General features: G+C 37.8%; 4 protein-coding genes and 2 pseudogenes across 5 annotated transcripts; 3 read left to right on the top strand and 3 right to left on the bottom strand.

Annotated features, from left to right (window-relative positions):
- Nucleotides 1–58,686: 58,686 nt before the first annotated feature.
- LOC122001292 lies at nt 58,687–71,197 on the bottom strand (annotated as a pseudogene).
- A 44-nt stretch (nt 71,198–71,241) lies between these two features.
- Nucleotides 71,242–83,908, top strand: LOC122001283 (annotated as a pseudogene).
- A 2,243-nt stretch (nt 83,909–86,151) lies between these two features.
- On the top strand, nt 86,152–89,917 carry LOC122028167 (transcription elongation factor B polypeptide 3-like). Its single transcript, XM_042587202.1, has 8 exons — nt 86,152–86,331; nt 86,550–86,787; nt 86,871–87,008; nt 87,195–87,273; nt 88,957–89,025; nt 89,113–89,188; nt 89,277–89,345; nt 89,464–89,917. Exons 2-8 carry the CDS (start codon nt 86,620–86,622, stop codon nt 89,549–89,551), a joined length of 687 nt encoding a protein of 228 aa, XP_042443136.1. The 5' UTR covers nt 86,152–86,331; nt 86,550–86,619; the 3' UTR covers nt 89,552–89,917.
- Nucleotides 89,918–90,823: 906 nt separating this feature from the next.
- Nucleotides 90,824–94,432, top strand: LOC122028154. 2 transcript variants are annotated; one of them, XM_042587183.1, is made up of 10 exons: nt 90,824–91,089; nt 91,734–91,829; nt 91,974–92,048; nt 92,269–92,337; nt 92,792–92,868; nt 93,319–93,407; nt 93,523–93,652; nt 93,789–93,879; nt 94,028–94,093; nt 94,180–94,432. In XM_042587183.1, exons 1-10 carry the CDS (start codon nt 90,946–90,948, stop codon nt 94,297–94,299), a joined length of 957 nt encoding a protein of 318 aa, XP_042443117.1. In that variant the 5' UTR covers nt 90,824–90,945; the 3' UTR covers nt 94,300–94,432. The 2 variants fall into 2 exon arrangements, with proteins under 2 accessions (XP_042443117.1, XP_042443124.1); XM_042587190.1 differs by having other exon boundaries at nt 90,908–91,089; nt 91,734–91,858.
- Nucleotides 94,433–97,145: 2,713 nt separating this feature from the next.
- Nucleotides 97,146–97,705, bottom strand: LOC122008684 (ethylene-responsive transcription factor LEP-like). Its single transcript, XM_042564517.1, has one exon. It carries the CDS (start codon nt 97,668–97,670, stop codon nt 97,224–97,226), a length of 447 nt encoding a protein of 148 aa, XP_042420451.1. The 5' UTR covers nt 97,671–97,705; the 3' UTR covers nt 97,146–97,223.
- Nucleotides 97,706–101,546: 3,841 nt separating this feature from the next.
- LOC122028148 (pentatricopeptide repeat-containing protein At2g36730-like) lies at nt 101,547–103,404 on the bottom strand. The gene has a single exon (XM_042587170.1). It carries the CDS (start codon nt 103,372–103,374, stop codon nt 101,839–101,841), a length of 1,536 nt encoding a protein of 511 aa, XP_042443104.1. The 5' UTR covers nt 103,375–103,404; the 3' UTR covers nt 101,547–101,838.
- Nucleotides 103,405–144,179: the final 40,775 nt, after the last annotated feature.

Below are 144,179 nucleotides of genomic sequence, written 5' to 3'. Positions count from 1 at the left end.
ACTTTTAGGGTATTTTTATTATAGACTCTATGGACCCTACTAGTTGTGGAATACCCGAAAAATATACTAGATGTTGATTTGGATGTAAATTTTTCTAAGTAATTTTTAGTGTTTAATATGTGAACTTTACATCTAAATACTTTTATATAATCTTAGTTGAGTATTTTATTATAATATAGTAAATAGGGGTTTTATATAAAATTTATTAATTAAAATTCTATTTTGAATATAATAAGTTGTATTTATTATTTTTGCCCAAAATTAAATACTTAGGTTGTATTTTTTTTAAATGGTTCTAACGGCTTCTTGTAATATTCTATTGTTTCTTTCCACAAGCCTATTTTGTTGAGAGGTTCTAGGACATGAAAATTCATTGTGATATCCATTAGTTTGGCAAAATTCAGTAAACCTATGATTTTCAAATCCCCCCATGATCACTTCTGATTCTTTTAATTTTGTTATCTTTTTCATTTTCTATTAATTTACATAAATTATTAATGGTTTTGAAGGTTTCATCTTTAGTTTATAAAATTTTATCCAAGTAAATCTTGAGTAGTCATTAATTATTACTAAGCGTTATTGGTTTCTGCTTAGTGACTTGGCTCCGTGTGAATCAAATAGGTCGAAATGTAGAAGCTTGAGTATTGAGTTGGTTTGATTTAGCTTTGTTAGTTTATGGCTTGATCTAGTTTGTTTACCTTGTTGACAAATAGTACAGATTATATTTTCTAAATTTTTTAATTTTGGTAGACCTCTAACAAAACCATTTTGACTCATTTTTGAGATGAGTCTGATGTGAGTGTGACCCAATCTTTTGTGCCATAATTTAGTTTTCTCTTATTGTATCAATAGACACATGAGTGAGGAGGTTGGCCGGTCAATTGTGTAAATGTTATTTTTCCTAATTCCCTTAATTATAATTTTAGAATTTTTGATATTTTTAACTATGCATTTAGAGTTCGAGAAAGTTACTAAATATCTAAAGTGACACAGTTGATTTATGCTAAGTAAGTTAAGCTTAAATTTATCAACTAATAAGACTTTTCGAATAATGAAATCAGAAATCAGTTCGATATTACTTGCTCCGATTACCATAAGTTTTCTATTGTTGTCAAATGCAACGATCCTAAGTTCTTGAGCTTTAGTTTGGTGAACTTTAATTTGTCTCTAGTCATGTATCTGGAACATCTACTATCCAACATCTATTGGTTCAAATCATTATATTCTTGCACATAAAATATTTGATTTGGATCAAATTTAAATGGGTTATAAAATAGATTGATTGAATTCAACTCCTTATTTTCTATCTCACCAAATCTAGATTGTCAATCATATTATACTTATGGTTGTTTGTGAGATGGTTGATTAAGTTTAACGTAGGTTTGATTTAAATTTGATTGAGGTTTAATTTAACATTTAATTAGGTTTAATTAAATTAGTTTAGGTTTAATTAAAGTTTATTTAGCTTTGATTAAGTTAATTTTGGTTTAATTAGATAAGGAGTTTGACTTAGGTTTAATTAGATTAAGTTAGATTTAGGTTTAATTAGATTAATTTTGGTTTAATTAGATTAAGTGAGTTTGATATAGGTTTAATTATATTAAGTTAGATTTAGATTTAATTATATTAATTTTGGTTTAATTGGATTAAATTTGGTTTAATTAGATTAATTTTGTTTGGTAGGGTTAGGCTAATTCTCAATTTTAACCTAAATCTATCTCACTCTTTTCTAGATTTTCAATCAGAGAACCTTAAGAGTTTTGTGAGATGGTTAATTTTATCTTCAATTTAAGTTGAAGTCTATGGATTGATTTACATTTGAGTTATAATAAGATTTGACAATTAGTCAGTTAAATATTCATTTCGATAATTGACTTCCGCTATGGTGTGGCACGAGACTTTCTTGAGTATTAGAGCAACAATCACTTTTAGATAAAGTCTTTTAAAGAAATTAAATATTTAACTTTCTTTTTAAGAATCCTTGGTCTAACTAATCAAGTGTTGATCAAACTCAAGTCTTTATCTATCCTAATCTAAGCATAAATAAGGAAAGTGGTAAATCAAACATCAAACAAGTCTATCTAATAATGAAGATGGTCTTTCTATTGGCTCCCCCTAGATCATAGCCTCGATAAGGTCTATCAAAATAGTGGATTTGATCCTTGGAGATCCAATATTGATTAAGTTCAACTTGATTAATCAAGTTAAACTTGGGAACCCATGCTTGGACTACTTTTCTATTGGTTTGATTTACTAAAGGTAGGTGAAATGTTCCAATATTTCCTTTAGTTCATTGACTTGATATTTTAGGTTGCAATTTTCTTTCTCAAGTTATTTGACTTGAGTTGAAGTTTCAAGTTGAATAGGCTTGTTCAAGGGACTTAGGTTAGTCACTTCCTTAAGGGTTGTTACCTCCTTTTGGAGTGACTTGACCCGGATGTTAGATTTTGCTAGTTTACGCATCAGCTAATTTATCAAGTTATGTAACTTATCTACTTGAGGAGAACTTACAGTGTTGTTTGTCCCTTTGGAAATGGATACGAATTCATGGCTTCTCTCAGACTCGACTTTCGATTCGCTCTCGGTTTCGAACTCGACGATTTGTTCTCGGGCTGAAAGCGCGAGGAAGCTTGTATGCTCGTGATCTTCATTGTAGTCTTCTGATGAAAACTCATCCTATGTTACTTATAGCGCCTTCTTCTTTCATTACTTCTTTGCTTCCTTCTGATTTAGACAGTTCACCTTGATATGTCCTTTCTTGTTGCAATCGTAGTAGATGACTTTGGACTTGGCCTTCGTGTTTAAGTTCGGACTAGATGTTTCATCTTTGATTGAAACACCTTCTTGATCTCTCGTTTTGTGAAACCCTTCTTCTTCTTATACAATTTTCGTACCAGTTTCATGAGCTTGGCGGTGATTTCATTGTCGTCTTCTGAGTCTAATTCACCTTTGGACTTGGTTTCAATCCGGTGCTTGGTTTTTGGTTCCCTCGTTTTGCTTGTACCTATGACCAGAGCAATACCTCTCTCGACCGACAGTGCATTAGTCTGTTCATATAATTTGAATTCGAAAAATAGCTCATCTAATCTAATTAACAAAAGATCCTTAGAGACTTTGTAAGCATCTACCATGGATACCCATAAAATGTTCCTTAGAAAGGTGTTTAGCACGTACCTGATGATGTCGCGGTTCTCCACCTCTTGTCCAATTGGGTGGAGGCCATTGAGAAGATCTTGGATTTTGCCGTGAAGCTGGCTTGCTGACTCACCTTATTATATTTTTATGTTATATAATTTATTTAAAATTAAATCGTGTTTACTTACCTTTGTGTCGAAAGTTCCTCGTGCAGTTCAATTAACCTCTGCCATAAGTCCTTTGTGTTGGAGTGTATACTAAAAGCCTAGCTTTTGTAAACATTTATTTTGAAATAAAAGAATCACATTGGTCAATATCTACATTTATTTGTTAAATGTAATTGTTCAATTAATTTATATAGTAGACAACATGGTGTGTGGTGTCACACATAGAAGATCATGTTAACGGTTCTTTATAAATTATAAACAGTTGCTCACGACTAAGATGGAAAGGGACAAACTATCGGAATAGTCGTAGTGTAATTAAGTATTAGTTTATCTTGATTAATAAATTACACTGGTACACTCTAAGTGTATTGAGTAGGACAATTTAGGTAAGTTCTTTTTGTACTGACTTAGTAAAAGAACTAGACTTTAGTTATTATGGAAGTGTGTGCTCTTAATCCTAATATAATAACAAGCACATATATTTAATATTTATTTCTTTAACTTATCAAAGGGTGAGGTTTAGCTCGATAAATCAATATGCCCGATAAGTTGGGAAATGATATTACTTATAGTGTGTATTATTGATTATAGAAGGAATCTGTGTCCTAGTTATCTAGATTGAGAATGTCCCCAAGAGGAGCTCATAAGGATTGTCATGTTAAACCCTACAGGTGGACTTAGTCTGACATGACAATGAAGTTGAGTGGTACTACTCTTGGAGCTAGATATTAATTAAGTGAGTTGTCAGTAACTTACTTAATTAGTGGACATTTATTATCTTAAACACAGGGAGACTAACACACTCATGATAAGAAGGAACCCATAATGTAATTTGGGATTGGTGTGGTAGTGCGATAATAACTCTCTAGTGGAATGAGTTATTATTGATGAACTTGAGTTGTGTGTTCGGGGCAAGCACGAGATACTCAAGCTCATCAGAAGGCAAAAACCAATTTCTTCTCTAGGTCCCTGTCGTAGCCTCATTATAGCCTCAAGTCCATCCAAATGTAAGGCTCTTCTTGGTGTACAAGAAGGGGGCCGGACCATTGCTTGGTGACCAAGTAATGGCCGGCCACATCCTTTTCTATAGGGGCCGGCCCTATTTCTTGGTGTCCAAGCATGTAGGGGTCGGCCACAATATTCAAACAAGGAGGGTTGTTTTTGAATTTTTAAAAATCTTCTCTTTTTAGAAAACTATAAGTTTTAAAAGAGAGATTTTAATTTTAAAAACTTTCCTTATTTGAATTAGGACACATGTTTTAATAGAGAGTTTTAAAAGTTTTAAAACTTTTCTTTTTTTAACCATCCTCATGGTTTAAGAAAAAAAAAGGAAGATAAGTTTTAAAATTTAAATTTTCTATCATCATGTTAAAAAAGGAAATTTTATAAGAGAAGTTTTAAATTTTAAAACATGGTTTTAATTTTTAGAACTTTCCTTTTTTTTAACTCCTACTTTAGGAAAGAGAGCTTGTAAATTTTATAAGAAGATTTCTTCTTGTAAAATTTTTAAAAAATATATTTCCTTATTCTTGATGTGGTGGCCGGCCACCTTGCTTGGAGCCCAAGCAAGGGGCCGGCCAATTATAAAATCATCATCTAATTGATTTGGTGATTGATTCAATCAAGAGGAAAGAAAAAGAAAATTAAAAGGGAAAAGGAAAAGCTAGAGGAAGATTTTAATTTTTGTAAAAAATCTTCCCTTATTTGCCTTGGGCAACTAATATAAAAGAATAGGTGAGGAGGCTTCATGAGACACAATAATTCTTATTCTCTTGCTTGGAGAACCTCAAGTGGGCGGCCCTCCCTCTCCCTTCTCTTTTCCCTTTTGCTCTCTTCTCCTTGGTGGTGGTGGTGGCCGGATTTTAAAAGAAGAGGAAGAAGCTTTTGGGTGATGTTCATCTTGGAGGATCGTCGCCCACACGACGTCCAAGGCGAGGCGAGGAATACGGCAGAAGATCTTGAGGTCATTAGCTTACAAAGAGAAGGTATAACTAGTAGTTTTCTTTCGCATCATACTAGTTATTTTCTTTGTAAGAATTCTAAATACAAGAGGCAATTAGATCTAGTTTATCGAATTTATTTTTCGAGTTTGTGTTTTCTTCTTTTTTGAATTTGTGATTCGATTGTTCTTTTTGGTTAACCTAGAGTTATTTAAGGAAATTAAATATTAGCTTTCCTTAAAAGGCTTTGTCTAGGCGGTGGTGGTTGCTCCCATATCCAAGAAGGTCTTGTGCCTCGCCATGCAGTCCTGGAAGCCAATTTTGGAAATTAATATTTAATGGAATTAATAACATAGGTGGATTTGAATCAATACTGTTAAGTTCCGCTTGCGATTCAAATCTAAATCATTAAGAACAGATAAGTTAAATTTGGAATCAATGATGTTAAGTTCCGTCTGCGATTCCTAATTTAACTTCTAAAGAACACAATAGGCTATTTAAGGAAAGGTTCGACACTTGTACAAAAAAATTTTTGTACAGTGAAATCGATACGTTTTCCTAGGACTAACCAACACTTTGTACTTAAAAATGAACCGACTCGGTTCAGCTCTTCTTTGGTTAAGACGCACTATAGAGTTTGAGTAGCTTTAGCATCGACCTCGATCTTCTTCATTAGGTGTGAGTCCCAGTTATCGCATGTCACCGGTTTTCCAAGTGGTAGTGCGAAGCCTGTTTGGATGATTATTCACATTTCCACTTACGTCTTCAAGTAGTACTCCATCTGGCCTTTCCAGTAATTGAAGTCTTCATTGGAGAAAAGAGGTGGACTAGTGGTGCTATAGCCTTCTTGGTGGGCCATTAGAATAAATTCTTGAACACAAAAAAAAACGACGAATGTTTCAAGACTTGGTCTTGGATTAGTTGTATGTGGTAAAAAGAAAACTTAAGAACTCGAGTGGTGTTGCACTAACTTTGAGAATAAAAAAAACTTGATTGCAAAAAAATCTGATTAGAAGGGGTGATAGCATCGATTTTGATCGACTCCGAAAAATTCAAAAACATGACCATGAAAAATTGCTCGAATGGTGGTTTCACCGATTCAAAGCGGCCCTGCTTTGACCAATTGTAGGATCATTATACTAGAAGGGGTGAATAGCGCTGTGGCTTTTCATGTTTTCCAGAAAACATGATTGAATAAATGCAGCAAAATTGAAAGCAAAGGAAAACAAACAACACTAACACAATGCCAAGTTTTACTTGGTTCAGAGCCTGTGATGACTCCTACTCCAAGGCCCGCACATGAGAGTGCTTTTATTGGACAATCACTAATCAATCGGAAAGTTACAAAAGCAATTACAATTTAAGTATAAGTAACTTTGAAAACTAAATGATACTGATGACTTAGAGAAGCAGATCTTGGGCATAGTTGTTGTCAGAGCAACTTCGGGCGTCGTAGAGACTTTTCAGAGTAGTGCGCAGGAGTAGAAATTGTTTGAATTGATGTTTTCAAGATGTTGGATGAACACCCTTTTTATAGCCCACTCTTAGAGCTTGGATTTCTCCCAGGGCGCCCCCATAGGGCTGACATGGCAACACCTTATCGAAACTTCATCTAGCAAAATTCATCCATCTACGAGCACCAAGACTGGTCCAGTCGCCTAGACCAGTGACGTGGGTTGTCCAGTCGAAGCTTGCCACCATAAGAAGAAGATGGATTTTTGCTGGTCGAGGCGCCTGGGCCCGTCTGGGTTCCTAGACCATCCAAGTGCTCCAATGACGAGTGCTAGCCACCCTCTGCGCTCCCTTGTACCCACTGCTCCAAGCGCCCGGAAGTCAAGCGAAAGATGTAGCTAACGAGAAGGACGGCAAGGGAGAGAGCCGATGGGCTCGATATACCGAAGGACGAGGTGTTGCAGAAGAGTACGCTGGCAGACGAGAAGGAGGCATGCGGCATTTCCGAGGGATGAGAAGCCGAAGTGGAAGACTGCTCGAAGGTCGGAAAATAGGTTCGGGTGAGCCCTATTCTAGATGGTTGAAATCATCGGCCGAAGACCTCTAGGAGAAATTCCTGGCACTCCATGAAGGCACATCCAAAATGAAGCTCGAATGATGAGACCTTCTTCGAAATCAACTAACAAACGTACGTCTGGAAAAAGGTGAGAAGGTAGCCCAACTACACACAAAGATCGAGGAACTGATCACTGGACTAGTTAACCTTGACGAAACGGTGACAAACCAAGACTTGAAACGCTATGCACTCAATGCTTTTCCCAGGACTCTAGAATGGACTTCAATAATCGATGCTTACTACATCTCGAAGGACTTGGAGGTAAGTACACTAGAAGAATTATTTTCAACTATAGAATTACATGAATCAGATGTGCAGGATCAAGTAGAGAGTTAAGCCAGAACCTGTCACTCAAAGCCACAAAGAAGGATGAACCCAAATCAGACTTAGATCCGGAAGGAGACCAAGAAGCCTACATGGTAAGGAAATTTAGGAAATTATTTAGATTTAACAAACTTAAAGAAATGCATAATAGAAAGAATCCAAGAAACATAAGAAAGGTTCAATATTACCAATGTCAAAAGGAAGGACACATAAAGGAGGACTACCCAGAACTCAAAAAGGAAAGAGACAAGAGGCCCAAGCAAAATAAGCACAAGAATCTCAAAGCCACTTGGGACGAAAGTTCAACATCTGAGTCAGAAATAGAAGCATACGCTGGTCTAGCACTGATGACTAGCCACAAAGAATATAGCATCTCAGAAGATAGCATTGATGAAGGGGGAGCGACTTCAGATGAATGCAGCAAAGTAGGGAGAGAATCAAGCTTCAGATCTGACATGGTAAGTGATGTATACCTCTTACCACCTTATCAACTTTACTTTAGCATTAAATCAATGATAAAATCAACATGCAAATTGAAAACTAAAAAAGACAAGTTAAAAAAATCAAAATTTAGAAATAAAAAAGAATCTTAGCAAAATCATGCTTAATAGAGGAGCTTGATAAATTAAAAATTGAAAATGCTAATTTAAAGGAATAAATAAAAAAAATAAAAAATTCTGCATGCTTATATTTTAGATATCATAGAGGACTAAATTGGTATTTTAGATACCATAAGGGTTAAATTAGAAAGGTATCATCAAAATATGTTCTTAAAAGATACTTGATCAATCTAGTAGGAAGAAACCTATATTAGGTTCCCAAATCCTACTTAGAATAAATTAAAACTTTTTTAAAGCTAAAATTTACAAAAAAAAAAAAATTAAATATTTAATTTCTTTAAAAGACTGTCTAGAAGTGGTTGTTGTTCTAATATCCAAAAATATATATGCTAACTTACACTACTATTGTAAGAAAATTAAACGAAACATGAAGTAGACAATTAACAAAACTTAGAGTAAACCTAATCTCATCTACTAATTGCACTCAAATGAATGACATAACCATAAGAAAACGTAAAACAATCAACTAACTAAGCATTGCAAGAATTTAATGAACTCAAATGCAACAATCCAAGAAACATGAATGGTTGGAGAATTTCATTGAACACGAAATGAGCATGAAGCAAGAAAGCCTAAGTACATGCAACATGAAACATGAGGGGCTAATTCCATTACAATTCATAAATCAACAAAGACAAACAATGTATGAAGAGAACCCAACAAATAAAAATTCCCACCAACACATCAAAAGGAGCTATTGCCCGATGGAGGGGGCTGTTGAAGACAAATTTGCTTGCGGTGTGGAGGAGTAGCTATGGAAGATGGGGATGCTAGAGTGCAAAGAGGGTGGATTCTCCTTTTCTAACCCAAAGAGGAGGAATGCAGGAGGATTGCCTCTTCTAACCTGAAGAGGAAGATGGCATGGGATCGTCGAAAGAGGGTTGCCCTCCTCTTCTTACCCGAAGAGGAGAATAGTGTTGGAAAAAACAATCTATTGTCGGTGATTTACGGGATATTAGTTGAATTTAAACTACACTGAATTAAATTAAACTTACAGTCAAGATGACCTAAGAGGATAATCTCAGGCTGCCAGTAGAGGCTGATTTCTACTACGTGCCGAAGAGCAGCAGAGCGGACTGAGTAGCCGAGTGGGCAGATTGTCAACTTCCCTAGAGGCAAAGTGCCCATGATAGCAATCAGGTGTCACTCAGTTCATCGTGATCACGAGTGCTTGGTGGGAATCATAGTCAATCGTTATATCCTGGGAAACAGACAACCCTAGTAAGCTTCGAAGCACAGCCTGAGGTGGGGCGAATCTGTTTCAAGGAAACTGCGACTTTCGCAGGCCTCGGTCTTTTTCCTGCTCGGGTGACACTATTCATAAACTAAGCTTCCCGGTCAGTTGTTCGCCTGCTCGAGATCCTCTACTCATCTACTCGCTCGGTCGCTCTACTATTTGCTCGACCGGCTCTTTCTAGTTCAACTGCTATGCCTGCTTGAGCTGCTCTGTCTAATAGGATGCACTACCCGGTCTCTCGCTCGGACTTCTCGGACAGTCACCCACTCGGGCAGCCTTCCTGTTCGTCCACTCTGCCTGCTCAGCAGATCTATCACCCGGTTGACGCTCAGCCGATCTGTCACTCGGCCTCTCTGCCGATCTGTTAGCCTCCTGGGACATTAGGTCACTCAGCCTCTCTATCCTACCGGCTACTTGGCTACCTCGCTCGGCCTTTACGTCTGCTCGGAAACACAGATCTGCTGCTTGGCTAATCTGCCCACTCGGCAACATAGACTTGCTGCTTAGTCGATCTACCCTCTCAGCAACTCAGTCTGCTCTATCGCTCTTTGGCAAGTAGCAAAAACCAACCTCTATTGGCACCCTGAGATTATCCGCTCAGGTCATCTCGACTGTAAGTTAAATTTAATTTAGTGTAGTTTAATTCAGCTAATACTCCATAAATCTCCGATAACATATTGTTTCTTCCAACAATCTTGAAACAGATTTACTACAAGAAAAACCCTCATAGACATCGGTGGAACAACAACAGTTTTAAACAAAAATCGATGTCTTTGAGCATTTTACACCGATTTTTCCAAAAACCGGTGTCTATGAGCGCAGATTTTCGCTCATAGACATCGGTTTTTTAGGCGATGTTTATGAGCGCCTTTTTTTCATTAATACACATCGATTTTAACAGCGGTTTTTAAAATCCGATGTTAATGAACCAAAATAAAATAATTTAATTTTTCTACTCATACTTAGCCAAAATTTGCAACACTTCACTCTTCCCTCCAAACCTAAACCTAGAGCGTCGTCCGCCGTATACACTTCACTCTTCCCTCCAACACTTCACTCTTCACTCAGCCTCACCTCCCTCTTCTCCTCTCCAAGCTCTCTGTGGAGACATATCTGAGAGTTCTCGAGATCCAGTCGTTGTCGGATCTTCCTGTCGATGAGGTAAACTTCCTTCCTCGACCCGGGATCTAGGCGATTTCTTCGCCGCAATGTACCTCTCTTGCATTTTCCGTCGAGATCCAAGGACCTACGATTCTGGATCTGCTATTTTTATCTTCATATTCTTGCTTAAAGTTACTGTGTTTGAGTTTTTTTTCATTATCTTGTTGGTCCAACGGTGCCTCAGATCGATCTGCCTTTCCGATCTTGTTGCTCCGTCTGGTAATTTCTCTTTTCTACTTCCAGATCTATACGATTTCTCTGCTGCATTTAGTTTAATTTCTCCTCGGATCCATCTTGTATTAGCTTTGCAGGTTGTGACCTATTGTTTTCACATGTGGAAGGAAGAACTTGTTTTTTTCCATTTAGGGTTTGCTACTTATTTGGTCTTGGTGTTTATTAAATTATTACTTGGTTATGATGTTGAAAAAGCTTAAAATTAGAGTTTTTTTTAACTTTCTAGATTCAATTGTTTGGGCATTGATTTTCATTTGTTTCTGAAGTAGCTTTTGTTGCGTTTATTATCTAGAAGATTTCTCTGTTGAAGGGAGAAAAAGGGATTCTAAGGGTTGAATGACACGTTGCTTTGTTTTTGACTCTGACTTCTTCAGTCATCTTGTGAATTGTGAAGGAAGTTGGTGTTGGATCTTAGGCCTGAGTTGTAAGAAGAAAGAGCATAGAAGAAATAGTTCCAAATGGGGCCTTTTTCATTCTCCAAGAAATTATCCTCATTGTCTACATTGGCTTTACTGGCCGTGTTTCTATTTTGCGTCTCTAGTAATGCATTTTATCTCCCTGGTAGTTATATGCACACCTACATACTTGGTGAGAGCATATATGCCAAAGTTAATTCCCTCACCTCCATTGAGACTGAGCTCCCATATAGCTAACATTTTTAAAATAAACCAGTCTAAAATGTTAAGAGTTTAACTAAATTTTCTCATAAAGATAAAGCAACATAGTAGTAGGTTTCAACATATAAATCATATGCAATGGTGTTCGCTGACTTGGAAAGGAAGAGCAAGAAGAGCAGGAGAACAAAAGAGGAAGAAGAAGAGAAGAGGGGGGTTTTATATTACCTAAGGCCTTGGATTCCTTCAGTTTGTCAGCCGTTGTAGACTACCGAAGCTTATCTCTAGGGCTCCCTAACAAGTTCATCAATTGCTGCTGGAGCCTACCTTCTATTTGGTGCTGGCATTTCTGTTCTGTCATCTCTATGCTGCTAGCATTGATGAATCATAATTTTGATTTAGAGCATAAATTACAAGTTTGCACTGGACCATATTTGGAAATTTAAAAAATGAGGTGATTGCATTAAGAAGCTTAGACATTATTTGCTAGTCTGTTATGGTAAATAAAGAGCCTTAATTGTTTTGTTCTATGAATAGATACTGATTATTAGATTCACGGGTGCCAAGCTGTTCTAAAAATAATTAACCATCAGTTGCTGTTATTCATTCATTTGATTCTGCCAGGTCAACTTCCATGCAAGGAAAATTGCTTCAGCACAATTTAGAACCAGAAATAGTTCATGCTCTGAAAGATCTAAAAAGAAAGCTTTTAGAGAAAGAGTCGATTTGACCATCTCTTTCTGTTTGGTTCAATCAATGGAGTTGTAGACTCAATTTGGGTAATTTCTCCATTTCAACTAAGATATCTTGCTTCTGATTAGTTTTTCATTTGTAATTACATTTTTTAAATAAATTTTTATTTATTAGTGTAAATAAAAATTGTCTTTTGATTGGATTCATTGAGATGTCGGTAGGTAGATCCATGGCTTTCTTTTGTTTGTTGTAGTGTAATTTGGGTTGAATGTAGGAGCTAGTATATGAACCATTTTTTTGGAATCCTGTTGGCATTTGGATCTTAATTTGAATGTACTACATAGCTGATGTTTTATTGCCCTGGAACATTTTATTACCGACAACTGAACAAACAAGCTTGCTATTGCTTTAATGTGCTTTTGTATACTTGGGGAATCTTAGGTGCTTGAATTACTGCTTTTGTGCCATGACAAGAACATGTAGGACATTTTGAGTTTTACCATTCAATTAGCACGAGTGATGTACATAAATTTGTTCATGTAATATGTAGTTCGCATAACTTCAGAATAACTTGACACATGATAGAAAAACAAAAACTCCTATGATCTACTTTTGTCAAGAGTTGCTCAATCATTGTAACTCTAGTTAGTTTTTGTAGCATGTAAATTGTGTGACGGTCTTATGGATTACAAAAGATAAGTGCTTGAAAAATCAGCTGGAAAACAATGGCTCAAAGGAATGCTACTGTCAATGCAAGTCCTAAGGAAATTTGGCATACACAATAGAATGGCTCAAACTTTGTTACTAACTTAAACTGAAAGAAAAATATCATCTAATCAGATGTTTACTGAGTGCTATTTCAAAAGATGGAAATGTGAGTGGCTGAAGGGGAAGAGAACACTAGAAAGAAATGGCTAATAACCCACATAACACAGTAGATGGAAATATTATGTAAAGTTGGAAATAAATGGGTGATAGAACTGGAATGAGTGTTACTATACACCATAATAATCATAATAATCTACTATACCAGAAAAATCATAATTTCAAATGTGTTACTGGAAATATTCCAAGAAAAATCATAATAATCTACTATACACCATGCATCACTATATTTAGCTTCTTTCAAATCAGTTGCCTTATAACAGATTATTTCAAATGTGTAGATCAAAGAAGCTGAGCAAATAAGTAAAAATTACCAGCAAAAGGTTACTTATCTCATTTTCAATCTCTATTTGAGTAGAATTTACAGCATCTTTAATTTCTCTTATGTAAGTAACAAATTGCTTTATATCCATATTGACTATTTTATTCTATTCAGGTAAGAGAACTGGAGAATCAATTAAATGGTGAGGGACAACAAAGAAGGATGTTGCAAAGTTCCCAAAGCCTCCAGTGGCTCCTTTAAGATGGAGGCCTCCTTTACAAAGAATCACCAATCAGTTGTCACCCTCAGGACATCAAACAAGCAGAAGTGCCCATCCAGTAATGGATAAAGAGAATTGTCTATTAACAAATAAAACTACTGGGGAAGATTTAGTTAAATCTCTGTACAGAGCAAGAAGGATAACATTGGCACCAGTAAGAAGAATATTTGTGTACTATCTATTACCTTTTGATGTTGTAAGAAGAATAGTTATGTGTAATTTGTGGATACTGACTTGATGTGCACAATATCTATTATCTTTTTATGTTGTAAGAAGAATATTTATGTGTTGGTTATATGGATATTGACTTGGTGTGTTTAGATACATCGGTGCATTTTTATTTGTGATTTTCTTAGTGAATTAATAATATTAACTTAATTTTATGATTTGCTTGGTGATAATATTGGTTTTTCACTATTTCGGAAATCGAATTTGTGTCGTTAAACAATACTGATATTACATCAATTTTCCACCGCTGTAAAACCGGTGTCATTAACTAATATTACATCGGTTGTATACCGTTGCCAAAACTGGTGTTATTAACATATAATATTACATCGATTTTACACCCGATGTCGTTAAGTGATACTACATCGGTTATAACCCGATGTCGTTAAGTGATATTACATCGGTTATAACCCGATGTCTAAAATGGCAGACCTTTTACATCGCCTTCATAGACATCAGTCGAAAATGTAATAGACATCGGTGGAAAACCGATGTCTATGAGGGTTTTTATTGTAGTGACTCGATTTTGTTGAGATGACCACATAACAGAATATTGAGGTGCAACAAACTCAACACCTGAAGGCTCTCTCTGCCCCGATTGGAACTGTATCAATCAATCATGGGGAAAAGCTAGAGAAGTTTAGTGGACTAAACTTCAAGAGGTGGCAGCAGAAGATGTTCTTCTACTTGACCACACTCAACCTGGCTCGATTCTTGACCGAGGACCCTCCCAAGTGTGCTGAGGATGCTGATGTATAGACCATCAGTGTAGTGGAGGCATGGACTCATTCTGAGTTCCTTTACCAAAACTACATCCTCAATTGCCTTGCTGACTCGCTGTACGCTGTGTATAGCATGAAGAGAACGGCTAAAGAGCTGTGGGAGTCCCTAGAAAAGAAGTACAAGACGAAGGATGCAAGGGCCAAAGAGTTTATAGTTGGTCGATTCCTGGACTACAAGATGGTTGACTCCAAGACAGTGATTAGCCAAGTCTAGGAGCTTCAGGTGATCTTGCATGAGATCCACTCAGAAGGGATGGTTCTGAGTGAAACCTTTCAGGTGGCTACTATTATTGAGAAGTTGCCCCTCGATTGGAAGGACTTCAAGAACTACCTGAAGCACAAGCAGAAGGAGATGAATGTGGAGGAACTCATTGTTCGACTTCGCATCGAAGAAGGCAACAAGAGTTCATAGAGAAAGCGTTCTCTTAGGCTACTATGAAAGCTAACGTGGTCGAGTACGATCAAAGCTCGAAACAGAAGAACCCCAAGTATTCTAAGATGGGGCCCAAAGGAGGCATCAGCAAGAAGAAATTCTCTGGGAAGTGCTTCAACTATGATAAAGTGGCTCACAAATCTTCGAAGTGCAGGAAGTTGAAGAAGAAGCAGGAGGCCAACCTGAACAAGGGACCAGAAATGCATGACCTCTGTGCAGTGGTCTCAGAACTGAACTTGATCGGTTCAAACCAGTGGCAATGGTGGATTGATACTAGAGCCACTAGACATGTGTGCTGCAACAAAGAGCTGCTCCACAACTTCGAAGAAGTCACTGGAGACAAACTATTCATGGGGAACTAGTAACCTCGGACATAATGAACCAAGGAAAGGTGGTGCTGAAGATGACCTCAGGCAAGGACCTTACTCTGAACAATTTGCTGTATGTTCCGGAGATTCAGAAGAATCTAGTGTCAAGATCACTTTAAATAATCATGACTTTTACATTATTTTTGAGTCAGACAGAGTTGTATTGTCCAAAAATAGAATATTTATAGGAACAGACTATGTATCGGATGGGCTATTTAAGCTTAATGTAATGATCATTAGGCCCAAGATAAATAAAAATGAAAGCTCTTCCACTTATATGCTTGAGTCTTCGAGTTTGTGGCATGGTAGACTAGGACATATTAACTACGATGTGTTGCGTAGATTAATAAATATGCAAAGCATACCTACATTCCACTTGGACCCAAAACACAAGTGTGAAATTTGTGTTGAAGTGAAAATGATGAGGTCATCCTTTCAACATATTGAAAGAAGTAACGAATCACTTGACCTAATCCACACTGATGTGTGCGACCTAAAAGGTACGCCAACACGTGGTGGTAATAAATACTTTATCACTTTTGTAGATGATAACACAAAATACTATTATGTGTATCTTCTCAAAAGTAAGGATGAAGTTATAGAGAAATTTGCTCTCTATAAGAATGAGGTTGAAAACCAGCTTAATAAAAAAATTAAGGTGGTTCAAAGTGACCGAGGTGGTGAATATATATTACCATTTGTTGAGTTGCGTGCTGAACATGCGATCAGACATGAAACAATAGCTTCTTATACTCCTCAGCAAAATGGAGTTGCTGAGCAAAAGAATCGAACTCTAAAGGAGATGATGAATACTCTTCTATTAAGCTATGGATTGCTAGAGTTCATATGGGGGGAAGCTGTGTTAAAAGCTAATTACCTTTTAAATAAGGTGGCCCGGAAGAAAATAGATAAGAGCCCTTATGAGTTATGAAATGGAAGACAGTCGTCCTACAAATATTGATGAGTGTGGGGTTGTCTTGCGAAAGTGCTAGTGTCTGATCTGAAAAGGATTAAGATAGGACAAAGACTATTGATTGAATATTTATTAGATATGCACAGAATAGCCATGCGTATCAGTTTATTGTGTATGAATCACAAATATTGGAGATACACAAGAACTCGATAATAGAATCGAGAAATGCCTCGTTCTTCGAGCATGTGTTTCAGTATAAGACCTGAGAGGATGCTAGCTCCTCAAAGCAGGCATATGAAACACAAGCCGAAGAAGATGATGATGAACCAGTCGAGGTTGTGCTTAAACGGAGTAAAAGAGCTCGGGTAAAAAAAATCCTACAGATCAGATTTTATCACTTTTATATTGGAGAGTAAGCCCCGAGGTTACTTAGAAGTTGTAAGCTCTTCTGATGGACCTCACTGGAGACAGACAATTGCATCTGAGATAGAATTTATCTTGCAAAATCACACTTGGGAACTTATGAATCTTCCTCCGGGGAAGTAAATCTCTAGGTTGCAAGTGGATCATCAAGAAGAAAATGAAGTCAGATGGTACAATTGATAAGTATAAGGTCAGATTAGTAATCAAAGGATACCGATAAAGAGAAGACCTCGATTACTTTGATACATATTCTCTGGTGTCTGTTGGATCGAGAAGCTCTAGAGGAGGGTGAATAGCGCTCATGGCTTTCACACGTTTTGGATTCGTAAAAACGTTCGAGTAAATGCAGCGGAATTAGAAAGAGAACAACACACGAACACAAGCTATTTACTTGGTTCGGAGCCTTGAGCGAGTCCTACTCCAAGGCCCACTCTCGTTGAGCGTTTACGTTGGGAAACAACTATAATCTCGTAAATTTTAGTACAAGTATGAAGTACAAGGTTAAAATTAAAACAACAATTATACCGACAATGAAAAACAACAATCTTGAAGCTTCAGGTCGTCAGGGACTTGTCGTAGCTCAACCGGAATGTCTCGTTCGCAGCATACTTGAAGAAGAATCGATTTGGAAGTTCTGAGGTGAAGTGTTGTTCGAGATGTCTTTAAATAGCCTACTTGAGGCGCCTCAAAGCCCCATTGAGGCGCCTCAAACATGGAGGCTTATCCCGCATTTTGTGCTGCGATGATCTTCTCGTCAATGCCTCTTATCTGCCTAGAGGCACCTTAATCACACTCTGAGGCGCCTCAAAGGAAGCATTCAAGGTGCCTCAACCTCTATTCAAGGCGCCTCAAAGCCAACAGCATGCAACGTCTGCTCCTTTGCACCCAAGGCGCCTCCAAGCTCCATGGAGGTGCCTCGGACACTGTTCATCCGAGGCTTGACTTGCTCCTTTGTCCCTGCAAGACATGTTAGTTCACCACAAAACACACACATACCCTGTAAAACAAAGTTAGCACACATAAAATATAACAATAGAATATTCTGACAGTCTCCGGACTGTCCGGTTCTGACTTCAAATTTCCTATCGGAAACCCTAGGTCGAACCGACGCCTACTGTTCCCTCTACGGGGAATGCGTCCTCACCTACTCCACTCAGGAGATTTACCTTTTGCCAGTTCGTTCCTCTAGACCGACTGGACTTTTGCTCAGCGTTCTAAGCTTCCGGTCTTCATGTTGGATGTCCGGTCCTCGACCCATCCAGATTTCTACCCAGTTCGCAACACCAGGATTTTAACCTAGGGTTACCGCCCCCTAGGATTTTTACCCGAAGCTCCACCGATCGTCGGATGCTTCCCGCACCAACAATCTCCCCCTTTTTGATTATGATAACCGAAATTCAAAGTTAAGAAAAAATGCAATAAGGATAAGCATAAATTAGCACAAGCATAAATAAAACATAAGCACATACAAAACTCCCCCTTAAAATAATTTCTAATTTCTTTTTTTTTAATTTCTTTTGAATTTCCTTATACTCTCCCCCATTGCCATATATCAAAATAAATAAGAGAGTAAAATGAGCATAGACATACACACTTAGCTCTTTTAAAATAAGTTTTCTTGTAAATGTTTAACTAAGTTAGAAATTTTGCCATAAGTTTGGAACCACAATTTTTTCAAGGATTTTAAAATTTAAGTTTGAGAAGTAATTTTTAAAATTTTCAAATAATTTCCACAGTATGCTTTTAAAAGATTTTGCAAATTATTTTTCAAAGCATTTTGAAAGATTTAAGTGAAATTTTTTAAATAAGTTTTTCAACTAATTTTTCAAAGGATTTTTAAATCAGTTTTAGAAATAATTTTCAAAGGATTTTAAAATAAGTTTTTGAAATAATTTTTCAAAGGATTTTAAAATAAGTTTTTGAAATAATTTTTAAAATAATTTTTTTTATTTTAAAGAATTTTTACAATGATTTTTCAAAAGATTTTTCAAATGATTTTTAAAAGATTTTTCAAATAGTTTTAAAACAAATTTTTAAAAGATATTTCAACTGATTTTTAAAATATTTTACAAATGATTTTTTAAATGATTTTTAAAAGATTTTTCAAATAGTTTTAAAATTAAGTTTTAAAAGATTTTTCAACTTATTTTTAAAAGATTTTTCAAATGATTTTTAAAAGATTTTTAAATAATTTTTAAAGAATTTTAAAAGATATTTCAAGAATTTTTCAACTGATTTTAAAAAGAATTTTAAAAGATTTTTAAAGATTTTTCAAATAATTTTAAAAGATTTTAAAAAGATTTTTTAAATAATTTTTAAAAGATTTTTAAATAATTTTTCAAATAATTTTCAAAGAATTTTTAAAATATTTTTCAAAAAAATTTTAAAATGATTTTTAAAGAATTTTTCAAAGAATTTTAAAAGATTTTTCAAAGAATTTTTAAATAATTTTAAAAAGATTTTTTAAATAATTTTTAAAATAATTTTTAAATAATTTTTTAAAGAATTTTTAAAAAAAAATTCAAATAATTTTCAAAGAATTTTTTAAAAGATTTTTCAAATGATTTTTAAAAGATTTTTAAAATGATTTTTAAAGAATTTTTAAAATGATTTTTAAATAATTTTTCAAATGATTTTTAAAAAAATTTTAAAGAATTTTAAAAAAATTTCAAAAGATTTTTAAAATGATTTTTAAAAGATTTTTAAAGAATTTTCAAAAGATTTTTAAAATGATTTTTAAAAGTTTTTCAAAAGATTTTTAAAATGATTTTAAAAAATTTTCAAAAGATTTTTCAAATAATTTTTAAAAGAATTTTTCAAATAATTTTTAAAGGAATTTAAAAGCATTTTTTGGATAAAGGTTGATTGGGTTTAGTTGATTTTAATTAAATTTGCTTAAATTTTGAACAAATTGAACTTATTTGAACCTAGATTCATCTCACCCGATTCTAAATTATCAATCAGGTAATCTTAAGTAATTTTGTGAGATGGTTATCTTTAATTTAGATTATTTCTAAGGATTAATTATATTTGAGTTAAACTTAGGTTTTCCAATTAGTCAATTAAATATGTCTTTCCATGATTGATTCCCAGGTCAGGGCGAGGCTCTAGGCCTTCTTGGGTATGTGATCATCCACCCCTTCTAGAAAGAATTGCTCAAAGAAATATATATTTAATTTTCTTTTTAAAACTCTTAGATTTAACTGGCAAGTGTAAATTACGCCTAGATCCTTAAGCTATCCTAGTCTAAGCATGTATATTGCAAGGAAAATAAATAAACAAGCATCAATCAATTTTATCTATTTATTGAGATAGTTTTTCTATTAGCGCCCCCTAGATCATAGCCTCGATATGGTCTATCAAGGAAATGGATCTGATCCTTGGTGACCCAATAGTGACCAGGTCCAACTTGATTAACCAAGTTTGACTTGGGGACTCATGCTTGAATTATGTTTCTATTATTTCTATTTACTAACGACATATATGATTTATACTTTGTTTTGGTCTTAAATCCAAGTCCGGATTTGTTGTAAATGACTCGCTATTTTCCAAGAATCAGATCCAGATTCTTGGAACCCAAGGTGAACCGTTCCAAAGTGTCCTTGAGTTCTTTAATTTGAGTTTTCAAATTAGAATTTTCTTCCTCAAGTTGTTGGACTTGAGTTAAACTTCCAATTTGAACTGGCTCAATTAAAGAACTCGAGTCAGTCGCTTCCTTAAGGACTATTACCTCCTTTTGGAGCAATTTGACCCGAACGTTGTATTTAGCCAACTTTTTTTAGCAAGTAAAGAACTAAATTCTTTAATTCATCTATTTGAGTTTCGGCGAGTAAAGAACTTATAGTGGGGTTCGGCCCTTCGGAAATGGATGCGGATCTGTGGCTTCGCTCAGACTCGGTTTCTGATTCGCTCTCAATCTCGGATTCAGACTCGGTCTCGGTTTCGACAATATTTGCTTGTATCGGTAGAGCTAGGAAGCTTGTTTGTTCAAGCTCTTCATCGATATCTTCGGAGGAGGACTCATCCCACGTCGCCTACAACACCTTCTTCTTTCTAGCTTCCTTAGTCTTGATTGTACCTGCAACTAACACAACACCTTCCTCGGCCAGAGTAGTATTAGTCTGTTTAAATGATTCATCTATTAAATTGTGCTTACTTACTTTCGCATTGGAGTTATCTTCGTGTAGCTCAATCAGCTTTTGCCACAACTCTTTTGCACATGCGAAGGGGCCGATGCGGTTTAGTTCTTCATTGGTTAGGCCACATTGTAGCATGCAGGTCGCTTTGGCATCGGCTTCAACTTTTTTCATTGTGCTAGAATCCTAGTTGATGCATGAGATAAGTTTTCCGGTGTCGTCATGTGGAAGCTCGAGTCCGATCTGGATAATGATCCACATCTCGACTTGCGTCTTGAGGTGGTATTTCATCCGGTTCTTCCAATATCCAAAGTCCTCGCCAGAAAAGAGTGGTGGGTGGACGGTGCAAAATCCTTCTTGGAATGCCATTTAAGATCTAGCACACAAATAAACAAAAAAACTTGTCCCAAGACTTAATCCTGGATTAGCAGTGCGAGAGAAGGATAAAAATAACAATTCACTAATTTTAGGAAAAAATAATAAAATATTTTTAAAAAATATTATTTCAAATTTTTGAAAATGCGATATTTCGCTAATGCCGACCAATGGTGAAAAGATAAGAATGAGGTTTTGGAAAACGGTTTTGGAGGGAAAAAATGAAAAGAATAAGGTTTTATTTTTACCCTATATGAACGAGAAAGCGACGTAAAAAAATGCTAGAACTGTAGTTGTATCAATTCAGAGAAACCCCGCTCTGATACGAATTGTTGGATCGAGAAGCGCTAGAGGGGGGGTGAATAGCGCTCGTGGCTTTCACTCATTTCGGATTTGTAAAAACTTTCGAGTAAATGCAACGGAATTAGAAAGAGAACAACACATGAACACAAGCTATTTAGTTGGTTTGGAGCCTTGAGCGACTCCTACTCCAAGGCCCACGCTCGTTGAGCGTTTACATTGGGCAATAACTATAATCTCGTAAATTTTAGTACAAGTATGAAGTACAAGGTTAAAATTAAAACAACAATTATACCGACGATGAAAAATACCAATCTTGAAGCTTCAGGTCGTCGGGGACTTGTCGTAGCTCAACCGGAATGTCTCGTTCGTAGCGTACTTGAAGAAGAATCGATTTGGAAGTTCTGAGGTGAAGTGTTGTTCGAGATGTCTTTAAATAGCATGCTTGAGGCGCCTTAAAGCCCTATTGAGGTGCCTCAAACATGGAGGCTTATCCCGCGTTTTGTGCTGCGATGATCTTCTCATCAATGCCTCTTATCTACCTGGAGGCACCTTAATCACACTCTGAGGCGCCTCAAAGGAAGCATTCAAGGCACCTCAACCTCTATTCAAGGCGCCTCAAAGCCTGCAACGTGCAACGTCTGCTCCTTTGCACCCAAGGCACCTCCAAGCTCCATGGAGGCGCCTCGGACACTGTTCATCCGAGGCTTGACTTGCTCCTTTGTCCCTGCAAGACATGTTAGTCCACAAAACACACACATACCCTGCAAAACAAAGTTAGCACACATAAAATATGGAAATAGAATATTTTGACAGTCTCCAGACTGTCCGGTTCTGACTTCGAATTTCCTACCGGAAACCCTAGGTCGAACCGACGCCTACTGTTCCCTCTACAGGGAACGCGTCCTCACCTACTCCACTCAGGAGATTTACTTTTTGCCAGTTCGGTTCTCCAGACCGACTGGACTTTTGCTCAGCGTCCTAAGCTTCCGGTCTTCATGCTGGATGTCCAGTCCTCAACCCATCCAGACTTCTACCCGGTTCACGACACCAGGATTTTAACCTAGGGTTACCGCTCCCTGGGATTTTTGCCCAAAGCTCCGAACCGCCAAGACTTCTCGCATAGGGTTACCACCCCCTATGACCTAGGATTACCACCCCCTAGGGTTTTCCCCTTACCTAACCACAGCTAGGACTTTCCTGAAACACTCAATCATATACATTAGATAACAATTAAACTTAGCTTTGAATCCCTTTGCCATTATTAAAACTTAAGTTCGATCGTCGGATGCTTCCCGCACCAACAGTGTCATGAATAACTTCCATTAGAGTATTATTGACTATCACCACTCTATAGAATCTCGAAATACATCAAATGGATGCAAAGATAGTCTTTCTAAATGGGAATTTAGAAGAAGAAATTTACATGGACCAACTTGAGGGGTTTTCTATGCCAAGACGGAAAAATAAGGTTTGTAGATTGCTGAAGTCATTATATGGCTCGAAACAAGCACCAAAGCAGTGGCATGAAAATTTGATAATGTCATGAAGGACTGTGGATTCAAAATTAATGAATGTGATAAATGTGTCTACATGAAAACCACAGAGAATGACTATGTCATCTTGTGCCTATATGTAAATGGCATACTTATCATTAGAAGTAATGATAAGATAATCAAATCCACTCAAGATATATTGAACTCAAGATTTGACATGAAAGACATGGGTCTAGCTAATGTGATTCTAGGAATCAAAATTCTTATAACAGAAAAAGGACTTGTTCTTAGTCAGTCCCATTACGTGAACAAGATTCTTGAGAAATTCACCAAGGGTGATACTGCGTTGGCACGAACGTCGATAGATACGAGTTAACATCTATCGAAAAATCAAGGTGAAAGTATCTCTCAGATAGGGTAGTCTAGAGTGATTGGAAGTCTGATGTACTTGATGAGTTATACACGACCAGACTTGGCCTACGCAGTAAGTAAATTGAGTAGATACATAAGTAATCCCAATGTTGAGCACTGGAAAGAGATAAAAAGAGTATTAAGGTACTTAAGATATACTCGTGAATATGGACTGCACTATACGAGATATCTTGCTGTGATGGAAGGATGCAGCGATGCGAGTTGGATATCTGATATAATAGACTCTCTAAGTCTACGAGTGGATATGTATTCATTGTAGGAGGTGCAGCCATTTCTTATAAATCTTCTAAGCAAACCGTAATAATCATATCCATGATAGAGTCTGAGTTTGTAGCTCTTGACAACTGTGGTGAAGAGGTTGAATGACTACGGAAATTCTTAGAAGATATTCCGAGATGGCTAAAACCGGTGTCTGTAATTTGCATACATTGCGATAATCTATCGATAATCGATCGGGCATAGAGTCATCTATGTAATGGTAAGTCTAGGCATATACGTCGTAGACATAATACCATTAGACAACTACTCTCAATGGGAGTTATCACGATTGACTATGTGAAATCAAAGGATAACCTAGTGGATTTGCTAACCAAAGGGTTAAATTGAGAGTTAGTTGCTAGCTCATCACGAGGAATGTGCTTGATGTCGTTGTCAGCGATTAGTGTAGAAGACACTCATCCTATGCTGACTGGAGATCCTAAGAACTAGGTTCAAAGGGACAACTAATATGCACTGACTAGACACACTGTGGGGGATAGCCCAATGAAATAGTGATTAGACCAGGGTAAGCCAATGGGCTTCTAATGATCAAGAAGAGTATATGGCAACTCTTGAGGGATCACCTATGTGAGAAAGAAGTGGGGCTACTTCGAAGAGAATTGGAGGCACAATTCTTAGAGCTTCTCACAGAACCAGCCGTGTTCATGGCCAAGAACGAACATACTCATGAGAACTGAGTTATATCAGGGAGAGTCTTGGGTGAGATTTGTCACTTCTTACATAGACGGCGGTATAGTTCAAGGACATCGTATCTCCTATCAGCTAGTAATCAACCAAATCTTTACAAGGGAAGGTTCAAAGTGTAAAAACTACCTATCCTATACTTGATTCAACTGCTGAATGTTATCACATACCCTATCTCCATTCATGTGGGAGATTGTTGAATATGTGTGAATAGAGAAGAGGTGGAGGAGGATATAAGTTCCCTTGTGAATGGGACTTTAGTCCCACATTGGGAGTTTCATGGCATGTTGGTTGGTTTATATTGATTCACATGCATTGAGAATGTGAACAAAATGCATGGGGAGAGGCTCTCTCTCACGCATGGGTGTGCAGGGGGTGCAAATCCAAGGCCCGGATTGCATTGAGCCATGTTGACTCTTGTGCAGGCACGACTTGCGCACGCGCCTGACCTGCGCACGCCGAATGTCGGACTAGCCCGGGTAAAATTTACCCAAGAAGAACAACCAACATTTTGCCACATATATCTTTTGCTGATTAAATTCGAGATTAATATAGAAATAAAACGGTCAAGTGATAATGAGTGAAATGGTGGGTGTTTCGGCAAATAATGATCATTAAGATCATTAACGCTGTCATTGGTCTGAGCTTCTATATAAGAAAGCTACGATCACAGGTAGAGTCCACCTTCATTCCCCTCCTCTTCTGTCATGCAACTCCTGCTCAGTAGAGTGTCCATGACAGCAATCGGGTGTTACTCAGTTCGTCGTGACCACCAATGCTTGGTAGGAATCATGGTCAATCGTTGTATCCTGGGAAACAGACGACCCTAGTAAGCCTCGAAGCACAGCCGGAGGTGGGGCGAATTTGTTTCAATGAAACTGCGACTCTGATAGGCCTCAGTCTTTTTCTTGCTCGAGCGACACTATTCATGAACTGAACTTCCCAGTCAGTTGTTCACCCGCTCGGGAACCTCTACTCATCCAGCCGCTCGGTTGCTCTGTTGTTTGCTCGATCGACTCTTTCTAGTTCGACCGCTACGCCTGCTCAAGCTTCTCTATCCGATTGGCTACACTACCCGATCTGTCCACTCAATCTCTCACTTAGATTTCTCGGGCAGTCACCCGCTTGGGCAGCCTTCCTGTTCGTTCGTTTTGCGTGCTCGGCAGATCTATCACCCGGTCGGCTCTCGGCCGATCTGTCACTCGGCCTCTCTACCTACCTATCAGCCTCCCAGGACATTAGGTCGCTCGACCTCTCTGTCCTACTGGCTACTTGGCTCCCTTGCTCAGCCTTTACGTAAGCTCGGCCACACAGATCTGCTGCTTGGCCAATATGCTCGCTCAGTAACTCAGTCCGCTCTGCCGCTCTTTGGCATGTAGCAAAAACTAGCCCCTGCTGGCAGCCTCAGATTATCCGCTCAGTTCATCTCAACTGTAAGTTGAATTTAATTCAGTGTAGTTTAAATTCAACTAATACCCCGTAAATCTCCAATAACAGATTATTTCTTCCAACAAATAGTTGATGTCCGGATAGAGGAATGAGGCTGCAATGCTTCTGGTGGCTCCCAAAGGTGAAGGAAATGGAGCTCTCCTCTTCCTAACCCGAAAGAGGAGAGGTGGTGAGGAAGTGGCGGCCGACTGACGGTGGTGAAAGTGGAGATGTGTTAGGCGTTGCATCAGTTGCAACGTCAGGAAGATGAAGGGGTGCCGATCCTTCATCTTCCTCCATTGAAAGCTAGCCATCAAAGCATCGGTTGGTAACCGATGTTTTGCTAGCTGTATAAGATGGCGTCCAAGAGCAATCAGCATCGGAGGTGAACAGCGAGCAAGCGATCGAGGTGATCAGAGGAGCAGCGGAGGTGATCGTGTGCGAGCAAAGGGAGAACATCCATAGATTGGGATTTGGCTCGTGAACCTTGAAGCGCTTTCCGGCAGCTCCGTGATCGTGCTTCCGACAGCGGCAATCTCTTCATCAATCGGCATCTTCGGTTGCAGTTCTTCGGGAGATCAATGTGAGTTTTTATGGTTACCGCATTATTTAGATTTTATTTCATGCTCTCAAAACTACCAATAATGGTATCAGAGCATGCATAGTTTTGAAATCATGGAAATCGACGCGAAAAAATTCGCATTTTTCTTCTTCTGTCGTGAAGAAGATGATACTGTTCATCAATTGAATCGATTGAAATTGTATTCCAATCGATTCAAAATCGTGAGATGAACAACGTTTTTGACAAAGCACAGTGTTGAATCGATTCAACACTGTGCATGAGTCGATTCATTAATTGATTTGATTTAATTGAATCGATTGAAATGAATTTCAATCGATTCAAAATCGTAATGCACAGTATGTTCGTTTTTTTTTCGAATCACAGTAAGAAAAAAAAACTCGCTGAATCGATAATTGATTCAAGATTTGAAAAAAAAAAAAAAAAAAAAGGGAATGAACAGTGAAGTACAATACATATATTTTTTTTTCTCTACACGTGTATAAGTTGGTTGCATGTTATACACCACTTGCATGTTTAAAGTTTAATTAACATGCAGTGGCCTAACAAAAATTTAATTAAATATTTTTATTAATTAATTAAATACATATAGAAATGTATTATTAATTAATAAATAAATATTTAATTAATTTATAGTTCAATTTACTGAAAATGGAACCAGACCAACTTAGTCGATCAAACTCAGGTCTGATTTAAATTATTAGTTGATTTAAACAGACCAATTTGATTCAATGATACCTAAAATTGGTTCAAATTATTTGTTGGTTTAACCAGCTCGATTTATTATTGAATTAATTAGGGTGATCTTGATTACATAAGTTGGGTTGATCAAATATGACCGGATTAGTTCTGGTGTATCAGATTTGATCATAAAAAATTAGATTTATTCTAATGGGTCAGACTTAATCCAATGGGCATTGGATGAATCAAATGGATCTAAGTTTGATCAATAAGTATGAGGTTGACTCAAATGGGCTTAAACGATAACAGAACATATGTCCAATTAGATTAATTCTAATAAGGACAATAGACTAAGTTTAACATCCGGACTCCTAATTGACCGGTCTAATGGGTCAGTCGACTTAAACTCCTGAAAATCGAGAAGATTTGTTTTTCTTGATTTATAATGATGGTATGCCTGTATAAATTGAATTAAACTGGTTTTGTACTGGTTAATCGGTTTTGTACTGACTTATTTAAATTCAATTTTTTAGATGGCACGGATGATTACCACATTGACTCGTCGCGAAGTGCGGCGAAACCAGCTCCGAGAGGAGATTCAGGAGATAGAGTATAAGTCTGCTTATGGAGTCGACAGACATGTTAGACGGCTGGATAGACTATTTTGGAAACTTGAGCAAGAAGAGTTTCCAGTCTTGGACAGTTATAGGATCTGGGCATTGATGCATTCATTGCCAGAGTATAACAGGATAATAGCAGACTATATATGGGGGTGTCATGAAGGATGTGTCACATATTCAATACTGTGTAAGGAACTACTTCACCACCATATGGGTGAAGAAGAGCCTGAAGAGTCTGAAGATGACCAGGAGATGCTCGAGGAAGATCCAGAAATTAATCTGATAGAGAATCCTGAAGCTGCCCCATCTGAGATTATCCTAAATAAGTCCAGGTTAATAGGAACAGTGTTGGCTGCTACACTAGTGTTTGTTTTAGTGGGAGCAGTGCTAGCCTATCTAGTTTATTAGTGTTCTGTTTACTGTCGTTATGTACGAACAATGTGAGCTCGTCTGGTTTTTGAGTCATGTAATAATTTCTGTCATTTTGTACGAACAGAATTAAATAATAAAAAGTTATGTTATATGTTAACTAACTTGGAAATGATTAGTTCATATAAATATTATTCGTTCATATTAAATGATTCGTTCATTAGTTGGGATATGTGTAATATAATTGATCAGTGTTGATTAGATTAGAACATACAAATGATGAGTGGAAACAATGTTATCACTTGATTTTGTAAACTAACTCTAATTTACACTGAGTCAATAAATAGTTACACATATATGAATTACACTAAAATAATAAATAATTTGTTTATTTATGTAGATCATGACAACTAAAAACATTATAGCTGAACTCAATAAGGGTGAGAAATTATATGGAGATAACTACAAAATCTGACACCTCAAGATACAATATGTTCTTGAGGAACAAGAAGTTCTAGAGGCTGTAAACCAAATTATGGAGGAACCGGTTGATGGTTCTTAAACACAGCACAGACGTGACCTTGATGCCTATAAGACATGGAAAAGGAAGGACTCCATTACTAAGGGAATATTGATTAGTTCAATGGTGGATGACCTGGTGTTTGAATATGAGCCATTACCATCGGCTCATGCTGTCTGGGTAGCCCTTAGAGAGAAGTACAGTGGAGTTAGTCTGAGTAACCTCCGTCAGCTAACTATCAAGTTTGATAGTTGTAAAAAGCGCTCGAATGTTACCATGGCCCAACATCTCAGGGAGATAGGTAACATGATTCGAGAGCTTAAGACTGCTGGTTATACGTTGACCGATGAACAACAGGTTCAAGAAGTTATCTGTTCCCTTCCTAATTCTTGGGAAACGATGAAACAGAACCTGACCCATAGTGAGAGTATCAAGACTTTCACTGATGTCTCACGCCATGTGGAACTTGAGGCGAAGAGGATTGAATCCGCAAGGATTTCGGGTCAAGCTTTTGTAGCTGAAGGTTCTGGTTCCAAGAATAAGAATAAGTGGTTTAAGAAAGGAAAGGGGAAAGGAGGCTAATGTTGTTGCTGTGAAAAACCAAATCAAGAAGAAAGGAAAGAAATATGGACAAAAATCTAAGAGCAGGTTGACTTGCTTCAACTGTGGCAAGAAGGGCCATTTTGCTCGGGATTGTACTGAGCCTAAAAAGGTAGATCCATTTTTATCTTCTTTCCACGAGCAATATGTTGCAAGTACAGTGTTGTTAGCTGATTCGTATTCTTTGTGGATTGTAGATTCAGGAGCAACGAACCACATAGCTCGTGATCGAGCTACATATGTGGAGTACCGTCGGGTACCAGCTGGCAACAAATGGATATATGTAGGAAACAATGCAAGAATTGAAGTCAAAGGAATTGGCACTTGCAAGCTCAACCTACGTGGTGGAGGCACCTTGTTTCTACATGATGTCCTGTACGCTCCTGAGATTCGACGGAATCTAGTTTCTGTTATTTGTCTTCTTGATTTATGTTACAATGTAAATTTTTATATCCGTTGTGTGGAACTTCGAATTAACTCTGTGTTAATTGGATATGGTTATGTAACAAATGGATTTATGGTTCTTGATGTAGAACCAAATAATAATAGTTGTTTTTCAAACATTGCTCTTACTAGTAATGCTGATGTTAATGATGAAATTTGGCATGCTAGATTGGGACATATAGAACAAGAACGAATGAATAGATTAGCTAAGGAGGGCCTATTAGGCGCTCATGCTAAGATTAACTTGTCTATATGTGAGCATTGTCTTGCGGAAAAGACGACTAGAAAACCATTTGGTAAGGCTATTAAGGCTGAATCACCATTGCAATTAATTCATTCGGATATTTGTGGTCCAATGAATGTGAAGGCTAGAAATGGGAGTTCTTATTTCATTACATTTATCGATGACTTCACACGTTTTGGTCATGTGTATTTGATTTCTCATAAATCTGAAGCATTGGATTACTTTATTCGTTACTTGAATGAAGTTGAGAATCAATTGGAACGTAAGGTTAAAACCTTGCGCACTGACCATGGAGGAGAATATTTGTCTGATCAGTTCAAGACAATGTGTAATGAGAAAGGGATTATTAGACAGCTAACTATCCCTGGAACTCCATAGCAAAATGGGGTTGCTGAAAGAAGAAATAGGACTCTTCTTGAAATAGTTAGGTCTATGATGGCGCAGGCTAATTTGCCAATCTCCTATTGGGGAGATGCATTACTAGTTGCGACCTATATACTTAACAAAGTGCCTTCAAAGTCAGTTTCATCTACCCCACATGAACGTTGGACAGGTAGAAAGCCGGATTTAAGTAATCTGAGACCTTGGGGGTCAGCTGCCTACGTTCGTGATAAAACTCACTAATATGGAAAATTATGACCCAGAGGTAAGAAGTATATCTTTATAAGGTACTCTAAGACTTCTAAAGGTTATGTTTTTATTAGTGAGCAACAAGATGGAACCATCTCTGAAATAGAGTCAAGAGATGCTACTTTTTTTGAAACTGAGTTCCCAACACGAGGTGAAGTTGATAAAACAATTCCTCTATATGAGATAGAGGAGGAGGATAATGTTCCTTTATCAACAGATCAGGAGATGCCTGAATCTAGTCAACCGAGTGGAAGTAATTTGCCACTAAATGAGTCAGTTTCTCAACAGTCTAACCTTCGAAGAAGTAATCGTTAGATTATTCCTCAGAGAAGGTTTGATATTGAGAATGAGGCATTGATGGTTCTCCCAGTTGACGATGAGGAACCTCGAACAGTTGAGAAAGCTTTGAGCAGCTCAGTTAGAAAAGAATGGAAAGTTGCAATGGATGAAGAAATGGAGTCAATGAGAAAGAATCAAGTTTGGGATTTAGTCGATCTTCCTCCGGGCCGAAGGGCTATTGGGAATAAGTATATTCTCAAAGGAAAGAGGAAAGAAGATAGATCGATTAATCGATACAAAGCTCGATTGGTTGCAAAAGGATATACCCAAATGGAGGGTATTGACTTTGAAGAGACATTCTCCCCAGTTGTAAAGTTTGTGTCAATACATGGCATCCTAGCTATAGTAGCACAATATGACATGGAATTACATCAGATGGATGTAAAAATGACTTTCCTTAATGGTAATCTTAATGAAGAAATCTATATGGTACAACCAGAAGGTTATGTTGCTGAAGGCCAAGAGGAAAAAGTATGTAGACTTCGGAAGTCTATATATGGGCTAAAGCAAGCGTCAAGATAATGGAACATAAGATTTAATGAAGTAATATTATCTTATGGTTTTGAAATGATCAATGAGGATCATTGTGTTTACCTAAGAAAGAAAAAATGAAAGCTTGTCATTTTATTATTATATATTGATGATATGCTAATAGCTAGAAGCGACATAAAGTGTGTGATAGAAGTCAAAAGTTGGTTTTCATCACAATTTGACATAATAGATATGGGAGAAGCAAAGTACATCTTAGGAGTAAAGATCGTTAGAGACCGATCAAAAAGGCTTTTGGGTTTGTCCCAAGAAGCTTATATCACTAAGATGCTGCAACACTTCAATATGTCAGATTGCAACATTGAACAGACGCCTATTGCAAAAAGTACTATCTTGAGCAAAAGTATGTATCCCAAGACTCCTGGGGAAATAGCCAAAATGAAGAAAAAATCATATGCCAGTGCTATTGGTAGTTTGATGTACACTATATTATGTACTCGTCCCGATATAAGCTATGTTGTTGGCTTAGTTAGTCATTTCCAGTCAAACCCAGGATTGAGACACTGGAAAGCGGTGAAGAGGATATTCAGATATCTTAAAGGAACAGCTGATTATTGCCTCTGTTTCCAAGGGTCAGATATGAGTCTAAGTGGCTACTCAGATGCAGATTGGGCAAGGAACCTTGATGACAGAAAATCCACATCTGGCTATGTCTTCTTGATAAATGATGGTGCCATCTCATGGAATAGCAAGAAGCAGGCTTGTGTAGCCTTGTTGACAATGGAAACTGAGTATACGGCTTGTGCAGTGGCTGTGCAAGAGGCTGTCTGGCTAAGAAGGTTCCTGAAGCATCTGAAGATTGCTGAGGATAGTGGGAGTCCTGTTACAGTGTACTGTGACAGTCAAGCTTCAATAGCTTTTTCCAAGGATCCCAAATATCACAGCAAAGGCAAGCATATAGAAATTAAGTATAATTTTGTAAGGGATATTGTTGACAAGAAAAAGGTTATTCTTGAGTACATCCCTACACGGAATATGCTTGCTGATCCTTTTACTAAGACATTGACTAAAGAGTCATTTCATGGGCATATGAAGTCTTTGGGACTTCGAAGAATGTAACAATTGTAAAGACATTTTGATAAATGAAAAATGTCATGATATATTCAGTGTATATGTCTTGGTTACATTCGAATAAAAGTCTCGATAAGCATGTTGGCATATTGGGATTGGTCCACTCATATGGACAATCATCTCTATTTGTTAAGTACGAATAGAGGTAAGACCGTTGCTTATGGGACAGCTTATGTAGCTGTAAATAGAGACATACCCATAAGTTAAGGTCACCTTGATATTTGTGTCAAGATAAGATCATTTATGTAATGATTGGAGTAAAGGCACCCACCATTTACTGAATCTGCTTGAGGCCAGATTAGAATTCATATGTTGAATTCAGGATTAGACATTGAGAATGTCTAGATCGAAATCTGTACGATGTTAAATTTGGAAAAAACATGTGCTCTTTTTAGTAAAGAAAATAACATCGTAGCATGTGATTCATACCACATGTGCTATGGCGACAAGAAGGGTAGTAGAAGAATGGATCCCTGCTTCTCTACTATGTGAGACCCTTGAGATTATAAGTTAATCTCAATCTTATCCTAAGTGACTATTTAGCTATCTACTTGAAGTTCTGATCAGTGTCTGCTACTTTAGCATGTTTCCTATTGGCTATGGATGATTCGTTCTATGGAGCATAACTAGGAAAGCAACTGATTAGAATGAATGGATTATAGCTAAAAAGGAAGATTAAGATTGATTTACATCTGTGACATTTATTCACTGGTACCGGTTATATTTTTAGTTCAGTACATAAAATGTAATTGTGAATAATTTGTTTGATTGGAGATGTTGAACATGCTCTTGACATATGGTCAATATGAGGGATTAGAGATGTTCATGATGATGTAAATAATTTAATCTGGGGTAAAAGCAAGTCATTTATGTCTTTGATTCGTTCTATGGGCATTTATGTCTCTGATTTGTTCTATGGAGCAGCTAAGTAAGGTGTGACAATCTTCTTAGCAATTGAATGCTCACTGTGCTTGCTGTCGCACGAATCATTTTCCCTAATGTATGGAATGGATGTTCTTATTTGGTCTTTGTGACTAAATTCTGCTCTGGTCTTCATGACTGGATCCTCATAAAGTCTACGTGACTTATTTGGTCTTTGTGACTAAAATTTTGCTCTAGTCTTCGTGACTTGATCCTCATAAAGTCTTCGTGACTTATTTGGTCTTTGTGACTAAATTTTGCCCTGGTCTTCGTGACTTGATCCTCATAAAGTCTACGTGACTTATTTAGTCTTTGTGACTAATTTCGCTCTGGTCTTCGTGACATGATCACCTTGTAGTCTATGTGACTGACATGGTCTATATGACCATATGGATTGACTTGGGGAGATATTAGACGTTGCATCAGTTGCAACGTCAGGAAGATGAAGGGGTGTCGATCCTTCATCTTCCTCCATTGAAAGCTAGCCATCAAAGCATCGATTGGTAACCGATGTTTTGCTAGCTATATAAGATGGCGTCTAAGAGCAATCGGCATCGGAGGTGAACAGTGAGCAAGCGATCGAGGTGATCAGAGGAGCAGCGGAGGTGATCGTGTGCGAGCAAAGGGAGAACATCCGTAGATTGGGATTTGGCTCGTGAACCTTGAAGCGCTTTCCGGCAACTCCGTGATCGTACTTCTGACAATGGCAATCTCTTCATCGATCGGCGTCTTCGGTTGCGGTTCTTCGAAAAATCAATGTGAGTGTTTATGATTACTGTATTACAAAATTAAATATTAATATTTTCTTATTATTTAGCTCAATTCGATTCGTTTGCACCTTTAGTCAAGATAGGGCTTCTCTAACTTCGCAATGGATCCAAGTTCGATGCTTCTTGGAGTGAGGAGAGGTTGAACCCAGATCCAATAAGGCTCCTTGAATGAATTGGGCTTCTTGGATGATCCCCTTTGATTGAGTTAGTTAAACCCAATCTCTCTAAGTGTGAGCCAACCTTCAACTTGAACCATGTACTAAATTGAACCAACTTCAATATCCTACAAGATCAACCTCACATTCTAAGAAATAATATCATAACTGAAAGAAAAATATAATAAAGTTTAAAATAATCTTTAACTCATAAACATAATATAAGGTCCAAAATTAAACATATGAAGGTATTAAAATACCCAATAAAGTGTCACTTATATAGCGATCCTTTTATATGAAAAAGATTAAGTACCCAACAAAGTATTTTGGGAAGGTATTATATCATAATGCATATGTTAGACGCAAGTGATATTGTACATTGTTAAAAAGTAATGATTAAAACTAATAAAAGTAATTGGAGAATATCTTGACATGTTTTTTAAATATTTTACTATGAAAATTGAATATCTGGTGGCAAATTTTCTATGAATATTGAATTGAGTATCTTCTAATAGATGATATATATTATATATTATGAAAATTGAAATATCTTTTACTTAATGGGTTGCTAGATTATTCCCATGCATCTTAAAGACTTTACATTGCCTCTAGTGCTAGGATACAAATTGTCATTTATATATTTATGATTTAATTTTTAGTTATAGTATATTTATAAAAAAAAAAATTCTCCAAATAAGTATATAAGATATTAGATTTCTAAGTTACTCGTCATAGGTACTTCTTGATTTATTCTAACAGTCAATAAAAAATTTCTATAAAATTAAATCGATCATCCCAATTCGATGTTATTTAATTCATTATTTTTTTTTACAGACTATAATAAACCCCTTTTAAAACATTATGCATACATCAACTTTAAAAGTATTATTCATAAGAATAGCCAAGAATCCCAGTATAGTGCAGCGGTAGTGACCTTTTATAGGGTTTTTTTTAGACACTTAATGAACGAGTTTTAATTTTGATAGATTAATAGATGAATTTTTTTAATAAATAGTTGATTAAGAATATTAAATTATATACCGTTAGTTATGAATATTTTTTAATTTATTCTGCTAATTAATAAAAAAATAAATTATCCTAATACTAGTCGGCATAAATTAATTATCCTGTACCAATAAAAGACAGCCATCGAACCCGGATATAATTTGATAATAAATAATAAAGTGGAATTAATTCTATGTAGTAATCATGCAGTCTGAGAGGGAAGACGATGACAGGTTTGTATTCACTAAGTTTGGAACCTCAAGTGGCAGCTCAAAAGAATATTGAATGGCTTGAGTAACTTAGTAGTCCTCCGGTAGGCGTGCCACTGCCAACTAGTTGACTCACTTTAAATAATATAAAAATATTAATATTCAAAGTTGATGTGGAGATGAGAGCTTACGTGGTACATGTTAATAGTCATTGTATAAGTTAAAATTAAAACGGTCAATATCAAGACTAAACAGGCCTCGCCTGCATAATCCGAGCGAAAGATGGCTACACCGTCCAAAGATGGCTACACCGTCCAATCGGATGAACCACTGTCCGGTCAGATGATCGGGTGAACCAGTGTCCGGTCGGCTTGGAGTAGTCCGACTGACCACCCGTCCAGCGCTGGATATGGCATTGTATAGAAGGGGAAGAGAAATATTCCCTCTATCATAATGCAAAGAAACCAAGATAAAATAGACTTCTGTCGACGATTAATACTGGTTCTATGAATATGGGAAGCCAAAACAAAGTTGTCTTATATCGGTAATTAATAGCATTAAATAGGGAAAGACGGAGGGTCATGGAGAAAGGTATAAAAGAAAGGGAGGATTCATCTCTGGTAATATAATCATTCTACTCAATTTCTCTTCCCACTATTTACTTTTAACTTGAGCGTTGGAAGACCAAGATCAAAGACCCCTTCCTTGGTTTTGGTTTTATTTTGCATAGAGGAGCGAGGACCATCAGTGGCCCAGTCAGCAAAGCTGCTTACATCCCCAGCTTCCAACTTCACACCTTTGGACAGGATCATTTTAGCGTCGTCTGTGGGAAACGCAACTTGTATTCGAACAAGAAGATGGAAGACGCTGGACGATTAACAACGGTGGCGCTGACACAAGAGGATCTCAACACGTTGATACAGGTCCGAGCGACGAAACTAGTGAAGCAACAGCAACAATAGGTAGTGACCGAACGCCAAGCGCTGGAGCCTGCAGCATCAACAATGGGACAACGAGATGAGCGAGGAAACTGAGCAAAACAAATTTCCGCTCGGGAACTGAACAAGAGGTCGATCGACACCTATGGAGAAGCCCCTAATGCGGCGAGCCCATTCAACTGAGCGTTATTTTGGGCTCCCTCAGAAGAGAGGAGCCGAGCGGATAGAGACCGGGGATCTTCCTCGGATGAGGCACCCGTACGGGATGCACGGAAGGTAAAAGTGCCAAGGGAAGACGACTCACCCGAGCGGGTTAATCAATAATTTTCGAAGGGGATTCTAAATGACCCTCTGTCAAAACATTACACCCCACTGACGATCGGGGAGTACAATAGAGCGATTGATCCTGACGACCACTTGGCTAAGTTTGACAACACAACCATCCTTCACCAGTACACGGACAGAGTGAAATGTCAAGTCTTCCTTACCACTCTATCTGGATCGGCACAGCGGTGGTTCTAACGGTTACCAACTAGCTCGATCCACAGCTTTAAGTGTTGGACCCCGTTGTTATTTTGATGTGATCAACCAAGTTAGGTTGGGTCATGTTTGATTTTGATCCCTGTGTCTAAGTGTGCTGGAGCTTAGAAGCACAGGAAGTCGAGCGGAAGACGCAGCTAGCGAGAAGGATGGCACGGGAAGGGAGCCAATGAGCTTGGTGCATCCGAGGGACGAAAGGGCTATGGAAGAGTACACCGGTGAATGAGAAGAACGTATGCGATGTTCGAGGGACGAGAAGTCAAAGCGGATGCTTGCTCGAGGAGAAGGTCAAAAATTGGGTTGGGTGAGCCCTATTTCGGTTGGCCGCAATCACCCAAACGAACAGAGCAACAAAAGATCCAAAGGAAGGCTGGAGCTATTTATACGCTGCAGGTGGAGAGAGCCCTCCATGAGGTATAGGAGGCACCCTCCATGATGTATAAGAGGCGCCCTCCATAAGGTATAGGAGGCGCCCTCCGTAAGGTATGGGAGGCACCTTCCATGCTTATGGAGAGCGCCCTCAACCCAGTTTTTGTAGTCATTTGGCAGCGGATAAAGCTTTATTTGCTGCCTTGCTGGAGGCGCCCTCAAGCCCCTTGGAGGCGCTCTCAAGCAGTAGATAAGATTATCCAAGGGTTATACAAGGACGCCTGGACCTAGGAAAGATATAACAACTTTAGAACAACTACTATAATCATTTCCTAGAGATTTTCTGAGCTTTTCAAAGAGTGTAAGAGGCTTCTCCACCTACAGAGAAGGAGATATTTCTAGTAGAGCTTTGCAACCGCCTTGGATTAACAACTACCTAGGTTGTAACCAAGTCAAATATGTTTGCTTCTTTTCTTTTTAATTAGTTATGTTCATTTCAATTTATTTTAATTGTGATATTGCTACTAATCTTGGTTGGAAAGAAGGGAAAGATTTTATTTTTTATTACAGACGTTGCGCCCTCTCACCGTCCCCGCCGCTGCGCCAACATTAAGGACTCCCGAGCAGCATTCCTACATCGCTTCGCTAGTAGTCGCCGCCACCAAAAGACGAGCGTAAATCTATTCTCACTGAAGCAAGGACCCCGAGAGGCCCTAAGGGCCTATATTCAGTGCTTCAATCAAGTGGTGATGGACATTCCGACGATCTCCTCAAACGTTTGGTGAACGCCTTCACCCAAGGGTGCACCGAAAGAGAGTTCTTCCAATCGCTCATTCGGCGACCACCGAAGGACTTTGGTCATCTCCAAAAGAAGGCCAACGAACATTAATGCCCAGGCGGCAAGGAAGAAGGAGACGACTGCTGAGCCTATGGGAGCATCCGAGCGGCGCCAGTTGAGCAATCATCAACCACCTAAGGGGCCTCGGTCAGGAGCCCCGCCACCTCATGAGCCCAGGATACAGGCAATATAGCATGTGGCGTCCATTCGTCCAAAGTCTACAAGGGGCAAGGTATGGACACCGATGTACTGCTCCTTCCACCAGTCGACGACACACAACACCCGGGACTGCTACGACCTGGCAGCTAGCAGGCTAGCCTCACGAGGATACCGTCATCGATCCCCATCACCTGATCGGCGACAAAGGCGTCGATCGACCGTCCAAAGGGAAGAAGAAAGGAGAATGGTCGAGCCACACCATCATCAGCTACAACATAGGAGTACAAGTCTCGCCCGAGCCTCCACCGAACGGAATAGACATTCGGCTCAGGAGGAAGAGAACCAGAGTAACATCGCTCGGGAAGAGATAGGGATGATTGACGGCGGCCCAACCGATGGAGATTCTAATCGAGCAAGGAAGTCACATGCTCGGCGACTCGAGATCAACACTTATGGTTGCAGCAAGGAAAGAGCTAAAGGGCCGGAGATCAGTTTCAGCCCTAGTGATTTGAAGGGAGTGAAAATTCTCCACGATGATGCATTGATCATCCGAGTGGTAATCGCCAACTATACAATCCATAGAACTTTTGTTGATATAAGGAGCTCGGTGAACATTATATACAAGAAGGCATTCAATTAGTTGCAAATCAATCGAAGTGAATTGTTGTCGATGACAACTCCACTCTACAATTTCACGACCAATGAAGTGTTGTCGATCAACCATACCAAGTTGGCCATCTCACTCGGCGAGGAGCTCTTGAAGAGGACAAGGACCATAAACTTCATTCTGGTAGACGTGTCGTCGGCCTACAACGTTATATTGGGCCGACCGGCCCTCAATGAGTTCCAAGCAGTAGTATCCACCTATTGCCAAAAGATTAAATTCCCGATGGACGACAAGGTAGGAGAAGTCAAAGGTGACCAATTGGCCGCTCGACAATGCTACATCGAGATGGTCCGATCAGAAGCAAGGGTCACTCAGAAAAACTCATGTCTGGAGGTGAATGCCATCATTGAGAAAACCTAGAAGGAGATCTAACCGTCAAATTCGAAAAGGCGCTAGTCACGTCATCAGAGCATATCCGCTGTCATGTCAGGCGTGCGGCAGTAGAAAGTGGGATGCGTGACATGCGGTCACTAGACAACATTTAATGAGCTTAATTAAAAGGTATGGCCGCATGCTCAGCCATAATTGTCAAGGATTTGTACGTTCAAGAAATATGGATGACATAGGCTGCGACCACACTCGCCCGAAGAAGCGCAAGGAAATAAAATTTGGAAAATCCTCTGTAAAATATCGGAAAATAAGCGAATATTAATAAGGAAATTTTCCGGAATTTTTGAAAATTTTTCGGAGCTCGTACGGACGAGTTGACGGGGATAAAAACGGGATCCGGAAAAGCCTGTTTAGGCTACCCCATTTAAGTGAGGAAAAGTTTATATATTTAATTCTTTTTCTTTTCCTTATTTTTAATTCCCGTTTTCTTTTTCTTCCCTCGACACCGAACCCGTGCCATTTCCTTTCCCCTCCCGCGCGTGCCGAAGCCCGATGTCGAGCCCTAACCACCGGCCCGGCGGTTTCCTCCTCTCCCACGCGTGAATAAGCCCCGGACCAAAGGAAGTCAGCACTGCCTTTCTCCCTTCTGCCCTAGCCGAATCCCATCCACCGTCGGCAGCCGAGTTTCTCTCACCAGCCGCCGAACTTGCGTGCCCTAAATCCACCACCGGCCGCAACTCACAGAGCCGACATCGCCGCTCCTCCACAGCCCTGCCGACGCCTCTGCCCTAGCATCTCGCGCCGCCACCACAGCCGGCTGATAACCATGATTTTACTGCATTATTTTGATTCATATATGCATGGTTTGATGTTGATTTCATAGTTTAAATCATGGTTATATCACATTTTGTACATAGTGTGTATTTTTGGACTTAATTACAAATTATATTATTTTTGGTGTTATTTGATGCTAATATTTAATTCTTATTTTGTAGGCATCAAAGGATCTTAGATTTGGATCTATTTGGACCGAAATTGGGCTCGAATCAGAGTCCAAACAAGAAGATCAAGCTTTGAAGCATTATGGATCGTTCATCAAGAATAGGACAGATCTGAACCATCCGTTGAAGATCTGGCCGATCCAACCTAATGGGGAGCAGATCTAAGTCATTTATGAAGATCCATAAGTTTTTATCCATATCTGAGTTCATCCAGCCATTGATCCAGCCGGAGTAATCTGGGTCGTTCATTGAAGATCAGCAAATCTGGGCCATCCAGTTATGATCTGATCGATCCGACTTACGGGAGGGTAGATCCAGACCCTAGATCAACATCAGTACCTTCGGATCAGATTTTGGATGACTTTTCACCGTTGATTTAGCCCGGAATCATCTCAACCATCCATTCAAGATCCCGATCTAATTCAAAACAGAAGCTATAGTGTTCTTTCTTCTTCGTCGATCTCTCCCCGCACAGCAGCTTCGTCCCGGTGACATTTCTTCGGATTTCGACCCATTTCCTTCTCCGATCAATTCTTTCAAGCTTCAACCTCATTGTAGAACTTCATTGCAGCTCACCCCGATCTTCTGGAGCTATCGAAGGGTGTTCCCTCCGGTGAAATTTGGCTCTTGGATCTTCTCTGTTTCAGCGCGATTTGGAGGTGTTCCTCCAAATCGGCGACTCCGATTCACATCAGCGACTATCGGCGGTGGTCCTCCGGTGTTCCTGAGCTCCATCCGACAGCATACCATCATCCACAACTTCATCCCAGATCCAGAGCTCAGATTTGCAGATTTTCGGACCATTCTTGGGTTTAGGGTTGTTCTTAGCTCGCCGGGGGTGGTCCGTCGGTGTAGCTGAGCCTTCCTTGAGCTGAGACGCAGCTGAGATTCTCCACTGAGGTCCGAAATTGGGTGGTTTCGATTTCGGCCTCTTGTGTGACGGCAAGAGTGTGAAACTTGTGGAATTGATTGTGAGATTGGATTGGTTTACCTTTTTAGTTGATTTTATTACTGTTTTACAGCTTAGAACAGATTCTTTTAATGTTCGATATATTTTTATGCAAGTAGTTAGCATTTCTTTCCTTGTTGAAGCTTAGTTTAAGTATCATTTTATGTTTGGTTAATTGTTTAGAGTTTAAGTTCAACCTAGGGTTTTAATTGGTGTTATAGATCAGATTTATTTGCATCTTGTATTTCATTCCTTAGTTTAAGTGTGTCAATAATTTAATCTCAATGTAGTAGTGACAATGCGTTAAGGTTTGATTATTGGCACATAGTTAGGTTTTATTCTTGCTTTAGATTAATCTCTTTACTGCTGTGTTTTCCTTTGTAGATTTATATTCAAAGCTTTAAAACCCCCAACTCCATTTTTATATCGAAAACCCCAAAAATATGAAATAAAGACAATCCTAAATTACATCATATCATCGTTGGTTCCTCGGATCGATCCTGGGCTCGTTACTACGACATTATTGTTTAATTAAGGGGTTCAGTGAAATATACATTTGTACTAATTTGATAAGCCCAATCGTGACACGCAGTAAATAAAATGCTTATCACCGGCCACCGCGAGCCCTATCTCCGATCACCTCACATCAGAGCCGAGCTTTCCTCCATCTCGAGTGCCCTAGTCGGCTCCGACGCCACTGCCGACCACCGCCTTGTTCCTTGCTTGAGCAGCTGGCGATCGCATGGATCTTCCTCACCAGTGTCGTGCCCTAGTTTTGCTTTTCACAGTGGTTCTGTCTTCATTGTTATCTGCCCTAGCTGTGAACGAAGAGGTAAGGGAGATTGTGTTGTGTTGCGGGATTTTAGTGGTATTCTTTCTTTGGAGTTCATCTGTTCACTAATTTTGGATGTTGGTTGTCTGGTTTGATCAGTGAACCTTTTCTTGAATTCCGGCAGTGAAGTTTCAACAGGAGGTCTTAGCTGTGGAGGACCTTTAGTCCAGCAGCCACTCTAGGTCCATCAACAACGATCTTTGCTATTGACCCACAATGACTGTGGTTGAGGTATTGTGGAGGAATTTGATTTTTCGTTGTAGATGATTGCTAGTTGAGTTAGCAATAATTGCTAACTTAGGTTTAGAATTTATTTAATTGTGTAATTAGGGTTAATGAAATTAACCCTAATTGTTTAGTGGGATTAAAAATTAGTTTGGCTAATTGTTATATTATAGAATTAGCTAAAATAGACATTTTGTTTGATACCGCAGGACTTTGACGCGAGACGAGTATCTCGGAGTCGGTATTGGACCTTTCTTTTATCGGAGGATGGTACTTTTGACTTATTGTCTTTGATATGCTTAGTAAAGAAAATAATATGTTGCATTAATTGTGTTTCCTATTTGTTTCGGTTAATCACTGCCCAATACATGTTACCTGTTTGATTGATTGTTTGTTTGTATCTCGTATTGATCTTGTACCCGATCTATCATGCTCATGGGTAGTGATATAACCATGTTTCACATGTTCAGGACCTAGGTTTGATACCTTATTGATCAGTATATCTTGTTTTGATCTATTCACTATGGTGCCCATTGTTATATGTCCAGAGGTTGATTTAGCATATTACCTTGCTTAGTGACATGCGCCATTTGCATGATCGCATGCTGTGTGAGAGATTGCTCCATTATTGTCGAGCACTTTGCCAGTTTTCATCACTGTTCGGTGCTCCGTTGTGACGCTCATGGGTAGCGTGACACAGCATGGTAGCACGTCAGTTTGACTCTTCCGGTGCTCCGTTGATCCGCTCATGGGTAGTGTGACGCAGCGTGTAGCACGTTAGAGATTCCTCCGCGTCATAGTGTACCGGGAGATGAGAGCATTGCGCTCCCCCATTTATGATTTGGGGTAGGAGTACGTATGTACTCCGACAGCATCCCGTCCACTCGATCACTCATCAGGAGTAGTGTTGCTGAGTGCACGGTTGTCACAGCCCTACCCACTTGGTCCCACTTTTGTTGTGAGTTGGCTGACTGGCGTCAGGGGTGATCATGACATTGGCATCATATGCATGATGTATGTATTGCTTGTGTTTGTGCTTGCTGCATTTATATGCTGCATATTGTTTGGATACCTATGTTTGACATGCATACAGGTCTTCTATACCTTTCGGATTGTTTGTCCTTATACCGGATCCTGGTTAGTACAGATTCTCTCCTATCTACTTCGTTTTGCATTTATCCTTATTTTTATCAGGAGACTGTACGCATGATTAGTGCTAGGTGTTATTTCTTTACTTTGCATATCAATTGTACCTGCTGAGTGTTGGACTCACCCCGCCTCCATTGTTGTTATTTTCAGGTTGATGCTGTCAGGAGGGAGTTCCAGTCGCTAGTCCCCACTGCACGTAGTGCTAGATCCCCTGCAGACCTCGAGGATTGATTGACTTTTGAGTTTTCTTCTCGTTTGTCTATGTTTAGACTTGATTTGTTTGATACTTGGACGTTGTATTTATTATTGTGATGTCGATGGATTTTATTTGGTCTTATTCTACTACATGCCTGCCGGGTCGGCATAAGATGTGAGTTTCGTCGGATTTGAGTTTTACGAGTGTAGTTGAGTAGGGTGGTTTTTGAGTCAGAGTATTACTGCTTTGTTTGATTATATATAACTGCGTGGATGTTTGTGTGGTTGTGTTATATTTATTGTTATTATTCCAGCCGCATGTGGCTGAGGTATGGAGATATGTAGAAAGTTTCAGATTGTCCGCCGTACAGGGGAGATGTTGCCGAAATTTCTTCGGACGGGGACTCCTCTGGGGCGTGACAATTTAGTGGTATCAGAGCCAAGTTATACGATCTTTTTTTTTCGTATTTTTGATGTTTGGGATAACCTGATACCAATTTATTTACTTGGTATCAGAGCGCCAGAGTTCGGCGACGCTTGTTGGATTTCCGTGTTTTGGATTTTTGAGATTTGTCTGATACCAATTTATTGGTATCAGAGCAGGTTATAGATACCTGCTTTTGGTGTTCTGGATTTTTGGATGTCTATTTCGGTTTGTACGGATTTTCGTTATGGTTATGTTTCGGACTTCCGTTTCGGATTATATGGATTTCCGGTGATTTTCTCGTTCGGAATTTTGAGGTCAGAAGTTGGGGACTGGACAGCGATGGAACATCTCCAGATGGCAAATAGGTATGATGTTTATTTTATGATAGTTAGGACATCTATTAGCACTTTATCTTTATTATCTGTCTGGTTGCTGTAGTCCATATTACATGTGATGGGTTAGCCACTGATCTTGCTCGACCCTAATAGAGATCAAGGATTATAGTCTCTGGTGATTTTATATATTTTACCACCAGTAGTTTTAGCTTTTGTTACTACTAGTTGGTTAGGAGATGGAGGCACTTACCAGCCTCTGCTATTGTTAGCTGGCTAATGGATGATACCTACATATTCCTGTTGACTTAGCCAGTGGAGTTTTTATACTCGTATCTTTTGAATATTAGGGTATCCGATACAATGAAAATTGGTCATTGGAGAGTTATCATGTTTGATCATTGTTGAGAATGATTTGAGGTTGAGGAGATATGTACCCGATCCGACGCATGTGTTGGCAGATATTCCAGTTCCAGTTCAGCCTGACATTACTTATGAGGAGGTTCCGGTACGGATTCTCGACCGGAAAGAGCGTCAGTTGCGGAACAAGACTATCCGGCTGGTTAAAGTCGGATGGCAGCATCATTCGGACGAGGAGGCTACTTGGGAGCTCGAGGATACTATCCGAGCTCGATATCCCCATCTTTTCACTTGAGGTATGTGATTTAGTTTACCATTCAGCATTTATACGTTCTGTCTGTTATTAGTACTTGCTGATGGTAGATAACGAAATTTGGGGACCAAATTTTTATTAGTGGGGGAGAATGTAAAATATCGGAAAATAGGCGAATATTAATAAGGAAAATTTCCGGAATTTTTGGAAATTTTTCGAGAATTTTTCGGAGCTCGTACGGACGAGTTGACGGGTATAAAAACGGGATCCGGAAAATCTTGTTTAGGCTACCCCATTTAAGTGAGGAAAAATTTATATATTTAATTCTTTTTCTTTTCCTTATTTTTAATTCCCGTTTTCTTTTTCTTCCCTCGACGCCGAACCCGTGCCATTTCCTTTCCCCTCCCGCGCGTGCCGAAGCCCGACGCCAAGCCCTAACCGCCGACCCGGCGGTTTCCTCCTCTCCCACGCGTGAATAAGCCCCGGACCAAGGGAAGTCAGCACTGCCTTTCTCCCTTCTGCCCTAGCCGAATCCCATCCACCGTCGGCAGTCGAGTTTCTCTCACTAGCCGCCGAACTTGCGTGCCCTAAATCCATCACCGGCCGCAACTCACAGAGCCGACATCGCCGCTCCTCCACAGCCCTGCCGACGCCTCTGCACTAGCATCTCGTGCCGCCACTGCGAGCCCTATCTCCGATCACCTCACATCAGAGCCGAGCTTTCCTCCATCTCGAGTGCCCTAGTCGGCTCCGACGCCACTGCCGACCACCACCTTGTTCCTTGCTTGAGCAGCTGGCGATCGCATGGATCTTCCTTGTTGGTGCAACCTTAGGTCAAGGTTGACCTGGTTGACCCCGACTTGAGTTGACCTGACTCGAGTTGTATTTTGATGTTTGACAAAAACAAAAGAGTTGCATTTTGATGGGAGATTGTTGGCGCAACCCGTGGTCAAGGTTGACCTGGTTGACCCGAGGAGAGTTGACCTGATTCGGAAAAGTCCAAGCAGGGAGCTTGGCACGGGAAAAGTCCAAGCAGGGAGCTTGGCATGGGAAAAGTCCAAGCAGGGAGTTTTGGCATGGTGAAAAGTCCAAGCAGGGAGCTTGGCACGGGAAAAGTCCAAGTATGGAGACTTGGCACGGAGAAGTCCAAGTATGGAAGCTTGGCACATGGGAAGTCGGAGAGGGCTCGGTAGCTCGTTCTCCAGACTGTGGTCAGAGAGGGCTCGGGAGCTCGTTCTCTGGACCGGATGGAAGTCGGAGAGGGCTCAGTAGCTCGTTCTCCGAACTGTGGTCAGAGAGGGCTCGGTAGCTCGTTCTCTGGACCGGATGTGGAAAGACCTGGTGAGTGAAGCCAGGCAGACGGGAAAGTCCTGGTGAGTGAAGCCAGGCAGTTGGGAAATCCTGGTGAGTGAAGCCAGGTGAAAATCCTAGTGAGTGAAGCTAGGTGGAAGTCCTGGTGAGTGAAACCAGGCAGTCGGAAAGTCCTAGTAAGTGAAGCTAGGTAGTTGGGAAGTCCTGGTGAGTGAAGCCAGGCAGTTGGGAAGTCCTGGTGAGTGAAGCCGGCGGTTGGAAATCTGGTGAGTGAAGTCGGTGAAACCCTAGTGAGTGAAGCTAGGTGAAAGTCACGGTGAGTGAAGCAAGAAAAATCCAGATGGATCAAGGGTGATCGGACATCGGTGTTGAGAAGGTCAAGTAGGTCAAGGGAGTGACCACGACGAGAAAAAGTCCAAGTGGGTCAAAGGATTGACCGGACACTTGGTGGGGAGTCTTAGCGGGTCAAGGAGTGACCGGATGCTAAGCATGATGTACCAATAGGTCAAGGTTGACGGATATTGGTTTGGACTTGGTTTGGGCAAAAACCAAGACTTGGATCGATGCGTGACCGATCCGGTGATAATGGGTTCTTGATCGGTGCGAAACCGATCGAAGCGATCGATGCCTCAGGAGCTTCTGATCGGTGGGGACCGATCGGCATAACTGATCGGTCCGGGACCGATCGAGAATGGTATTGGGAAACTCCAAGTTCTTGATCGATCTGGGGACCGATCGGCAAATCTGATCGGTCCCAAGACCGATCGGAGGTCTGGACCGATCGGGTGTGCTGATCGATCGAGGTCCTAGCCGTTGCGACACTGCGGCTGGTTTATGTCTTCTTCTTCGCAGGATATATACCGAGGTCGAGGGTCTCTACTGTAGTTCTTTTCCTGGTTCTTGCTCCTGCGATCTGAGCTTTGTTGAGCTCCCCATTGCTGAAGCTTCGTGTGAGCTTCCGTCGGCTAGTTGTCTAGCTACTGTGCTTGAATCCGTGAAGTTGTTGCTTCATCAACGGACTTCAGTCGACAACGAGAAGGCAAGAAAACTTGGTAGTGTTTGTACATTCATATTCTTCTTATTTGCTTTCTCTATTGTTGTACTCCTTATTGCTGTTGCAAAGAGATTGTGGCGAGGTTTCTCCACCCAGAAGGAGTTCATCTTAGCCGGTTATCCGGGGTCTCATCCACCGACGGATTGATAGGCTTCGTCCACCTTACGGACACGCCGAGGAGTAGGAGTCTCATCTCCGAACCTCGTTACATCGCTGCGTCTAAGGTTTGATCATCTTCGTTTCGTTTCTATTGTTTTATTTCCGCTGCGCTAACCCTAATTGTAGGAAGAAACGAAAAATTTGGGGTCGGCTATTCACACCCCCTCTCTAGCCGCGATCGTCGATCCTAACAAGTGGTATCAGAGCGAGGTCGCTCTTCGTTGGATCAACACCCGGGGGAGCTCAAGAGCTAGAGAATGGATCTATTTGGAGAAGATGTCACGATTCCACCCTTCTACGATCGCGACGACTTCGCGTTTTGGAAGGTAAGAATGAAGTACTTTCTTATGACTAACCTTGAAAATTGGAGTTGTGTTCAATTAGGTTTCAAGCCTCCGATGGACAAGAAAGGAGAAACCCTAGAGAAGGAGTGGACCAAGGAACAAGTCCACCAATCCCTAGTCAACGATGAGGTATTGAAAATTTTTGAATTTTCTTTACCTAATGATGTTTTATGTAGGATAGTTGGATATAACGATGCCAAGGAGTTGTGGAACAACTTGGCAAAGTTCCATGAGGAGAACTCCACTTCAAGTCATAAAGAGGAGTCAAGTGAGCCAAGTAGCTCACTTCATGGAGGAATGGATTTAGAAGTTGAGGGTCACTCAACATCTAAAGAAGAAGAGGAGGAGAGTTCTTCTTCAAGTTCGGAGCAAGAAGAAGAAGCTTCTACCTCCGGAAGGGATGAAGGAGAGAGCGTTCATCCATCCTCAACTCTAGGTAACTCAAGTCATTTAGTTTCTAGCAAATTACACATAATGTGCTTTGAGTGTAGGGAATTTGGACATTACAAGAGTAAATGTCCAAAGAGGATTAGGAAGACTCCACCGGCGCCAAAGGTCAAGGAAGCCGGAGTCCCGATACGCAAGGGCAAGGAGCACGTGGTGTGCTTCCAATGCAAGCAAAAGGGACACTATAGGAGCCAATGTCCAAGGGGGAGGCAACCTCACAAGGACAAGAAACCAAGCACATCGATAGGGGGAGCTAAGGCAAACCCTAAGGTAACCTTTAAGGCTCATTATTGCAATTCTAATAAGACACATGCTAGTAATTTTATTGCAATTGCTAATAGTGATAAGCAAGTTAATTATCGGAATCAATATATGTGCTTAGGTGCTAAACATGTTAGCTTGAATAAGGACAACTCTAGAAATGTCAACCCTAGGATTAACTCATCTAAGGTTAAGGGAAACCTAGATAGGAATCCCAAAACTACTAGACATATGCCTAGGAGTACCTCAAAGAACAATGACAAATTAAAAATTGAGGTATTAGAGAAGAAGAATCAAGTCTTGAGGTCAAGACTTGATACTTTGGAAAAGGCTCTTAAGAACTTGGAGAAGTCATCTCTAGGGTTTAAGGGTCAAAAACCAATGTCCAAGGACAAGAAAGGTTTGGGTCACAAACCTAAGTCCCAAGTGGTCAAGCCCACTTATCACAATGTTCCATTCGATTATGGAACAAAATCTAGGGCTAGGAAGACCATCACCAAGGTCACAAGGGGAGTCACCCCTAGAGTGGATCTTGATGAGTCCCAAATGACCAAGGCTTTAAAGCCTAGGAGGGTCATTAGGAGGGTTGCTAGGGAAGTCATCCCTAGTGAATATTTAGTGAACCCAATGAGCTCCAATAGGTATTGGGTTCCTAGGAGCGTGATTTCATCACGCTAGATGAGTTAGGGTGTGCCAACCTTACTTGAATAGGTAGTTAACCTAATCATGGCAAAAGGTGGCACTTTAGGAATTTTCAAGGTGTAATCAAGCCTTGAAAATGAAGTGAAAAATTGTTCCTAAGGTGATTAGGATGTGCCAACCACATTTGAGGAGTTTTCTAGAGTCAATCTAGTTGGCACATAGTGATCTAAAAGTCTTGAGGATATGATTTTAGATCTATTACACTTAGGAATATAAAACCTATGGCAAAATGATCAAAATTATCAAAAATGACAACTAAGGCTAGAATTAGGTATTTCCTATACCTTTATATGTTATTTGTCATATATTGTTTGCCATATGCCATGTCATGACATCATATTTATTTTATGATCATTTGAAATGTCATGATAATGCTTAGGTTATCTATATGTCATGCCTAATTTAAGTTTCATACTTTATGCCATGACATCATGACATTGGCACATGTTTTTATTTATGATATCATTATATGCCATGTCATCATCTCTTGCATCTATAATCAATGAAATTGATGTAAGGACTAAAACACAATTTGATATGGAGATCGATTTGGTGTTTAGAAAATGCATGAGAACCTAGTTAAGATAACCTAAACCCATATCTCATATCAAAATTGACTTGGATGTGTTTGATACACCTTAGATGTGTGTGAGATATTAAGATGATGAGTTAGGAACAAGGTGCATAGTTCTTGTACCTAGATGAGCCTAATTCAAATTTGGGGATCATAGGGAAAGCTTATGTACAAATCATGTACATTTAGCCCAAAGATTGAGGTCCCAAATTAAAGGGTTTAAAATCATTTCAAAATTAATTTGAAAAACCTTGATGAAGCTTTTCTAGTGATAGCATTCATCATTGAGCAAAGTGATACAAAGATGAGTTAACTTTGAGCTATTTCAAAGACTTTTGAACTTTGTATCAAGATTTGAAAATGGAACTTATTTTCATAGAAAACTATTTTTTCATGATAGTATATGTTATGAGGAATGTATCCTCAAAACTTTACAATTTTTGGAATTTTCTAGGAGTTTCTGAATTTCGGGAGGAAAATCAGAAATTCTGATATCAGACTTGTGGACCGATCAGAGAGGATTCTGATCGGTCCAGGTCTGTGTGGATCGGTCACTAGGACCGATCCAGGAGAATGTGGATCGGTCTGGTGACCGATCCAGTAAAGGCTGATCGGTCTGGTGACCGATCAGGGCGTGCCAACCTGCTGAATTTCGACTGTTTGTCTGAAATTGCAGCTATGGAAGTGGTGTTTTGGACTTCTAAAGGGTTGAAACTCTCCAAGACATTGTTGGTGCAATGGTCAAGGGGGAGTTGACCTTTAGGGGGAGTTTTACCTATTAGTCAAGGGGGAGTTGACTTTTAGGGAGAGTTTTTACTCCTAAAGACATGAGTGATATGGGATAATCACTAAGTTGATTATTGAATTTAGTATCAAGGGGGAAATTAAGGGTTTCAATGAAAGGTATGGGACTTTCATTAGGAAGAAACTCTTGACCTTGATTCACTCCTTTTGATGTGTGTCAAAAAGGAGAAGAATGTCTAGGGAATGTTCAAGGAAGAACATTGGAATTAGTGGGAGAGTTTGTTGATCATGACGAGTGAAGTTGTGAACAACGATAACTTACTCTTCAGGGGGAGAGTTTGTTGATGTGTGCCAATAGGGGGAGAATGAAGGGGTTAGGTTAGGCCTTCATTATCTAAGAAGGAGGTTGCCTTCTTAGAAGGAGAATGTAAGGTTGTAACTTATGTTTCATTACCTAGTGGCATGAGGAAAGTTGAGGCTATTGGATTAGCCTAACTTAAAGGTATTGTCAAACATCAAAAAGGGGGAGATTGTTGGTGCAACCTTAGGTCAAGGTTGACCTGGTTGACCCCGACTCGAATTGACCTGACTTGAGTTGTATTTTGATGTTTGACAAGAACAAAAGAGTTGCATTTTGATGGGAGATTGTTGGCGCAACCCGTGGTCAAGGTTGACCTTGTTGACCCGAGGAGAGTTGACCTGATTCGGAAAAGTCCAAGCAGGGAGCTTGGCACGGGAAAAGTCCAAGCAGGGAGCTTGGCATGGGAAAAGTCCAAGCAGGGAGTTTTGGCATGGTGAAAAGTCCAAGCAGGGAGCTTGGCACGGGAAAAGTCCAAGTATGGAGACTTGGCACGGAGAAGTCCAAGTATGGAAGCTTGGCACATGGGAAGTCGGAGAGGGCTCGGTAGCTCGTTCTCCGGACTGTGGTCAGAGAGGGCTCGGGAGCTCGTTCTCTGGACCGGATGGAAGTCGGAGAGGGCTCAGTAGCTCGTTCTCCGAACTGTGGTCAGAGAGGGCTCGGTAGCTCGTTCTCTGGACCGGATGTGGAAAGACCTGGTGAGTGAAGCCAAGCAGACGGGAAAGTCCTGGTGAGTGAAGCCAGGCAGTTGGGAAATCCTGGTGAGTGAAGCCAGGTGAAAATCCTAGTGAGTGAAGCTAGGTGGAAGTCCTGGTGAGTGAAATCAGGCAGTCGGAAAGTCCTAGTAAGTGAAGCTAGGTAGTTGGGAAGTCCTGGTGAGTGAAGCCAGACAGTTGGGAAGTCCTGGTGAGTGAAGCCGGGCAGATTGGAAATCTTGGTGAGTGAAGCCAGGTGAAAACCCTAGTGAGTGAAGCTAGGTGAAAGTCCTGGTGAGTGAAGCCGGGCAAGAAAAAATCCAGATGGATCAAGGGTGATCGGACATCTGGTGTTGAGAAGGTCAAGTAGGTCAAGGGAGTGACTGGATACTTGACACGAAGAGAAAAGTCCAAGTGGGTCAAAGGGATTGACCGGACACTTGGTGGGGAGTCTTAGCAGGTCAAGGGAGTGACCGGATGCTAAGCATGATGTACCAATAGGTCAAGGTTGACCAGATATTGGTTTGGACTTGGTTTGGGCAAAAACCAAGACCTGGATCGATCAGTGACCGATCCGGTGATATGGGTTCTTGATCGGTGCGGAGACCGATCGAAGCGATCGATGCCTCGTGAGCTTCTTGATCGATCAGGGCCGATCGACATAACTGATCGGTCCGGGACCGATCGAGAACCTGCAGAGTTCGGAAACTCTGCGGAAGTGTGCTGATCGATGCGGGACCGATCAAGATAGGTCTGATCGGTCCCAAAGCCGATCGGAGGGTCTAGACCGATCGGTGTGCTGATCGATCCGAGTCTAGCCGTTGCGACACAACGGCTAGTTTATGTGTCTTCTTCTTCGCAGGATATATACCGAGGTCGAGGGTCTCTACTGTAGTTCTTTTCCTGGTTCTTGCTCCTGCGATCTGAGCTTTGTTGAGCTCCCCATTGCTGAAGCTTCGTGTGAGCTTCCGTCGGCTGGTTGTCTAGCTGCTGTGCTTGAATCTGTGAAGTTGTTGCTTCATCAACGGACTTCAGTCGACAACGAGAAGGCAAGAAAACTTGGTAGTGTTTGTACATTCATATTCTTCTTATTTGCTTTCTCTATTGTTGTACTCCTTATTGTTGTTGCAAAGAGATTGTGGCGAGGTTTCTCCACCCAGAAGGAGTTCATCTTAGCCGGTTATCCGGGGTCTCATCCACCGACGGATTGATAGGCTTCGTACACCTTACGGACACGCCGAGGAGTAGGAGTCTCATCTCCGAACCTCGTTACATCGCTGCGTCTAAGGTTTGATCATCTTCGTTTCGTTTCTATTGTTTTATTTCCGCTGCGCTAACCCTAATTGTAGGAAGAAACGAAGAATTTGGGGTCGGCTATTCACACCCCCCTCTCTAGCCGCGATCGTCGATCCTAACATTCCTCACCAGTGTCGTGCCCTAGTTTTGCTTTTCACAGTGGTTCTGTCTTCATTGTTATCTGCCCTAGCTGTGAACGAAGAGGTAAGGGAGATTGTGTTGTGTTGCGGGATTTTAGTGGTATTCTTTCTTTGGAGTTCATCTGTTCACTAATTTTGGATGTTGGTTGTCTGGTTTGATCAGTGAACCTTTTCTTGAATTCCAGCAGTGAAGTTTCAACAGGAGGTCTTAGCTGTGGAGGACCTTTAGTCCAGCAGCCACTCTAGGTCCATCAACAACGATCTTTGCTATTGACCCACAATGACTGTGGTTGAGGTATTGTGGAGGAATTTGATTTTTCGTTGTAGATGATTGCTAGTTGAGTTAGCAATAATTGCTAACTTAGGTTTAGAATTTATTTAATTGTGTAATTAGGGTTAATGAAATTAACCCTAATTGTTTAGTGGGATTAGAAATTAGTTTGGCTAATTGTTATATTATAGAATTAGCTAAAATAGACATTTTGTTTGATACCGCAGGACTTTGACGCGAGACGAGTATCTCGGAGTCGGTATTGGACCTTTCTTTTATCGGAGGCGAGTACTTTTGACTTATTGTCTTTGATATGCTTAGTAAAGAAAATAATATGTTGCATTAATTGTGTTTCCTATTTGTTTCGGTTAATCACTGCCCAATACATGTTACCTGTTTGATTGATTGTTTGTTTGTATCTCGTATTGATCTTGTACCCGATCTATCATGCTCATGGGTAGTGATATAACCATGTTTCACATGTTCAGGACCTAGGTTTGATACCTTATTGATCAGTATATCTTGTTTTGATCTATTCACTATGGTGCCCATTGTTATATGTCCAGAGGTTGATTTAGCATATTACCTTGCTTAGTGACATGCACCATTCGCATGATTGCATGCTGTGTGAGAGATTGCTCCATTATTGTCGAGCACTTTGCCAGTTTTCATCACTGTTCGGTGCTCCGTTGTGACGCTCATGGGTAACGTGACACAGCGTGGTAGCACGTCAGTTTGACTCTTCCGGTGCTCCGTTGATCCGCTCATGGGTAGTGTGACGCAGCGTGTAGCACGTTAGAGATTCCTCCCCGTCATAGTGTACCGGGAGATGAGAGCATTGCGCTCCCCCATTTATGATTTAGGGTAGGAGTACGTATGTACTCCGACAGCATCCCGTCCACTCGATCACTCATCAGGAGTAGTGTTGCTGAGTGCACGGTTGTCACAGCCCTACCCACTTGGTCCCACTTTTGTTGTGAGTTGGCTGACTGGCGTCAGGGGTGACCATGACATTGGCATCATATGCATGATGCATGTATTGCTTGTGTTTGTGCTTGTTGCATTTATATGCTGCATATTGTTTAGATACCTATGTTTGACATGCATACAGGTCTTCTATACCTTTCGGATTGTTTGTCCTTATACCGGGTCCTGGTTAGTACAGATTCTCTCCTATCTACTTCGTTTTGCATTTATCCTTATTTTTATCAGGAGACTGTACGCATGATTAGTGCTAGGTGTTATTTCTTTACTTTGCATATCAATTGTACCTGCTGAGTGTTGGACTCACCCCGCCTCCATTGTTGTTATTTTCAGGTTGATGCTGTCAGGAGGGAGTTCCAGTCGCTAGTCCCCACTGCACGTAGTGTTAGATCCCCTGCAGACCTCGAGGATTAATTGACTTTTGAGTTTTCTTCTCGTTTGTCTATGTTTAGACTTGATTTGTTTGATACTTGGACGTTGTATTTATTATTGTGATGTCGATGGATTTTATTTGGTCTTATTCTACTACATGCCTGCCGGGTCGGCATAAGAGGTGAGTTTCGTCGGATTTGAGTTTTACGAGTGTAGTTAAGTAGGGTGGTTTTTGAGTCAGAGTATTACTGCTTTGTTTGATTATATATAACTGCGTGGATGTTTGTGTGGTTGTGTTATATTTATTGTTATTATTCCAGCCGCATGTGGCTAAGGTATGGAAATATGTAGAAAGTTTCAGATTGTCCGCCGTACAGGGGAGATGTTGTCGAAATTTCTTCGGACAGGGACTCCTCTGGGGCGTGACATCCTCTGAAGTATTGATGCTCATCGTCCCGATCGGCATAAGGGACGTATGCACAGGGCTGACCATCCATCTGCCCTAGTTAGACACAACAAAGCCGAACGACGTTGGTTGATGCGCCGATCAAAGACTAGGGACTGAACACAGTCCGATCAGACGAGGAAATCACCAAGGGAACCAGTTGTCCAGTCAATCGGACCTGCAACCTCCTTCGACTAGACTTGAGGGAAACGCTTGTGATGTGAAGATGAGAGCTTACGTGGCACAGGTCAATAGTCACGGTGTAGGTTAAAGTCAAGGCGGTCAACACTAGGGCTAAGCAGGCCTCGCTCGCATAATCCGAGCAGAAGATGGCTACACCGTCCGATCAGATGAACCACTGTCCGGTCGGACGATCGAGTGAACCAGTGTCTAGTCATCTTGGAACAGTCCGATCGGGCCACCCGTCCAACGCTGGATATGACATCGTACAAAAGAGGAAGAGAAACATTCCATCTATCATAAATGCAAAGAAATCAAGACAAAATAGTCTTCTGCTGGCAATTAATGCTGGTTCCATGAATATGGGAAGCCAAAACAAAGTTGTCTCTGTTGATAATTAATAGCATTAAATAGGGGAAGATGAAGAGTCACGAAGAAATGTATAAAAAAAAGGGAGGATTCATCTCTAGTAATATAATCATTCTACTCAATTTCTCTTCCCACTATTCACTTCTACTTGAACGTCGGAGGGCCAACGTCAAGGATCCTTCCCTAGTTAGTTTTGTTTTGCAAAGAAAAGCGAAGACTATCAACGGCCCAGTCAATAAAGTTACTTATATCCTTAGCTTCTAACTTCACGCCTTTGAATATGATCAAAAGAGTTTGAAAAATACATGAATTTTTTGAATTTATTCAAAGTTAAAAATACAAATAATTTTAACTCGATCCAGAACCAAATTCAAACTCAATAAAATTCAAACTTGAGTTGGTTTTAAATTATTGGAACATTAATTCCAACAGAATTAAATTATAATTCAAAATGAAAATAGATAGAATTCGATTTAAAATTCGGCTAGTGAGCTATTAGCTCATGAATATTCAAACAAAATATTGACTTTAAAAGTAATCAAATAGGTTAGTTCAGCAAAATTCAGTAATTTTAAATAAAAATTAGCTTCATGGCCGTCAGATTTAAGTTGGTAATCTTGTCTTCATTCCCACGGAAAGGCTAGCTGAGGTGATCGAGTCCATCCGCAGGAAATGGAAGAATCTTTGTTGAGGTACGTGAAGGAAACAGAGGTTGAGCATCTCCTATGCAAACCTTTTACAAGGTTTATAAAATTAAAAAAGTTTGAATGATTGTGAAGATGTAGCTGGATTGTAATTCTTAGTCTGTTTTTGAATGAGAGGTTGTTAATAGATAAGATTATATAAACTGTACCAGTATAATAGGTGGGGTTCATAAAATTTCACTTATGGATAAAATTTTACGATCCAAAGAATTCGATCCCGTGAAAATGAGGTCTAGGATTTTAATTTAAGAACAAATTCAATTTTTAAAAATTATTTTATTTTTTCTGAAAGGTGGAGTCAATAAATATTACTTGCTTGACCATTTAAAATAATTTAAAAAATAAATTATTTTAATTATTTTAGCCGTTGCTTTGCAACGGTGGGTGGGCTTCAATTTGCAACGTCAGTGTGGGTGGAGTTTAATTATTTTACTATTTCGGCTATTAACCATTGCTAATATATTTACATTAATATATTTATTTTATTTTATTTTTTAAATTTTTACTATAAATAGATGATCAAGTTTTTTCTTTTATGAACCATTTAATTATAATATTTGATTTCATTATTGGTTAAAAGTTGTACTCCCTTAATATTTTTTAAGTTTTTACTATAAATAGATGATCAAGTTTTTTCTTTTATGAACCATTTAATTATAATATTTGATTTCATTATTGGTTAAAAGTTGTACCCCTTTTAAAATAAATATATTTGATAAATTAAAATATATATATATATATGACTATAATTAAATTAAAATTCATTACTTAATTAAATAATAAATGAAAATTATAAATTTAATTAAATTATAGTTAAATTAAAAATTATAAATAAATTAAATTAAAGATCATAATTAATTAAAATATTTAATAAAAATTATATAGGGATATTAAATAAAAAATTAATAAATAAAGATATGTGAGGGATAATATAGGATCCATAAAAAAAATTGTACGAAGATTTTTTAATTGTGAAGAGGATAGTAATTTTTTTACTTTTGATGTGATATTGATGTGACATATTAGAAGCTATAAAAAATTTTATTGAGAGATTAACTATTGAATATGCCCTAAGAGCATCTCCAATACAAAGTTTTTGAAGAAGTTTATAAAATAAAAAACCTGAAAAAAAAAAACTTCTAATCATTATGAGTGTGGGGTTTAAAGTTTATACTTCAAAAGAGTAGTGAAATTTTAAAGTTATTTTTTATCTTGAGATAGTGAAATTTTAAAGTTATTTTTTATCTTGAGATAATATAATATGTATGTAGTCATATAGTTATATGTTTTAAATTAGATTATACAAAAATTATTTAGATCTATATGTTTTTAAAATATTAACGTATTTATAATACCCTAAAAAAACTTTGGTAGAACACTAACTATTGAAAAGGTCCTAATCCAATTATAATGACTAGTCTTGGGAATTGTAGTTGGCAAAAATCGTAAGAAAGTTTTAGAAGATGTTTGGAAAATAAAAAAATTAAACAAAAAGTTTGAACATTTGAGATTTTTTATTTTCTTCTCGAAATTTAGAATATGAATGGGACTCATAAAAATATTAAATGAATATTATAATATTAAAAATAAAAACAAAAATAAACAATATTAAATGAAAATTATAATATTAAAAATAAAAATAAAAATAAACAAAAATATATGATTTGATAATATAGGATTTCTTGATAGTGAAAAAAATAATAGATTCTTCTATATATTCGATGGGAATGCGACATGTCCGGATAACAAAAACAGCCCATTTAAAATTGTAACGATTGGAGCGTGTTAAACTCGAGCCATTCAAATCCAGCTAGATTTAAGTGGTTGTGTTTTGATAACTTAGCAATATTTATATATTATTGCCAAGTCACCAATAGGAGTCCAAGCAAGGCAATGGAACTCTCAGAGAGAGAGAGAGCCACACCCAACCTACAACCTAATTACAAATCCCAGGAGATCATGGAACTCAAATACCCCTTTGAGGGACTAAAAGGATAAACAACAACTAGCATCTATTTACACACACACAAAGTGATTCAACTTGTTCACAACAAAAATATTGTATACAGTAAAGAGTCCCCAGTATCTGTTTACCAAAATGGACCCTCTCATGCAACCGCAGAAGTCCTAAATAAACGACAAACAAAACATTCCTCTGAGACATCCACTGCCATGTTCTGTTCTTCATACTTCACCGCTACCAGAAATCTCATGCACACCTGCAACACATTATTCCACAAAACCACGAAACAAAATTTAGCCCCCGTGCACCAACCGAAACTGCATACGTACCTGTTTCGGATCATAAACAGCGTACTCGTTGAACTCCAGCGGGCTATCTCTGTGCTCCGACGCCACCAACCGTCCACAGGGCACCTTTATCTCGTCGCCCCACTGGAAGTGCCCCGACTCCTCCGGTCGCTTCTTTCCGAGACCTTTGACGCTCACCTTCTCCTCCTCCATCTTTCTCGTGTCTTCAGGCACGGTAGAGATCTCGGTGATCTTCTCTCCGAGAGAGACGATGCCTAAGAATAGGAAGCCGTCCGGTCGATCGACTGCCGTGAATCCATATCTAGCAGCCTCTGCGGATGCGTCCGAGCACACGATCGCTCTTCCAAACTGATGAGTTAAAAAACAATAGACGGCAGGTATCGAATCAAAACTGAAATTGGCTAGTAATTATGACTTACCATGTAGCCGGGTACTGGAATTTGACACACTGCCGGTAGAAGTCCCTTGTGCAAGTGCCTAAGCAAATTTGAAGTTGTGGTACCTGAATGATTCAGGATTGACAGTGAGTATTGCTTGTAAACACATCGACGTGAATTGTTGAGATAAACAAACATACCACACCATAATAGAATCTTGTTTGGCAGTGTTTTTATCTCTTCGTAGGAAGGGCCGGCACTTGACTGAATGGCGAATACGTTCTCTACAGCCATGCCATAAGCCTACAAAGCAGCATAATTGGTTTTATGTTTATGAGACTGATCACGGCGGAACACAGATATAACACTCACCACTTCGCCGACCTTCACCGGCTCGTAAGTGGTCTGGAGATACTTGACGATCATCTCTTACTCCTCCGATTCCCTCTCCACCGACGTGATCGAGCAACCGAGCTTGCTGTATTGGTCGGAAAGCGGATCATCGACCGTCGCACAGTCAAACACACCTCCGATGAGGCGGGAGGCAACATTAATATCCCTTATCCCTTCGAACCCCGCAGCAACCTGCAAAATTTTCCATCACAACCTGTCTCATTAAATATAACCTTAAGGCAGATTGGTCATGGTCGTTCATTGTACATGATCTGCAAGTTCCTGATAGCTCCTGAGGACATACGGCCGCGTCGAGTGCATGAGGGTGAACCACTTGCAACTGAAGTCATCCCACAAAAGGTTGGCCTCGACTTTTGATAATTTGCTTGCTTTCTCGATCACTTCCCTGAACTTGAGCAGCTCTTCTTCGCCTAAAGAGGAAACAATTCGATTTTGCAAGGGAAGGATCATCGTCAAGATTGTGCAGAGGAGAATTCAATGGCTCACTCACCTCTTTTCTAGTGGAAATCAGTAAGCATTCCCATAGGAAGATCAGGGCTGTCATATCCCATTGTTAGAAGAATAATAGGAAGAGATGAGAGTAATAATTTAATCTTATTGTTTATTGATATTTGTCCTATGGACAATGTAATATATAATGTTCAAACGTACTTGGTCAATTGATCAATTAATAAATAACAGAATTATTCTAAAAATAATTCTGAGAATTATTCTAAGAATAATTCTGAGAATTATTCTAATAATTATAACAGAATTATTAGAACAATTCAAATACTAATATGATTTGATTTGGTAATTTGATCCGGTCAATTTTGATAATTCTGTTTTATCTCTTTTACCCCCCGACAAACTCAACGGGAGATCTCTGACGTTGAGTTTGCTTGCTAACTTGTTGAAGCGTTGTCTGGATAGTGGCTTGGTAAAGATATCAGCGATTTGATCTTCAGTAGAAATATAAGAGACGGATAACTGCTGAGTTGCCACACGTTCACGAACAAAATGAAAATCAATTTCCACATGTTTTGTACGAGCATGAAAGACTGGATTTGCTGAGAGATATGTTGCTCCAATATTGTCGCACCAAATTTTTGGTGCAATATTTGATGCAAGATGAAGTTCGGAGAGAAGTGATTGAAGCCAAATAATTTCTGACGTCGTATTTGCTATAGCTTTATATTCTGCTTCAGTGCTTGAACGAGACACCATAGGTTGCTTTTTCGAATTCCATGAGATAAGATTTCATCCAAGAAATATTGCATATCCACTAGTAGAGCGCCCATCTTCAGGAGAACTTGCCCAATCCGCATCACTATATGCATGTAAATCTCAAGACGATTGGCGATATAAAAGAAGACCATGTAGAATAGTACCTTTGAGATAGCGAAGTATTCTTTTTACATTATCCCAATTTTGTTCAGTTGGAGCATGCATGAATTGACAAGCACGATTTACCGCAAAAGTAATATCAGGGCGTGTGATAGTGACATATTGCAAGGCCCCAACAATACTTCGATAAATCTGTGGATCAGATAGAGCAGGAGAGGATGAAGTTGGAGAGTTGTTTATAGCAATTGGTGTAGAGACCGGACGTGCTCCATCCATTTTGGCTCTTTGAAGAAGTCCAGTAATGTATTTGCTCTGAGAGAGAAGATAGTCATCCTCATGTGGAATAAGCTCAATACCAAGAAAAAAACGAGCAATACCTAAATCTCGAGTAGGAAACTCTTGATTAAGAAGACTTTACCCTTGTGATCATTGCCGGTTATCAGAATGTCATCTACATAAATAAGAAAAAATATCATATTTCCATCAATATATTTGTGAACTAGAGACGAGTCAGTCTTTGATCCAGAAAATCCTTGAGCTTGTAACCAATTAGATAGTCGATGAAACCATGCACGAGGAGCTTGTCGAAGACCATATAAGGATTTCTTGAGTTGGCAAACATGAGATGGAAATTGTGGATGAATGAACCCAGGTGGTTGCTCCATAAATACAATTTCCTCAAGATGACCATAGAGAAATGCATTTGAAATGTCCAATTGGCGTACAAGCCAATTAGAACTAACAGCTATTGATAATAATAGTCTGACAGATGTAATTTTGATGACTGGGCTAAAAGTGTCATTAAAGTCAATACCTGGTTGTTGACTAAATCCTTTAGCTACAAGTCGAGCTTTGTATCTTTCAAGAGAACCATCAGCTCGATGCTTAAGACGGAATACCCATTTAGAGCCCACAACATTCATTGAGGGAGTGCGCGGAACTAGAGTCCATGTGCATCAAATTCTGTAGCCATTGCACTACGCCAGTTTGGATCCTTGTTTGCTTGTGTAAAACAGGTTGGTTCAATAGATTTTGAAGAGACCACTAGAGCTCGTGGAAGGGGATATCGAGTTGCATTTGGTGGGCAACGCTCATAAACATCACTAATGGGAAGCATGCGACGAGGAGCATTATCATCTGAATCACTTGTTGATGACAGCGAGGAATTAGGCTGACATGGTGATGTAGATGACGGACTTGCATTATCCGAGGATCCAGAACCAGAGAGTATATTATCTGCAATCGGCGAAGCTTCTAAAATTGGAGCAGCAACCTGAGATGATTCTGATGGTATAGGAGAGTTATTAGAGAGCTCCGGAGCAGGACCTAGGATGCCATCACTTCTGATAATATTAGGTGGCATTAAGAAGGTGTCACTTGTATCTGGAGGAGAGATTGAAGAAGCCACCGAAAAAGGGAATAGAGACTCATCAAAAGTAACATGTCGTGAAATATAAATTCGTCCTGTTGGTATATGCAAGCAACGATAACCATGGTGCAAATTGCTATAGCCAAGAAAAACACATTGTAGTGAACGAGAGTCAAGTTTGTGTTTAGAATAGGGACGTAACCAGGGATAACATGCACAACCAAAAATTCGAAGGAAAGTGTAATCAGGGGTTTGATTATAAAGTTTTTCAAAATGACATTTATGATTGAGCAATGGAGTAGGAAGTCGATTTATGAGATATACTGCAGTGCTAACAGCTTCATCCCAAAATTTATGCGGAACCTATGCATGATGAAGAAGAGCTAAGGCAGTTTCAACTATATGTCTATGTTTTCTCTCAGCAGAGCCATTTTGTTCTGGAGTGTGAGGATAAGAAACTCGATGAACAATTCCACAAGAGACAAGATGACGATGGAGAGCTTGATATTCGCCTCCCCAATCAGAATGAAAAGAGAGTATTTTACGATTAAAAGATCGTTCAACTTGAATTTGAAAATTACAGAATATATCAAATAAATCATATTTCCTTCTCATAGGATAGAGCCAAGTATATTTACTAAAATGATCAATGAAGGTAACATAATATTGGAAACCTTGATTAGATAAAATAGGTGCAGGGCCCCAAACATCAGAATGGATTATTTCAAGTGGAAAATTAGAAACATGATTAGATGAAGAGAAAGGTAGCTTATGACTTTTGGATTCCATGCAGACTCTACATGAATGAGATGGAGAGGAGGTAATGGAAGTAGGTAAACCATACCTATTGATGATTGACTGAACAATACGAAGAGAAGGATGACCAAGTCAAGCATGCCAAGCTGATTTATTTGTGCGTTCACCAACAAAAGCTTTGATTGAAGAATTCTGAAGACAGTAGAGGCCATTTTTGATTCTCCCATAAAACACAGTAGTATTTGTTCCTCTATCCTTTATAAGATAATGATTATGATGAAACTCAAAAATGACATTATTATCAAGACAAAACTGACGTGTAGAAAGTAGATTTTTAGTGATAGATGGAACATGAAAGACATTGCGCATGTGAAAAGTTCGATTAGATAAATGAATATATGTGTTTCCAAGATTAGCAATTTGCAAACCTTAACCATCACCTACTTGAACTGTATCTGAGCCATAATATGACATTATATCTGTAAGGATATTATAATCAGATGTGACATGATGAGTTGCTCCAGTGTCAATATACCAATCAGTAGATGAAAACTCTGGGGTTTTACCACAAGTAGGCACAGACGAAAGGACTTTAGGATATATTTGTGAAATAAATGGGTCTCTTGAGGTTGCAGGACTACCAATAAAATTTGAGTCAAATGGACTAGGACATTGAATACCAAAATGTCCAATTCCGAGACAAATTTGACATTTTACCCGAGACCAATCAAGTCTTTTAGGGCATATATTTCCAGTATGACCAACAATGTGACAAATCTAACATCGGTCTGAACTTTGTTTTTGGCCTCTTTGGTATCGTCGAATATTTGACATCTAAAATAAAAAATAACTTATCCTGTAGACGATGTTGACTCTGCAGATTGCGAAGGAGAGGAGCTTCTATTGTGGTCGACAACTATGGATCCAAGCAAGCGGCGGAAGTTCGGAGGTGTGCTGGCTTCTTCAAAGAAACCGACAGCAGCTTTGGCCGGAATAGCAAGTTATTGCGATGTCTTCTTGCGCTGGAAAATAAACAAAAGGAAGGAAGCCCCTGTGCTGCATGCTGGTTGGAAGAAAAAGGCTTATGCTGCTGGTTTGGAGAAAGAGAAGCACAACAACTCAACGTGGCAGATTGTTTAAGCTTCTCCAAAACAAGAACTCAACGTGGCAGAAGGAAGTTGTTTCCAAACTTTGCTTTCCTCTATCCACGTAGTCACCGCAGATCTTGATGGGCGCTTCAAGTTCGAGGAGGTTGGGTTGGGCTAGGAAGATCTCGCAAAAGGCGACGCAAAAAGGGAGGTGGAAGAATAGAGATTTATTTTAGAGAAAAAAGAGGGAGGCGGAAGGGAATAGGTGGGATAAGATGTTGGCTCTGATACCATGTTAGAAGAATAATAGGAAGAGATGAGAGTAATAATTTAATCTTATTGTTCATTGATTTTGCCCTAAGGACAATGCAATATATAATGTTCAAGCGTACTTGGTCAATTGACCAATTAATAAATAACAGAATTATTCTAAAAATAATTCTGAGAATTATTCTAATAATTATAACAGAATTATTAGAACAATTCAAATACTAATATGATTTGATTTGGTAATTTGATCCGGTCAATTTTGATAATTCTGTTTTATCTCTTTTACCCATCTCCATCAAGGCATATCTGTATCAGATTTTAATATCAATTCTTTGCAGATCAAGAAGAGATAAAAACAATTGATAGATCAACCTGTAAATCGCTTGGCTGCAGAGCACCTTCATCAGATTCGCGACCAGAGGCTTGAGCTTGCAGTGAGTGACGGCCACGCCAAGCTGCCGGAGACCGAGCCCTCCGTGTCTCACGTCAACACCATCATCCTGCACCAACAAACAACTTAATCAACGGTACCGAGATTGGAGTGCGCAGAGTGAGAAAGAAACCATGTCAACCGGGTGGAATTTAAGAATCTTCTTCTGGAACTTCTTCTCCCTTTCCCACGGCTCGAACTCATTCCCGGTGACCTCTTCGAAGAGGCGAGTGAATTCCTGAATTGCGTCATCAACGCTATTCCATTCCTCGACTCTCTCATCCGCCCTCGCGTCGTCTCCGACTCGGCCCTTCTTGTAGTAAAGATGCGCGTTTTTGTTAGGAACTTGTATGAGCTGCAGGATGCAGTACCTAGAACAGAGAAATGAAATGCTACAGAGCAATGTTGCTTCACGAATGGCAAAGTACAACAAGGTAGAGAGCTACTCATTGATCTCAGTTCCATGATCGAATTGCGAGAATGCACAACTATAGACGACAGGGGCGTAGCTAGGATTCAAAGATACCTGGGGCTGACTATAATTGATATAAAAAATTAATCAATTCAAAAATACAAATAAAAGTATGTGAATATTAATTTTTCAAAAACATGACATAAAATATTTAATATTCAGTACATTCAAAAGCATAAAATAAAAATATTATTGAAGTTGTGCTCTTCGATTTTTCTTAGAATCAAACTCATTAATTATTATATCATTATCAATAGTTTCCGCTAACTCCCGTTCAATATAGATGACCATAGAATCTGTTAAAAACTCTTCTTCCATCTTGTTACGAAGAGCTGTTTTAACAAGTTTCATAGCTGAAAATGCTCGTTCCATTGTTGCTGTAGAGACGGGAAGAGTTAAAACAAGACGAATCAACCTGCCAATTAAATAATATACTGTATTCAATATATAAGTAAATGATATAATTATAATATATATAAACTAATAAATGAGAAAAAATTACCTGTCAATCAAATTGTAACTTCCTGATTTGTTTGTTTCAATTAATCTTCGACATAATTCAAAAATAGTTGATAAATTCTGAAATCTTTCATGGCCAACAATATCAATCTTATAGTGCTCCAATTGCATTCTCAAGTGGTGTAAATCTTGTGTATCAAAATCAAGAGGATAGAATTTCTCAGCAAGTCGATAGATGTGATCAACATTAAAAAGCTTAAAGTTTTCTTTAGGTTCCAAAGCACAACTAAGCTTAAGAAGTTCCACTGCCTCATCCTTGAATCTACTATTAAGCTCTTCAACTTGAAAATCTATTGCAGCAGTAAATACATCAAATCGATAGTGATGCTCAACTGTGATTGAATCATTTTGTTGACAAGAACGACCTGTAACAGATTTATAACGAGCTTCCATTTGAGGTATCTCAATGTCATACTTGGCACAAACTTCTTTCACATAAGTAAGTAGAATAGCAAATCCTTCTTCTCTCAAAGTCTGAAGCAAAGTTTTAGCAGTTGAAACATAGTCCATTGCATTTAAAATATCTAAAGATTTCTCTTGCAATGCTCGACAAAGTAGATTTGTTAACCCCATTATCTTTTGCATCAAATGTAATATGAATATGAAATCAAAAGACTTCATCGCTATCAGCAAACCACTAGCTTCACCACGGATGGAGTTAGAGGACCCATCATACACCATGTTTTCTAATACGGTAATCACAAAACTATACATATCAATCATGTTACAAATTGAGTCAAAATTAGAACTCCAGCGAGTCTTTCCAGGCCGTAGTAAATTTCCAATTTGATTACATCCTCTACCAGTATCACGTTCACCAATAGTTACCATATGCGCAAGTTCAGCTTTTTGAGCAGAAAGTAACTCAGCATGACGTTTAGGAGACGCATTAAAGAGATTACAAATGGAATTCAATTTTGAAAAGAATAACCAAATGGATACCTCTTTTTCAGCAGTTGCAGTTAATGCTAGTTGAAGTCGATGAGTGAAACAATGTACATAATATGCACATGAACAATCTTTCAAGAATAGAGCTTGTAATCCATTCCAAGAGCCACGCATATTGCTAGCACCATCATATCCTTGTCCCCGCATGTTGTGGATATACAAGTCATAACAGCCAAGAGTATCAGATATTTTTTTTCTTAAGTGTTCCAGCAGTTGTGTCAGTCACATGTACAATAGCAAAGAACCGCTCTCGTAAAAAACCATCAATATCCACAAATCTTAATACAATAGTCATCTGCTCTTTGTTAGATGTATCTCTTGCTTCATCAACTAAAATACAAAATTTTGCATCCCCGATTTCTTTACGAATCTTAGTTCTCACTTGATTGGCAAAAATATTCAAAATATCTTTCTGAATATCTGGTGAAGTATACTTTGCATTTTTTGAAGCTTTCTCTAAGACGATGTCCCCAATATTCTCATTCATTTTTCCCATAAATTTTATCATCTCAATAAAATTTCCACGATTATTAGAAGATGGAGATTCATCATGCCCTCTAAATGCGCATACTTGTAAAGTAAGCCATCGAATGCTTTCAATAGTTGCTGTAAGCCGCAATCTGTTCTTCTGCTTTTCTTTTGAAGATTGTACATTCATCATTTTATCAATATGACGAGGTATATTCATCAAATTATCAAGATGTTCCATAGCATTATTATGTGGTGAAGTATTGCATCCTATATGCATCAAAAATGCACATCTATCACCATCATTAACTCGCTTCCAATATTTGAATCCATCCGTCGTAAATGCAGGATTACGAGGATGCTTATGATCAAACAAGAAGCATGGAAAACAAAATGCAGCATCTTTTGAAGGAGAATACTCTAACCAAGTAAATTTTTTAAACCAATGACTTTGAAATCGTCGATTTTGACTTCCGAATTTGGTCGGTGGATACTCATTCTTAATAGGCTGATATGGCCCTATCTTAATATAAGCTCGTCTAATTTCATCCCTTTGATTAACAGGATATTTCCATATCGGAGTACGTAATCCTGGATCAGGTTCAAGAGAATTGATATCAATATCTGTTATAGGAGATTTGTTAGATTGTTGATCGCTTGAATTTGATATATCAATATTGGATGAAGAATTCCCTTGACTTGTCAATGTCTCCTCTTTTGCTTTAAAAAAAGAATTAATAGTTTTTTTTTCTTCATTCCTTAAGTTTTTTGTATTAAAGTGAATAAATATAGAAATTATCATTATCCAATAATAAGAAAATATCCCTTAATAACAAATCAGATACAACATAATACGAAGTCATATGTTGCTAATATCGAAACATTAATAACTAAAATAACCAAGTATATAAATAAAAATAACCAACTTAATGATCTAATCTATATGTCATCGAATCATTTTATCTAACGGATTAAACTAAGTATTACTTATAAATCAATTAAACTGATTAATATTTAATTATCTAATTAAATTATCTTTAATTAATTAACTAATTAATTAATTAATTAAAATAAATTCAATTACTTGATTTGGCTGTAGTTCTCGGCAGTAAGATTGGGGCTTCACTTTCTCATCCCAAACATGTTCAGACTTGAAATATGTTACTCTATAGCAACCAAATAAAATTCCTGCAACAAATGATTTTAAATGATATATCGATTCTCGAATAATTTCATATTCATCAAAGTATCTTTCTTGTACCTCAGTTCTAAAATCTTCCCTCAATACAATATGTATATCACGATCCCAAAGAGCCCAAAACAACCAATTTGCAAAACGCAATACAAGCAAATTCTGAGCAAATTCCTTTCCCAGATATTTTGCGCATTTAGGGAGAAGGGAGGACACGTACGAGATGGGACAAGGAAAGCGGCGTCGGTGCTAGCGTAGGTTGTCACGCGGCAAGTAGAGAGTTGTGTGTGTTGTAGTTGTGGGCCTGTGGCTGTGGCAACGTCGTTGTGGAGGCAGCGACGTGAGATGAAGCAATCGTTGTGGGTCTATAGCAGCGTCGTTGTGGAGGTGGTATCATGAGATGAAGGAGTCGTTGTGGAGGCGGTATCGTGAGATGAAGCAGACGTTGTTGCGGCAACGGCGGCGGCGTGAGATGAAGGTAAAAAAATAGGTTTAATTTGATGAAAGCATACTAGCATAGGGCTAAAAAAAAAATTTTTTTTTTGTTTTAATTGGGTGGGGCTGGAGCCCACCCTAGCCCAAGGGTGGCTCCGCCCCTGGTAGACGACGCCGTCCTTTTCGAGTATGGTTCCCCCTTGCTCCTGCAATCGACTGTCCTTGTACACGCACCGCTTGCCGTAAAGCTTGATATGTGAAGTAGAATCTAAGTTTTCTTCATCGCTCGAGGAAATAGATTTACGATGAAAAGCATCTACTTCTGCTGTCAAAGATTCAATGGCTTCTTCACTAGGGTCCATTTAGTCCCACGGAATTCCCTTCCCTTTGGGGGCGAGATCAGAGACGACATCGTAGGCGTCCAGCGGCTGCTTCTTTTCGATGCTGTCGATCAACCACTTCTCGCTCACAACAGAAATTCCCCTTTCCCTGTTTCAGACACCAACAGAAATCCGCATTTAAGCGCAAATTAAAAACCAAGACCGATATCGAACTTGTTCGAAAGAAAGTTAAGAAATGGCACATTGCATCCGCTACTCGAACTGAGCCGCCTCTTTCGCGCTCAGCAGGTGAAACAACTAGACAAGAGATTTCTATAAAAGAGAAAGCCAGCAATGTCAATCTTTGGTGTGGATCATACACCGATACAATTAAAAACATTGGCATACCATTAACATTGTAAGAGACTCGTCCCCCATATTTCTGGATCTCTTGCCTCCATGTTTGCTATATCAAAGTTTTTCCCATTAATATCGCAAAAAAATTTGAAGACTCAGACAAGAAAAATAGTAGAGTCCTTTTTACATGTATTCGAAAAATCCGTCCTGATGACCCCGTGGGTCATCCGAGATGGCATGGGGCGGAGGTTGTTGCAATGAGACAGTCGGGTCGAAACTCAGTGACAACGGGAGAATAAATCTCCTATTCCTGTATCCCACCCGGTCCGTCCCATGTTAGCTCGGGTGCTGCGATTTACCTTCCTCATAATGATCGTGAGTCCAGTCGGTGGGGGCCCGGGGGACGAGGTTTTCGTCTTTTTGCTGCAAAGAGAAAGCCGTCCTGATGGACCCCACAGGTCATCCGAGTTGGTATGTGGTGGGATGCTTGTCACATGAGATCGCTGGGTCGAAACTCAGGGTAGTCGGGCCATAAATCCTCGGTTCCTGTGCAACTCACTCCACCTGCCACATGCTCGTTCAGGATGCTGTGATTTACCTCCCTCATGATAGCCTTGAGTCGGGTGCGGCGGGAGCGCGAGGAACGAGCGATTTCACCTTTTGTCACGTGAGAAAGCCGTCCTGATGTCCCAATCACAAAACCAGACAAGGGATTCTCCGCCAACGTCAACTCCCGGCGAGGATAAGCGTTTGATTCTTGTCTCTTCACCCACTGAAACTCCGATTCAGAGCAACCGAATAAGAGCATGTTAATTTCTCTAGCGAATTGAGCAAACAATTTAAATGTAACTTATCATCACCTCCTTCACGAAATTGTCACTGATCTCCTCGGGGATCTTTACAGGCTGATCTTTGCGAGGCGCGTCCATGGTGGTGTAGGTGCAGCTGCTCCATTCGCTGTAGGCTCCTGTGCACTGGTAGTTGCTCCCTGTGCAGTCGATCTGCCCTTCGCACAACGGGCATTTCTTGAGCGGCCCGTAGAACACCATGTCTTGACTATTATTTGCACATTAAACCGATCAACTCGTTGGATTCAGTTCGTTTCAATGACCGGAGGCTATTATTGACCATTACCATCTCGGGACGACAGCATCCTCGGAACCAGAAGCATCTTGCTCGTTGGCTTCCAGTATCCTGCGCATCTCCACGATCGGGAGATGCTTCCTGGCGGACTTGCAGAAGTCTTGGAATTCCTGGGAGATCTTTGAGGTCGATTCGCTGTTCCCGTCCTCGACCTTAGCCTTCTTGTTCTTAGTTGCTTGCTGCTGCTGTTTTGCATCTTCCTCCGCTTTCTGCTTTCCTTGACCGGAACTCCTGCTTTCTTCCTCAGAAGAAGCGCGGGTATGCGACCTTGTGTCGCGGACCTTCAAGTTTAGTGTGAAATTTCTAGCTAAAACTAATGAATTGTCCCAGAGAAAATCTGAAACAAATGAAGAAGACGCACCTTCATGGCTTTGTTTTCTCAGTGTCGAGTTCACAATGTATGATCTCGTACAACTGTGATGGTGAACAGAAAAGCAGGGAGGCTGCTCGGTCACAACTATCATGGAGGTTGTGTGTCGGCCGCGACGGATACCAGGTGTACTGCATGATGGCCCGTCCGACACGTCGCCGGAGGAAGGTTAAGACTGAGCGGTGCGGTGTGGCGTCAGGGAAGCCAGAAGCAACGTGGGACTCCCACGTGGCTATATATATATATATATATATATATAAAAGAGAGTAAAATAATAGTATTGTATCTACTTCATTACAAACGCATATTATTAATCTTTACTCGAAATATGTAAATTATGATAATGAATTAATGAAAATTTTGAATATTAAAACAAAAAGAAAAACAGACGGTCAAATTTAAAGAAAAATGATATGTTAAAAAAAATTTAAGAAAAAATTTAAAGATAAATATATAAAATGATGGGACCCATAAAAAATAAAATAATGAGTCATGATTTTATGTATTTATCCTTAAATTTTTCTTTGAATTTTTCTCCTTGAGTATATCATTACTCAAATTTAAAATAATAATCTAATAAAAACATAAAACTGATATGTAAATTCAAAACATATAAAACAGTATAAGGAAATATGTAAAATCTGTGGATTTTTTAACATTTTGAAAATTTCATAAACGCATTTACAGTTTGGTGGCGATCGAATTTTTTTTTTTTTTTACAGTTTCTGTTTCTAAACGCATCTTCAATTATTAAAATTCTAAATAAATTTTTTTTCAAGATCTCAATATACAATATCAATAATATGAAAACTCATTAAAATATCTTCAATAATTAAAGTATAAAATAAACTTTCTTATAATCTATGTCATAGTATAAATTACATGACTTCATGCATATTATATCAAATTTAACACAAAAGAACAGATTTGTACTTTCACTATTATTTTTAAACTATAAATCTCAAACCTCACCTCTATAATGGTTCAAAACTTTTTATTCAACTTTTTTAATTTTATAAATTTCTCATAAACCTTACATTGGAGATGTCTTAAGTCTAACAACTTCCAAAGGACATTAATACGTGAAGTGTTAATGCCAACATGAATATTTTTTAAAATAGTATTTGTAGTATTAAAGTGTTCAAAACTGAACACTTTAATACATATAAATTGAAAAACAAATTAAAAAAATAACATATTATGATTAAGAGTATTATCGATGTTAATCCATTATAATAATCATTACCTCATCAAAAGTATAAAATCCACTGTCACATATTTATTATAATAATATATTTTTTTTCCTCATGTTATTTTTAAAATTAACACTCATTATTTATGGGTCCCACAGTCCATTTAATTATTTTAAAATTAATATATATTAAATAAATATAATTTAAAATATTTAAATTATTATTATATTTTTAAATAATAATCTTAATAATTTTTTTAAAAATAATTTTACTATTAAAAAATAATATTAAAATTATTTTAATATATTTTTTACCATTTACAAAAAAAAGGAAAAAAAATAAAACAAACTTAACACTCCTCTCTTTCATGTGAGTGGACATTATAATACTCACTCACAATGGAAAAGGGTATTAAATGAGTATTATAATACTCATTTAACACCTCATTGAGGATGCTCTAATGCATTCATATGCTAATGGCAATGTAGATGCCCTAGGCCTGACCCTTTCTTTCATCTTCCCTTTTCCTACACCGACAAATGGCCATCAACAATCGTACGATCTACAAGTCTCAATCTCTCACTTAATTCTATCCTTCCATTTCTCAGTACCCATCTCTCATTCTTGATTATGAAAGTCGTCATGTTCACACAGACTTAACAGAGTTGATAAATGGTTGTTGATTTACCGCATGAGATATTTCATCCACTTTCACTCAGTACCGTGATTTACCTCCTCTCCTCCGTGTGTTGGTCCTCGGACCTTTTGCCACATGGTTATGAAAGCCATTGCATCTCAATCTGTGCCCACTAGGCGGAGAATCGTTGGCAAGGATTACTGAGGGAGGCAGGGGTTGTTCTGTACCTCCCGGCCATGACGATTTGAAAAACCCTGGATCTTTCCTAGGACATTGATGTGACGATCAAATGTCTGATTACCTGAAGTTATATTGGAGACCTCACGCACGATGAGCATCATCAAGCCCCATCAACATCATCAAGCCCCTCCGCTTCTTCCCCCTTCTCTTTCCTCCCCAAGAACCGTTGCCGCCATCGTCGGGACATCCTCATCGGCGCCGCCCTCGCAGCTAGACTCTTGTGCCTCTTCGTAGCCTCGAGAAGTCATTGTGGATAGAGGAAACACCGGCTCTCGGATCCACATGTTTGCGTTCAAGAGCGGGTGGGGATCAATGTCTTCCCTTGATATTAGCCTTTTGGCATCTATGAAAGTCTCTCCAAGCAGGGCATCTAACGATTCTTGAGGCCATAGACAATTTTTTTTCAAGGCCTTATTATTTTTTTAAATACATAATATTTTTTAAAAAAAATTAAATAATACTTTTTTTAAAAAAATATTTTTTTATAAAATATTATTAGAGATATTTAATTTTATTAGTAAAATTTAAAAGGATAATTTATACATAGTAAAAAAAATTATTTTTCACAATCAGAAACATTTACCAATTAGGTCGGTGTAAGCTCACTTCTTTATTAGTAAATTTTTTTAAAAAAAATGAAAATTCTTTTATGTTAGACTTTCCCACAATTTAATAAAAAATAATATATTTATCTAATAAATATTTTTAATTAAAAAATAAATAAAATTAAATTTCATCACTAAAATGTTAAAAATACTAACTAATTTGGTAATGAGTAATAAATTATAATAATACTATTAATACATATTTTAATTGTTATCTTAAAATTTGTTATCCATCCATTTTAACTTTTAACGCAACAATAAAATTGTTGTTGTATAAACTAGAGATAATATGTTTCAATAATAGATATAGTCATTGCTTATAATAGATCATTTTCCAATTTTGTATTTTATGCAATGAGCTGTCTTTTTATTAATTTTAACTTCGATAAATTATCAATCAAATTTATTTAGTCAAAAAATTTTACTGGTAAACATTGATGATTAATTAGAAAAAAAAGAGAGAGAGTGTATAATAACTTATGGAGGAGCCAGAGCATAATGAAAACTTTATAAAAATGATAATGAAAGAGAACAAAGAAAAATAAAATAAAATTTATAAGGAAATAATAGTGCAATATTCTTTTGATTTTTAAAAATATTTTTATAAAAAATATCAATTATAATTATAATAAGTATAACGAATAAATATTTTTAATTTATTAATCAAACTTAATTTTTTGTTAGTAAATCAATTTTTTATTAATAAAAAATTAAAAATTCCTGATAAATTATAATAAAAAATAAAAATAAATTAACAACTAAATCTAACTTTAAAATAACAATGTAAATTATCAATTCAATTTAAATTTAACGAGTAAAAAATTTAAAACAATAAAATTTAACTTTAATGTATAAAATTATTAATGAAATATAATTTACTTAGGTGGCGTTTGGTTTAGAGGTTTGGGAATGAGGGAATGGATTCATTCCCAAACCTTGTATTTGGTTGATGGGAAATGGAATCAAGATTTTGGAATGAAACCCAAAAACTTGAGTATGGATGAAACCCACCCTCTCCCTTAGGTTTTGATGGAATGGGAATAAGAATTAAGTTTTGGACGAAAATACCCTTAGTATATTTGTTCAATTTTTCTTTAATTTCACTCTCTCTCCTTGTTCTCTCTCATCATACTTTCTCTCTCCTCATTATATCATCACATTTTCTCTCCCAACATACTTTCTCTCTCCTCATTCTCTCTCATCACACATTTTATACCATTTTCTCTTTGTATTCTCTTTTATCACACAAACTCTCTCATTATTTTCTCTCTCTTCATTCTCTCCTCATTTTTTCACCATACTTTCTCTCTCCTCAATCTCTCTTATCATACTCTCTCTCCATATTTTTTCTCATCACACTTTCTCTCTCTCCATTCTCTTTCATCACACTCTCTTTTCTCATTCTCTGCCATCACACATTCTCTACCATTTTCTCTCTGTATTCTCTCTCATCATACACTCTCTCTCATTATTTTCTCTCTCTTCATTCTCTCCTCATTTTTTCATTATACTTTCTCTCTCCTCAATCTTTTTTACCATACTCTCTCTCCATATTTTATCTCATCACACTTTCTTTCTCTTCATTCTCTTTCATCACACTCTCTCTCCTCATTCTTTGTCATCACACATTCTCTACCATCTTCTCTCCTTATTCTCTCTCATCACACACACTCTCTCATTATTTTCTCTCTCTTCATTCTCTCCTCATTTTTTTCATCATATTTTCTATCTCATCATACTTTCTCTCTCCTCAATCTCTCTTACCATACTCTCTCTCCATATTTTCTCTCGTAATACTTTCTCTCTCTTCATTCTTTTCCATCACACTCTCTCTCCTCATTTTCTCTTATTACACTTTCCCTCTCTCTTCATTTTTTCCCATAATACTTTCTCTTTCATCACATTTTCTCATCATACTTTCTCTCCTCAATCTCTCATTTTCCTCATCACACTTTCTCTCTCCTCATTTTTTCCCATCACTCTTTCTCTCTCAACGCACTTTCTCTCTCATCATACTTTTTTTTCTCAATCTCTCCTATCATGCTCTCTCTCCTCATTTTCTCTCACCACACTTTCTCTCTCTTTATTTTTTTCCACACTTTCTCTCTCAACATTCTCTCTCATCATATGTTTCTCTCACATTCAACTTTCTCTTCCATCTAATTTTTTCTCTTATTTTCCTCTAAGGGTAAAAAAGAAAATTTAGGTTCATTCCGATTGAAAATATTCAACTAACCAAACATTATTTTTAAGAATGATACCGAAGCACATACTCATTCTCATTCCACAACACTATGATATTCATTCCCATTCCGATTCCTAGGAGAGAACCAAATGACACCTTAATAAAAAATTAAAATTATCTATCAAAATAAATCTTGATTCAAATTTTCTTAACCATAATTTTAAATATTTATTATTCAAACTCATATATTTATCATATGATAGGTCCCAAGTGGCCTATGCCTGAGCCGCCCTGTCTCCGGGCCTTTCCTCTTACTTGCAGAATCTGGATAACGCTGGGAGTCTTTGGTGGAACTGCTGGAGATTGCTAAGGTTACAGTACCACGAGAAGTGTGGGAAGATACTAAACTAAGGCTGATGGCGACGGCAGGTTTGAGGTTACTGAACACTTCGGTGGTAAATAGAATACTGGAATCTTGCAGGAAGGTTTTGAGATCTTATGATTTCAGATTGCAGAACGATTGGGCATCTGTGATCTCAGGCAGGTGAATCCAGTGTGCTTCTTTCAATTTTCATACTGTATTAATTTGAGTAATAGTTTTTTTTGGTATATATATTTACATTTGTAGTGTAATTGCCCCTTAAAAGTTTATTATGATTTAATTGAGTGCAATAACTAGATAAAATGTACTAAACACCTATAATTCTATGGTTTTAGGGAACCTAAATCTTGCCATGAGCTTCAGTCTTGTAACTGTTTCTTTTACTTGGACATAAACTGTATTTTCTTTTTCTCATCAACAAGGAGTATGAGGGAAAGGCCACATGATCATGCGGCCTGACTTCCATTATCTCTAACTAAAAAAAGGCTCAACTTTTAGTTGTGGGCTTGGTAGATGTTAGTTGGCTTAAACATGATAATGGGATTGAATAAGCAAATTGAATATTAAAACAATATGGTATCCACATATATATGTATTTGATACTCCAAATGATCTCTGTATATTTGGTCTAACTAATGGTGATTGACAAGTACTATGAGATGTGGTAAACCACCATGTTTCCATTTTCTGCTGCATAGCAATAGATTGCTTCCTAGAACAAGCTATATGAAACTGATGACTCCAATAAGCCCTATTTATTTGTGAAATAATTTTTGAATAATTAAAGTTCAAATTCCTTTGTTTACATATTTGACTTATCAATCAATATCAGTGATACTGTTTAATACCAACAATTCCTCTCTCCCTCCCTCTCTCTCTCTCACTCACACACATAATTCCAGTCATTTGTGTTCCTCTCTGACTTCTATTTTTCTTGTCCTTTCCATTTCTTTTCTAAATTGGTTTTCATCATAGACTGCGATCTAATAATTTTGGTCACGAATCCATCATAATTGCATTATTAAGTTCTTAATAAGGTATGACTGTTGGAAGAAATTGCAAATGCATGGTTCATTTTATAACTTGCTTGTGGAGAAGTAAAATCTACAACACGGAAATCTAAATATTGTGGAATTCATCTTTGAATACATGATTTGGAAAATTTTCATCAGTTATCAATTCATGGCATGAGATTGAAAGATTGGTTACCCAATATTTCAGATGTACAATTGTACACTATTACTCAAATGAAAACTTTTTATCAAAGATTAATTGATCTTGATATTTGTTATCAAGGCTTTATTTGATGACATTAAGATAGTACCCTTTCTACGAGGGTCATAACGTTTTACAGAAGTTGCTTGTATAACTTTGCACATTTACTTTGAAACTTTGGTTTAGATATGCGTATAGTTTTATAGTTACATGCCTTGATACCATGAATACTTGGTTCTCTAGTTTGTTTTTTCAATTATCTTGTTTATCATTATGATATTAGTTGTATTTTTCATCCAAATGTTTTTCGTATTCATTGTCTTTGCTATAACTCATTTAGTTTTGCAGCTTGTGGTTATCTTCCTTTCTACTAGGTGCATATTGAATCTTCATAGATTGAGATTTTTCATCTTCAATTTGTTTTATCATGGCACGGTACATTTGCTTTTAATTACTGTTTTACAGGCAGTGATGAAGGCATCTATGCATGGGTTGCAGCTACTGGAATATTTGAACTTGGAGGGGCTTCAGCTCAGGTTTCACTTTATCATTTCATAAGATGGTTAAACTAATTATGACTGAAAATTTGTTCAAGTAGCAATCTTTTTTGTTAGCTTTATGAATTATGATTATTATATTCACTTTTCAAGCAACTAATTAGTTACTTCCATATATTTTGATAACTGTAGCCAACATTGGTTTTGAAATGCCTATGTAATGTTGCCAAGGAACAAGTGACCTGATTGTCTTGATCATAAAGGTAATGGTTCTTAGTGGGAACTATAAAGAATGAAAATAACATTTATTAGTCTAAATAATAAGTTGCTTTAAGTATTTGTTCAGTCACCATGATGGGCGATCCTAACATTGCTATGAGTAAACTATGCACTATTTTGTACATTACTGAGCTATACTATATTTGATCTTTTGTAATTTTGCTGAATTACTATTTTCTACTATCCTGGCTATCTTTGTCAGATAACTTTTGTTTCCAGGGTGCCCTTGGCCCCAGAGTTCTTTCATTTGCTTACCTTTGGAAAAGTCACTTATAACCTGTGCGGTCACAGCTCTCTCAATCTTGGTCAGGTGACTTTCCTTTAAAATTCTTATTATTGTCTTGAATTATTATAAGATTATACCTTCGTGCTGATAGATATCCTTTATATGAGTTAAAGCTATATTTGGAAGATAAATTTGTATGGATCCTTTGTATTGTTGTACTACTATAAAGTATGCTGTGAAATAAATCTACAGAAAACTTTGCATAGACGAGAGACCAGAACCATTCCCTGAGTTAAATCCTTGTTCTTTCTTTCTCTTTTTAAAAATATTTTTTTCTAATGAAATTTTATAGAATCTAGCTACTTTATTAGAAAGATCATGCATAAAGATTCATTGTGTTAGATTATCTCAAACCAGACAATGTAGATTATCATGAGGAACCAGAGAATCACCATGCTTTCATATTGAACATGGAAAAGAGAAAATAATTAGTAAAAGGCCATTTGCTTTTCTAGGAAAGACTTATTTTGTCAACCAACCTGACACTTCTTATGTTTTAGTCTTGCGCTTAATGGTGCCATTGAGATCATTAGCTTGACTGCTGCACTATGAAAACTAATTGCTTTGGTATCTTTTGTCATGAAAAATTCCCCGAAAGGGTGTTGTGTGTACTATGTTTGGTTAGTATTTAACTCTTAATGATACTCAATTAGTTTGTACTTGGCCTCATAAAGTGTGTGCTTCTTGACCAAACCTTAAAATTAACTAGAGATCATGGTTGATGTTTGATTTTTCTTTTTTTCATGTATACCTTTCTAAATTGGTACTGATGTTTGTACTACTTAGTCAGAATTTGGTTTTGCATGTGAAGTTACAGCTGATTGTTTCTTCGATTATATGGAAAATTTGAAGTAAGCTCCCATTTCAGTGAAGGCAGGTTTTGAAACTAGGACCATGAGTATAACTTTCATGGTTTTACCACTTCAGTATAAAGCATCTTCAAAAATTTACAGTTAATTGTTGTAGCCTGTAACTCCTTCCATTACACAATTCGGTGAACCATGGTTTACTATTTCATTAAAAAAACTGACATTCATGCGACAAGATTAGAATATTGAAGATACAGGCATCGAGCCAAGGACATGATGTTTATATTGTCCTGCATCTTATATTACTTAAATGAGTCAATGTCAGAAATTTTAGAACTTCCATCATCAAAATATGAGCTATGAGTAGATTAATCTAGAATGCAAGAAAGTTTTTCACTTCTGTTACTTGCTGAGACTTAATGCTAAGTAATTTCTTTGAAGATTCTCAAAATAATCTTTTGTAAGCAGCAAAATACAGATTAAACACCTGTTAAATATGGTTTTTTAAATCTACCACCTCAAGCTCCTTGTATTTCAGGGGCTAACTGTCTTTCATTACATCTTCTTGCTGTTGTATACTTTATGTTACATCAGGTGTGCATAAATTCAGTGTCCATTGTTCTGGATCAGTATGTCCTAATAGTCAATCCATTTGACATTGTTTTTCAATGCAGCTGCAGATTTTGTACAGGAACTCAGGAAGCAAGCTATGTGGATCCATGTACTCCTAGAGGATATTTGTACAATTTGGAATAGCAAACATTGTCATCTGGCCTTATTGCATCAACAACAATGACAATCCAACTCCAAGCAATAGTGACAGCCCATATATGATAATGCATGATGGGGCCAACACCCATCCTATGTACACTTCCGGCTGACACACCATGACATATACAAGTGATTGGCGCCAAGATATATATGAAATTGGTTATGGCAGTGCCACTTAAAAGCTTAGTCAACACCAAAAATTTTAGGGGTTAATCCTCATCAAGTTGTTTGTAATTCTTCTTGCAATGAAGAAACAATACACACGCACACATATATGTATAAGATACAATATTCACCCACTAAAAAATATATTGTGACGCAATTCAAGGCTAAAGGGAAACTTACCAAGCTTCTTTAGCGATTAAACATTTGTCCTAAGAGTGTCTTGCTCCAAAATTAAAGTGCTTGCCTTAGAGCACAAAACACGTCTAGTCTTAATCAAGAGTCCGCCAAAAGGCTCTAAAAGACAACCGAGGTCCCTATAATAATAATAGAGTAGTAACCTTTATAAACAATACACTAGAATAGGAATTACCCTCGACCAAAAAAGGTGAGTTCTTTAATCGCAGCACCTAAAAGGATAGAGTTTAAATCTGCACCTAACTCATATACTGAAAATAGATTATAAGCATTTACAATTTCACTATTATTCATAACTTATTTTTGAAAAATTGAGATAGTTATAAGGCTTGCATTGATCGCTGAAGCTCATAAAAGGTTAAAATATAGTTCTTGACTATGATGCTGAGAGAGCATTAGCAACATAATTTAGTTGCCATGTCTGAAAATCACATGCAATTCTTGACAAAATGTCTCATTTCTATGTTTAGTCATTCACAAAAAAGATTTTAATGTCTTCATGTGTGCAAATGCCATCCTCTGTCTACAAGTCTCATATTGTTTCAATGGAATGGAAGGCAATAAGTCTACCAAGTATACAGCTATTAGGCATTCTTTTCGCATTGGAAATTCCCAAATCAAATATCTATTAATGCATAACAAGTTCATGGAAAGCAATCTTGATATTCTTCCTTGGTATTTGCCCACGAGGTCTTCTCGCACCATATTAGATGTTTGATTATTCCCATTCAAAGCAGAAGCAACAGGACTAAAGCATTTCTTATAGTGCCGTTATACATATTCGAATCCCTAACCTTTAGCCGGAAACACTTTTAATCTAGCTCGCTAACCACTAGACCAAGCAAATGTTGGTTAAAGTGATCTTGATATTGGATAGCAATTATTTGATTAATTTTGGGATCCCACATATATCAGGGAGCAGATCATTTTTCCTTAGGCATCCTTGTTTATGATATGAATTGTTAACTGACAAGTAATATTTGATAGTTCTTTGGCCTTGGGGAGACATCATCACTTTCTGATTTGATATTGGCCAGAGAAAAGTACTGCAGTGAAGATTGGTTGCAAATAAAAAATGAATATCATACTTACCACGAGGAAGATCTCTCAAGGTTTTGTTTTTCTTCAGCGTATATCTTGGCACTGCTGCATGATACTCTTGGAATTGATTTGGATGACAGAAGGTATTGGCTATCCCCATTGCCTAGCATCTATACAATTAAAGTACATATCTTTCTATTTTAGCTGAAAGGGAGTCTTGGCATAACGATAAAATTGTTACCATGTGACCAAAAGGTCACGGGTTCGAATCCTGAAAACAGCTTCTTGTAAAAAGCAGAGTAAGGCTGAGCTTCGTACACCGGACTGTCTTTTTTTTTTTTTTATCTTTCTGTTTTGGCTGAAGTTTACCTACACATAGAATAACTTGGTATGGCTATAAACTTGGCTATCCTCATAACTTGGTTTTAATCTATATATTCTCTATGAAGCAGGATTGTCTTCACAAACCAGGTCGGTAATGTCACGCTAGATTGGGCATTGGGCGCTTTCATAGTCAGACAAGCTTTACAACCAAGGATCGAGACATCTGATCAGGTTGCTGCAGTTTTCCATAACGAATCATGGTCATGGCTCTCTTCCATTGTTGCCTCCATCTTACTGATCCTCACAGCATGGCTTCTTCTGCTATGGCTAAAACCAAAGTTGAAGAATATATGGCTTAGAGAAAGGCCGTTATATACCGACTCTGGTTAAACGATGACTTGGTTCCAGATATCACCATCATTGTTAAATTGCTTTCTTCCTAATTTGAGATATTATTTAATTGGAAATGTGTCCAGGGAGATAATTTTGTATTAATTAGTTGACTTAGATTGATCTGTATGCTAATTTGTCGAATTATGATCGTGTGCTAGTAGAGGAGCGCGGATCCTCTAGTCCGCAAAATTCTTCACCGTTGGTGAAGAGTGATGGCTCCATATGTAAAATAAATGGGGGCCATCACTCTCCACCAAATGGAGAGTGGCCCATCCTGTGGTCCGCGTTTTGCGGACCAGAGGATCTCAGCCGCTAGCAGAGAAGATCCTCTAGACTACTTTTTATGGTCAAGAGGATGATCCCTTTGTATGTATTAGTGGGATTGATGACTTCCACTTGTACAATTGGTGGGAACTATTCATCCCCACCAATGTATGCAAAGGGACATCCTCTAGACCGCAAAAAGTGATCCAGAGGATCTGGCCTATATGCCAGAGGATGATCTCTTTGTATGTATTAGTAGAATTGATGGTCTCCACTTATAAAATAGGTAGGGACCATACATCCCCACCAATATATGCAAAGGGACCATCCTCTGGAGATCCTCTGGACTGCTCTTTGTTGTCTAGAAGATGATCCCTTTATATGTATTAGTGAGATTGATGGTCTCTACTTATAAAATATCCAGAGAATGGTCCCTTTATATGTATTAGTGAGATTGATGGTATCTACTTGTAAAATAGGTGGGGACCATACATCCCCACCAATGTATGCAAAGGGATCATCGTCTGGACCACAAAAAGTGGTCCAGAGGATCCGGCCTATGTGCCAAAGGAGATCCTCTGGACCACTTTTTACGGTCTAAAGGATGGTCTCTTTGTATGTATTAGTGGAATTGATGGTCTCCACTTGTAAAATAGGTGGGGACCATACATCCACACCAATGTATGCAAAGGGACCATCATCTGGATCGCAAAAAGTGGTCCGAAGGATCCTGCCTATGTGCCAGAGGAGATCCTCTGGACCACTTTTTGCTGTCTAGAGATGGTCCCTTTGTATGTATTAGTAAGATTGATAGTCTCAACTTGTAAAATAGGTGGGGACCATACATCCCCACCAATGTATACAAAGGGGTCATTCTCTGGATCGTAAAAAGTGATCCAAAGGATCTTTTTGTGGTCCAGAGGATGGTCCCTTTATATGTATTAGTGGGATTGATGGTCTCCACTTGTAAAATAAGTGGGGATCATATATCCCCACCAATGCATGCAAAGGGACCATCCTATGGACCACAAAAAGTGGTCTAGATGATTCAACCTATGTGCCAGTGGAGATCCTCTGGACCGCTTTTTGCGGTCCAGAGGATGATCTCTTTGTATGTATTAGTGGGATTGATGGTCTCCACTTGTAAAATAGGTGGAGACCATACAACCCCACCAATGTATGCAAAGGGACCATCATCTGGACCGCAAAAAGTGGTCCGAAGGATCCTGTCTATGTGCCAGAGGAGATCCTCTGGACCACTTTTTGCGGTCCAGATGATGATCCCCTTGTATGTATTAGTGGAATTGATGGTCTTTACTTGTAAAATAGACGGGGACCATACATCTCCATCAATGTATGCAAAGGGATCATCCTCTGGATCGTAAAATGTGGTCCAGATGATCTGCCTGACCTATGTGCTAGAGGCAATCCTCTAAACTACTTTTTGTAGTCCAGAGAATGATCCCTTTGTATGTATTAGTGGGATTGATGGTCTCCACTTATAAAATAGGTGGGGACTATATATCTCCACTAATGTATGCAAATGGACTATCCTTTGGATAGCAAAAAGTGGTTCAGATTACGGTCCAGAGGATCCGGCCTATGTGCCAGAGGAGATCCTCTGGATCACTTTTTGCGGTTAAGAGAGGATGATCTCTTTGTATGTATTAGTGGGATTGATTGTTTCCACTTATAAAATAGGTGGAGACCATACATCCCCACCAATGTATGCAAAGGGACCATTCTCTGGACCGTAAAAAGTAGTCCAGAAGATCCGACCTATGTGCTAGAGGAGATCCAGGATGGCCCCTTTGTATGTATTAGTAGGATTAATGGTCTCCACTTGTAAAATAAGTGGGGGCCATACATCTCCACCAATGTATGCAAAGGGACCATCCCATGGATCGTAAAAAATGATCAAGAGGATCTAGCCTATATGCCAGACGAGGTCCTCTGTACCATTTTTTGTAATCCAAAGGATGATCCTTTTGTATGTGTTAGTGAGATTGATGATCTCTATTTATAAAATAGATAGAGATCATATATTTCTACTACTAATGTATGAGGATCCCCAATCCCTCATTGTATTTATTGCAAAATATATATAGTTTGAGTTTGTCATCCAATATATTCCTTTTACCTCATCATTTCTAAATTTATTTCATTTCACCACCTAAACATTGTTGATTTTACATTGAAATCATAGGTGGAGGGGGTGAAATGAAATGGATTTGGACATTGTGGAGTAGTTTGACAATTTTAAAATGGTGAAAATTTTTTATAATTTTTGGAGAGCTAAGGGAAAATTTTCCCTTTAGTTCTTGACGAGCATTGCAGCACTATGTTGTTTTAAAAAAGGATGAACTGATGCTATTTAGAAGTCATGATTGATGTAGGCTCTTTTGTTGTCTTGTGTTTTTCGGATGGAAAAAAATTGATGCAATCTAAAATAGTTTAAGTGAATAGAGAAAAAGAAACAAGTTATATTATATCAATTTTATTTTATTTTATTACATATATCTTATTTGTTTATATGGAATTGTAGGAAGTGAAAAGGCTCTCATTTCTTATTTATTTAACGAGACGCATAAATTTATTTTTATTTGCATTTATTTCGGTGAAAATAAAAAGATAAAAAAGAAGATGAATTTAGTTAAATTCCTTGTTCTATATTTCCTTTCATGGTAATGAGTGAAATCTTTTTTTTTCCCATTCTTCTTCTTTCATATTAAATTTAAGTTTTATTAATTTAGAATGTCTCTAAAATTTTTATACTCCATTAATAAACGAGTGATTTAAGTAATTTTTATAAAATGAAATAAAATAGGAGTGTTTATCTTTTAGTAGTAAAATAACAATATTTGAGAGAATTTTAATGTTAATCAAGCGTTAAAGTATTTTAAAATTGATTTAATTAATATTTTTTTTTAAAAAATTGAATAGTTAATTTTGTATTTTATTATAAATTTGACAGGATTTTAATGTCACTGGAGTGTTAAAATGATAAACTCGTTAGGTAGTCCTATGCTGATGACATCGATTTCACGGAAGTTTTCATCGGCTATAAAGATAAATCAAATGTTTTATTGTGACGGATGTTCACATTAGATTTTAGGATCGAAATTTGATATGTTTGAGCATGTCCTCTCCCATATATTGTCCCTTGTACTAATGGCTAGTAGCCACATGTGATTTACTTTTTTCATATTACCCTACGGACGTGTTGGCGGGGGTACTGAAACAAATGAATTCCTTTTATCATATCATATGAATATTTTACTGTAGCACCACAATATCAAATTGTTAATGGAGCGTTAAAAAAAATTAAATAAATATAATTAATCTCATTGATTATCAGTTCGAGCTCATACAAATTTCCCACTAACTATTAGTCTAAATCGAAAAGTACATACTATTAGGATAAATCGAAAATTTCAGAATTACAGTATCATTTGATAACCCTCCCCGTTTAAAAAAAAATTTATAAATACACCGTATCCGGGTCACCATAGCCCAAGATATGCTCTTTAAAAATAGTTGTTAATGGAGCTTAAAAAAAAAAGTTGTTAAATGTCAGAAAATGATCATAAAATCAAATTTAATCGAATAAAACTCAACTCATATCATCTCTATCAGTTTCGATCTCCGAACAATTAGATTTTTTTAACGAATTTAGATAGATTTGGGATCTGCTGGCCACTATGCCTTTGCCCTCTTTCTCTTCTGCCGTCCAATTCGACGATTCAGGTACGCCATTTTCTCGCAATCTCGTACTCTCTTCACCTTTACTATTTGGACCGAATGCATCAATGAACTGATCGTGATATTGTTCTCTCAATCTCTTCAGCAAATCAACTCACGCTTCTTTAACAAAAAAAAACACAATTTTTTTGCGAAGATTTAGATCTGATTGCTTTATTTGTTTCTTGATTAATAATCGTCTCGCATTCGCGCTTCTGATGTAGGGTTAATTTAAGCAAAAATTTTGATCTGCGATATCGGACCTTCCATCGCATCAAAATCTGTAGGAGAGGAATGGAGTTCTCCAGAAAAGTTCCTTCCTTGGTGGAGCTATGTACGCAGACGGCAATCGCTAATCTTAGGTACATGGGAGATGTTGGAGATATGGATTTAGACCTATTGAAGGATATCTTACCTCACTGTAATATCGATCAGTTAACTCATATTGAGAATTCAACAAAAGTGAGGGCCATGTTTTCATATTTCTTTCATTTTGTTGTGCGTTTTGTCGTTTGGTTTTCATTCCTAAATCAATGGGAATGTAGGGAAGAGATCTTAGTCCAGTTACGGATGGCCTGTGGAAAAGATTCTACGAGCAACAATTTGGATCCGAGAGTGCTAATATTGTGATCAAGAGGATGAAGCAGAAGAAAGTAGTATTTAAATGGAGACTTCTTTATGAGGTATGGTGTTCTCTATTAGGATCTTTTCATCATCATCATCATCATCAAAAGAAAAATAAGTAGAAATCACTAGCCAAAAACTGACATTCTTCTTACATTTCTAAATTAGAATTTGGAGATGACATAGTAAACCACTAGTATATTAAAGGAATGACACTGAATTGATTCCCAATTGCTTGCTTGTAGGCAAAGTTGAAGGAGAGGGAAGAAGCACAAAATAGAATGGCTGAGAAACTTAAACAGCGATATGCAGAAAGTCAAGCTAGTGAGTCATTGTTTGCTGTTGTTTATTTATTCTCTAATAGTCATTTCACATTAGCTAATATGGTTCCATTTGAACTGGATCAAGGAAATAGGTAGCAATGAACAGCAAACATGCGTGTAAAATGTTGCAGTCATAAACAGTAACTTCTTTTTTCTTTTTCTATAGTAGCATTATGACCATGGTGAGTAAACAAATTGCATCTGCCTGAAGTATGTTAAAATATGCACTCAAGCATGTGCATTTTCCATTTTGGGTCTTGCAAATTTACCATCTTTCTTGGACTTTTTTCACTATAGTTGATCTCTTCCCTATGGAATTGAGTGGTTTGGAGAATACTTTGGGATTTTTGGTTCATGGTTTGAGCTGTACTTCTTCGTCTTAATATAAGTTTGGGACAGATACTTAAGCTTGTAGGAGCTGTTGATTTAAGGATTCTTGAGGTGCAATTAGAGAATTTGGTAGCATAAAACAACTGAAATTTTTTTCCATAACAATATAATGGAATATTCTTTTGATAGAGTTTAGTTATTTTGGTTTTAGATTCTTACCAAATGATGATGCATAATGATTTTAAACCATTTTTAGAGTATGTCTGTTATGATGTATCCCGTAGGCATTGACAGATTGCATGTTCACTAGTTTGGTCAAGTTTCACAAAATAAGAGAAGTCCCTGGTTTCAATTTTCAATCAAATTCCCGAATAACTGGAGTATCAAGATCAATTTGTTAAAGTATTTCAACCAATTGCTCCTTTTTGTTTGTTTGTTTGTAAAAAATGACCAACTAATCACTCAGCGAAGACATTCTCATGTATTGTTTATTATGTTTCTTGATTGGATTAGTTTAAAATTGGTTCTTCACTTCTATCTGTATGTTCAATACTATTTGCTTTACAAAGTCCACACTGTGCTTTAACTTCTTACTGGAAAATATGTAATTGTACTGCCACTTGAAAACAGAAACAGCTCCTATTGATGAAAATACAATAAATTTGATAAATAATCATTTGACCTTAACTATCAAAATTAAGCATACAAATTCAATCAATTGTTAACTAACAAGGAGTAAGTATTGAAAGAAATAATTCTCTTAATATTGCTCGATTGAATCATAACAAGTGACTGAAATAACTAGAGTCACCGGATTAGACAATAGAACTGACTGGCAATATGACTACTAGAACCATTTGGATTATGAGTTATTGGTCACTAAAACGAAATTCAAATTAGAGCCATGGTATTATTTGCATAACCCTATCCTTTTTCAGTGCAATTTTTTTCATGGTACTGATGGATTTCCGTGACTTTTATACTCTAGATTAATGACTCTCACCAAGTTGGTTTTTTTTCCCTAAAACAATTTAATGTTTTCTACCATTGAGAAAGTAATATCCGAAAAATCTATAAAAAAATTCTAGAAAACCAAACGATCATATAGGAAATTAAGTTCATGCAAAAATTTCATTTTATTCATGGCTAGTTATTTCATATCACATTTTTCATCATCTAAGTCCAGTGAAATTAGAGGAATAATTTAACCATCCGTGCTAATCAGTTTTGCAGGAATCTGAGTTTTTTGTAGGCACATAAATTATTCTACCAATTAAGCAACATGAAGTGCATAATCTTACACTTCCGTATGTAGTTAATTTCTGTTGAAGTTTCTTGACATTTCTTTTTTTAGAGAAACAAAGTCGGCAAATCAAAATTTGTTCCAAAGTCCCTCCTAGCAGTAAAAGGAGTTTCTGGGAAGGTAATATTTTTATTCCTTTACACAATCGACACCGAACCATATTTGTTATAATTTACTTTAGCCTGGACATGCGATGACTGTTTGTAGGGAGTGGACCAGGCACTAACCTGTCTAATGTGAAGGGGAACTTGATGAAAAAGGCAAAATTGGAGTATCTCAATAGGTAAGATAATTTGATTCCCTCTTATTCTAAATCAATCTCATTCGATCAAATGAGATTCTACAATACTACTTTTCTTTCTGTTCGGCAGCCATGAAGCAAAAGTGCATGCTCAGATTAGGAAAAATTCTTTGCAACGAAACAGCTTCACATCTCAAAGGTTTACCGCTTTCCTTCCCGACATCCCAGTTCATCGGATTATAGTTTTCTTTTAGATAATTGTTTGGATTGTATTATGGCTCCCTCTTTTCTCATCGTGAACTCTTCTTGTGTTGCAGTATCTATCGTTCCGCAAAGCCAAACAGTTTTCAACCAAGAAATTCTGCTTCAAGCTCCAGAAGTGTGAAACCTGTAGCAAGAAAGTAATAATTTTTTTTAGGTTTTTTTACTAGAAAAAAAATAATGAACCAAGTAACATCGAACCTAGGGTGACCGGCCCGGTTCAACGGAAGTTTTTCATCGGCCACTTGGATAAATCGGAGAAATGTACATGAAGATCTATCCTGAAACTAGCGTTCTCGGATTCGCTATCTATTAGGGAGAAAATCTTCCATAATACATCGCAGTTGAGTTTCAAACACTAGCTGCCTGATTTATCACTAGATGGCTAGGTTTTCGTACTGCATTTCTACAAATTGATGTCACTCTGTTTCTCGTTTGCAATAACCATTCTACTTTGCCCCAACGAGGAGCATTTTTTTTTCTCTCATAGTTAAAATTCTGTGTTATTTACCTAGTTATATTTATTAGTTGTGTTAATGTTTCTTGAACCCTCTCCATTGTCGTTGATGATAACTTCAACGATGGCGTTTCTTCAACTCTTTCCATCGCCTTCCACGATAACTCATGGTGTGGACGACGTCGCATTCTAAATGAGGTTCTTGTACCTTTGCACCAATTTGAAGAGGGAGATGAAGATGATCATTTTACCACCTTAGACTTTGTCAGTCATTCATTATCCGATGAAATGTAGGAGCCGGCCTGCTTTGAGCCAAAAGGATGGGCTAAAAGAACCTTTGGGAGATCGTTCGACTCACGAAGAAGTCGATGCCAATGAGCTCAGAGAACTAACTGAAACTGAGAAATCTTGTTGTAGTGTGTGTGAAAAAAGTTGAGTGGATAGATAAATGTGGCAAAGAACTTGTTGACGTCAGAGAATTTTAGTATCATATAAAATATCTAAAACTGCATATGATTAATAATAATAATACTGGTTTAATTAACTCTGAATTAGTATCATATTGAAGTTTTTTTTGTTATATTATATTAGCCACATAATAAAATAGTATCATATTTAATATATATATATATATATATATATATATATATATATATGAGGATTGATATGCTGCGCGCCTGCAAAGTGCGCGACTGTGTGCGACTTGCCTTCCTGATCAGTCACCAGTCCGATCAGGGAACCTCCTGATCGGTCTCTGGACCGATCAGGGAACCTCCTGATCGGTCTGTAGACCGATCAGAAAATAATCGATTCCCTGATTAGTCTCTGGACCGATCAGGGAGAGATTCAGGAGGTAAGTCGCGCACTAGACAGGCGCGCAACATATCAATCTTTTGTATATATATATTAGGCAATTCAATTCGGGTGAATTAAGAAATTCCCATTTACAAATGATTCTGACTGTGATGCTTCTTCCACTCGCACTGCACGTGCTTCTGTTCTATTAACGTTATCCCGACTTGCTGGTAACGGTCGGACAGCATCGAAGCGGAGGAAGAAGAAAGGAGAAGAGGAGGAAGAAATGGCCATCTCCTTCGCCCTTCTCTCTCCTTCTCCTCGATTCTATGGGAGCTTGCAGGTGCACAAGAAATGGCGCGCCGGAGCTTCTTCTCCCGCCGTCCCTGCGGAGGTCGATCTCACACCGCTGGAAGTAGCCATCGCTAAGGTGCTTGCTTGATTTCTCTTTCGTCCCCAAAATAATCAGCACCATCTCGACTTTCCTATTTCTTATGGTTTGACGGGTAATATGGAACTCCGGCTAAAACGAAGGGGCATTCTGGTTCGAAAGAATTGATTGTGTGGCAATTGCATGACCATTCTGATTAGGTTTTAGTAGTTTTTTATGAGGGTGGAGAGATAAGTCTTGCACTTTTTCTTGAACCCAAGTCAATGGCTACATGTTCTAACTAGAATGCTTCAATCGCTTATACAAAGAAAATTCTTTACAAGAAAGGATTTCTTTTCTTTTTTTAAAAAAAAATCTACAGACTATATATAAATACATATATAAAAAATTTGCTTCTGATGTGTGTTTCTTATTTTTGAACCCAAATGATTAAGGTAATTCAAATTGAAAAATACATAGGGGAGCGAAGGGGGACTAAATCATAATAAGATGCAATTGATGAAGTCATATTGATGATAAAAGAGAAATAAGGACAAATAAGCTTCGCATAGTTTCTTTTTAGGCTTTCCAATAGTGAAAACCTGATCTTTCATGATTTTCTATGTTTTTGGAGGCTACCATAACTTCTAATGTTAATCAGGTCTACTAAAACTTTACCATGTGTTTATTTCCTCTTGTTTCAGAAAGATAGTAAAGCTGTTAAGGAAACTCTTGATCAGCTGAGTCAAATTGGTTGGGCAAAGAAATGGAGCTCTCAACCATATGTATCACGTCGTATGGTCAGTCCATAATCACAATAAAGTTCTGGGCAAGTACTTTCATCACATATATATTGTATATCATGCACACAGATATGTCTTTATTTCAGTGCAGATTTTATTTGGGTTGAGGGTTACATCACGCAGTCACTAACTTGTTTGTAGACATCCTTGCGGGAGCTAACCACTCTGGGAATCAAAAATGCAGAGAACCTTGGAATACCGAGTGTTAGAAATGATGTACTGTCCTTGTTCTACTATTATCTTAATTTTTTGTTTCATCCTTCTTTAATGGCCATGTCTTACCATGCATTATGAACATGATGACAAAAAAAATCTATAAGTGCATTGCATGTGTCTGCTGACAATTCTTGTGGAGTACTGTATATCTAATTGAGACAATGATAGAATTAGTGCTTTTGCTGGGTTGCTAAATGGAGTTTGAAATCTGATGGTGCAGGCAGCTTTTCTATTTACAGTAGTGGGAACTACAGGATTTCTTGGTGTGATTGCCGGCCAGCTTCCAGGGGTACATATATGCAACCTTCAAATGGATTAAATTTTTATGTTTGTATATCACCAGTTTAACTTTTTTAGTTTTTCACTCAGGACAATTGTCTATATAGCTAGTTGAGGCCATTATTATATGTGCTTGAAGATTATGCGCATTTCAAGCCACTGAAAAGGACTTGCGACATATTTAAAGACATCATTTATACATACATATGTTGTAGTGACCACATTATTCATGAGACATTCAGATACAATTCATACTTTTGGGCAGCACTTTACTTCATGTTGAATTTTTCTTAATTGAAAGAAAATTCTATCCACCACAATCTAAATAAATCAATTTATTGGCTCATCTTCCTTAATGCTGAAGAACTTCTGTTTAAAGGACATTTGTTAACCTAATTTGAATATAGTATTGTTTTCTTCAAATTTATTACTATTTCCACTTTTTTTTCTCGTCAATGTTACAGGACTGGGGTTTCTTTGTGCCTTACCTGCTTGGGAGCATTTCATTGATAGTGTTGGCCATTGGTAGTGTTTCTCCTGGGTAAATCCTCATGAAACATGTTAGCATTGTGGTAGAACAATTGGAGGTGGAAATCCATGTTAAAGTGCTAATGGATCAAAGTAAACAAGAAATTTTACACAATGAACTTTTAGTTTTCTTTTGAAATCGATAAATTCTCTTCAACATGCTCTTATTTACACATTATTTTTGGGTAATGAGCTATTAAGACAATATCCTATTGGTTATGCTTATTTAGTATATAATCTTGTTGGTATAATCTGTATCTCTTTTCTTGAAAAAAAAATTCTTTTGATTCTCATAGAATCTAATACTAGCATTAATTAATTAAAGGATTGAATCTAACTCTTCAAGAAAGACAGCAAAAGCTATGACTAGTGGATATTCATTTTAATGAAGGTTAATAAACGACCTAACAATTAGCTTGCAGTAACTCTTTCACTTTAACTAATGCCTATTGGCCTACTGCAGTCTTCTCCAAGCTGCAATTGATGGATTCTCTTCATTCTTTCCTGATTACCAGGAGAGGATTGCTAGGCATGAATCTGCACATTTCTTAGGCGAGTTTTTATCATAAATTATCAGACATTTATTTGTAATTTAGTATGTTAGTTGCATAGATTTGTATAATGATGCATCAGTTAACAAGCTTATTAACCGGTCATGGATTACTAGTGGCCTACCTGATTGGGTTACCAATCTTGGGATATTCCCTGGATCTTGGAAAAGAACATGTCAATTTGGTTGATGAGAAACTTCAAGAACTTATATATAGCGGGCAGCTTGATGACAAGGAACTGGACAGGTATAAACTTGGTCAATTTGCAACCTCACCTTACTCTGAATACTATTAATGATCACCATTAATCAAGTGATGTCTCAGAAGACATCATTTATTATTCTGGTTTCAAACTGTTCATTAACCGGAAACTCATCACAAGGTTGGCTGTTGTGTCGATGGCTGGCCTTGCCGCTGAAGGCCTTAAATATGATAAGGTGGTCGGCCAATCTGCTGATCTGTTCACTCTTCAGGTACGATTAGTAAATTCCCTTGCTATCACATTTTTTCAAATATTTTTAGTATTCACTCTATATCTTCGTACAAATCTATTTTTGCTCAGGTATTTCAATAAGATCTGATAATTCAAAATATAGTTAAATGCTTTTTTCTCTTTCCCAGAGGTTTATAAATAGGAGCAAACCACAGATTAGCAAGGATCAGCAACAGAACCTCACAAGATGGGCTGTGCGATCTCGATCTTATTGCTTCATTAGCAGATAATAAACACAATATTGTGGTGCAATAATTGACTGAGTCCAATAACCATGCAGGTCTTGTTCGCTGGATCACTTCTCAAGAATAATGCACTGGTTCATGAAGCTCTTATGGCAGCAATGGCAAAAAAAGCTTCTGTTCTTGAGTGTGTTCAGGTAATAGAGACTGCTGCTTGACTAGTGCGTCCCGATTTCAATTTTGTCCAGGATTCACAATTGTGTGAATTGCTTGGAAAATTTATAGCAAAAAGTTATATATAGAAATGACTGGAAAACATTGCTAATAATATCTCTTTCACTTTGAAGTTAATGGTCATATTCTCAAGTAAATTTGGAGCTGTTCAATCTTAATTTGGATTCATCTACTGCTTTTGTGCTAGCTGCTCAAGTAATGATATTCCGAGTGGAATAAGTTACTAATAGAACGATTTACCACTTGAATCAACTAGTTAATTGGTTCGATGGTTAGAATATCAGGTAGAATTCACATGATTAAGGTTGCTCAAGTTGCTTGACCTGTCAATTCCACCAATCTGTTCCACCAGTTTGGTTTTCGGTCTATTTGGCCAAATTGGTGAGCTTGACTCACTAGTTCGGTTCATTTTTATATGAATGCTTCTTTTTTGCTTGCTGAACGAATCGACTGTTTTACTCAGCTTTTGCTCCAACTGATCCATCTCACATGTTTGACCAAATTGACTGGTCATGCCTACTCAACCAAATTAGCTAAGGGTTTAGTTCACTGAATTCGTCTCACCAAATTGGCACACTATTAACTTGTCTTATTTGCTTGATTTGCTAAAGCTAGTAAGTTTGATTATTGTAGTTGATTTTTTACCCTGACTAGCTAGCACCCTCTCTATTCCTATAATGGATATTCCATTGTTAATTGGTAAAAAAAATAAAAAAGGCACTCCTTTTATAGATAAAAATAAAAAACAAGCGTGATTTTCAAAATTATGCTATTGCAGCAACTATGATATTATAATTACATAGTAACTATGGCAGCTATAATATACTATACAATTATAGTAGCTATACATCCCATAAAATCGATAGATATAGCCTCTCATATGATGATCTACTCAGTTTTTTAATTTACCTCTCTATAGATGGCTGTGGGATTGGTATTATGGGGGCATCTGGGTCAGCGTATGACTTTTTACAGAAACAATTATTATAACTATGATATCATAATTACTACAACATAATACTAATGAGTATTAATAAAGTAATGATTTGTAACTATATAATATGATGTTGAGCATAGATGAAATGTTTATATTATAAGAGCTATGAACTATAGTTGCTAGAACGATGTTATTAATATTGATCAGAGTTGAAGTACTACTATAACATAATATTAACAAGTATTGACTAGAGATAGAATGCTTATATTTTAAAGTTGAAATGTCTATTTTGTAGCAATGAATTCATAATTGTTATAATAGTGTAAAAATAAGAATAATTTTGAAAAGTAAAAAAATAAATGCTCATAGATAGTTTATTAGTGTTGATTAAAATTGAAATGTTTGCTGCAACTATTGATTCATAATTGTTATAATAGTGCTAAAAATAAGAATAGTTTTAAAAAGTAAAATGGGTTAAACATAAAAACAGGGACGTCTTTGACAATTATTTTAAAAAGAGATGTACTTTTGATTTTTTTTTTTTTTCCTGCGTTAATTTACTCTATCTTAAAAAGTAGAATGAATCATTCCATTCCATTCTACCTCACTAATGCACGGTTTAGTCAGAGGTACTGATAAGAGAAAAGAGGAATTACTTTCTCTATTGTAAAAAAGAATTGACAGATGGAACCAAAATTCATATTTACGGATTGTTTTTTAATAAAAATATCTTTTTGTCTATTTAAAATTAGGTAAAATGAAATTTTCTTCATCTCGATCAATCATGAACGATTGAACTGCTGTAAACTCCGGAGGCCTCGCAACCTGGCCTTTTCTTTGTCCTTGGGCATTGTTTTTCACCTTACATTTCTTTCCTGTTGAGTTTTAATTCACATTATCCCTTATGCTTTTAGTTTCACATTGCTAAACTAAGAAGGTTGGAAGGCCTTATATATGGAGTCCTTCCATCCATACTTAGTAATGTTAAGGGGACTTACACGCATGCGCGGGCTGAGCCCAAATCAGGTAGTTTCGGGGGGTTCGAGCTAGAAATCCATAAATCGGGCGTGATGCACGCGATCATCGCGCGCAAGATCTGTTCGATTCTGTCCGCGTCGCGTGAGGATGCGAAGTAGCGCACCCGCGCGTGAGATGAGGAAGCAGAAGCAAATCGTGCATCGCTTCCTCTGCACTGCTTCAAGTGTATAAATACACTTCTCTGCCTTTCTCCTTCTTCTTCTTCATTCCAAGTTCTGAGGCTTGGTTCTGCGATCTGAGGTTGAGTCCGAGTGCGGCGTTCACCTTGGAGTGCATCTACGAACGGCGCGAGCGGTTGTCGGATCTTGGGAGGATTTTGCCGGAGAGCTTCTGCATCGTGGGTGGCAATAAATTCTCTAAAGACAGTCAGCAAGTCCGATGCTTCAACCGGAGATACACAAATTCTTAACTTTACTTTTATTATCATTTATTACATGTTTGTCATTTATTAGTACAATTATAGATTAATGTGTTAGCGTAATCATATCAAACAATATTTCCTTCCTAATCCGCGGTTCTTTCCTTCCTAATTCACAGAAAACAGAGCATGTTACATGTATATATGTCTTTACGGACCTTTGAATAAGGTTTGGAGGCAAAGGAAAGACTAGTCGAACGAAACTAATACTAATGGAAATTAAAAATTTAAAATCATCAAAATTCTTCTCAATGTTTAAAAAGTTTTTTTTATCATTTTAATCTAGGCCGTTCCTAAACAAACGACCAGGATTAAAAGACCCGAATCTAACGGCTGAATGAGGGAGGGGCTTCACAGGATAGGGAGAGTCCCCTTCATCCTTTCTTTTTCTTTTTAAATCGTTGACGGTAAACAGAAATCGAGAGATCATCACGAAGGATCATGAAATCACAGAAATATCCATTTTTAATCCACCAAATCTTCCACCATGAAATCATGCAACAGCGGAGAATTAACTAATTAGTTGAATGCTTAAAACTCTGCAAGATGGCCGCGATGGTCATCGACTCATCGTCGAACTCCACCCACGACGGCTCTCTATCCTCCTCCTCCGACGGAGATGGAGGTGGCGGCGGCGGCGGCCGAGGAGGAGGAGGAGGAGGAGGCTGCGGCAGGGAAGGAGAAGCAATAGAATCAGCCATGAAAGGGTAGTAGAAGTTGGTTCTAGCTCCGGCTATGCCGCAGAAGGAGATGGAGGAGAGGTCGTAGGCCAAGGCGGCTTCCTCTGCCGTGTCGAAGGTGCCGAGCCAGTGCCTCTCCTTGGTGACGGGGTGCCTGATCTCGGCGGCGTAGCGGCCCCACGGCCGCAGACGAACTCCCAGGTAGTCGCTCGACGCCCGAGACCGCCGCTTCCGGCGGCAGCGGAGAGTGAGTAATTGATCAGGCGAGTAGTGATCCGCCATGTTAAAACTCTCTGTCTTCCCCTGCTTCTTGTGTTCGCCTTACAATTCATTCTCTCTATTATCTATATATAATAGATAAATCTACTTAATCTTGTGTTAAGTGAGATAAACCTGAATGAGTTTAATATTATATAAGGACACTTAGCAGTTTAAATAAAAATAAAAATAAAAATTTAGAGCTACCAAACCTATTATCACAAGGTAATTAAGTTGGTCAAATGAGACGCGTAATCATGGGATGTTGGTTACTTATCGCGATCATTTCTTGATTTATCTTCCGTAAAATATTTTTATAAAATCAAACTGATCATCCTAAATTCGGTATTATCTGCTTCAACACAAGGTGATTAAGTTGGTAGGTGAGATCCCTTGTTGATGATAGATGTAGAACAATATTTTTTAAAACTAAAGAGAAAAATGTTGATAAAGATATTTTACATGAGTTTAATTTTAAAAAGGAGACCATTTGTGCCTTTATTTCTGAAATAGATTTAAGTGTTAATTAAGATCTGATTCTATTGAAGAATAAAAGTAATAAATAATATATTATGATTAGTTATCACTTGATATAAGTTTTTAGAATTGCACCTTTTGGTATTTAATTAGTTGGATATATAATTTAACTACCAGGAGCTATATAGGCTTTTAGAACTGTACCTGTGAGCTCAAAATTGTGTGTTCACTTGAATTTATATATTTCTATTGAATTGTGTGTGTTTGTTGAAACAAATACCATGAGTTGGGCAGGTGGAATGCACAAACCAGTACGAATGTTTTAAAATAATCAAAGTCAGGTTCAATTTTGCTCCTGTAATGCTTTCTTTTGTGTTCTTTCCTCTTTTCTTTCCTGGTTTTCCTCGACATGATAAGATCATGAAATCAATTTATAATCAATTTCCTCAAATTAGCACTTAGGATTACGCAATTTCACTCTACTTCCCTCTGCGAATTAGCATTTACGGACACAATTGATATTAAATCATGAGATCATGTGTGAAATACATTGCAGTCATCTGACTCGTACAAATGACTATTGTGTTGAGCCTCCGAAGTCATGAGGTCGGTTCTTCTCCAACTTTATTCTTTATTCTAAGTCATAGTATTTCAACACTGATCTAATTTTTTATTTATTTTAGTTGACATTAAATATTCAATTTATATAGATTAACTTTGAAGATGATCGATTTAATTCCACGAAATTTTTTTATCGATTATCATTATATATCAAAAAATATTTACAACAGAAATTCGATTCTTAGATATTTTAGAAATTAAAAAAGTGTTCTACCGCTGCACTATTGACTAATCCAATGCCCATTCTTCTCTCATATGTCGAAACAACTGGTATAGCTTGAAATCATTAAGCCTCTGAAATCTTTCAAGTTCAGGCTTTAAGAAGTGACATTATTTTTCTTTCTTGTGGTTATAGATATTCTTTAGAAACAGAAGTGATGATACTACAATCCTTCTCTCATATTTTTCCACTATTTCTTTAGTGGCTTTGGACACACCTTCAAACAAACACTAATGTTTGAAGACTCTGAGTCAACATGTCTCTCTTTGCTTTATCCTTCTCCAGTCTTCACTCTTGAGGCTTTTAGTTTGTCATGGAATATTCTGGACATTCTGCACTTATAAACTTGAAGGGGGTTCCTTAGTCTGTAGGACAACTTTTGGGGAACATTCTTGCCCTTGATGCTGCACCTTGTAAACCAAAGGAGGCACTTGACCACCAACAATAGAGGGGGACAACTCAAAAAACATGAAAGGTTGTATTCCTAAAGCCATACAATTAAGTGCAATCACTTTTCTTTTAATTTTTAAAAGTCCGTCCTTAAATTGGATCCCGTTGTTTCATAAATACTAGTGTCATCGTGCACACATTGCATGTGCAATATAATAATATATAAATTATTTGGATTTTTGAAAATCCGAATTATTTGGATTTTCTAGTATCATTAATTATTTGGGTAAGATTCGTCAGATCCATGCAATAATGACTATTGTAACGGGCTTCCCTATGTAAAAAATTATTTTAATTTAATATTATACTTGTCTTAGTAAAAAAAATTGAGAAAAGTATATTTTTTAACATCGTCGGCCTAAAATATTTATAGAAGCTTTTTTGATCATAATGTTGTCAATTCTAATATATAGGACTAAAGAGAACTATATTTTTTTTTTATATAAAACAACCAGAGAAAATTAATGATGAGAAAAATTCATAATAATACGTTGTAGCTGAGTCTTGAACTCTGAATCACTGATTATTTCGCTTGTGGAATTACTAATAAACCTTGAAATTATTTTTAGTGTAAATAGAAAAAAGGACATTAATGTAAATACATTTTAAGCTTTACCAAAATTAGTTAGTAAAGGGGGAGATTTTTAATAAAATATATTAAGATAGTAATATATATATATAAACAATTTGCTACATAAAACTTTCATCAATATAAAATACTAAAAAAAAATCATACCACATTGGATCAATTATACGAGGCAAGATCTCCTGAACCACTTTTTATAGTCCAAAGGATGTGCCACTCGCATTTGCGGTCGGATCGCGGCCGCGATACGACCGCAAATGGTTGCGATCCCTTTCTAGGTTCATCATCTTCATCAGATTATAGTTTTTATTCGGAGCAGGCGGTCGGAGGTCGCCTGGATGGCACCCTCGCTCGGCGCCATCACCGGAGACCTTCGAACGACCTCTGGCCGCCCACTCCGAACAAAAATTATAACCTAGTAGGGATGATGAACCCAAAAAGGGATCGCAACCATTTGCGGCCGGATCACAATCATGATTCGACCGCAAATATGAGTGACACATCTCCTGGACCATAAAAAAGTGGTCCAAGAGATGTGTGCTCCAATTATACACCACCTTAGTTGTTTCATTTGTATATTTTAAAAAAAAAACAATAACTCTAATAAATTTTAAATTTAAATTATTTAAAATTGATAGTACAAAAAACTAAAAAGAGGAGTATAAACAAATGAGGAAAAATTAAAAGGACACTTATTATCATGAAAATGATACTTTATTTTTGTAAAAAAGAAAAGAGGTATTTTTTTTTGTTTTTTGGTTTTCATTTTTAATTTCCCATTACAATAAATTTAGTGAAAAATTACTTTTCTTTTATATAAAAATTATCAACAATTGTGATAAGAGTATAGTAACTCTCATCAAAATTGCTAGACTAATATAATATTTGATTAAAATTATTACAAGAGTATCGAAGCAATTTTAATTAACTTGAAGCAATGAAACAATTTTAATTAAATTGAAAAGTAATATTTTTATATAATTTGACTCTATGTAAAATAATTTTATCAAATTAGATGTTAAGGACCGGTGCATGAACCGGTTAATGTGAGATCCCGAAAAAAAAATTAGACCATATTTAACTGTACACAATCTTATTTTACATTTTACAATCGAATTGTTTCTACGATAGACCTCAAAAGTTATGTAATTACACCTTTACTGCTTGCGCAAAATAGAACTAGAGTAAAAATATTTTTTGATAATAAAAATCAATTGGAACATCTTTTTATTTGTTTATTTATTTATTTAAATAAATGAGAGCCAACATAAATAATAATAATAATAATAATAAGAGATGCATTTTTATTTTTTCCATAAATAAATCATTTAAAAAAATACAGTAAAATTTAAAAGAATAATTAAAAAAATTAACCCTAACTGTTTATTATCTTCTTGAAAATATTTTTCAGAACTTAATTAATGTCCAAATGATCCTCAAAATTTTATTTTGTTGTTAAAATACCTTTCTTTATCTTAAGATTAATGTTTTGATTTTAGACCATATCGAAAATATTTGTAAATCATTTGGCGACTTTCTAGAGTAATTGCCCTGAATTTTGAATTCTGTACTAAATTACATAAATACAAATACAAATTTAGTTTTATTATATGTAAATAAGTTACTGATCTGTCCAATCATCACCCAACACGTGGCCTCATTCCATCCCCCACTCTGCCTATCGTCTCTCCCCTTCCCATCTCGTCGCCTTCCTAATCCCCTCGCAATGGTCTTGCCGCTCCTCTTCCGTCCACCTCCGCCGTCGGCGGCGGCGAAAGGTCATGGCTTGCTTCTCCCTGAACAGGTTACCAGTATTCCCTCAAACTGACACTTCATGTTCATGTCGAATCCATAGAGATTTCATATCGCTCTTTCATGTTCAACTTTAGTGCATTCAGTATGATCAAAATACTCTTGTAACCATTACTACAATAATTGTCTCCTGAGATGAATCTATGCATCCCTCCGCCCACTTCTATGCAGCTCTCCCCGGGTGCCTTCCTCAAACCTTCCTCCCTCATCCTCCTCCTAACCTTCGCAGCCTCATCCCACGACCCCTGGTCCGAGTACATATTCGCTGCCATTATGTAGTTCCCGACTCTTCTAGGTTCCAACTCTAGCAATCTTCGCTTCGCCTCTTGACCGATACCGGTTTCGTCTTTCTCTGGATGCAACTGGCAAGTACTCAGCAGTGTCCTCCAAACTACAGCATCAGGCTCTATGGGCATTCGCTGTACGAAGTCGTAAGCCTCCTGTAGGTGGCCGTTGCGGCCCAGCAAATCGACCATGGCACTGCAATGTGACATCCTTGGTTTGATCCCATGCTGCTCGATCATCTCGTGGAAAAGCCTGAGGCCGACATCGACTAAGCCGGCATGGCTACAAGCAGAGATCACTCCTAGAAATGTGACGTAGTTGGGCTCGACGAAAGCATGCTTCATTTCGTCGAACAGCTCGATGGCATTGCGAGCCAAACCGTGCTGGGCTAGCCCCAGAATCATGGCACTCCAAGTCCACACATTCCTCAGCGGCATTCTGTCGAACACCTGGCCGGCGCATTTCAGGGCTCCACATTTGGCGTACATGTTCACGATGGCGGTTCCCAGCTGAACATTAGTGGCTAATCCGCTCCCAGCGATGCGGCCGTGGAGCCATCTCCCGTAGCTCAAGCTCCCAAGCTCCGCCGAGGCGGAGAGCAAGATGACGTAGGTGGTCTGATCCGCATCGAACCCACACCGCCTCATCCGATCGAAGATGCCGGCGCATTCCTCCGCCATGGAATTTTCGGCGTGGGCTGTAAGAATGGTGTTCCACGAGACCACCGTCCAGAGCGACATTTCCTCGAACAACTGCCGCGCCTCGTCTATCCGGCTGCAGGAACTGTAGAGGCTGACGAGGGCGTTCTGGACGTAGACAACGGCGTCGACGCCCCGCTTCGCGGCGTCAGCGTGGGTTTGGATGCCAAGTCGGAGAGCAGCGAGGCGAGTGCAGGATTTGAGGACAAAGGGGAAGGTGAGCTCGTTAGGTGTGGCGCCGCCGCCGCCGCCGCCGCGGCGCATGAGGAGGAAGTGGAGGATGGATTCGTAGGGGAGATTGCGGTCGGTGAAGGCGCGGATGAGGTGGTTCCAGGAGGAGGAAGAAGGATCGGGGAGGGAGAGAAGGAGGGAGCGGGCGTAGAGGAGGTCACCGAGGGGGGAGAGGGCGCAGAAACGGAGTAACTCGCTGGCGAGGAAGCGGTCGGAAGCGAGCCCGGAGGAGAGGAGCCGGGCGTGGATTTGGCGGAGCTGCGCCATGGAGGAGCAAGATTGGAGAAGGGAGAGGCATCGCTGCTTCATGCGAGTCGCCAACACAATGGCTCGTGAAACACTCCGCATAGATATAAAGGAAAACTACCTGTTTTATTTGAACCATGACGTCTTCAATTAAGGGGTTGAATCGCTGCTTCGTCCGACAGGATCGTAATTAGTCAGATAGTAAGAAGGGTTAGAACCCGAGTTTTTTTTTAAATGAATTTCATGAACGAAATAATAACTTAAATCGAGAAAACATGGTATATGATCTAGTTTTATTTAAAAAAATAGTATAATACATAAGCATAAATTAAAAATGACAAGGAATCTGATTGAATAGTCATATCGTATTGTCGATTTGATCCTTATAAAAAAGATGTAGCGTAAAGAAAAGTCTTCCAAGGAGCTTAGAGGATGACGTCGCCGATAAGCTCTAGGTCAATAAAGAATTAAAAGCTCTGTCAAGTAGGAATTCAATCTATTATCCACCTATAGATACTAACGGATTGGGCTGAAGGATTTTACATATTAAATTCACATCCAATAACTCGAAACCCAATGACCTTAAGTTAAATCACTTAACTGGTTTTGGTATCATAAGTCTCTTAAATTACATGTCATCTTACCTTAAGGGAAATCCAATAATCTACCACTTGAGCTATATGTGATTATATACAACACACGAATATAACTTTAGTTGATATCATATTTTATGGGTACAAGGTATTCTTGTAAATAATCTGGTTTATTAACTTCATTAGTATAAGACTAAAGAAGTCATGCTACTGAATATGATCATAACACGCCCCAACAGTAATTACAATAATAATGTCATTAATAACATATATCGAGATGTGGATGTGCTGAGTAAAAATTACATGAAATGTGATCACTACATGCCAATTTTCAATTGGTCTCAAGATGACCTCAAAAGAGATCAGATCATATTTACAAAATACTTTATGTTAAACTGCAACAACAAATTATGATCCAACTTTTATAATTCTAAAGGAATCTGTATTATATTTACAACCATCAAATGCTAAACAACGACAGTAAATCATGATACCATAGTCAGAATGTCAAATAAATATATAAATTCTCATTAATATTTTAAACTTTGAGCATATACAATAATCAAAACAAAATGTTTTTCTTTATTAACATAGAATAATAAAATAATACAAATTTCAACTAAATGAATTCTTCTTCCATAAGAAGAACTCTCATATCCACTATATACGCATGAAACACTTTAGGCACCAAGTGTTTAGTGAGTAGATCGACCAACATAGAAACTGTGCTAATGTGCTCTAACATGATTTGACAACTCTGAATTTTTTCTTTAACCGCTAGAAACTTGATGTCGATGTGCTTAGACTTTGACAAACTACGATTGTTCTTGGCATAAAGTTTTGCGGCTTTATTATCACAGTAGATCATCAGTGGCCTATCAATGTCATCAACGATATGCAATGTTGTGATGAAGTTCTATAGCTAAATTCCGTGATTGGATGCTTCGTAGTATCCTACCAACTCTGCATTCGTAGTAGAAGTGGCTAGTAGTGTTTGCTTGACGCTCTTCCAAGATATAGCCTCTCCAACAAGCATGAAAATATAGTTCGAAATAAACCTCCTACTATCCAAGCATCTAGTAAAATCAAAGTCTAGCTAATCACCTCTAAGTGATCTGACCTCCGATATGTGAGCATATGTCCTTTAGTTCTTTACAAATACCGCATCACTCTCTTAACCACTTTCCAACATATCTACCTAACATCTCCACTTAAATTTTATATCTGGTAGAGTACAAACTTGTGCATACATGAGACTTCCCACTGCTGATGCATATGAGAATTGTTTCATATCCTTTATTCAAGTTCAAACTGTGAACATTGTTGCAAGCTAAACTTGTCATCGGTTGACACTTGTGTATCACTAGGTGTATAGTTATGCATACTATACCTTATAAGCATCTTTTCAATATAGGTCTATTGTGAAAGTTCAAGAATGTCTCTTGAACGATCACGATAGATATATATGGCTAAAACAAAGGACGCGTCATCAAAATCTTTTATTTCAAATTTACTAGATAGAAATAACTTGGTTTCATGCAGTAGACCCTTATTATTACTAGCAAACGATATATCATCCACGTACAAAATAAGTATAATAAACTTACTCCTGTTGAACTTGACATATATACACTGATCAACGAGGTTCTCTTTAAAACTATATGAGATAACCACTTGATCAAATTTTTTGTATCATTGACGGGACACTTGTTTCAAACTATAAATGAACTTCTTTAATCTACATACTAGGTGCTTTGAGTCCTTAGACTCAAAGTTCTCTGGTTGCACTATATATATAGATTTCTCTATATCTTCATTGAGGAATACAGTCTTTATGTCCATTTGATATAACTTCAAATTATAATAAGTTACAAGTGTCATAATTATCCTAAGGGAATCTTTCATTGACACATGTGAGAAAGTCTCCTTGTAATCAATATTTTTTTTCTGAGTGAATATCTTGGTAACAAGACGAACCTTATACTTTTTTATATTGCCCCATGAAACTCGTTTGATTTTAAATATCCATTTACAACCAATGAGTTTCTTACCTTCAAACAATTCGATAAGTTCCTAAACGTCAGTCTGTTATAGACTTCAACTCTTCTTGTATAGTATTAATCCACCTTTCAGAGTTAGAACATTATTTGACTTCTTGGAAAGATGTAGGATCACTTTCCAACCCTATGTCAAAATCATGCCCTTAGAAATAAACATAATCATGAGAATCCATGGTTCTCTGTTCCTTTGTGGATCACCTTAAAGACACTTGTTTTTGAGATGGTTGATGTACTTGCTCATTAATATGAGGCAATACCTCAATTTTAGTGGCAGACTCCTCCAGTTGTATTAGAGATGTCATGAGAATATCTTAGTTTATTATACTTATTGGATGTGCAATATTCATAATGTGTGGTATGACAACCATACTGCTACTGATCGCACTAGTAGTGATCACAAGAGGATTGCCAACGTTTTCCTCAAAAGATACTTTCCTAGTTTTATTACTCCTACTATTCTCAATGAATTTAGCATTTCTCGTTTCGAAGAAGGATTTATTAGAGAGATCATAAAATTTATACTCTCCTAACTTCTCAAAGTAACATGTAAAATTGCAACTAACTATTCTTGAATTTAGTTTTCTTTTATTAGGCCTGTAAAGCCTAGCTTCAGCTAGACAACCCTAGACGTGTAAATAACTAATGCTAGGCTTCCTACCCATCCACATCTCGAATGTGATTTTCGTTATTGCCTTACTAGTACTCTATTGAGTAGATAAACTACAGTTTTGAGTGCTTCACCCCACAAAGACTCTGACAGAGAAGTAAAAATTATCATATTTCTTACCATATCTTTTAGGGTACGATTGTGACATTCAGCTACACTATTCTAACTGGGATTATCAAGCATGGTATACTAAAGCACAACCACACACTTAGCAAGATAATTTGTAAAAGGTTCTGGATATTCACCTGATCCATCATATCGACTGTAATATTAACCTCCACAGTCAGATCGGACGACTTTAATTTTCTTACATAGTTGAAATTCAACTTCGACTCTATAAATTTTAAACATATCCAAAGATTGTGATTTCTCATGAATAAGGTACAGATGGACAAATTTGAAATAGTCATTTATGAAGCTAATAAAATATGTGTGTTCATTCCAAGATGCCTTAGGGAATGATTCACAAATGTCCGTATGTATTAACTCTAAAATGTCATTACAATGGCTAGCCCCCTTATTTTTTTTGTTAGCGGTCTTTCCCTTAACACTCTATGCAGACATCAAAGGCTGAAATGTCAAGGGAATCAAGAATTCCATGTGACATTAACATTTCTAGGTGTTGTTTGGATATATATCATAAATGCTTATGTTACAACATGAAAGAATTCTTGTCGATCAATTTATATTTTATACCTATACTATGCATTATTACGTTAACAACCATAGGAGTAAAAATGTTCAATTTACAAAGCTTATCAACTAAGAAACCATTATCAACCAACACTAAATTAATGAAAATACTAAAAATTCCATTTCTAAATGAACAAGAATAACATGATGTGTCAAAATAATAAATTGAAATTAAATTTCGTCGAAAAGGTAGTACAATAAATGTATTTTTAAATCCTGAAAGACATTGGTTTCTAAACAAAGCCTAAAAATATCAATTGACTCAACTTTAGCCTTCTTTCTATTCCCCGTATAGATGTATCTTTCACCATTAAGCAGAAGTCGACTCTTGAGACAATCATGCATAGTGACACTTATGTGACTAGTAGCACCGGTATTTATCCACCAACTGTCAATGGATACAATAGCTAAATTGATTTCCAAACTAAAAAAATTAAGAAATTTACCCTCTTTTGCATGCCAGTTGACGTACTTGAGGTAATCTTTCTTCATATGACTTTTCTTATTGCAAAAGAAACAAGTAGACTCCTTATCTTGCTTTTTGCGCTCCTTATGACTCTTGTCTCCAGAATCTTCAGTTTGTTTCCCTTTTCCTTTCTTATTGATCATTTTTTGCTTTTTGCTCGCACTTTGAGAACCAGATGCTAAGTAAGCATTCTCAAATGTCTCAATCTTTAGTCTCCCCTCCTCTTACACACATTAAGTAATGAGCTCATTCAATGTTCACTTTTCCTTTTGAGTATTATAAAATATCTTAAAAAGAGTAAATCATGCAGGTAGAGACATTAAGATGAAATGCACTAACATACTCTCAGACATATTGAGTTTTAGTGCTTTCAGACTTGTCATTATATTAGACATCTCTATTATCTACTCCCTTACGTTTCTTTTACCATTGTACCACATGGTTATCAACTTTATAAGAAGTGTAGTAGTTTTGACCTTTTCATTTGAGATGAATCGATTTGTCAGTTGGTCTAGGAAACTCCTAGCATCTTCTCCCTCTGTTATTGAGCCCTTTATTGGTGTTGGTATGGAAAGTCTCATGATATTCAAACACATGCGATTTGATTTATTCTACAGCTGAAATTCATCCCTCTGCTCTATAGTGCTAGCACTAGTCAGAGGCACGAGACGATTATTCCTTAATGCATACTATATAATTTAAATCCATGCAACCTAAGACTACGATCGCATATTTTTCCATTCAGCAAAATTTGAATCAGTTAATGTTGGGATGTCATTAATACTAACAGTTATAGATTACACTGAAATTAAAGCGAGAAATTTATTTAAACTCATGATTTAATTAAAACAAAAAACATGTATAAATTCAAGTAATAAATACACAAGAGTATGTAAATAAAATAAAATTTTTAAATGTATATTAATGGACTATTTATGAGATATTAAATACAACATTACATTTTACTTTGTGGACTAAAATATAATTTGTTAGTGGTACTCTCTGATATAACTCAAGTTTTAATTGATCACATAATGTGTCTTTCTTTAGGCCGACCCATTGTGCACGTAATATGATACTTTATATGAGTTATATTTTAGTCCATAGCTCACAACCACCTTAATCAGCCACATAATATGTCTTCTTTTAGGCCGACATATTTTGTACACGATCTTAATAAAATAATATTTTTTTATTCTATAATTGTAAGCTATATTATGCATATATCTGACATAAAAATAATCTTTATTTGAGCGATTACTCTTAGTATAGATATACGTCTATCAATACAAAATATACTAATCTACCTAAGATGTCTTCCTTTGACATAATAATTTAACTTAGTACCATGTTATATAGATAAATTCAAAAAAATATAAAAATTTTAACCGAACATATAAGTATTTAATCCGCCTTAATAACTTTAAATTAGATTATTAATCGATTCATATTATATCATAATTAATTGATTTATGTAATCAAATATCAAAGTCGATTTACCTAATCAAATATCGATTGATACCATATATGGCCAATATTATCAATTTGAGAGAAATTCTCTGATTGAGTGAATCATGGACCCACCCTTCTTTCTGTGTTCCTTCAGCATGCAGAGTTTCTATGCAATTAATTTTTTTTATTTAACATCAATTTATGCATTTAATGAAACACACTGTTTAATGCCATTGTCATGCATGCAAATCGATTAGAATTAAATTCTAATGGATTGAAAAAATAAATTGAATCAACTCATTAATGATTCTTTACCCTTTTAATCGATTAGAAAAATTCTAATAGATTGGTAATCAATTCTGTAAAGCTTTTAATCGATTATTGAATAACTTTAATCGATTAGGAACATAATTGGATTTCAATCCTAATCGATTGAAATAATCAATCGATTAGTTGATCGATTTCAATCAAATCTATCATAATTTCAACTTGTTAATTGATTAATAGTAAAATTTTACCGTGACTCAAGATTTTTAATCGATTAAAAAAAAAATTTCAATCAATCAGAGAATTTTTAATCGATTGACCGATCAATTCCGGATGATTCTATTCACAATTTAGGCTTATAAATTAGCTGACCAAGTCAATTGATTAAGCCATCGCAATTTGATTTAAAAATTAGGTTAGTATGACGGTTCTTCCACCGTTCTTTGTGTTCTTCATAGAAACACGAAAACCTCATAAAATAAGCCTATTCTAATTCTTTCTTACATGTTTTTCGAGGATCCAAAAATTGTGTTATATTAGAAAAACTTGATCTAGCATAAAAAATAAAGATCGATGCAAAACTCAACCTTTACTACCATGAAAACGATGAAACAGAGTCTTGGCTCCGATACCAATTGTTAGAACTTGAGTTTTCTCTTAACTGTATGAATTTTAGGAACAAAATAAGAACTCAAATCGAGAAAACACAAGACATGATCTAGTTTCATTAAAAAACATGGCATAATACATAAGCATAATAAAAACAACAAGGAACCTGATTGAAGAGTCATGTCATTGTTTTTAGTGTCGTTGACCTATCATTGTGGAAGAAGATGCACTGGAAAGAAAGGTCTTTCAAGGGACTTAGGCAACGACGGTGTCGAAAAGCTCTAGGTCAATAGGGAACTAAAAATTCCGTCGAGATTAACCTAAACCCTTGGGGACCCCCCCTTTTTATAGGAATCCAATATGTTATCAGCGTATATATACTAACGGATTGAGCTAAAGGGTTCTACACATTAAACTCACATCTAATAATCTGAAACCCAATAACCTTAAGTTAGATTACTTAATAGGTTTCAGTATCGCAAGTTTCTTAGATCTAAGCCCACCTTAACACACTGTTTGGGAGGAGGTGAGGGAAGGGGAAATAAGGGGAAAGGAATTTGAAACCCTGTTTGGGAGGAAGTGAGCTGAGGAAAGGAAAGGTAAGGAAGGGTAAGCTTTATGATCGGTTTATCGTTTACCCGAAGGCATGGATCAAGGAGGGAAAGGAATCTACCATGGAAATATATCCTCAGAGGAGGGAATGGAAAGACGAAAGAAAGAAAAAAAAAATAAAAGTAAACTACATAAGAGAAAGGGAAGGGAAGCAGAGGAAGGAAAGGTGAGTGACGCCATAACCTCTTCGTTGTTTGACTTCCTGTGGCGAGGTCATGATCACTGCCTTGCTGCAAGGTCGCAGATGAGGTGTGAGGTCGTAGCTGCGACCTTGCGGAGAGATCGTGCCTCGCTCGTGGCGTTGGGCGAGGTAGCGCGTCGCTCGCAAACACGAGGGAAGTCACTTATCTCCCCGCAACCTCGTTGCACGATAAGCACGCGCTAGGCAAGGCCATGGCCGGTGAGATGCACTCACCCACGACCTCACAGAGAGGTCACTTCTCGCCCTCGACCTCGCGGCGCGATGCCGTTGTCGACTACATTATCATCACACATTAAACTAGAAAATTCTTGTGAATAAATGGAAGTAGGGTCAGGCCTGACAGAATCTCTACTCTCCATCTCTCCATTGGAGTTCTGTGCGTGTAACTGATTGATGGACGATGCAATATGATCCAATTGACTCTGAATATTCTGTATCCTTGCAAATTGTTGCTCTTGATGCTCTCTCATTTGTTGAATAACTGTTGGGACCTTGACGTCCGCTAGAGGGGGGTGAATAGCGGCTCACCCAAATCGTTCGCTTCCTACGTTGTTAGCTTGCGCAGCGGAATAATACAAAAATAAACAAGCTAAACAAAATACAAGACAAGAAAGAATGCAAACCAAGCTACACGATCATTTACGTGGTTCGGAGATAAAGCTCCTACTCCACGGCGTGTCCGTAAGGTGGACGATCCCTATCCGTCGGTGGATTACTCCCCGGAAGACCTCCGGCTAGCTCAAACTCCTTGTGGGTGGAGAAACCTCACCACAAACTCACCAAGACCTCTTGGACACAAGGAAAACTCTTGAGCACTTGTAGACTACTAATTAGACCTTAACCAAGTCTAATTTCGTCACCTTGGCCGGCCATACCAAGCTCCTTCTTATAGAGCTTGGAACAAATCAGAACCTGATTTGCCCGTTACCAGTCGACTGGTCCTTGCACCAGTCGACTGGTGCCAGCCCAACGGCTATCTCAACGGCTCTGCTACAGTACATCAGTCGACTGCTACAGTCACCAGTCGACTGCTACAGTACTTCTACAGTAACGCTACAGTACTGCTACAGTACGCTACAGTAACCCTAATTCTAGGATTTTGCCTCGAGTACATTCACTCAGCACTCGTTCTCGCCCCGACCAACCTAGACCTAGCCTTCTAGCCTCTTCCATCAGCCTTGCGTCCCTCGGATGCCTCCCCATCCTTCACGTCTTGCCTTTGGAGCTTCCATCGGCCTTGTCATTGTTGTCGGGTCTTCCTTTGCCAAGAGGTCGCGCCTCCGGGACTTCATCCATTGCCAAGTCACACTTGGACTTACGTTGCCAAGACTACATGCTTGGACTTACACCGCCAAGACTCATCCTTGGACTTTCCTCCTTTGCCAAGATCACACTTGGACTTACGTTGCCAAGACTACGTGCTTGGACTTTCACCGCCAAGACTCACCCTTGGACTTTCCTTGTTGTACCTGTATCCTGCACACTCACAATGCATATCAAATACAACAATAAACCTAACTTAAACCTTTGCCCAAACATCAAAACTTAGGGCACCTAGATTGCTCCAACAATCTCCCCCTTTTTGATGTTTGGCAACCTGTTTAAGTTAGGGAAACATAAATGCAATACATATGCAAATAAATATGCAAATCAACTCATGCATAAATAATGAAACCTAAATCCCTAGGCTCCCCCTTCACCTAAGCTCTCCCTTGAGTTAGGATTTCTCGCAAAGGTAAACTTCTCCCCCTTTGCCTAAACAATCGCTCCCCCTTCACCTAAGTTCTCCCTCGAGTTAGGATTTCTTACAAAGGTGTATAGGTTTCCCACTTAAACCTAGACTTCTCCCCCTTTGCCATACATCAAAAAGAGCTCCAACAATATCCCAATTGTTGAAAACATGTCATCCAAATTGACCCTAAACTCATGTATTTATCCCCCATGGATCTCATACATTTAAACGAGTTGACACGGTCAAGAACAACGTTGAAAAACACTTTTAGGCTGGTATCAGTCGACTGAACTAGGTACCAGTCGACTGCCCCCTTCGACAGAACCTTACAGAAGCATTCTGTGGTCGAAATCTACTGTTACCAGTCGACTGGTCTTGGCACCAGTCGACTGCCCTCATAAAAATGAGCTTACAGAGACATTCTGTGCTCAAAAACACTGTTACCAGTCGACTGGTATCTGCACCAGTCGACTGGCACCCTATTTCTGAAAAAATCAGCATTTTCTGACCAACTTCAGAAATGCACCAGAAATTCTACAGACCTCCAAAAAATCTCAAATTTTGTGGAGAGGTCTATTTTAACCTTGTCTACTTGGGAAAAATATATATAAAAATATATTTATCACAGATCCTAAGATTGACACAAAACATAAAACTAGCTAAAAAGTTCAATTGAACCTTGACTTAAAGTCCTAGTTTTGGCTTCCTCTTGATGTAACTGCCCATACTAAACCATAATGCATCACTAGCATTAGTTTATATGACATCTATACATCAAAAACTAATTTTCATGCAATATGAACTCAATTCATATTTCTATGCATGAAACTCAACTCAATTGTGTCAACCCACTATGTTAGAGACTTAAGTTCGTCTCCTAACCACTTGGCACATTTGATAACCCATCTACCATGGGTCCCAAAGGCTCTTCCTAACCTTAGGAATCTTAACCTTAGTCACCTCCCTTGGTGACTCATTCACTATAGCTAGGTCACTTCGATGCACCTCGGGTGACACTTGACCTACTAAACTCTCCTTCTTAACCTTAGACACCTTGTCTTTGATTAATTTCTTCTTGTCCTTAATCTTGGACACCTCATCCTTGCTATAATTATATACTACCCTAGCATATTCCTTCTTATTGGCCTTGGATGACTCTCCCTTGTCCTTGGTAACACCTCCCATACCAATGTCATGTGATACCTTAACATTTGACGTCCTTTTGGTCTTGGAAAAGATTTTTATGTTTTAAAGGAGTAACTCCTCCTAAAAACATGGTTAAACTTCTATCATTGCACCAACAATGACTTGGGGTTCCTAAATAATTAGGAAAATCAAAACTTGAAGTTTTGAGGTTAAAAATTCAATAATGAAACTAACCTCAACCGAAACTTCACTTTGGTTTTTCTTAACCAAACCATACTTGTTTTCATCATGAAAACTCATGTAGACATTATTTAGAGTATACTTTATCAAGGAAAAATAGTTTTCTATGAAAATACTTCCTATTTTCAAAGATTGACACAAATTTGAAAACTCTTGAAAATTTCAATGTTTTCTCCTAATTTGTGTCTAACTTTCCAATGATGATTACTATCAAAAGATAGTCTTCACCAAGGTTTTTCAAAAGTATTTTGAAATCATTTTTAAAACCAATATCCAACCACGTTCTTTGAGCTCAATGCACATGACTTGTACATTAGCTTTCCCAATGATTGGAAGACACATAACTATGTGTTTTGATGAACCTAAAACTCAACAAGATGCACTAGATCAACATCTTGAGTTTAGTTCACCATCTTAACATCTCACTTATATCTAACGTGTATTAAAACACATACAAGTCACCTTATAGTTCTTTGTGAGATGTATATTTGGTCTTGCCCTAAACTAAGGGATCATGCATCTCTATCTAGGCATTGTAAAAATCATGATCATCCATCTAGGATGCCACTTGATATAATCCCTCTTGTTGGGATATTTACCATTTATAATAGATGCCATTTGTCCTTAAATAACAAGGGAATTAAAGTAATGCATGATGTTACATGGCATACATCAAAATAAGCAATTTTCAAAATGAAAAGCAAGCTATAGCTACATGATGTATGTATGACATGACATGACATGGTATTTTTATATTTTTCATAATAAAATATGAATGCTAAATATAAATATGATGTCATGACATATGATAGGCAAACAAAATATGGCAAGTTAGCATAAATAAAATTTACCTAGATTACCTATCTAAGTATTCTTAACCCTAGCTAACTCAAAATTTAACCCTAAATTGCCCATGATTTTCCATGAAAATGCCAAAACCCAATTTTGACATTTATTTTTCCTTTCTAAATTTGTGCCATTTTAACTTAAACAAATTTCTCAAAGTATGGTACATTTTACTCTTTCCAAGAGTAAATGAAATCAAATTAAAACTTAGATTTGCCTTTTACCTTTTAAGAAAATATCAAAACTCCAACTTGGCATTTCTTATCCTTTTCTAAATGTGTCAATTTAAATTAAGTTCAAAACCTCAAAGTTTGACACATTTCACTCTTCCAAAGAGTGAACATCTTACATTATGACCTAGATTTTTCTTTAATTACTCTAAGAAGATACCAAAATCCCAATTTGGTATTTCTTATGTTTTTCCACATTGCGCCAATTTAATTCAAACATAATTCCTTAAGATTTGCCACATGTTACTCTTTTCCAAGAGTGACAATTTGGATTAAGGTTTACATTTCCCTTAATTCCATAAGAAAATGTCGAATTCTAAATTTGGCATCACTTTTGCTTCTCTCTAGTGTGTCAATTTAAATTAGATTTAACTCCTCAAATTTTGACACATTTTACTCTTTCAAAGGGTAACACTTATCATCCTTTTCATTTTCAAAGGTTAAAAATCACTTTGAAAATGCTCTCAAGTGTCAACTTTCCCAATGTTGGGTTAACTACCTTTCCAATTGGAGTTGACACTCTAAACCCATCTAGGGTGTAGAGAATATGTTCCTAGGAACCCAATACCTATTGGTGCTCCTTGGATGCTCTAGGTACTCACTAGGGATGACTTCCCTAGATACCTTCCTAACGACCTTTCTTGGCTTCTTAGAAGCCTTGGTCACTTCCACTAGGTCACTTCTAGGGTTAACTCCCTTTGTAACCTTATTTGTGACTTTATTAGGCCTTTTTGGAGCCTTAGTCACATTGGTCTTGCCAAAAATACTCTTAGGGATTCCTTCCCTAGTATCTTTAACTTGACCTCTAAACCTAGGGTTGGTCCCATAACTATATGGAACCCTATGAAAAGAAGTCACATCCTTCTTGGTTTTAGGTTTGTATCCCAAACCTCTATAGCCATTGGATGGCTCTTGTCTAGCTTTTCTTAGGTTATGCTCATTTTGACCCCTAAGAATATTTTCCATTCTTGTTAAGGTCCTTTCTAAATTATCAAGTCTTGTCCTCAAGACTTGATTTTCTCCCCATAAATCTCTAGATTTTGGTTTTTCATTAAATCCTTGAGCATTTCTATTTTTAGGCATATATCTAAAATCCTTGGTGTTATTGCCTAAGTTGTTATTTACCTTCCTAACCTTAGGTGTGGTAAATCTAGCATAAGGAGGAATATATTTATCCTTAAGGTTATCATGCCTCCTATTCTCATGATAAATAGCATTAAGATGATAAGAGTTATTTCTAGCATGCTTTTTATCATATGTCAACGGAATGGATTCATTAAATGATACCTTGGTTTTTACCTTGGAAGCTCCCTTCTTCTCCCACTTCTTCAAGTGCGCCAATTTCTTGAGCTCTCCTCTCCTTGGGCACTTTGTGTGGTAGTGACCCACTCACCACATGTAAAGCACCTAATGTGTTTCTTCTCCTTCTTCTTCTTCCTACAACTCACATTAGTTTCTAAATTAACTTTAGTGAGTTTAGGGTTTACCTTCTTGAGCGAAGGACACCTACTCTTGTAGTGCCCCATCTTACCACACTCAAAACATTTGATGTGGTCCTTTGTGCTCTTCTTGGTAGTTGAACTAGAGGGTTGAACTTCCAAGATCTCCTCTTTCTCGGATTTCTCTTCTTCCTCTTCACTTGAAGATGTGGACTCTTCCACTTCTTCATCTCTTGAGGATGTGGAAGATCTCTCCTCTTCCACCTCTTCCTTCTCTTTCTCTTCCTCCTCTTCCTTTTCCTCCTCGAATGTTGACCTCTTGTCAACATCGGATTGGTCCTTCTCTTCTTGGACCAATGAGCCATTTTCCTTGGGCTCTTCCACTTCTTGGATTTTTATAGGGTCTTCATGATAGGCAATGATTTTTTTCCAAAGATCACTTGCATTTGTGGTTTCACCTACACTCAACAAAATATTAGAAGGTAGTAAATTATTCAAAATTCTCGTTACCTCCTTGTCTGCCTCCGATTGCTCTCGTTGCTCTTCGGTCCAATGCCGAGGTCGGAGGCATTTACCCTTCTTGTCCGTAGGAGCTTCAAATGGGTCACTCAAGACAACCCATTGGTTCCAATCCATTTGGAACCATGTCTCTAACCGCTTCCTCCAATAATTGAAGTCTTCTTTGTCGTACGGAGGTGGAATTCAGATATCCCATCCGAGTGGTCCTTCGGACTCCATCTTCTTCTTCCTCTAGCTTCTTGCTCTCTTGGCAGTTAGTCCGTAGAAGAGCGCCCTCGCTCTGATACCAATTGTTGGGACCTTGACGTCCGCTAGAGGGGGGTGAATAGCGGCTCACCCAAATCGTTCGCTTCCTACGTTGTTAGCTTGCGCAGCGGAATAATACAAAAATAAACAAGCTAAACAAAATACAAGACAAGAAAGAATGCAAACCAAGCTACACGATCATTTACGTGGTTCGGAGATAAAGCTCCTACTCCACGGCGTGTCCGTAAGGTGGACGATCCCTATCCGTCGGTGGATTACTCCCCGGAAGACCTCCGGCTAGCTCAAACTCCTTGTGGGTGGAGAAACCTCACCACAAACTCACCAAGACCTCTTGGACACAAGGAAAACTCTTGAGCACTTGTAGACTACTAATTAGACCTTAACCAAGTCTAATTTCGTCACCTTGGCCGGCCATACCAAGCTCCTTCTTATAGAGCTTGGAACAAATCAGAACCTGATTTGCCCGTTACCAGTCGACTGGTCCTTGCACCAGTCGACTGGTGCCAGCCCAACGGCTATCTCAACGGCTCTGCTACAGTACATCAGTCGACTGCTACAGTCACCAGTCGACTGCTACAGTACTGCTACAGTAACGCTACAGTAAACCCTAATTCTAGGATTTTGCCTCGAGTACATTCACTCAGCACTCGTTCTCGCCCCGACCAACCTAGACCTAGCCTTCTAGCCTCTTCCATCAGCCTTGCGTCCCTCGGATGCCTCCCCATCCTTCACGTCTTGCCTTTGGAGCTTCCATCGGCCTTGTCATTGTTGTCGGGTCTTCCTTTGCCAAGAGGTCGCGCCTCCGGGACTTCATCCATTGCCAAGTCACACTTGGACTTACGTTGCCAAGACTACATGCTTGGACTTACACCGCCAAGACTCATCCTTGGACTTTCCTCCTTTGCCAAGATCACACTTGGACTTACGTTGCCAAGACTACGTGCTTGGACTTTCACCGCCAAGACTCACCCTTGGACTTTCCTTGTTGTACCTGTATCCTGCACACTCACAATGCATATCAAATACAACAATAAACCTAACTTAAACCTTTGCCCAAACATCAAAACTTAGGGCACCTAGATTGCTCCAACAATAACTTCATTGAATTTCCACATTGATTCTTCAATTTGTTCTTATGCATCCTCATACCTATTCCGTTGCTCCATAGGTAGGTAGGACTGATATTCACGCTGATAATACTGAGTCTGAGGCTGATCATAATAATTTTCCATCCCGTCTCCGAAATACGGATAATATGGATCCATGGTAAAAAGAATTTCCTGTTCTTACACTGACAATTATCAAATAAAATTAGAAGACTCAGGAACAAATAAATTCAAACACATGGATATATAAGCATGAAAGCAATCAAAACAACATTTTTTTTAAAGTTTTCAAAAATAATGAACAATCCTAAAATTACTACAATTTTTTTTATCCCCGGCAACGGCGCCAAAATTTGATAACGATGTCTGTCACACTTATAAATCAAATTAACAATGTATTTCCACTGAACCCCTTAATTTCGTAATAATGTTGTAGTAATGAGCCTAGGATCGAACCTCAAGGAACTAACGGTAGGATGTAATTTTAGGATCATATTTTATTCTCATTTTTGGGGGTTTTAATATGGAATTGGGGGTTTAAACTTGAATCTAAATCTAACAAAAGTGAAGCACAGTAATAAAGAAATTAATCTAAAGCAAGAGTGAAACCTAACTATGTGTCAATGATCAAACCATAATGCATTGTCACCCTACATTATAATTAAACCATCAACACACTTAAACTAAATATGAGATAGCGAAACGCAATTAAATCTGATCTACAACACCAATTAAAACCCTAGCTTGAACTTAACAACCTAACAATTAAACAAACACCAAATAAGACTTAAACTAAGCAAGGTAATGAAATGCTAGATTACTTGCTAAAACATAACAAACATTAAAAGGAATCTGTTCTAAGTTATAAAACAGTAGAAAAATGAAATAAAACCCTAAACCAATCCATTCTCACAATCAATCTATCAAACAACACATTCTTGCCGTCACACAAGAGTGCCGAAGTCGAGAACACCCAACTCCGGACCTCAATGGAGCATCTCAGCTGCGTATTAACTCGAGGATTGCTCAATAGTGCTGACGGACCACCTCCGGTGAGCTAGAACAACCCTAAACCCACTCAAGTGCCGAAAATCTAGAAATCTTCAAACCTTGACCTCTGAATCTGGAATGGAGGCTACGGATTGCGGATTGTGGTGGGATGAAGCTCAGTAACACTAGAAGACCACCTCCAAATGTTTCTGATGGGAATTGGAGTCGCCGATTGGAGGACCACCTCCAAATCTAGCTAAAACAGAGGCTTGCCGAGAGAAGACTTCCACCGGAGGGAACACTCGCCGATGGATCCAGATGATCGGGATGACGATGCCGTGAAGCTCTACAATGAGATTGAAGCTTGAAAGAGTTGATCGGAGAAGGAAAGGGGCCGGAATTCGGAAGAAACGCCGCGGGATGAAGCTGTGCGGAGGACTCGACGAAGAGAATGTACTGTAGCTTCTCTGTTTTGAATCAAATCTCAGATCTGATCGGACGACTGGGATGCTTCGGAGCTAAATCAACAGTGAAAGTTTGCCTAAAATCCGATCCGGAGGTACTGATCTTGAGCTAGGGTCTGGATGTACTCTCCCTTAGGTCGGATCGACCAGATCTTCACTGGATGGTTCAGATCTGCCCAATCTTCGATGAACGGTCCAGATTAATTCAGGCTTGATCAATGGCTGTATGAACTCAGATCTGAATCAAAACCTCTGGATCTTCATTTATGGCCGAGATCTCCTCCTCATTAGGTTGGATGGGCCAGATCTTCAATGGATGACTTAGATCTGCTTGATTGTAGATGAACGGTCCAAATAACTCCAAGGTTTGATCTTCTCGTTTCAACTCCGATTCGAGCACAAATTTGGTCCAAATAGATCCAAATCCAAGATCCTTTGATGCCTCCAAAATAAGAATCAAATATTAGCATCAAATAACACAAAAAATAAGATAATTTGCAATTAAGTCAAAAAATAAAGATAATGCATGAAATATGATGTAACCATGGTTTAAACCTATAAAATCAACATCAAACCATGCGTATATGAATCAAAATAATACAGTAAAATCATGGTTATCAAATCCCCCACACTTAGTCTTGAACGTCCCGTGCAAGTAAAGAAAACTAAAAATTATCTCCACAAAAAATTCCCTAGCAATACTTAGAAGATAGTAAAAAGAATTTAACTAAGACCATCTAAAGATCACAAACAATCATGAATACAATCCAACAATAATCAGTAAATATGGTAGTTTCAATCCAATTGAAAAATTGAGCAAGTTGCAATCTCACAAGGGATTTACTTATTCTAACTCTCATACTCAAAATTGCATATATGTGGAGCTCACTCAATGCAACTCACAACATTTCACTACCATAAGCTTGCTTATTTTCTAATTCTCCACCACTATAAACATAGCATACATGAATCAAAAAGATTTATCAGCAAGAATTGGAATGGAATAAAAAAGAACAATGAAAGTGAATGAAATAGGTAAAAGAAAAGAACTCAATGAAAAATTAAGGAGATGAGAGTATTGGAGGAATATACTTGATGAGTTGACCAATTTGATGTAAAAAGAGATGAATACCATTTGTCGTTACCAATTCAAAAGATCAAGCTAACCTCTCCTTCAATTTGATGGCAATATGAAATTCTTGATACTCTATCTTCACACTTGATACACTTAGTCTTTGCCAAATTCCTGCACTAACTTTTTTTTTCACTGTTTTTAACACTTCAATTCCCGCACTAAACTCAAATAATCTCAATCAGCTTATAAAGAAGAGTTCCCTCCCCCACACTTAAAACATTGTCCGTCTCGGTCAATGCAACAAATCTTAGAATCAAACAAAACAATCAAAGATGCAAGGTTCTGCTGTAATCTGTGAATGAATTCAGATTACAGTAATCTACCGCTACAGATTCCAGCATCAAGAATTGTGAGTCAAAGAAGATCAAAATTTCAGCTCCAACACTCCATTGCATTCTGAATTCTGCAATCTTCAGAAACGGCAAGGTAAAGAACAGAATTCAGCAACAAATTCATACATGGTTTCATTTCTGCAGATGTTGCAGAATTCAATACCTAGAGAATTCAGCTATAATCAACATAGCTCCAACAACTTCAATCTATAATCCACATTCTGTTTTCTGATTTCTGCAGTTTTTACCCTTTTCTCCCTATGCTTCTGTGGTGTTTAGCATTTTCATTCTACAGTAAGTATAAGATAGCACGGATTTCTGGATTTCTGGTTTCAAGAATCCTCTTCCAGGAAATCAAAATAGGAGCTAGTTTCTATCTCAATTGCAGGAATTGTGAGTCAATGAGAACTTTTGGTACTGCTATAGCATGAATTGAAATGATGTAATTCCAAAGCAAACTCTATCCAAACATCTAGCATAAATTGTAATCCTGCACTAAAATCTACACAAATTCAGAATAACAGTTCAGAACATCTTGCACTGCAGTGTAGCCACATAAATTGAGATTTCTGTTGGAAAACAACTTCGGTAAGAGTTGCTAAATTCTGCTAACAAAACAGTAGGTTCCACTCCGATTGTTTCAAAAATTCTAGACAATTTCTTGCACCTTAAATGCATACTTAGAAACAAAATTTGTCAAATGAGAATTCCTGAATTTCAGAAACTAGCATAAGCAGATATTTCCAGGAATCAACATTGCCTATACTATTGCCACTTTTCCATCTTCAAATAATCTCTACACTATTCTGTAATCCTCATTCCATCTTTTCTCATTGTGTACCTTAGTTCTTAATTCCAGAATTGAGATTTCAAGACAACTTGAAACAACTTGAAGCAACAGAACAGTAGATTCCACTTTCATCAGTAACTTAACAGATTAATTTCAGTAAGCCTGGTTGGATTCTGAAATCTGTATAACATAATTTCTTTCATTCCTCATTCTGCATATCATACTTCCAAGAACCACATATGGAATTTCAGCACCAGCTACAAAGACTCTAGAATGGAGTTAATCTCTATAATTCATGAACTCATAGCTCAAATTCAGATATCATTCCAAACAACTTAGAAATGAAGCTGCAAAATATCAAGGTTTGGATCTATGATCTCCAGCAGATCCAGTTCTACACTTATTACTTCCCAATTCCTTGCTGAATGCTAGTTATATTCATTCAGAAATCAATTCACTATAGTCAAATGCCTTGAATTTCTGCCTTCACAGTTTCAGAGATCTCCAAATTCTGAAAGCCAACTTCTACATGTCCATCTATTTTTGAGTTAATAAAAGAATTTCTTGATACTCAACCGTTGTGCTACTAAACTCAGCTAATGAATTCAATTTCAGCTTAAATTGTGCATGCAGAACTGCAGCAGATCCTCAGCCTCTTGGAAGTCCATTCTCAGAAACTCGAATATGAGATTATACTCTGTAATCTGCTGTTTCTGATTCCAATTACAGAAATTGTGAGTTAACAACATTTCAAAACCCATTTTCAACCTATGCATTTCTGTTTAAAACTCAGCTCCACAATTTTGTTCACTTCGCAGATTGATCACAAAATTCAGCAATAATCAATCACAACTCCAAAACTAGAAAATCAAATTTATTTCTGCAACTCACAACTTCATAAATAAAAGTGCATTCTGCATTTCTGTGCATTTCTGGTTCTGTTGATTGTACCCAATTCCAACAAATCGACTTCTGCACTTGAATCTTTGTGCACTGGTTTCTTCATACAAATCATTGTACGTGATTGCAGAAACTAACTATACAACTAGCAACTGTAATGCAGCTGGCCAAATCAGCAATTTTAACAATATGCAGTTCTGGTAAGCTTAAGAAACTGATTCAAGATCACACCAGAATTCATCTCCAATCCAATCGAGACAGTTTGAAGTTTAAGCTGCAGAAACTCAAGTTTTCTAGAATTGTAAATCTGAACTGTTTCATCTTCAAAAACTCTTGGTACTGATCAACAAATAGGTTGAAAGATTGGCACACAAATGTTGAAGTTGACACATGCAGAACTGGTAATGAGGCTTTGTAGAAGTCAAAATTCAGTTTCTCCAGATAATGCAACTTAAGTAGTTAGAACAATTAGAAAAAAAATTTCTTGCTCTCCTCAGCCTTTAAGATGTAAGCTGCTGTGAAGAATTCCAGCAGAATCTCTGAAATCAGCAGCACTTACAAAACATCTGATGTGAATTTCAATTTGTTGCTTATTTTGTCCAACTTCTGATCTGCCCTAACAATCTCATTTCGAAAGCATGCTCCTCAAATCTAAATCACAGCTAACTCAGGTTCCAAGACTTCAAGCACTCTGATTTTTTTCTTTTATCAAAAATCTACAGCTTAGTATCCAGATTCAGACTTGGAATTTCAATGGAGCTTCAGCCCAATTTATTAAAATTTCAGTTTGGTAAAGGGAATCATTTGACACTCAATTGATAGGCACTTAGTTTCATATTGATGTTGATCACAAATAGCATAAAGAATTAGCACAAAACTTATATCAAGCACTCTGATTCTAATCCTGCAGCTTGTACAGAATTCCAGCAATTCAACATTTGTTAACTTTCAGCAACTCCTTCCTTTGAACTAATCATTTACTGGTTCTTTTCTTGCATAATGCTACTCAGCTTGCCAGATGGATTCTCATTTGCTTCAGCATTGCCATACAACTCGACTACTGCAATCTAATCCTCTAGCTGAAATTCCTTGAGTTTATTCAGTTTCAGCTCCAAGCATTGCAATGATAGGATTTAAATTCGAGTTATTGCTGATCATCATTAACCTTAAAAGTTGGCACTATGCAGGTGTTAGAGGAAATAACCGCTTCATCCAATTCCAGAATCCTCCCTTGAAAACCATACCAATTTGCTAAGTCCTGCACTGCCATTTCCAAAAGATTCCTTTAATTCCAGATGCTGTGAGGTTCCAGTACTAACAAGTACAACTTCTTTGGAAATTCATATTAACAATTTGTTTGTCTTATCACAAATGTTAACCTTCCTCACACTAACAGAAAAATTTCTTCAGCAATGCTACCATCATCAATTAAAAGGTCTCTACATAGATTTGATCTCTTTGAGTTTAAGAAATTGACACTCCCTTCCACTTCGCTTGAGATTTGCACTAGGAATTTTGGTTTAGCTTCTGAAAATTTTAGAAACTGTACATTCAGTTTCCAGCTTTAGAACTATAATTTCAGCAGGATTTCTCCAGGTTAAGTATCAGCACTTTGATTTCTTACACCTTCAAAATTTTGCACACAAGAAACTTGGAAAAGGTAGCGCACGAAATAACAATCAACTTGAATTCAGAAATTTTGATTTTAGTTCATAAATTCCGACATCAAAATTGAGGCTGCCAGAAAGTTTCAAACATTCAGTTTCAAGTTTCAAATTTAAGAGATTCTATTTTCTGAAATGATATGAGCTCATCTTGCGGTTGTCTTTGTTCAAAATTTGCCATAGACTTTGGCACAAAGATAACTAAGAAAATCTTTGTTTTGTAAGAGTTACAGAATTCCTGATATCAATTTCAAATTCAAACTAAAGTATTTCTGAGCAGTAACACCAACAGCAGCCCCTTGAACATAAAAGCCAACAGCAGAATTGTATATTCAGGTTCTTCAATTCAGAATTGCATTTTCAATTTTACAGATTTAACCAGAGAATTCAAATCCTTAATTCCTTCAAATCTGTAAATTCAGGTAGATGCAGCTGGTATCATGGAGAATTCAACTTAACAGAGATTCCCATTTAGCTCAAGGTAAATAGAAAACCAAATTTCAGTACCTACTATCCAAACTTAGCACACAAGATTGACACGTGATAAAGTTTCCAGCTTAACAGAACACAATATCAGCATTTCAGAAATTGAGCATATGTTCTCTAGAATTCAGATTCCTCTGCTGAAATAACCTCAGGTCTGAACACATTTTTTGCTCTCTAAAATCTTAAAAACTTGATATTTACTAAAGCATCACAGCAATCATAAAATTTAACAATCAGTAATTCAAATTTTCAGCATTCCAATTCCTTGGACTAAGCTTCAGGAACCATTTCTAGAATTAAAGCACTTAAATTAAAAAATTTGAGGATTACTTTGTAGGAGTTAAAGTTTAGTTTCTGCACAATTCAATTCTTAACACTTCAATTCCAGAATCAACTAATCAATTGAAGGCTTCCTCAAATCATTTACAACAAAGGAATATAGCTCATTCCAGCATTAGCAAATTCAACAACAGGAGACACTCAATACTCATTACTGATACGAAATGGCACATAGATTTCTCATAAGCATTTGCATTAAAATTAACTTCAAAACTCAAATATTTTGTAATGTAATCACACCACCCAAATCCAAAAGTTATATTCCCTGGAAATCCATTTGTAATGTAATCACAAGCATTCTAATTGCTGAATTCTGATTTTCTTGTTTTCACCTCACTGTTTTGAGTGTCAATTGTTGCTCTTTTCTTCAACTTTCCAGAGTAAATGATACTCCATTCAAGTGCTTTGTTAATGAAATAATAACCACCAATTGAATTCCGAATTTTGATCCATTTAAATCACATTCCAGTGGCTATACAACTCACTGTTCTTGCATTGTTTGTGTCTAAATAGACCCCTGAATTCATCTTTTCTTATCTTGCAAATGCCATACAAGGTAGCATACCATTTGTTTTCAGCAACTCTTAAATTCAACTAAGCGTCCACTCGTTTGGATATTGCATTCTAATTTTTGATTCAAAAATGATACAAACTTTTCAACCCTCCCCCACACTTAATTCTTTGTTCATCTAGTCAAGCTAACTCATCAAGCAATTAATCCAAAACTCTCAACGAAATAAAAGTAATATGACAAGCAAAGAGAATTAAGAATTAGAATGCTAGATAAGAATGTTTCAAGAAAATTGTGGAGAAAGAAATTAGAATTTATGATGAAACAAAAATGACAAACATCCTTCCTTTTCATGCATACATATGCTATTGTGGTTTTAAAAAGAAGCAAAGCAAGTTCTAGAGTTTCAATTGTTGAAAGTGCATACCACACTATAAGAAAATAAAGTGTAGGCTTGAAGTGGTCCTCTTTAGGTAATTTTATATGCAATCAAGCTCAATTGATCAAATTGGAATCCACTACCATTTTAACCAAAGTCATGTAAGTAGAGTATCCAATCATGTCAAATAACCTAAAGTTGATGATCAAATTTAAGAAATTTTTACCATATTAAAAATATTACTAAACAATTCATGGAGACTTTAATTCAAATGAAATGCTATGTATACTAAATAAAATGCAAAGTATAAAAGTAAACTGCAAATGTAAATTATGAAACTAAAGAAACGTATAAAGAATTTATTAACAAAGTATGAATTAAAATGCAAAAGAAAGCTAAATTGGAACCGACTCCCCTTTAATTCCCGGTGGTTGAAGAAGGTTCAAAAGGAGAAGCCACCCCGGTAGTGGAGTACTTTTGGTTCCACTCAAATTCTTCTTATTAATTATTTTTCCCTTGAAAACTTTTTCCGAAGGTCGTAGATGGTTCAGTTTAAGCACCCACTCTGGAAGCTTTTGTTTTCCTACAACATCAACAAAAGAAAACAGCTCCCACACATGTGTGGAATAAGAAAAGAATAGGAGAATATTAGTCTTGATAGAAAATGTATCAAACAATGAATCACATCTAACAAAATCAATGAATGGTACCTCTATAAAATTTTCTGAAAAATCACAAAAAATACTTACCTTGTCATCTTGAAAGGTACCTGGAGCGGTGATTATTACCTCTTTCTCATCAAGTAATTGCTCAGACTCCAGTTTTGGTGAATGTTCAACCTCATGTAGTGATTCTTGGGTGATTGGCTCCATAGCACAAGTCCCTACACTTACATCCTCAAGGTGATTCTTGAGGTAATGCTTCCAGTAAGCAATCCTCTACACTTAAATCATCTTCTACATCAAAACCTGCATCACTCATAACATCTAAAGCAATACTATTAGTAGAATCAGAAATTTTAACAACTACATCATCATCACAAATTAAACTAGAAAATTCTTGTGAATAAATGGAAGTAAGGTCAGGCCTGACAGAATCTCTACTCTCCATCTCTCCATTGGAGTTCTGTGCTTGTAACTGATTGATGGACGATGCAATCTGATCCAATTGATTCTGAATATTCTGTATCCTTGCAAATTGTGGCTCTTGATACTCTCTCATTTGTTGCATAACTTCATTGAATTTCCACATTGATTCTTCAATTTGTTCTTGTGCATCCTTATACCTATTCTGTTGCTCCATAGGTAGGTAGGATTGATATTCAGGCTGATAATACTGAGTCTGAGGCTGATCATAATAATTCTCCATCCCATCTCCAAAATATGGATAATATGGATCTATGGTAAAAAGAATTTCCTGTTCTTACACTAACAATTAGCAAATAAAATTAGAAGACTCAGGAACAAATAAATTCAAACACATGGATATATAAGCATGAAAGCAATCAAAATAACAATTTTTTTTTAAGTTTTCAAAAATAATGAACAATCCTAAAATTACTACAATTTTTTTATCCCCGGCAACGACGCCAAAATTTAATAACGATGTCTGTCTCACTCGTAAATCAAATTAACAATGTATTTCCACTGAACCCTTAATTTTGCAATAATGTTGTAGTAACGAGCCCAGGATCGAACCTCAAGGAACTAACGGTAGGATGTAATTTTAGGATCATATTTTATTCTCATTTTTGGGGGTTTTAATATGGAATTGGGGGTTTAAACTTGAATCTAAATCTAACAAAAGTGAAGCACAGTAATAAAGAAATTAATCTAAAGCAAGAGTGAAACCTAACTATGTGTCAATGATCAAACCATAATGCATTGTCACCCTACATTATAATTAAACCATCAACACACTTAAACTAAATATGAGATAGCGAAACGCAATTAAATCTAATCTACAACACCAATTAAAACCCTAGCTTGAACTTAACAACCTAACAATTAAACAAACACCAAATAAGACTTAAACTAAGCAAGGTAATGAAATGCTAGATTACTTGCTAAAACATAACAAACATTAAAAGGAATCTGTTCTAAGTTATAAAACAGTAGAAAAATGAAATAAAACCCTAAACCAATCCATTCTCACAATCAATCTATCAAACAACACATTCTTGCCGTCACACAAGAGTGCCGAAGTCGAGAACACCCAACTCCGGACCTCAATGGAGCATCTCAGCTGCGTATTAACTCGAGGATTGCTCAATAGTGCCGACGGACCACCTCCGGTGAGCTAGAACAACCCTAAACCCACTCAAGTGCCGAAAATATGGAAATCTTCAAACCTTGACCTCTGAATCTGGAATGGAGGCTACGGATTGCGGATTGTGGTGGGATGAAGCTCAGTAACACCGGAAGACCACCTCCAAATGTTTCTGATGGGAATCAGAGTCGCCGATTGGAGGACCACCTCCAAATCTGGCTAAAACAGAGGCTTGCCGAGAGAAGACTCCCACCGGAGGGAACACCCGCCGATGGATCCAGATGATTAGGATGACGATGTCGTGAAGCTCTACAATGAGGTTGAAGCTTGAAAGAGTTGATCAGAGAAGGAAAGGGGCTGGAATTCAGAAGAAACACCGCGGGACGAAGCTGCGCCGAGGACTCGACGAAGAGAATGTACTGTAGCTTCTATTTTTTGAATCAAATTTCAGATCTGATCGGACGGCTAGGATGCTTCGGAGCTAAATCAACAGTGAAAGTTTGCCTAAAATCTGATCCGGAGGTACTGATCTTGAGCTAGGGTCTGGATCTACTCTCCCTTAGGTCGGATCGACCAGATCTTTACTGGATGGTTTAGATCTGCCCAATCTTCGATGAACGGTCCAGATTAATTCGGGCTTGATCAATGGCTGTATGAACTCAGATCTGAATCAAAACCTCTGGATCTTCATCTATGGCTGAGATCTCCTCCTCATAAGGTTGGATGGGTTAGATCTTCAATGAATGATTCAGATCTGCTTGATTGTAGATGAGCGGTCCAAATAACTCCAAGGTTTGATCTTCTCGTTTCAACTCTGATTCGAGCACAAATTTGGTCCAAATAGATCCAAATCCAAGATCTTTTGATACCTAAAAAATAAGAATCAAATATTAGCATCAAATAACACAAAAAATAAGATAATTTGTAATTAAGTCTAAAAATAAAGACAATGCATGAAATGTGATGTAACCATGATTTAAATGTCACGCCCCAAAGGAGTCCCTGTCCGAAGAAATTTCGGCAGCGTCTCCCTTGTACGGCGGACAGTTTGAAACTTTACTACATCATCATATACCTCAGCCACATGCGGCTGGAATAACAACAATAATAAATAGACAACAACACAGACAACCACGCAATTTATATAAATTTCAGCCTCTGGCTGACACAACCACGCAGTTTAATAATAATCAAACTGAACAGTAGTACGATGACTCGAAAACAACCCTACTCAACTACACCCATAAAGCTCAAAACATATTCCTACTCCACTACACTCGTAAAGCTCAAATCCGACGATAAAACCAACTTACCTCTTCTTCCATCTAGGCAGACATGTAGTAAAAGCAAATCCAAAACCAAATCCATCGACATCACAAAATCCATACAATGTCTATACCAACAAACAGAACAAGTTTAGCATAATCTAAATAAGAAAACCAAAAGACCAACAATATCCTCGTAGTCTGCAGGGGACTAGCAACTGGAACTCTCTCCTGACAGCATCAACCTGAAATAGCAACGGAGGAGGGTGTGAGTCCAACACTCAGCAGATACAACTGATATGCAAAATAAGTAATATAACAACTAGCACTAATCATGCGTACAGTCTCCTGATACAAGAAAGATAAAATGCAACTGAAGAATACAGGAGAAAACTGTACTAACCAGGACCAAGGTATAATGATAGCAGGTCGTCAGACCGAAAGTGTCATAATCCTGTATGCATGTCAATCATATGCATCCATATAAATGCAGCAAACACAAGCAATAAATGCATCATGCATATGATGCCAATGACATTGTCACCCCTAACGCTAGTCAGCCAACTCACACACAATGGTGAGTCCGAGTGGGTAGGGCTGTGACAACCGTGCACTCTTGTTAGGATGTATACTAAAAGCCTAGCTTTTGGTATAAACATTTATCTAGAAATAAGAATCACATTGGTCAAATGTCTACATTTACGATAAATGTAGTTGCTCAATTAATTTATATTGTAGATAACATGGTGTGTGGTGTCACACACAGAAGATCATGTTATCGGTTCCTTATAAATTATAAACAGTAGCTCACGATCAAGATGGAAAGGAACAAACCATTGGAAGGTCGTAGTGTAATTAGGTATTAGTTTATCTTAACTATATAATTACACTAGTACACTTAGAGTGTATTGAGTAGGACCATTTGAGGTCGTTCCTTTTATACTGACTTTATGAAGGAACAAAGACCTCAGTTATTATGGAAGTATGTGCTCTTAATCCTAATATAATAACAAGCACATATATTTGATATTTATTTCTTTAATTTATCAATGGGTGAGATTTAGTTCGATAAATTAATAAGCCCGATAAGTTGGGAAATGATATCACTTATAGTGTGTGTTGTTGATTATAGAAGGAAACTGTGTCCTAGTGATCTAGGTTGAGAATGTCCCCAAGAGGAGCTCATAAGGATTGTCATGTTAAACCCTACAGGTGGACTTAGTCCGACATGACGATGAAGTTGAGTGGTACTACTCTTGGAGATAGATATTAATTAAATGAGTTGTCAGTAACTTACTTAATTAGTGGACATTTGTTATCTTAAACACAGGGAGACTAACACACTCATAATAAGAAGGAGCCCAAAATGTAATTTGGGATTGGTGCGGTAGTTCAATAATAGTTCTCTAGTGAAATGAATTATTATTGATAAAATTAAGTTGTGTGTTCGGGGCGAACACGGGATGCTTAATTTTATCGGGAGACCAAAACCAATTCCTCCTCTCGGTCCCTATCGTAGCCTCTTAATTATAGAGTACTATACCCACCTATACCCACCTTCTTACCCATCCCATAGGGGCCGGCCAAGCTAGGGTCGGCCAAAGTTTGGTTCATGGGTACTTCAAGTTGGCCGGCCCTAGCTTGGGTTCAAGCTTGGTGTGGCCGATCCAAATTAAAATAAAAGGATTTTTATTTTTAAAATTTTTCTTATGTGGATAACATGATTTACAAGAGAGTTTAAAAATTTAAATCTTACCTTTTATAAGATTCTACAAAAGATTAAGAGAAGAGCTAAATCTCTTTCCTTATTTGTAGATTAAAAGGTTGATTTTAATTTTGGTAAAAACTTTCCTTTTAATCATGTTTATTATTTAAAAGAAAGTTTAAAAATTAAAAATTCTCTTTTATTAGTTTCTACAAAAGATTAAGAAAAGATTTGATATCTTTCCTTATTTGTAGATTAAAAGAGATTTTAATTTTTAGAGATAACTTTCTTTTTATCCACATGTTAAAAGAAAGATTTTAATTTATAAAATTTCCTTTTTATTAACCAATCATGAAGGGAAAAATTATTGGAGAAATTTTTTATAAATTTTCGGAAGCAAATAAGGAAGTTTTAATTTATGTTTAAAATTTTATTTGCTTGGAGATTTTATGGTGTGGCCGGCCATTGTAAATTGAAAAGAAAAATTGTTTTTTAATTAAATAAATTTTCCTTTTCAATGACAAAAGAATTAAGGAAGTTTTTATTAAATTTTCCTTATTTGCCAAGAACAAGGATTATAAAAGAGGGGGTAGAGAAGGCTTCATTGTGAACAACCTCTATTATTCTCTCCCTCTTTTCCTTGGTGTTGTGGCTGGCCATCCTCTCTCCTTCTCTTCCTCTTTGTGGTGGCTGAAACTCTATCTTGCTTGGAGCTTTTGTGGTGGCTGGATACTACTTGGAGAAGAAGAAGAAGAAGGAGAGAAAGCTTGCATCCCTTGGAGCTTAGTTGGTGAAAAAAAATTCTTCATCCTTGGATTTTGGTGCTTGGCCGAAACTTGAAGGAAGAAGAAGAAGGTGCTAGGTGGTCCTCATCTTGGAAGATCGTTGCCCACACAACGTCTGAGGTTAGAAGAGGAATACGATAGAAGATCAAGAGGTCTTTCTAAAAGGTATAACTAGTATTTTTCCTTTCCGCATCATACTAGTTATTTTTGGAAATTATACCAAATACAAGAGGCATACGATTCTAGTATTTCGAATTTGTTTTCGATGTTGTGTTCTTTTGTTTTTCTTTTCCTTGTGATTTGATTGTTCTTTTCGGTTGACCTAAAGTTATTTAAGGAAATTAAATATTAACTTTCCTTAAAAGGCTTTGTCTAGTCGGTGGTGGTTGTTCCCATATCCAAGAAGGCCATGTGCCTCGCCACGTCAGTACTGGGAGCTAATTTTGGAAACTAATATTTAATGGAATTAATAACCTAGGTGATTTGGATCGAACGTGTTAAGTTCCGCAGGAGATCCGAGTCTAAACCTAAAAGAACAAATAGATTAAACTTTGGATCAAACGTGTTAAGTTCCGTAGGCGATTCAAGTTTAATTTAAAAGAACACATGGTAGCTAGGAAAAGGTTCAAACCTTTGTACAAAAATTTTTGTACAGTGGAACCATTAGGTTTTCCGAGTAGCAACCTACAATTGGTATCAGAGCTAGGGTTTTGCCTCTGTGTATTTGGTATTGGTTTAATTATGCACATGTCATACATAATTTAGGCAGGTTAATAGTAGGATGTGCTAATTTTGTGGATGCAGGATCCAACTATTATGGCTTATAGTTATTATATGTGTGATTGGACCCTTGGACATGTCAAGGTCATTTTATTATGTGTGCATGATCGTATTATAAAATATAGCAGGAGCTGTATTTAGTTTTATTAGGATTTTATTTTTGATCTAGTTACATGTACATTCCTTTTATGGAATATAGGATCGATGGATGTAAATTTTATTTTATGTTCGATCTAGTTTATATGTACATTCCTTCGAGGAATATAGGATCGAAAAATGTAAAATTCTATTTATGTCGCGGATCGAATCTTGCAAGGCGTGGAACCTTTTGAGGATCAGAGGCGCAGCGGAATAAGGAGCAAGATGGATGTGACAACTAGACCTGGTGGCGGTGGCCAAAGATGGCAGCAGCTAGGGTTGGCGACACACGGAGGACAGCAATAGAGAAAAGCCATAATAGTTGAAAATTAGTTTTTCTATTTATTGCTTTTTATGCTGTGTTGTGTGTGCTTGTTAGTATGCATGCTAAGTAGGCTAGCATAGTCAAAATTCCTCACTTTAAATAACTAAGTGGGAGAGAGATTTATTTTTAAATAAATTCCACGGTCTCCATTACTGGTTTATAAGTGATGCAACAAGCTTGCGCGTTGGCTCTGAGTGCCTTCCTCCATATCGGATGAGCTTGTTTGCGGATCACTAGCTTAAACTTCCATTTTAGATGACTATAGGAAGTTAATTAAGAGCGTGTGATCTTCCCCATCGGAAGGGGCATAATCTTATTAATGGACTTAGTGTCAAGTAATGGTATACACTTAGGCACGTCTAATAGTATCCTCCCCATCGGAGTCACTGCTATTATTTGTGTGACCGAAGAAAACCAACTATTAATTTGTTAAATAAATAGGTTGACAAGATAGTAAAATTAAAAACTCCTCTTACAAATGTTTGATTTTGTATACGTCCACACTATCGTGGCATACAAAATTCACGGTGTTTGAGGTAATTTTATTTTGTCATAAAGACTTATTGACAAGATAATTAATGGGTAAAACCCTCCTCTTACAAATGTTTAAATTTTGTATACGTCCACACTATCGTGGCATGCAAAATTCACGGTGTTTGAGGTGTTGGTGAATTTAAATAATATTGTTTGAGGAATCAATGTTATTTTAAATTCAAAAGTTTTGACCAAATATTTGATCAAAGACAGATCAACTATTAATTTTATTCGTCATAAAGTAAAGTTGACGAGATAATAAAATTAATGGATAAAATCTCCTCTTTGTTTTTGTATACGTCCACACTATCGTGACATACAAAATTCATGGGGATTTAAGGAATTGATCTTGACCAAATATTTTTGTGATTCTTAGGATTTAAAATGTTTGTCAATTCCCTAGTTGTTATACTATAGAAAAGACTTAGTAGTCCCAATTGTAATGATTGGAAACAGGACTTGGACATTAAGGTAGACTGTCTTCTTAGAACTAAGAACAATATAGGTGTATTTAATTCATTAGTTGAAACATGTTTAGTGGTGTTATCTACCAGAACCTGGAGTGTAGATACAGATGCCATTAATCATGTCCGCAATTCATTGTAGGGTTCCAGGAAACCTAACAACTAAATGAAAATAAATCACCGTTCACATGGGCATTGCTGTAAAAGTAGCAGCTGTTGCAGTGAGAGATGTTTATCCTTTGATAGGAATAAAACATGGATTTTAAGAAATTGCTTTTAAGTACCAAGTTTAGAAAGAAATTTATTTTAGTTTCTAAAGAATAAATATTGTGTCTATTTTGATAACAAAGTTGTTATCGAGAAAATAGGAAGAATATCTATTCTGGTATGTTGGTTGGCAATTTATAAATCCAATAACTCCCATGATGCAACAAATGGAAATTAGTAACACATCTTCTAATTTTAAGAGAAAGCAACCTTCGGAAATGAACCATTTATATCTTTGGCATCTAAGGCTAGGTTATATTAACTTGAGTAGGATTCATCGGTAGCTGATGAACTTTTGGGTTCATTAGTAGAGAAAATTTTTCCAACCTGCGAGTCTTACTTGGAAGGAAAAATAACCAAGAAGCTTTTAAGTCTAAGGGGTATGGAGTCAAAGATATATTGGAATTGTTTCATTCTGATTTGTGTGATCCTATGACTATCCAGACAAGAGGTAGTATCGAATATTTCATCTATTTTATAGACAACTATTCAAGATACAGATACATTTACTTAATGTACCGCAAGACTAAGTGCTTTGATTAGTTCAAAGAGTACAAGACTGATGCGGAGAAATGTCAAAGTAAAAGTATCAAGACACTACGGTGAGATCGTAGTGGCAAGTACCTCTTGGGAGAATTTAGGAGTCACTTATCAAGAGTAGGGATTCAATCCCAACTAACTGCACCTAGTACACTCCTACAGAATGGTGTAGAAAAAGGAAGGTATAGGACTCTTATGGAAATAAGTAGATTGATGATGAGTTATTTGGAAAATTACCAAATTCATTTTAAGGATATACTCTGGAAACGGAAGTTAACATAGTACCTTCCAAAGTCAGAACTCTCTACTCATATAGAATTGCTAAATAGGCATAAGCCTATTTTGAAGCATATTCAGATTCGGGTAGTCCAGCACATATGTTGAAGAGAGATAATGATAAGTTGGACAGGAATTCACTTGTTTGTAAGTTATCCTAGAGAAATGAAAGTAGGTTTATAGTCTTAAAAATCAGAAGGTCATTGTTAGCATCAATGATCGATTTTTAGAAAAGGACTATGTAATAAACCACAAGCCCATAAGTAAATTTGTTCTTAAAAGAAATTATAAAGGACATATTTAATCTAGTACAAACTGTACAAGATGAAATATCACAAGAAACTGCAACACGTATCACAATTGATACACAATTATAGACAGTAGTGGGAGGGTTGTCAAATAACCAAAAGGATTCATGTTTTGGGAGAGTTTTTGGACTTGATCCCAAATGAACATGAGTCTGATCCTGGAAATATGATGAAACACTCCAAATAAAGATGCAGCATCTTGGCAAAGAGCAATGAAAATAGAATTAGAATATATGTATTCTAATCAAATCTGGAAGCTTGTAGAACCACCAGATGGTGTAAAAGCCATTGGGTAAAAATATGTCTACAATAGGAAAAGATGGATAGACAGGAAGGTGGAAACTTTCAAAGCAAGGCTTGATGAAAAAGGAAACTTTTTCACTAGTAGTCATGCTTAAGTCTATCCGGATTCTTTTATCTATTTAGCAAGTGGATGTCAAGACAACATTCCTTAATGGAAGTCTTGAAGAAAGCATCCATACAAAGCAACCAGAAGGGTTCATTGCAAAGGGCAAAGAGCATTTTGTGTGCAAGCTCAATCAGTCTATGGACTGAGGCAAAGCTTTAAGGTCTTGGAACATCCGATTTATCAAAGGAATCCAGACCTATGGATTTATTTAGTAACCGGATAAGTCTTGTGTATACAAAAGGTGTGATGGAAACGTGGTGATATTTCTTGTACTATACGTAGATAACATTTTTTGTAGTTGGAAACAATATCAAAATGTTGTCAGAAGTAAGAGTATGGTTGTCCAAACAATTCGATATGAAGGACTTGGGAGAATGAATATATTCTTGAGATCAAAGTAATAAGGGATTGCAAGAAAATAATATTTTAATTATCACAAGCTTCATATATCAGAAAAAAAAATCCTTTCTCGTTTTAAGCATGCAAAACTCCAAGAAAGGTTTCTTACCTTTTTAGCATGGAGTAACTTTATCTAAAGAAATGTCTCCGTAGACATCAAAGGAGATAAAGGACATGAAGGCAGTTCCTTATGCTTCGGCTGTGGGAAGCCTAATGTATGCAATGCTGTGTACGAGACTGGATATCTATTTTGCCGTGGGCATAGTTAGTAGATATCAAAGCAACTCTGGACAAGGACATTGATCTACGGTAAAGCATATATTGAAGTACCTTAGAGGCACTAGAGATTATATGCTAGCTTATAAGGCAGATAATTTGTTCCCTGTGGGTTGCATGGATTTTAACATCCAATCGGAAAGAGACAATAGTAAGTCAACCTCGGGGTTTTGTGTTTACTTTAGGAGGTAAAGTCATAACTATGGAAGAGTGATAAGCATAGGTGTTTTTCTGGACTCTACCATAGAAGTTTAGTATATGGCAAGCCTCTGAGGTAGCCATAAAAGCTGAATGACTCAATTGTTAGGACCTTCGGATGCGGCTAGAGAGGGGGGGGGTGTGAATAGCCGACCTCAAATTATCGTTTCTTCCTACAATTTAGGTTAGCACAGCGGAAATACAATGTAGAAACGAAAGTGGAGAAGATCAAACCTCAAACACGATGATGTAACGAGGTTTGGAGATGATACTCCTACTCCTCGGCATGTCCGTAAGGTGGACGAAGCCTATCAATCCGTCGGTGGATGAGACCCCGGAAAATCGGCTAATAGAAACTCCTTCTGGGTGGAGAAACCTCGCCACAAACTTCTTGCAACAGCAAGATAGGAGTACAAAGATACAGCACAATACAAAGGCAGTAAGAATGTAAAAACACAGCTTGCCTTCTCGTCGACTGGATGAAGCAGCAACTTCACGAAACACCTACAACAGTAGGAACCAGCCGAAGGAAACTTCCACGAAGCTTCAGGAAAATGAGAGCTCAGCAAAGCTCAGATTGCAGTAAGATTAGAAAGAAAAGAGAGGCTTTTCATACTGTAGAGGCACTCGACCCCTTTATATCCCTGAACCTGCAAACCTGTGAAGAGGGTAGAAGACACAGCAGAAATCTAGCCGTTGTGACTCAACGGCTAGAGCTGGACCGATCAGGCTCTATCCTGATCGGTCCAGACCTTCTCTGATCGGTCTTGGGGATCGATCAGGACCTATGCTGATCGGTCCCCAGACCGATCAGCATGCTTCACAAAGAGTTGCCCAACTCTCTGATGGGCTCTCCTGAATGTTCAGGATTGTGTTGTGCATCTTCTTCTCCCGATCTTCTTCTTCAGATGATTAAACGATCGTCTCATATCAGAATTAACATAAATACTTTCTCGGCAATTCCAGTGGATCCCCTAAAACTTCATTTGATGCGATCTTGATCTGATCGATCTGAAGAAGAATATCTTTAATAGCCCTTCGTATGAAGAAGAAAATGAACATAGAACGAGCTAACGAGCCTCTCTGACCTAGTCTCGAGAACGAGCTACCGAGCCCTCTCCGACTTCCCGTGCCAAGTCTGCCTACCGAGCCCTCTCTGACCTAGTCTGGAGAACGAGCTACCGAGCCCTCTCCGACTTCGTCTGGTCCAGAGAACGAGCTACCGAGCCCTCTCTGACCTAGTCCGGAGAACGAGCTACTGAGCCCTCTCCGACTTCGTCCGGTCCAGAGAACGAGCTACCGAGCCCTCTCTGACCTAGTCCGGAGAACGAGCTACCGAGCCCTCTCCGACTCCATCTGGTCCAGAGAACGAGCAACCGAGCCCTCTCTGACCACAGTTCGGAGAACGAGCTCCCAAGCCCTCTCTGACTTCCCATGCCAAGTTTCCATACTTGGACTTTTCCGTGCCAAGTCTCCATACTTGGACTTTTCCCGTGCCAAGCTCCCTGCTTGGAATTTTCCGTGCCAAGTCTCCATACTTGGACTTTTCTCGTGCCAAGCTCCCTGCTTGGACTTTTCACCAGATGTCTGGTCAACCTTGACCTATCTGGATTTCCCTTGCCTGGCTTCACTCACCAGGACTTTCCAACTGCCTTGTTTCACTCACCAGGACTTTCCCTTGCTTGGCTTCACTCACCAGGACTTTCACCTGGCTTCACTCACCAGGATTTCCCAAATCAGGTCGACTCACCTCGGGTCAACCAGGTCAACCTTGACCAAAGATTGCACCCACAATCTCCCAAGTTTGTATTCTGTCAAACATCAGAATACAACTTTTCTACTCTCGTCAAACATCAGAATAGAACTTTTCTATTCTCGTCACACATCAAAATACAACTCGAGTCAGATCAACTCAAGTCAGGTCGACCAGGTCAACCTTGACCAAAGATTGCACCCACAATCTCCCAAGTTTGTATTCTGTCAAACATCAGAATACAACTTTTCTACTCTCGTCAAACATCAGAATATAACTTTTCTATTCTCGTCAAACATCAAAATACAACTCGAGTCAGGTCAACTCGAGTCAGGTCAACCTTGACCTAAGGTTGCACCAACAATCTCCCCCTTTTTGATGTTTGACAAAAACCATAATCAAGTTAGGTTAACCCGATAACCTAACTTAGGTTTTCCAATGTTCTTCCTTGAACATTCTCCCCAAACTATAATGTTCTTCCTTGAACATTCTTTGGACATTCTTCCATTCTCCCCCTTTTTGACACACATCAAAAAGAGTGAATCAAGGTCAAGAGTTTCTTCCTAATGAAAGTCCCATACCTTTCATTAAAACCCTTAATTTCCCCCTTGATACTAAAGTCAACAATCAACTTAGTGATAATCCCATATCACTCAAGTCTATAGAGTAAAAACTCCTCCTAAAAGTCAACTCCCCCTTGAATAATAGGTAAAATTCCCCCTAAAGGTCAACTCCCCCTTGACCATTGCACCAACAACGTCTTGGAGAGGTTCAATCCTTTAGAAGTCTAAAATACCAACTTCCAGTTGAAATTTCAGACAATCAGTCGAAAATCAGCATTTTGGCACGCTCAGCCCTTTACTGGATCGGTCACCAGACCGATCCACACTTCCCTGGATCGGTCCAGTGACCGATCCAGACCTCCCTGGACCGATCAGCATCCCCTCTGATCGGTCCACAAAGCTGATTTCTGATTTCTGAATTTCTTTCTCCCGAAATTCAGAAACCCCTACCAAATTATAGAAAATTCCAAAAATTATAAAATTTTGAGGATACATTCCTCATAACATATACTATCATGGAAAAATAGCTTTCTATGAAAATAACTTCCATTTTCAAATCTTGATACAAAGTTTAAAAACTTTGAAATAGTTCAAGTTTACCTCAACTTTGTATCAACTTGCTCAATGATGAATGCTATCACTAGAAAAGCTTCATCAAGGTTTTTAAAATCAATTTTGAAATGATCTTAAACCATTCAATTTAGAACCATAATCTTAGGACTAAATGTACATGACTTGTACACAATCTTTCCCTATGATCCTCCATTTTGAATTAGGCTCATCTAGGTACAAGAACTATGCACCTTGATCCTAACTCATGATCCTAATATCTCACACACATCTAAGGTGTATCAAATACATCCAAGTCAATTTTGATGTGAGATATGGTTTAGGTCATCTTAATCTAAGTTCTCATGCATTTTCTAAACAATAATTTGATCTCCATATCAAATTGTGTTTTTATCCTTAAATCAAATTAATTGATAAATGCAAGAGATGATGACATGGCATAAAATAATGTCATAAGTAAAAACATGTGCCAATGTCATGATATCATGTCATAAAGTATGAAACTTAAATAAGGTATGACATATAGCTAACCTAAGTATTATCATGACATTTCAAATGATAATAAATTAAATATGATGTCATGACATGACATATGACAAACAATACATGGCAAATAATACATAAAGGTATAGAAAATACCTAATTCTAGCCTTAGTTGCCATTTTTGATAATTTTGATCATTTTGCCATAAATTCCATATTCCTAAGTGTAATAGACCTAAAATCATATACTAAAGATTTTTAGATCACTATGTGCCTAGAGAATTCCTCGAATATGGTTGGCACATGCTAATCACCTTAGGAATAATTTTTTAATCTCATTTTCAAGGCTTGATTACACCTTGAACATTCCTAAAGTGCCACCTTTTTCCATGATTAGGTTAACTACCTATTCAATTAAGGTTGGCACACCCTAATTCATCTAGCGTGATAGAATCACACTCTTAGGAACCCAATACCTATTTGAGCTCATTGGGTTCACTAAATATTCACTAGGGATGACTTCCCTAGCAACCCTCCTAATGACCCTCCTAGGCTTTAAAGCCTTGGTCATTTGGGACTCATCAAGATCAACTCTAGGGGTGACTCCCCTTGTGACCTTGGTGATGGTCTTCCTAGCCCTAGGTCTTGTTCCATAATCGAATGGAACATTATGGTAAGTGGGCTTGACCACTTGAGACTTAGGTTTGTGACTCAAACCTCTCATGTCCTTGGGCTTTGGTTTTTGACCCTTAGACCCTAGAGTTGACTTCTCTAAATTCTTAAGGGCCTTTTCTAAATTGTCAAGTCTTGACCTCAAGACTTGATTTTCCTTTTCTAATACCTCAAGTTTTAATTTGTCATTTTTCTTTGAGGTATACCTAGGCATATGTCTAGTTGTTTTGAGATTCCTACCTAGGTTTTCCTTAACCTTAGATGAGTTAATTCTAGGGTTGGTTTTTCTAATATTGTCCTTATCTAGGCTAACATGTTTGGCACCTAAGCACGTGTATCGGTTACTATAGTTATCATGCTTATTATTATTGACAATAGCAATAAGGCTACTAGCATGCATCCTACTAGAATTGCAAGAATGTGCCTTAGAGATTACCTTAGGGTTTGCCTTAGCTCCCCCTATAGATGTGCTTGGTCTCTTGTCCTTGTGAGGTTGCCTCCCCCTTGGATATTGACTCCTATAATGTCCCCTTTGCTTGCATTGGAAGCACACCACGTGCTCCTTGCCTTTGCGTATCGGGACTCCGGCTTCCTTGACTTTTGGTGCCGGTGGAGTCTTCCTTATCCTCTTTGGACATTTACTTTTGTAATGCCCATATTCCCTACACTCAAAGCACATTATATGTAATTTACTTGAAATTAAGTTGCTTGAGTTACCTAGGGTTGAGGGTGGATATAAGCTCTCTCCTTCATCCCTTCCGGAGGTAGAGGCTTCTTCTTCTTGCTCCGATCTTGAAGAAGAACTCTCCTCCTCTTCTTCCTTAGATGTTGAGTAGCCCTCAACTTCTAATTCCTTACCTCCATGATGTGAGCTACTTGGCTCACTTGACTCCTCTTCATGACTTGAATTGGAGCTCTCCTCATGGAACTTAGCCAAGTTGTTCCACAACTCCTTGGCATTGTTGTATTCACCTATCTTACACAAAATATCATTAGGTAATGAATATTCAAAGTTTTTTGTTACCTCATCGTTGATTATGGATTGGTGGATTTGATCCTTCATCCACATCTTCTTCTCGAGAGGTTCTCCTTCTTTATCCACCGGAGGAATAAAACCTACTTGTACACAATTCCAATTTACTAGGTTAGCCATAAGAAAATACTTCATTCTTACCTTCCAATACGCGAAGTCGTCGCGATCGTAGAAGGGTGGAATTGTGATATCTTCTCCAAGTTGATCCATTCTCTAGCTCGTGCTCCCCCGGGTGTTAATCCGACGAAGAGCGACCTCGCTCTGATACCACTTGTTAGGACCTTCGGATGCGGCTAGAGAGGGGGGGTGTGAATAGCCGACCTCAAATTATCGTTTCTTCCTACAATTTAGGTTAGCGCAGCAGAAATACAATGTAGAAACGAAAGTGGAGAAGATCAAACCTCAAACACGATGATGTAACGAGGTTCGGAGATGATACTCCTACTCCTCGGCGTGTCCGTAAGGTGGACGAAGCCTATCAATCCGTCGGTGGATGAGACCCCGAAAAACCGACTAATAGAAACTCCTTCTGGGTGGAGAAACCTCGCCACAAACTTCTTGCAACAGCAAGATAGGAGTACAAAGATACAGCACAATACAAAGGCAGTAAGAATGTAAAAACACAGCTTGCCTTCTCGTCGACTGGATGAAGCAGCAACTTCATGAAACACCTACAACAGTAGGAACCAGCCGAAGGAAACTTCCACGAAGCTTCAGGAAAATGAGAGCTCAGCAAAGCTCTGATTGCAGTAAGATCAGAAAGAAAAGAGAGGCTTTTTATACTGTAGAGGCACTCGACCCCTTTATATTCCTGAACTTGCGAACCTGTGAAGAGGGTAGAAGACACAGCAGAAATCTAGCCGTTGTGACTCAACGGCTAGAGCTGGACCGATCAGGCTCCATCCTGATCGGTCCAGACCTTCTCTGATCGGTCTTGGGGATCAATCAGGACCTATGCTGATCGGTCCCCAGACCGATCAACACGCTTCACAAAGAGTTGCCCAACTCTATGATCGGTCTGTGGACCGATCAGGACTCAGGTGGATCGGTCCACAGACCGATCCCCCTCTTTCTTCTCCCGATCTTCTTCGCATCTGTATGATTACTGATCGGTCACCAGACCGATCAGGTAATTCACAGAAACACACTGTTTGGTTACTGATCGGTCACCAGACCGATCAGTCAACCAGCGTATCATTGGATCGGTCACCAGACCGATCCAGTTTTAGAGCTCCCAGCCCTAAACCCTACCTGGTCCTGAGAACGAGCTACCGAGCCCTCTCTGACCTAGTCCGGAGAACGAGCTACCGAGCCCTCTCTGACTTCCCATGTCCGGTCCAGAGAACGAGCTACCGAGCCCTCCCTGACCTAGTATGGAGAACGAGCTACCGAGCCCTCTCCGACTTCGTCTGGTCCAGAGAACGAGCTACCGAGCCCTCTCTGACCTAGTCTGGAGAACGAGCTACCGAGCCCTCTCCGACTTCGTCTGGTCCAGAGAACGAGCTACCGAGCCCTCTCTGACCTAGTCCGGAGAACGAGCTACCGAGCCCTCTCCGACTTCGTCCGGTCCAGAGAACGAGCTACCGAGCCCTCTCTGAGCTAGTCCGGAGAACGAGCTACCGAGCCCTTTCCGACTCCATCTAATCCAGAGAATGAGCTACCGAGCCCTCTCTGACCACAGTTCGGAGAATGAGCTCCCAAGCCCTCTCTGACTTCCCATGCCAAGTTTCCATACTTGGACTTTTCCGTGCCAAGTCTCTA

The sequence above is a fragment of the Zingiber officinale genome, chromosome 1A (genome assembly GCF_018446385.1).
Source record: "Zingiber officinale cultivar Zhangliang chromosome 1A, Zo_v1.1, whole genome shotgun sequence".
NCBI classification, from domain to species: Eukaryota; Viridiplantae; Streptophyta; class Magnoliopsida; order Zingiberales; family Zingiberaceae; genus Zingiber; species Zingiber officinale.
The sequence above is the reverse complement of the archived record's forward strand: the minus strand, read 5'-3'. Positions and strand labels throughout refer to the sequence as shown.

Coding starts and splice junctions, on each gene's coding strand:
- LOC122028167 (XM_042587202.1), top strand. CDS start 86,620: ATGGAGTTCTCCAGAAAAGTTCCTTCCTTGGTGGAGCTATGTACGCAG. Junction 87,274..88,956: donor ATATGCAGAAAGTCAAGCTA/GTGAGTCATTGT, acceptor TTCTTTTTTTAG/AGAAACAAAGTCGGCAAATC. Junction 89,346..89,463: donor AACAGCTTCACATCTCAAAG/GTTTACCGCTTT, acceptor CTTGTGTTGCAG/TATCTATCGTTCCGCAAAGC.
- LOC122028148 (XM_042587170.1), bottom strand. CDS start 103,374: ATGCGGAGTGTTTCACGAGCCATTGTGTTGGCGACTCGCATGAAGCAG.
- LOC122008684 (XM_042564517.1), bottom strand. CDS start 97,670: ATGGCGGATCACTACTCGCCTGATCAATTACTCACTCTCCGCTGCCGC.
- LOC122028154 (XM_042587183.1), top strand. CDS start 90,946: ATGGCCATCTCCTTCGCCCTTCTCTCTCCTTCTCCTCGATTCTATGGG. Junction 93,653..93,788: donor GATGACAAGGAACTGGACAG/GTATAAACTTGG, acceptor ACTCATCACAAG/GTTGGCTGTTGTGTCGATGG. Junction 94,094..94,179: donor AGAACCTCACAAGATGGGCT/GTGCGATCTCGA, acceptor ATAACCATGCAG/GTCTTGTTCGCTGGATCACT.